The sequence below is a fragment of the Schistocerca nitens genome, chromosome 1, assembly GCF_023898315.1.
Source record: "Schistocerca nitens isolate TAMUIC-IGC-003100 chromosome 1, iqSchNite1.1, whole genome shotgun sequence".
NCBI lineage: Eukaryota > Metazoa > Arthropoda > Insecta > Orthoptera > Acrididae > Schistocerca > Schistocerca nitens.
The window spans coordinates 200,718,771-200,862,949 of NC_064614.1; the positions used below are offsets into that span (position 1 = coordinate 200,718,771).

At 41.3% G+C, this 144,179-nt stretch overlaps 1 protein-coding gene across 1 annotated transcript; it reads left to right on the top strand.

Annotated features, from left to right (window-relative positions):
* The first annotated feature begins 1,648 nt into the window (after nucleotides 1-1,648).
* LOC126235091 (ankyrin repeat and MYND domain-containing protein 2-like) lies at nucleotides 1,649-64,269 on the top strand. Its single transcript, XM_049943828.1, has 4 exons — nucleotides 1,649-1,979; nucleotides 2,166-2,331; nucleotides 28,173-28,312; nucleotides 62,245-64,269. Exons 1-4 carry the CDS (start codon nucleotides 1,779-1,781, stop codon nucleotides 62,950-62,952), a joined length of 1,215 nt encoding a protein of 404 aa, XP_049799785.1. The 5' UTR covers nucleotides 1,649-1,778; the 3' UTR covers nucleotides 62,953-64,269.
* Nucleotides 64,270-144,179: the final 79,910 nt, after the last annotated feature.

The following is a 144,179-nucleotide window of genomic DNA, read 5'->3' on the forward strand; positions in this document are numbered from 1 at the left end:
CGTGGAATGATGTTATCCTGATGAAGCAGCTGGCCGAATCTGGAGAGTAGGATTCTCTCAAACACTTTGCTCAACGTCGGGAGGAGGCTGATGGGTCGATAATTCGCCGGTAAGCTCCTGTTTCTGCCCGGCTTCGGGACCGCCACAACGACAGCTTTCTTCCAAGCTTTAGGAAACCGCATTTGCTCAAAGATGGCGTTGAAGAGAGCTACTACATACAAGATGGCTAGCCTGAGCAGCAAGTGGAGGACTCTCCCATCAACATTGTAATGTTCTGGGGCCTTCTCCTGGGGCAACCGTCTAATGTGTTCAGTGACCTCCCGTTCAGACGTCGATACAATGGTGACATCACCATGGCCTCCATCGAGGAAGGCAGCAAGTCTGGTCACGACAGTTTGGACGTTCGTCAGTTTAACTGGTTCCACAAGTGGCCGGAAGTTTGCCCCAAAAGTCGTTGCCAGGGCCTCTGCTTTAGCCGCAGGCGTGAAGGCAGGTCCATCCATGGTAGTGAGTGGCGGCAGTTGTGGGCGATGCCGAGTGAGGGAACGGACAATCTCCCACGTATCAGCCCCAGGATCAACTGAGGCAAGCTTCTCCTCCCATTGGCGTATACGATGGGCAGCAAGTGCAGCCTTGATGGTGCGGCGTAGATGGTTGATTCGACGCTTCAGCTGAGATTAGATTAAATTAGATTAATACTTGTTCCATAGATCATGAATACGACACTTCATAATGATGTGGAACGTGTCAGTTAATAAAAGATGTCTGTACAAGATATTACATTACGAAAAATATTGCATGACACTAATGTTTAAGTTGTTTTTTTTTTTTTTTCATGCCAAACTCTGTTAAGGCGATTTAGTTCCCGGATGAGATCCTGGATGTCCACAGGGAGAGCTGGGGCTGTCACAGTGGAGGTCCTTGGAGGCAGTGTGGAGTTAACGACAGCTGTGGTAAGAGCCGTGTTCAGAGTGTCGATAGCAGCATTGACGTCTGTGTCTAACGATGGTGGCTCTTCTGGGAGGTGATCCATAACAAGCTGTTGGAAACGTGGCCAGTTGGTCTTACTGGTGTCGAGCTTGGCTGCATGAGGAAGTGGATCGAAGTGTAGTTGTAAGAGCACTGGCAGGTGGTCAGAGTTCATAGTATGGAGTACTTCTGGTGTGACAAACCAGTTTACGCCTTTGACAAGACAAATGTCCAGGACATCTGGAGCGTTGCCATTTGGAGGATAGTGCATTGGCTCGTCAGGTCCATAGAGGAAAGCTCGTGCCCTCTCGGCAGCGTGATAAAGACGCCTCCCACTGATGTTCCGCCGCGTCCGCGAATTCCAGATCTGGCGCCTTGCGTTCATGTCTCCAGCGAGGAAGAGCTTGTCTCCAACGCGGAGAAGAGTGTCAGTGTCTTGAACGATGAGGCGATGAGGTGGCCTCGTGGCGGTCGGTACATGGGGAGTGAAGGGTCTATATATATAAAGGGGCTGGCGGGGGGGGGGGGGGGGGGGTAAGTGCAAACTACCGCATAATCGCATACAATACTTGATCTCTTAAATTTCTGTCTTTGTAGCCTCGAGTGGCGGCTGAGGATGGAAAACCAGCTGAACATGTAAACAAGCTAAACATGTAAACACGACAGCGAAAAACGGTTTCCAAAATTCGGTATTCGTCTGCTGGAAATTGTGTCCTACGTAAACGTAGCAATCGTCAAGAAAATGATGAAAGTAATATTTCCAGCTACAGCAGGTGAGGAAGTTCTGTGATTGAACTACTTTGATAGCAATGGCATCTGAGTGCGGCGGTACGAGTGAGGCGGAGAAAGAAGTATTTGAAAAAATTGCAAATAATGACGCAGACGGCTTAAAAAGCCTTCTATTACAATACAAAATGAAACCTGACGTATTTGATGAAAATGGTATGACGCCACTTCAACATGCTGCATACAAAGGAAATAAGGAAATGGTGCAAATGTTATTAGATCAGGTAAGTGTCAACACAGTGCAGACGCGGTTTTGAATCAGCTGTCAGTCTTAATCGAATATTTAGAGCAGAGCAGGTGGCAGAATTTTTGTTTCTGTTTTCGCAATCAAACTAATCGTTTAGGTGTTATCAATCAAAATTTAAAAATTTTAGATTTTTGTCATGTTTTCTTTATTAACAAATTTTCAGGGGGCCGACGTAAATTCTGGAAAACATGAGCATGGCTACACTGCGTTACACTTTGCGGCGTTGTCAGGGAACGCAGAGTTATGTCGCTTATTGCTTATGGCAGGGGCCAAGAGTCATGCAACCAATACAGTTGGAAGAACAGCTTCGCAAATGGCCGCATTTGTTGGTAACGAACTTTGATTGTTTAGACAACTGATCTCATTAGGTTAACATTGTATTATTTTTAGTAATAGACGCCATGCTATGCTTCGTGTGGTATCTTTATGTCTGTGTTTCCCGAACTTAACAGCAGTTATTTCTAGCGTGGCAGTTTTGTAGGTAATTTGTTCAAAGTTTGTTTAAGTAACCGTGGTGTAGTGCAAATTACATAATATGTGACGAAACTTGAAACTGTTATAACTTTACAACAAATAGCAATGTCCCCCCCCCCCCCCCCCACACACACACACACAAAGAAATCTCACTGCTTCCAATTTGTCATGCGTAAAAGTTTGCATCTCTAGTTAATAAGAGGCATGACCAGTTGAACACGAAAATAGTGAGCTACATATTGTCATTAAAGATTTTGCAGCCAAGTGTATTGTGTTACTGTACAGAAAAAAGATAGTTTCATTTATATATCTCGAGGCTAAAAGTCTGTATAAATAAACTTTAAGAAAGATATTGACCATTGTATGTTTGTTTTCATTTTTAAAATTCAAATTCATGGAATGCAGGAAGGAAGGCAGTTTTGAAGAGAAGCTTTTATTGCACCTGGCTTATTTGTGCAATAGCTACCATCATTTTTACTGACAGTCTTGTGTTGCCCTAATCAAAAATTTTTACAGTATGATTCCTTGAAATGGCTTTAATTACTCATTTAGGGATTGTGTTGAAAAGCTGGGAAGAAGCCACTAATTTTGATTTTTCAGTTTCTGCTTTACTTGCCAGTGCATGCATCTTGTTTCTGTGTGTGTATGCATACAGTTGTAAATTCTTTGTTAATATATTTTACTAGGAATATTATCTCATATATTATTGACAGATACTATAATCTTCTGTTGAAGCGAAGTGCATGTTGCAGTGAAAGGCCATCTTTTATTTCTAAACACCTTTATACCAATATTATCTCTTCTACATAATAAAGTTTGATCATCTTCCTGATAACAGAAGCCGGTTTGAAGAGCTTATTACTCATTCAATCACTAGTAGAGATGAGTCACTTGTACTGTGAGCTGGAATGTCTACAACTCAAAGGCAGTGCAGCTCTGAAGGCACTGACCTCATTTTCGGCAGGATGAAGTTGCATCCTGATTTGGATTCCCCACGGTTTACCTGGATCACTAAGGCAAATGCTGGGATGGTTCCTTCGACAAGACTACAATTGACAACCTGCCCTAACCCCCATAGGATACCTGCCCTATCCTCGTAAAGTATCTTATGTATGATGTGTGTTGTATATTTTGTCCTATTGATTTGCACTTATTACCTTGGCAAATTTAATATCATTGTGCAATGATCCTTGGATGAGAAATAAATGAAGCACTTACAGGGAATAGTTGCAAGTCCCAGTCCCAAGCATGGAGGAGATTTGGTGGGTTACTCATTACATTTTGGCGTAGGGAAGCAAACTGTGTAATTTGACACAACTAGAGTTGCAATTGTTATTGGAATAAATCAGAGAAATTACTCCACTAACTAAGAATGTCCAAGGCCCATCATCCGCAGCTATCAGTATGACAGTTCTTCCAGTGATCAGCTGTGGTGAGGTTTATCACGTTTTTCAGATGTTCATGCTGCGAGATTCTCTTATGTGACTCATTTTGCTTTCGACTGCACTTGATTAGTTTAGCAACTGTTCAATAGAGAAAAGTCCTCTTCCCCATTTAATCGCCAAGTCAATTCATTAGCTAAAAGATGCATGGTTTGTATTGTCATAGCAGATAGTTGTCTGTATAGTGTTATGATAGGCAATGAAACTTAACCCAACATATACTTCAGAATAAAAGAAGAGAGAGAGAGAGAGAGAACAAAGGAAAACAGGGAGATGTTACCATACACACCTGAGGGAAATTTATCAGCTGACCATCAAAGAATAATGGCAATTTTGTTTTACTCCATATGAAAACATTTGCCGTGAGGAAACAGTATCAATGCCAGTGTTTCCTGTCACACTACAAAGCAATGCCCTGAACTGTTGAAAACAATTGACAAGAAAGGCATTTGCAAGAAATTTGTTTACTGTGTGATTATATCAATCCACAATCTGCACTTGGCTCAGAGGGAAAATTTTGGAGCATACAGCATATGATACACATCCTCCTAGAGATACTTTCACTTATTTAAAAAGTTGAAAGAACACTTGGATGGAGATAATTTCATTGATCACATTGAGGTTCAAGAGACATCGAGAAAATTATTTAGCGACCAGGAAAAAACTTGTAAGGTATTAGAGGGAGGGAATGAGAAGTGCAGTGGCCCTGATAGTGATTATGTAAAGTAGCAGCTAATTAATAGTGCAATTTAACTATAGCACATCAGATATATTTCATTTAGTTCATATCTTGTTGCTTGTTTCACCTCAGTAATGACATCAGTTCGGAAGGCTCCTTGGGAGACAATCTTTCTCTCAAAGGAGAGAGCTAGATGCTGTGTGGTTAACTTTCTCAGGTTGAAAACCATGAAATATTCTAGATATAATAAAGAAATAATAAATCACTGTACAAGCATGAACCAAATTAGCCACTGGGAGTTTATGTCAAAGTATTCAGGACACTTAGATGTGTATGTTTGTTGGCAGACCATGGAATATCAGCAAAACCAGCGAAGACCTTTGCAACTTTAGGGTGCTAAGATGTATGTTAATAAGCAAAAGTGCATTATAGGATGTGTTCTAGATTCCGCTTAATCAGTTTGCACATGCTGTCAAATCATACATGTCAGTCAGAATTAATAGTCAGTATTTCTCACAGCTATAGTTGATTGAGGACGCTTGCATATTGGGGCAGGAATTTTTTTTGAAGTAAACAAAAAAAAAAAGTGTTTCTTACTTACTCCTGAATTTTAACATATGCTAAATTCAATAACATCCGAGACTGTGAATTTAACCCCCCCCCCCCCCCTGCCTGAAGTGATACGAATTATGCCCTAACAGTGTCAACATGAGAACAGCTTGATGCAGAGTAAAGTGTGTGTTACCTTGTTGACCATTATTCATAGATGCTTAACTTGGTTAATCACATACACATCCTGATCTGCATCTACATGGATACTCTGAAAATCACATTTAAGTGCCTGACACAGGGCTCATCGAACCACCAGTGCACATATTATACATACAGGTTTAATAATTGATTAAATACCCTTAAATTTGAAGAATAGTGTACTTCATACACTTATGTTCAGAAAATACAGTACACCTTGAATGGCTAGAGATCGGACATTCATATTCACAGGACATTTGCATTAGAATGTTCTGCAGAAATGATAAGCATTTCAGTCATCTTGGTTTAGCAAGTGTCCTGTTGCCTAGTAGGCACAGGCCCGCCATTGGCCCTGATAACTTTTCCACACGTGATGGCATCAATGCGTATAAGCCGTGTATCCATGCTGCATTCACCTGGTTCCAAAGTTCATCTGTGGTGGTTGATATTCTGCACCCATCATTTCACTGTATCCCACACATTTCTGATTGGCGACAAGTCTGATGATCTGGTGGGCCAGGGCAAAATGCTGACATGGGACACCAAGAACGCACACGTTCATGCAGCAACTTGTGGTCATTTATTGTCTTGTGGCAAAATGACATTTGGGGTGTTGTGCAGAAATGGTATGGCTGTTGCAAGATGTCATTTACGTAGGTCACGTTGCTCACAGTACCCTGGACACAAACCAACTATGATTTGTGATTGTACCCAGTCACACCCTACTCCCTAAGGCCTTGAGTTGGTGCTATGTCTTGTGCGAATGCAGTCACTGATATAATGATGCTGCCTTCCATGAACCATCACCCCTTGCACTGCTGAAACACTTCATCCCACAAAAGCAGCAATTTTCTGGATGGATGCATAACATTCTTTCATGCCAATAATGCATCCTCTTTGAACTCACTGATTTAACAGTACAGTTCACACATGCATCTATGAGGCACTCTGCACATATGTTCAAGTCACCCTGCTCCATTACCTACAGTATAACGTGACAATTATAGTCGCTGGCACATTTATCGGTAGGTGGTGTTGCGCCACGATATTGATGTTGACCTTGAATCCACGAGCCGACATGGTTCAAGAGCTAATCATTTCTGCAGAACATATTAATATACATGTCCTGTGAATACAAACATACTATATCTATTCATTCAGAGTGTTCTGTTTTTTTTTCTGAAAATGAGTGTACTGTGTTGTCTGACAGATGCATCTGGAAGGTTTGTTCCTGGTGCAGGCATGCAAAAGGCCAAAGTTGAGGTAGTGGATTCTATGAATACATAGTTTTACAAACAAAGAAATCATGAGGTCTTTATTATTTTTTTTAAAAAAAATAATAATAACAGTGTGACTGGACCCCAGTCATGAAATTTCTTTTTTATTTATTTATTTATTTATTTTTTTGTTAGGGAATAAGTAGAATCAAACAGACCATTCATTCTTGGTGAGAAGCTCTTCATGACTCTCATTAGATGATATATACTTGTGCTGTCTGTTGGCAGCATTTGTCATTTACATAATTATCTATCTGTCAGGCAGGAAGAGTGACAGTCAGGTAAGTATTGTTGGGGAGGGGGGGGGGGGGGTGAAGAAGTAGTGGTTCAAAAATGGTACTATCAGGCAGAGATAAGCAGTTAAGCTTTCTCATATCTCTCTACATCTATATCCCTGATGATGCTAAGGCTGTTCTGGTTGATTGGGGCTGGGGAAGGGTTGCGATGTGTGATGCAGGAAATTGCTACACTGTAAAAAGATGGTGAAAATGGGAGAAGCAGTTGAGAGCTCTGGTTGGAATGTGTAAGAATTTAAGAGCATAGTGCTGAGGATTAGATACTAGTGTAATTGGAAAAGTTAAAGGTCTTTGAGAAAGGGTTTGGCATCCAGATGTAGAGATTTTTGTGGCATTGGCAAGGATGCTAAGGATTGGAAGGGATTTTGGGAAGAGATTCATATGAGACTGAAGCAAAGGAAACTTCCCCAGTCTGGCAGAAGTATAATGAGAAGGAAGGGATAATGGTGAGATTGGCCAAAGAAAAAAAAGTGCTAGAAGAGAGGTATCTAAAATGAAAAGCTGTAATCTCAGATTGATGCTGTGTTTCTTGACTTCAAGAGTATCTTCAGCATAGTTTCACATCATCACCTACTAAACAAAAAACATGCATGCAGAATAGCTTAACAGATACAAGATTGGATTGAAGGCTACTTGACAAACAGCTTAATACATTGTTCTTAATTGAGAGCAACAGCAGCTAACTGACAATCAGATTCACATTTGTGACTGGATTCGGGGCTTCCTTGAAGACAGAAATCAATAGACATACATGTAGACTTCCCCAGCATATACTGTTGATGAAATTTTCTCGGGCTTTGGTCTGCTTGGCTGTGTTGAAATTCTGTGATGTTTTGTTGACTGTCAGATCCTCTTCTTGGCATAGTGTCGAGATGGCGCAGGCATCCCATACAGAGCTGTGGCCATATCTTCCCACTCTTTCCTCCCCTGGTGTGGGGGTTGACAACCTGTGGTGGGGATTGTGGATCATTGGGATCGCTGTTTGACCATCAGTGCATTCAGTCTTGCCCAGACTCATGAGACATCAATTGATGGGTGCATTTTTGGCATACATCTCCTAGTGCAGGTTTCCTTGCCAAACTTAGGTGGTAGCCCTCCTCCCTGATGATAAGATTGTAATGGAACCTTATTTCAGTTGATTCTTTGAGGGTGCTCCCCCAAAAGCCTCTAGCTTAGCACACCATTTTCGTTTTCTCAAATTTTAACTTCTGACCCTCGTTGAGGTTGTATTCTGCCACACAGGTGTGCCCAGTGAAAGTGTTCCAAGCAGCAGTATATTTCCCCGGTACACTAGTGGTCACACTTGCAAGGGATGCTATATATAATGGATATTTGCAGTTTTATTTTGTTCTTTAGCGAGCCAAGCATATTTTTATTATTCGTGGTAGATGGAAGATGGGCTGGATGTTGTTTTTCTGAGAATTCTCACAATTTTGGTTGAGGGAGGCACAATACTGAGGATGGAGGCAAGTGCCTCTGCCTCTTCTTTGCAGATGATTCTATCATTCGTTTTCTTCAATACACATCTAATCTGTGCTTTACTGTACTCATTTTGTTGAAACACATCTAAAAGGTGTTGTCCTCTCAGGGGACTCACCACTCTTTTGCATGTGTGTTCATGGCAAGTTATCGCAGCACCTCCAACCTTTCCTGTGATGTAGTCTGTCATCACTTGACTACCTATCCTTCTCTTGCTCTCTTTCTCATGGTGACAGGTTTTCATGTCGGCCCAGATATTTCCTTTCTTCGAATATTCTGTCATTCATTGGTTGAAGTAATTTTTGATGTCATCCTGGGTTTGACCTACATTTTTCAAATTTGTTAGTTGTGTCCAACCAGGGAAGAACACTTTAAATAGTGTCTACTACATGCAGTGTTAAAATTCGTCTGCGCACAATATCTGCATAGGTTCTTATTTATACTTCAAAATCTACACGGTAGTCATTTGAGAGGATGAGGTTGTAATGTACCCTTTCCATTGAGTGCCCTGACGACACAGAGATCACACTGATGATGCCTGAGCTGCTAGCTCCCCATGCATATCAAGTAATAGAGGCCCTCTACCTGGGGTATCAGGACTCTCAGCAGTGGCCATCAGGCCAGATGGCCTTTGCTGTATCTGGGTGGTACTCGTGGGGAGAACCCTTGATCAGAGTAAGTGGCCTCAGGATGGACATTTTGCACATGAAACATACTAAATTACACCAAGACAATGGTCATTCTTATATGGTTGTCACATCAAACAGCAATTGAAAGTTCATTTTGTTTAGTTACAATCCTACTTCTTTCCCTACCCTGGCTACCTCACGGGAAGAGAGACAAGACAGACGTCTAGGAGCTGAACAATTTATTCAATACTTAGTATTATCCAAACTGATGAGGATACTTTTACAATGGCAAAGCCATTAGTTTTTGCAGAGCATATTGAAGGTAAATTTGGAGAAATTAAATCATCAAGAAAAACACGCAATGGATCACTATTAATTAAAGCTTCTTCAGCTGCACAGTTTGCAGCCCTTCAGGCATGTGAACGTGTGGTGACATATCAGTGATCATTGCTCCACTCAAGAATCTGAGTATGATGTAAGAAATCATCTTCCACAAAGACCTTATGCTCCAAACTGACAAGGAGCTGCCTGCTGATCTTGAGTGGTGAGGCAAATGTTTTGTGCAATATGTCCAGAAAGGTTCCAAGAAAGAAAAGAAAATAGATCCAGGCTCCTTTAACTTAGCATTTGAAGGGAGCGTCCTCTTGGAAATAATTAGTGTTGGTATGCAGGTGTAATGTGAAACCTTATGTCCCACCGCCAATGAGATGCTTTTGATCAACTATCTGTATGTCAGTTGCATGCAGCATTATCCTCTACATTGACCAGTTTATCCAGTCCTCAAGAAAAATAAAATACAAGAATATAAATCTATTGACCACCTATCATATACTGAGTGAGGCACGTAAAAAATATGAACACCTGCATCCTACTGGTATGATGTCCAGTTACGTGAAAGTCACAGCTGTCACTCCCTCTGCCTCAGTTTTTTTTTTAAGCCAGTTCTCCCACAGCCACTTTTGGTTCCTGCAGCACCACTTTCAGCAACAACTTCCCACACCTGGCTGGAGGAGCAGCTTCCTCCTCCAGTGTACTACCAGTGACGGGGCTTTCTCTTGCGACCCCTCTCCCATGAAACTGACAGATCAGAGGTCCAATGCCTGCAAATGGTTGAAGGAACCACAACCACCACAGCCTGTGAGTCAGTGAGCTGCCCGCTCTCCATCTGTCCTGAAGCTCATCACAGATAGTCCCTCGCAAGAATTCTGGCCACCAAAGGCTATGGGCGGGGGAGGAGGAGGAGGATAATGAAGACAAAGCCACTCCGGTGACTCAGGAGGTGCCATATACCCTCCATGCTGTCATATTTAGAACCAGTGCTCATTGATGTTCTACTGCCGTTACTAACAGGTATTGATCCTGTGGCTGACCAGTCCTCCTGGCCCCTTCATGCCTAACATGGACATCCATAATGTGATCATTCAATGGAAATATAGTGAGTACTACTGTCACCTGGAAGAACTACGTCACTGTCACCTGGTGGAACTACATCACCATATTTCCTCCTCTTCGGCAATATATGTTGTTCTGCAAGAAACTCGCTTCAGGACAACCAGTCCCCAACAATCAATGGCTATTTTGCATTCTGTTGGAACCGTGCTGGACCTGAGAGGGCATCTGAATGGGTCTGTATATTTGTTTGCTCATATGTGGTCAGTGAATGGACTCCCCTTCACACCACATTGGAAGCAATAGCAGTGTGAATTCAGATGACCTCAGTGACCACCATTTGCAACATTTACATACCTCCAGACAGGCCACTAACTTGATTTGACTGCTGTAATCCATCAGCTTTCCCTCCCTTTCCCCCTACTGAGGATTTCACTGTGCCCAACCCCTTGTGGGGCAGTATTACTTCATCTTGTAGGAACCCTGTACTTGACTATCTTCTTACCCCCATGATCTTTCTCTCCTCAGTGATGGTACACCTATACATTTTGGTGCCACCCACAGCACATTTTCAGCTATTAATCTTAATGATCTCATCTGCTGGTCTAGTGGTTTCACTGCATTGTCCACTACTTTCTGGTTGAACTTGTCACTTCCTTGATATTGCCAAATGGACCAACTACCACACTGGGTGCTTCAAAGAGCCAACTGACAGTTGTATGCCTCTCTCTGATGTTACCATTGCTCCCTCTTTCTCAGATTGCATCATCAGGGATGTGCAAGACGTGTCAGATGATATCGCCCTTCCAGAGCTGCTATTTTCCTTTCTACAGGTCCCCTCCACTGCAGCCAGTGCTAAGGTGGACCTAAGACCTAGCAAGAGCTACTCAGTATCATTGAAGAGCCCTGCAACATTCAAGCAACATCCTTTACAGACCAAATTTATCACTTTTAAGTGACTTTGTGCTAAGACTTGCTGTGTAACTAAATGCAGTAAGAAAGAATGCCGGGAGTGCGTGTTTCCTCCAGGAACATATACCTCTTCAACCCAGATGTGGGCTAATCTTCCTAGTCGTCAGGGCTGTCAATGATCAATGACTGTTCCAGGTCTTGTCCTTCAGGATGCTCTTTGTACAAATGTGTCAGTTCCTGCTGAACACCTTGAGATCCAGTTTGTGACAACATTGGCATCATCTTCTTATCTGGCTACTTTTCTACTGCAGAAACGACAAATTGGAGACATCCCCATATATGTTTCTGCCTCATCTCATGATACAGCCCCAGGCCCTGATACAATTCATAGTCAGATTATCCAACACATGAATGTTACTCAAGTTAATACCAAGAAAATAGGCTCTGTCCTGAGTGTCACTCTCTTCTTCTTTGTCACCAATGACTTAGTGACCTCTGTTGAGCCGCTGGTCACTCCTGAATTGTGTGTCGATAACTTTTGCACTTGGTACTGCTGTCAGTCACTAGCCTCAGCTGAACACCAGCTCCAAGGTGCCATCCGATGGACCCTTTCCCAAGATTTCTAATTATCTCCTGCAAAAACCATGGGTCAAGTGTTTCTGTCATCGTGCCACAGTCCATCCTGACCCAGAACTCTACTTGGGTAACTAGAGCTTGAAAGTTGTTTAAAACATTCTCGGACTTCATGCCGCATTAGTTCAGGGTAAATCCTCGAACACCATAGTCTTCTACAAAACTGCTGCTGTGGTGGCTTTATATAGCCCAGATAGCTTCTGATTGGTCGGTAATTACATCATGCAGTCGCAGATGGTGTCAGCTTCTGCTTTCATGGTGTTGCCATGCCCACTGTAGTGTAAACATTGTAACGAATATCTCTGGCTCTTCCTACAGAGAGCTCACCTCCATGCACAGCTAAGATCATATCTGCTGTCAAGGTTGAAGATTTTCACACAAATTCTTATTTCTATAGCCTCTTTAGAGAATCCCAATATGTAGGAGCCTGATATCAAAGCTTTTGTTTTGTAAACACTACTTTGTTTGTGAGGCTGTACTCAGCAATTGCAGATTTCTCCAGTTCTCGATTTTTAATATGTCATTGATGTTCTGCGCAGTGGTTGGAAACTGTGCAGACCGAATGACCAATTTAATTGCTACCACAGTCACAAGGATGCTGTAAATCCCAGGGATCCTGAGGCCAAGACTGTCCTTAGCAGTGTGTAGCATCTCCTTCATCTTCTTAGAAGGTCAGAAAATAGATATGATACCTTGTCTTCCCAGGACTCTGGCTGTTTTGCTAGATGGAGCACCGCAGAATAGGTGGTGTGCAACCAGTGGCTCATCATGTGAATGTTCAACAGTTTCACATTTCCTTTTCTTGGAGAATGCTGACTTCATATCATCTGAACTGTAGCTCTTCTTTTGGAGCACATACTTCTACATGTACATCTACATTTATACTCCGCAAGCCACCCAACGGTGTGTGGCGGAGGGCACTTTACGTGCCACTGTCATTACCTCCCTTTCCTGTTCCAGTCACATATGGTTCGCGGGAAGAACGACTGTCTGAAAGCCTCCGTGCGCGCTCTAATCTCTCTAATTTTACATTCGTGATCTCCTCGGGAGGTATAAGTAGGGGGAAGCAATATATTCAATACCTCGTCCAGAAACGCACCCTCTCGAAACCTGGCGAGCAAGCTACACCGCGATGCAGAGCACCTCTCTTGCAGAGTCTGCCACTTGAGTTTACTAAACATCTCTGTAATGCTATCACGGTTACCAAATAACCCTGTGACGAAATGCGCCGCTCTTCTTTGGATCTTCTCTATCTCCTCCGTCAACCCGATCTGGTACGGATCCCACACTGATGAGCAATACTCAAGTATAGGTCGAACGAGTGTTTTGTAAGCCACCTCCTTTGTTGATGGACTACATTTTCTAAGGACTCTCCCAATGAATCTCAACCTGGTACCCGCCTTACCAACAATTAATTTTATATGATCATTCCGCTTCAAATCGTTCTGCACGCATACTCCCAGATATTTTACAGAAGTAACTGCTATCAGTGTTTGTTCCGCTATCATATAATCATACAATAAAGGATCCTTCTTTCTATGCATTCACAATGCATTACATTTGTCTATGTTAAGGGACAGTTGCCACTCCCTGCACCAAGTGCCTATCCGCTGCAGATCTTCCTGCATTTCGCTACAATTTTCTAATGCTGCAACTTCTCTGTATACTACAACATCATCCGCGAAAAGCCGCATGGAACTTCCGACACTATCTACTAGGTCATTTATATATATTGTGAAAAGCAATGGTCCCATAACACTCCCCTGTGGCACGCCAGAGGTTACTTTAACGACTGTAGACGTCTCTCCATTGATAACAACATGCTGTGTTGTGTTTGCTAAAAACTCTTCAATCCAGCCACACAGCTGGTCTGATATTCCGTAGGCTCTTACTTTGTTTATCAGGCGACAGTGCGCAACTGTACCGAACGCCTTCCAGAAGTCAAGGAAAATAGCATCTACTTGGGAGCCTGTATCTAATATTTTCTGGGTCTCATGAACAAATAAAACGAGTTGGGTCTCACACGATCGCTGTTTCCAGAATCCATGTTGATTCCTACATAGTAGATTCTGGGTTTCCAAAAACAACATGATACTCGAGCAAAAAACATGTTCTAAAATTCTACAACAGATCGATGTCAGAGATATAGGTCTATAGTTTTGCGCATCTGCTCGACGACCCTTCTTGAACACTGGGACTACCTGTGCTCTTTTCCAATCATTTGGAACCCTCCGTTCCTCTAGAGACTTGCGGTACAGGGCTGTTAGAAGGGGGGCAAGTTCTTTTGCGTACTCTGTGTAGAATCGAATTGGTATCCTGTCAGGTCCAGTGGACTTTCCTCTGTTGAGTGATTCCAGTTGCTTTTCTATTCCTTGGACACTTATTTTGACGTCAGCCATTTTTTCGTTTGTGCGAGGATTTAGAGAAGGAACTGCAGTGCGGTCTTCCTCTGTGAAACAGCTTTGGAAAAAGGTGTTTAGTATTTCAGCTTTACGCGTGTCATCCTCTGTTTCAATGCCATCATCATCCCGGAGTGTCTGGATATGCTGTTTCGAGCCAGATGATTAATTTCAGAATCCAAGTGGTCCTTGCCAAAAACAGTTTTTGCTCTGGATACCAGTGTTTTTAAAGCTGTTCTCTTCTGGACTTGGTGGTGAAAACTTTGGGTGTTGAGATATAAATCAGTCTGTGTTGGCTTGTAGTTAGTATGCTCTTATAACTTGGATGTTGTTGGAGAGTCTCATTGTTGTCTCTTTTTGATAGAAAGCTGACTTGGTTGCATTAAATGTGTCAGCTGAATACTAGCTTAATGCTCTCTGCTTCCTTGCCCACACTTTGTCGGGTGCAGATTGTGCTGCTCTTCTCCGTATTTACTGGACCCTGGTCTCATCCCAGCTGTACCATGGTTGCCACATTCATGGCTCAGCAGCACCTTTGGCTTTGAAATTGTTAGACCTGATCCACCATGTTGGATTTCAACAGGCCACTCGATCCTTCCAGAATAGTCCCATATGCAGTCTCCTCACTGAAGTGAGGATACCACCCCTCAAGTGAGATTACCATTTGGAAGGCATCACACAGCCTTCTGCCAGAATATCTGCCTCTCATCCCTAGAAGTGTACCCCGTGTTTTCTTGTGCATGCCCAAGCCCCAATTTAGGACCAATTTATTACAGTTTCGTAAAGTCTCTGTCACCCCATGGCCGTTCGGTGTCTGTCACATCCAGTTCTTCAGGAGTTTCAGGGTGCTACCATCTTGTGCACTGACTCCTCTAAAACTGTGGAAAGACGGGATATGCCTTTCAACACCCTCCTGTTCAGGTAAACACTTTGTTGTCAGGAACATGTAGTGTTTTTATGTTGGTGCTGATAGCTGTTAACAGAGCCCTTAACTTTGTTAAATGAGCCTCTCTTGACTGCATAGTGACTCAGTGAACAGTCTTTAGGCCACTGACAAATGTTACCCTTGTCATTCTGTGGTCTCCACAGTTCATGACCTTCTCACTGAACTTAGTTATTCTGACTGCTCAGCTGTCTTTCTCTCTGTCTCAGGTCATTTTGGTATCCCAGGGAATGAACTGGCTGACCATTTGGCTAGAGGAGTGATTACTCAAACACCCCCCCCCCCCAATTCAATTTGCTCATCCAAGTCGCAGATTTATGGTTGCAAATAAGACCTCTGCTCACTCATGATCAAATAATTACTGCCTGGCTACTGCCAACTCTAACAAATTCGGTACTGTTGAGGAGACTACTACTGCATGGTATTCTTCCTTCCATTCCTCCTGGGAGGAATCCATCATCCTATGTCAGCTCTGCATTGGTCACACCATGCTAACCCATAGTTCTGTTTTACGTAATGAGCTACTCACATATAGTTGTGGAGCCTTACAGATAGCAGTCATAGCCTGGTGTTTCGCCCCTTCTTCTGGCCCTCCACAATAGGCATGGCCTTCTCAATTCTTGTGTCTCAAATACTGGCAGATGATTCCTGGATGGTTTAATTAGTTCTCCATGAAAGTGGCTTTTATTTTCAGATATAAGGTTTTAAGCAACCTTTGGAGCAGGGGCAGGATGATTGGGGTTGTGGCATCTCCCACTGCATTCAGAGTCAGGGGGCCTCAGACCCAACGTCCTTGACCAACTCCCTCTTTCATTCCCCACTTATTCTGTTTTATTTGCATTTAGGTGCGGTTTGTCAACTTTTCTGCTGCACCTTGTTTTCTGTTTTAATGGTTGCACTCTCGTGTGAATAGTGGGGACTCTTCAACACCTTGACTTTGCTGGAGCAAGTGTGTGATGTCTGGGGGTAGCCCAACTCTGTTTACATGCTGAAGCACAGGGACAACCACCTACTGCCTTACCTATTTCTGTCCTCTTGTGTTTATTATTGACAGTCCAACTGAAATCCATTAAATTTAAAAATCTTTCTTGATTTTATTGTTCTCAGTGTATTGACTTGAAGAAATTCTCTGCTGTGTAACTGTCTTCGCCCTTCATTGGGCAAGTGAGGGTCAGATGTGGTGAGGGGTGTTTTTCACCATTGGATAATCTCTGCTCTGACCTATATACCTGCCTGATCCATATGCTTCTCCGTAAATACTTTCTCACGTCTGGTATTAGTATTGCCTTCTGTGCCTCAGTCTTACTGCTCCTATGGACTTCCATCATGAGAAAATGTACTTTGCGGAAGTCACTAATTCCAGATGAAGTACCCCTGGATTGGGGAACTGATGACCTTGATGTTTAGTCCTTTAACCTCCAACCAGCTAGGTGGGGAGTCTGTCTTTGTCACAAAGTGCATGTGCTATATGTACTAGAGTTGTCACAACAGTGTACTGCTGTGCTGGATGATGACAGCTCTTTACATGAAAGTTGTATGCGGGTCTTCTTTTTGTAGACTGTACATCCTATTGTACCATCTGCTTTTCTTATCAGAATGGCCACAAATGGAAGACATCCATTCTGTTCTAGTGCCATTGTGAAGTGCTTGTGGTCCAGGAACTTGTTTAGGTCATATAATGTATTCAAGAGTAGCATCACATATTTGTAAAAATGTACTAACAAAATTTCAGTTTGGTTTCCAGAAAGGTTTTTCAACAGAAAGTGCTATAGATGCTTTCACTGATCAAATACTAAATGCTCTGAATGAACGAACTTCACCCATTGGGATATTTTGTGCTCTATTGAAGGCTTTTGACTGTGTGAATCATGAAATTCTTCTAGATAAGCTGAAGTATTGCGGTAATAATGGGACAGCGCATAAATGGTTTAGTTTATACTTAAATGGAAGAATGCAGAAGCCAAAATTACCAGTAAAGTAGTCTGCAAAAATCAGCAAAGTCCTCTGATTGGGGAGGTATCAAGAATGGTGTCCCAAAGGATTCTGTCTTGTCTCCCTTGTGGTACATACAATTCTGTACAGTAAATGGCATAACACCATTAATAAATATAGACTTTGAACAGTAGTCTGTTGCTAAGGCAGAATATTCAAAATTTCTGGGTGTGTGGATTGATGAGAGATTGAATTGGAAGAAACACATTGATGATCTGCTGAAATAGTTAGGTCCAGCAACTTATACTGTTAGGGTTATTGCAAATTGTGGTGATAAACATAACAGTAAATTAGCTTACTGTGACTATTTTCATTCACTGCTTTCATAGGGCATCATGGGTTGGGGTAATTCATCATTAGGAGAAAAAGTATTCATTGCACAAAAGTGTGTAATCAGAATAATAGCTGGAGCCCACTCAAGATTACCTTGCAGACATTTATTTAATGAAGTTGGGACATTCACAGTACCTTCGCAATACATATATTCACTTACAAAATTTGCTATTAATAACCCATCCCAGTTCAAAAATAATAGCAAAGTGCGTAGCTACAACACTAGAAGAAAGGATGATCTTCACTATTCTGGGTTAAATCTGACTTCACAGAAAGGGATGAATTATGCTGCCACTAAAACCTTTGGTGATTTGCCAAATAGTGTTAAAAGTCAGGCAGATAGCCAACTAACATTTAAAATCAAGTTAAAAAGAATTTTTGAATGACAACTCCTACTCAGTTAATGAATCTTTAGATAAGAAGATAAAAAAATTGATTTTATTGTGTAAAGGAAACTTATGTTAAACTGACATATTCCACATCATTACGAAATGGCACATTCATTAATGGAACAAGTATTAATGTAATGTGATGTAATGTAATCTCTGCCCTGTTCCCACTCAAAAAAAAGGTGTCACCCACATAATGGAAGAAATGTTGAGGTTTAAGCTGTGCAGTTTTTAGGGTCGTCTCCACAAAGTGATCCATATACACTGACGGAAAAAAATTGCAAAGCCGAAACATAATTAATTTGGAGTAATGAAGTTTTGGGAATACACATCTGTTGGTAACATATTTAAGTGATTAACATTGCAGTATCATGAGTTAATGTAACTGTAAGGTAAGCTATTGCAAATGTGGAATGCTGGTACATTAATAACCGGTGTAACCACCAGGATGTTGAATGCAAGCATGCAAACATGCATACGTTGTATTTGCACAGATGCTGGATGTCAGTTCGTGGGATGAAATTCCATGCCTATTGCATGTGGTCGGTCTATACAGGAACGATTAATGCTGGTCGTGAATGATGCTGGAGTTGTCTTCCAATGATATCCCTTATGTGCTTGATTGGAGACACATCTGATGATCAAGCAGGCCAAGGCAACATGTTGACACTGTGTAGAGCACGTTGGGCAACAACAGTAGTATGTGGATGAGTGTTATCCTGTTGGAAAACACCACCTCGAATGCTGTGTGTGAATGAATGGCAGCACAACAGATCGAACCACCAGGCTGATGTACAAATTTGCAGTTAGGGTGCTTAAGATAACTGCAGAGTGCTCCTGCTGTCATACAAAATCACACCCCAGACCATCACTCCAGTTGTAGCTCTAGTGTGTCTAGCACACAGACAGGTTTGTTGCAGGCCTTCTGCTGGCCTCCAAACCAACACACGGTCATCACTGGCAGTGAAGCAGAACCAGCTTTGATCAGAAAACACAACAGAACTCCACCTTCCCCCCCACCCACCCAGTGAACTCTCGTTTACACCACTGAAGTCGCAAATGCCAGTGGTTTTGGGGCAGTGGAGTGCACTCTACAGGGAAGCTGGCTTGAATCTATCCTTGAAGTAACCAATTTCTAATGTCTCCCCCCGCCCCTCCCCGCTGTGTTGCCAACTGCTACTAAAATTGCTGCTGTAGATGCAATACGATGCGCCAGAGCTGTATGCCAAACACGATGGTCTTCCCTCTTGCTTGTGCCATGTGACTGTCTGGAGCCCAGTCTTCTTGCAGCTGTACATTCCCGTGACCACCGCTGCCAACAGTTGTGCTCAGTGGCTACATTCCTGCCAAGTATTTCTGTAATATTGTAGAAGGAACTTCCAGCTTCCCATAGCACTATTACGTACCCTTGTTCAAACTCAGTTAAGTGTGATAATGGCATCTTTGTTGTCTGAAAGACATTCTTGAGTAACATCTATACACCATGTCCAATCTCAAAGACAAGTAATGCTCACGACTGTTATAGCATGTGTTTAAAGCAAATATGATTTGTGTCTTCATAGTGCCACTTTTGTGGTACTAGTGCGAAATTTGAATAGACATCATCTTTCCAATGTAGGCAAACACCTACTATGTTTTGTTTATGTCACACAACTTCTTCTTTGTGTTGCAATTTCTTTTTCTGGCAGTGTAGAAACTGGCAATTGCAGGGGAAAGTGGTGAGCGCATGGCTGGCTCTTCAGAGAACTACCCACCACATTTGAAGTAGGTTATGGTGAGTATGTGTTCAAGCAGCTTCCCTGTTCAAAATGATCTCCTAAGGGTACCAAGGTGTCTCGAAATGGTACATGTGTGAAAAGAGAGAGTACTTTGAAGCTCACCAGCAAATCATCCTTCTGCAGCTAAATTTCTTTCAGTACAATCATAAATTTTGACAAAGTTCTTCAAGTGAAAACTGCAGTGTCCCACTATGGGTTTCAGAAGTGAGGCTGGATACTTGGCCACCCCAAATGCAGGTCCATTAATGCTGTTGATTATAGAACACAGTGGAACATCTTCTTTACGAATTTTAAGCACTCCATAAAAGTGTGGAGGTTTTGGAGCCTTTGTGTAGAGCCACTTCGTATCTTCTTTCCTTAGAGCTGAGTTGTGAAGTGAATCTATTGTTTTTCTGTTCATCTTCGGTGTTGGGACATTCTTCCAGCTTCCTATATGCCAGATCCTGTAGTAGAGTGTTTTTTTCTGGTGGTAATTATAGATTCACTGATGATCTTGTATGCTTCCCGCCTAATTTACTCCACCTTTCCACTGGAAGCCCACAGGTTGCTTGTTTAACACCAGCAATAATGTTCTGTTTTGGTATTGTGTTTGGAACAAGATTGAAGTTCAGCCCTATGGAGAGGGTTGAGGTTGTGGCGGTATATAGTTATTTCTTCATCAGGTTGACAATTGTTCTCTTATCATTGACACCCTGGGTCTTCATCTGAACTCCCACCAACCTCTCAGATTTTCCAATTGTATGGTGTCAGCACACTATCTTTGTATTTTGCTGTTGAGAAGTGAGCTGTACTCTGTATTATGATACAATACTCGGTATACAGTAGCATCACTTGGTAACATGGCTGCAACACATCAGGAAAACACCATGCTGCATCTTGCAACGCTGCAAGAAATATACTAGATGCATACATCGGGGGCGTAAAGATAAATCAGCAGTAACAGAACACAACCTCAATGAGGGACATAAGTTAGACTTTGAGAAAACAAGAATTCTGTGCTGAGCTAGTGGCTTTTGGGAGAATATAGTTGAAGAATCAATTGAGATAATGACAATTTTGTCAGCAGGGGCTACCAGCTGTTTGGCATGGAACCCTCCACCCACCCCCACCCCCACCCCCACCCCACCCCCCGCCGTTCATTTCCAGTTTTGTCAATGTCAGTGAAACAAAGAAGATAATGTGAATGTTCTTCATCTTTAGTTATTCATTTTATAGTGCACGGACAAAAAAACATTCAACTCTTTCTTAGCATGAATAGTCATAAACTCAGTAGTGTAGGTTATAGTAAAATGTCATCATGTAACTTGACCTAGTTTCTGGAGTACCTGAAACTTATATCGTTCCTTGGGATTTTCTTAAATAAGCCTTTGGGTGTATTGAGCTGCTTTTCTGCAAAAGTATGGTTACTTTTTCTCTATCCTTGTCACAAAAAAGACTGATTTCTTTATCTGATGATGGATACTCTTTACATTTTTAAACCATTAAAAAAATCTTAAAAGCATGAAAGACTTACCTGTGTTAAGTACCTATACATGTACACTCATTTCCTTGTTGTACATTGAAAAGTATCATGTTGAGTAGTTTTCCATTACTTTCCTTATAATACCCTTTTGCTTGAAACCAATGCATACAGATTGACGGTTGGAAAATATGTTCTCTGCAATTCAGCATTAAACAATTTGGTTAGCATATATTAAAACAAACTTTATATTTTTAATGTAAACCGTTTAACTAGATAGTTAATGTTACACAAAAGTATTATACAAAACAAGGAAAAATCCATCTTTTATAGTTTAAAGGGAGACTGAAGCAAATATACTGTCAAATATGAAGGTGTGTCAACTGAATAATTTAACAACAAAAATAATCAATTTTTGACAATATAATGTAATTAAACAAGTAAAAAATCTACTCAAAAACAAGTGGCGGCAGAGCACGTGTATAAGAGGGGGTTATACTTAAGCAAGCTTTCGGAGCCAGTGGCTCCTTCTTCTGGCAGAAGGGGAAGGAAGAGGGGTGAAGGAAAGGGACTGGAGAGTTTAGGTAAAGGGGTAGATTTTGGAAAATTCACCCAGAATTGCAGGTGACTTAATGGACAGGATGAGAAGGAAAGACTGATTGTTGGTGACTGCACCGGATGACATTCGAAAACCTTGAGAGCTTAAAGGTGGAAGACAAGATAAATGCAAGACAGGATCACTGCTAAAACATCATGCACGACTTAATAGGAGTGAAATACTAAATGCATTGTATGCAACAGAGGTGGGAGGGGGACATTGAAAAATTGACAGGTCAGAAGATGAAAGATGCAGAAAAACTAAAACAGAGTGGAAAAAGTAGTAGCTATGGTGAAAAAACGCTGTGACTCGGAAGTTAACATAAATTAAGGCCAGCTGAGTGACGAGAACCAAGAACATGTAGTGCTAGTTTCCACCTGCAGAGTTCTGAAAAACTGGTGTCTGGCGAAAAATTCAGATGACACATGTGGTGAAATGCACTGAGTTCATGACTGTCACATTGTAGAGTATGCTCTTGCAACAGTACATTGTGTGTTGCCAGTAAACACCCTCTGCCTATGTCCATTCATCCTAACTAGTAATTTGGTGATAGTCATGCTCATGTAAAGGCCGGCCAGTGGTCACGTATCAGCTGGTATATGATGTGTTGTTTCACAGGTGGCTCCCCCTTTGATAGTATATGTTTTGCCAGTTCTACTTCACCTTTTAGGGGGAGACATACTAACAGATCATGGGTATGGCTATGGGAACCAGGATGGCTCCTTCCTATGCCAACCTTCTCGTGGAACGCTTGGAGGAGGATCCATAAGCCTTCAGCCCCTAGTTTGGTTTAGATACATTGATGACATCTTTGCCATATGGATTCATCGTGAGGCCTATCTGTTAAAATTCGTGGAATTTCTAAGTACCTTCTCCCAATTAAATTTCACATAGTCCTGTTCCGAATCCCATGCCACTTTCCTTGATGTTGATCTCTTCGTCACCAAAGGCCTACTACACACTGTCCACATTAAAACTACTAACAGACAACAGTACTTAAATTTTGACAGTTGCCATCCTTCCCATACAAACTTGGCATTTGAGGAAAACATATTTGTTCAGCTGCAGACTCTTTACAGCAATACCCCACCATTCTCACCTCACCCTTCACTGAACATAATTATCCCACCAAGCTAGTTCAAAAGCAGATTCCCCAGGCCATCATATCCAATCCTGAAAAAAACAACTTCAGACCACACCACGTGTCACTCAATTTTAGCCTGGCTTGGAATGTATTAATCAGCTACTTCAACACAGCCATGACTTCCTAAAATCATACCCTGAAATGAGATCCATCCTGTCTTGAGATTTTGCCCACCACACGTATAATAGCTTTTCGTTGCCCTCCCAATCTCTACAATATTCTTGTCAGACCTTATGTTCCTTCTGCACCCATCTCCCTTTCCTGTGACCATCCCCATTGCAAAACTTGCCCTATGCACCCTCCTACCACTGCCTACACCAGCTCTGTAGCTGACAAAACATATACAATCAAAAGGAGAACCAGCTGTGAACTGACATGTCATATACCAGCTGTTATGTAAACACTATTTGGCCTTTTACAAGTGCGTGACTACCACCAGATCATCAGTTAGGACAAATGGGCGTAGGCACAGGGTGTATACTGGCAACACACAATATCTTGTTGCAGGGCATTCTCTACAACATGGCAATCGTGACATTGGTGCCTGTTTTACCATACATGCTGTCTTGATGCTTCCCCCAGACATCAGTTTCTCAGAACTCCGCAGGTGGGAACTAGCACTAACACATGTTCTTGGTTCTTGACGCCCACCTGACCTTAATTTATTTTAATTTCTGAGTCTCAGCATTTCTTCACAGCAACTACTCCTTTCTGTACTCCATTTTAGTTTTCTTCATCTTTCATTTTCTGACCTGTCTATTTTTCCCCGTATGCTTTCCACCTGTTATGTATAATGCACATAGCTTTTCTCTGTTATTAACTCATTCATTATGCTTACCAGCATCTGTTTTACCTTTGAGAGACATACATACAAACAGATCAGGATTATGCTCATGGGAACCAGTGTGGCTCCTTCCTATGCAAACCTTCTTATGGGTTGCTTCGAAGTGTCTTTTCTGGGATCCATTACCATTCAGCCCCTGGTTTGGTTTAGATACATTAAAGACATCTTTACCATAGGGATTTGTGATGAGGCTGACCCGTTGAAATTTTTGGACACTCTAAATACATTCTCTAAATTTAATTCCACATGATTCTGTTCAAATCTCTTGTCACTTTCCTTGATGTTAACTTCATCCTCACTGAGGGTCAGCTACACACTTCTATTCATATTAAAGCTACAAAGAAACAACATTACATACGAGAGTTGAATGAAAAGTAATGCCTCCACCTTCGTTAATTGCGGTTGGATGGAAATATTTTAATAAATCAAACACAGAAATAATCCTTAGAATGTGAGCTTTAATTACCAATATTAACTTTTCCACATAATCACCAGCCAATTAGCTGCATTTCTGCCAATGATGAACAAGTTTTCTGAAGCTGTCATGGAAGAAGTCGACACTCTGTTTCCACAACTACAGTCTCACAGTTCTCTCATCATCTTCATCAGAAACATAATGATGTCCCCGCAGATCATCTTTCATTATCGGGAACAGATGGAAGTCAGATGGTGTTAAATCTGGACTGTATGGAGGATGCCCTACGGTGGTGAGTTTCAGTCTCTGAAGTTCTGCTGTGGTGGCATGTGAAGTGTGAGGTTCGACATTGCCATACTGCAGGAAAACATTTCCCTTTTCCTTTCGGACCCTTGTTAGCCGTCGTTTCAGAGTTCGCTGAGTTGTGATGTAACACACTGAATTTATTGTTGTTCCACGATCAAGGTAATCAACATGGAAAACACCATCTGTGTCCCAGAACACTGTGGTCATGATTTTTCCAGCTGAGGGCTGCATCTTAAATTTCTTTTTCGGGGGCAAGTCTTTGTGTCGATATTCCATAGACTTACATTTCGTCTCTGGGTCGTAATGGTGTACCCATGTTTCGTCTCTTGTCACAGTTGAATGGAGAAAGTAGTCACCTTCATTCTCGTAATGCGAGAGGAGTTCTTGGCAAATTTCAAGTCTGTGCGCTTTCATTTCAGGAGCCAACATCCGGGGTACCCATCGTGCTCAGATCTTCCGATAGTCAAGCAAAGCGGTAATGTGACCCACATGTTCTTGTGAAATGCCGATTGTGCTTGCAGTTTCTCTCCAAGTGACACAACGATTGTCCTGAATCAATCTGTCAACTTTTGCTTGTGAAACTCTGTGGTTGCTGTCATAGGACGTCCAATACTTTGTTTGTCACGCAGGTCGGGTGTTCCCGTCTCAACATCTTTAAACTTACTCGCCCAATGATGCACAGTACTCACATCAACACAATCACCATAAACTGCTTTCATTCTCTGATGAATCTCTTTTGGGCTGACACCTTCTGGTGTCAAGAATTCAATGACTGTTCAATGCTAAGGCTTCCCGCCAACTGGAGTTGTTGAGAAGAGGCTACGGAACAAGCCAGTACCTGCAGCATACCATTGCTGCCAACTGTTGAAGAGGTACGAAGGTGGAGGTATTACTTTTCAGTCAACCCCTGTACATCTTGATAGTTGCCATCCTTCTGATGTCAAACATTCCTTCTCAGACTTGGCATTAGTGGCAAATGTAATTTTCAGAGACAAATTCCTGACAGTAAAACACCACCATTCTCACAAGCCTTCACTGTATGTAATTACCCCAACCAATGTAGGTCGAAAACATATTTCTTGGGCTACCACATCCTATCCTTGTGCAGTTGATCCCTGGAAAAAATGTCTTAGGAGTACCCCCTTTTGTCACTCAGTACTATCTTGACCATGAATGTATTAATTAATCATCTACTTCGACAAGGCTATAACTTTCCAAAGTCATGCCCAGAAAAGAGGTCCACTCTGTGTCACATTTAGCCAACCACACCAAGAATAACTTAAGAACTTTTTGTTCCCCTCCACCCCATTCCAATCCCTGCAATACCCCAGTCAGATGCTATGCTTCTTCTGCACCCATTTCCCTACCCTATTGGCTCCTACTCCTGTGACCGTCCCCACTGTAAGACATGCTTGATGCATTCTCCTGTCACCACCTTTACCAGTACTGTAACTAGCAAAACTGTAACCACCAAAGGAAGAGCCACCTGTGACACGTGTCTTGTATCAGCTGTTACATAGACACCATTCAGCTTCTTCATTGGTATGACTACCACCAAGCTATCTTTTAGGATGAATGGGCATAGACAGAGGTTATATACTAGCAACACCCAATGGGTTGTATGAAGAAGAGAGAGAGAGAGAACATTAACCGAAGAAGATTCTCATAGCAAAAGGATGTTTTCTGAGAACGTTCTTAATTTCATATGAAAAGAAAATTTGAAGCATACACTCTGACATAGTTATTTCTCACTACCTCCCCTACTTCTTGAGAAGGTTCTTGATGCATTTCGTTTGCTGCGTCCAGCACAGAATACACGCTTAATCTTGCATTTCATTCAATTCAGTGATGATTCAGGCAAGCTACTCAGTGTACAAATATGGAACTGGCATCATTGTGTTCTGGAATAGTTGCACTACATTTTGATTTTAGTTTTATGTGCGACAGAAAATTATTGAAATGATTACAGACACTTTACAAAAATGCATTTCTTGACAATGGTACCAAATTTTCGGCACATCGAAAACTTTTTTTTAATTGAATTAAGGCGAATACATTATGCAAATGAAAACTTAAGTATGCACCACATTTTCATCTACTCCAAACCAGAACTCGTGTCAGATTTTTCAAACATGAGATAATTTTGGTTGGTTAAGTGTGATGCTTAATTGTCTGCATCAAGTATTTAAGCAGTCACTGTGTGATTTCATTATGAGAAACAGATCGCTAGGTTTGTAATCAACCAGTTATTAACTTCTCTTACCCACCTACATATTTCTAACAAAATATAATATTTATGCTGTAAGAAAACATGATTATGATTATCAGATAATGCCAGTGACGTGATTGTCTTGTGTATACCCCCTCCACCTGCACCATTCTGAAATTCTGGGTCTGCTAAGTAACACAATTTTTTTTTAGTTCATTTGGAAGGTCACCATCCTCTTGTTTAATGATTTCTGCGTGAAGGGAGTTCACCAACCAAATGATGTTTTTCTCTTTTAAGTATGTCTTCAGGCTATTATTATCCTTTCTTCTCCCCCCCCCCCCCACACACACACACCAAACAGAATAAATTCTGCCATTTTTACTAAAAGAATGCTTGGTAAAATTTAAACTCAGCAGAACTTACTCAATTACAAAGGACACTTCAAAACATGGAGGATGTTCTTCGCTTGTGAGAGACTTCTGTTGTTTTATTCATATGAAACTGGAGAATGTTCTTGGAATTGTGCAACTTCCCCCATCCTGAAGACACTCTCAGGTGAAGTGTGTTCTCAGACTCACATTATTCATGCGAACCTGAGAATATTCTCAGAAATTCGGAGAACAAAGTATATCCTCTGTCACATGATGACACAGTGTCCTGTTGCAGAACATCCTCTACAATAGGACATCAGTGACCTCGAAGCCTGTTTCATCATAGGTGCCATCTGGATTCTCCCTCCTGACATCAGTTTTTCAGAACTCCACAGATGGGAACTGGAGTCACATGTGCATGGTTCTTGCCACGCTATTGGCCCAAATTTGTGTTGATTTCTGTGGTCTCCACATTTCTTTCAGCAACTATTCCTTCTTCTTCTTATTCTTCTTCTTCTATGTCTTTTATTTTACTGACCTGTCTGTTTTTCCCTGCCACCCCACATGTCTACCAGATACAATGCACTTAGCTTTCCATTCTTATTGACCCTTGCACAGTGTTTTCTCTGTAATCTCTGTCTTCCTTATTTTTGTATCTTTGATGTTTAAGTTCTCAGGTTTTCAAATCTTGTCCAGTGTAGGCATCAACAGTCAGTCTTTCCTTCTTATCCCATCCAGTAAGTCTCCTCTGATCCAGGGTTCTGGGTGACTTTCCCACAATTCTTCCCATTTCCTGAACCTCATCAGATCTATTAAGTAATCTCTCTTCCTTTCTCTTTAATCCTTTTGCCAGAAGGAAGGAGCCATTGGCTCTGAAAGCTTGTGCATTGCCATACCTTTTATTTGTTTTTTCTCCTCCACTGCTTGGGGAGTAGGCTTTTTTTCTGCCCATATTATGTTTTCAAACAGTGATTATTTTTGTTGATAATTACCTTTTTGGTGTGATTAATTTCACTTCTTTTGTTTACAGGAAACCATGCATGTGTGGCAGTCATTAATAATTTTGTACCTAAAGCTGATGTTGACTATTATACAGTTCCTCAAGGTTTAGAGACTGAGCCTAAACTGACACCTGTGCTTGCTGCACCATTGCATAAATTTGTAATGCAGGTAATGATGTTAATGTAAACCAGTAAACATAGTTATAAATGTATTGTTCTCTTCCAATATTTTCGTTTTGTGTGTGTGTGTGTGTGTGTGTGTGTGTGTGAGAGAGAGAGAGAGAGAGAGAGAGAGAGAGAGAGAGAGAGAGAGAGAAGGGGAGGGGGGGAGGGGGTATGATTATAAGCAATATCTGTTTACGAAGTGTTTAGTCCTTGTGCCAGGCAAGAAATGAGTTTTTATCCTCGTGTAAAGATAAGCTAATTACTAGTAATATTATTTTAGTGAACTTTACATAGATGACAAGTGTATTAGTTGCAATAAATGTTTCGTGGAGCACTTCTGATGTTATTCTGTAAGCCAACTGGTATCATTTAACACAAAAAATCTAGCATGAAAGACTTTGTGGTCATATTTGAGTTAGTATATATATTAAAACCTTTTGTTAACATTTTCATCTTTGGGCAGTACTTACAAAAGCATGTATATAAATGCAGGCTCTAGTTTTAATTTTTAAGTGCAGTTCTTAAGCAGTAAACTTACAGAATGTGTGTGTTTTGGAGCCCAGCGTAACTGAGAAGGGCTATCTCATTACCGTCTAGTACAGGTTTACAGGAGGTACAATGACTTTTAATCATTGTAGGTTAAACAATTTAATCAGTCCTAGTTTGTTTATATGTTGACCAAATTTCTGTGAACAAGTTTTGCTGCTTACTCGACAATCTATTAACTTATTCTTGCTAAATCATTGCTATTTATTGTGAGCAAGAAGTGCTCATTTTGCTATAGGTTGGTTAACTACACTCCTGGAAATTGAAATAAGAACACCGTGAATTCATTGTCCCAGGAAGGGGAAACTTTATTGACACATTCCTGGGGTCAGATACATCACATGATCACACTGACAGAACCACAGGCACATAGACACAGGCAACAGAACATGCACAATGTCGGCACTAGTACAGTGTATATCCACCTTTCGCAGCAATGCAGGCTGCTATTCTCCCATGGAGACGATCGTAGAGATGCTGGATGTAGTCCTGTGGAACGGCTTGCCATGCCATTTCCCCCTGGCACCTCAGTTGGACCAGCGTTCGTGCTGGACGTGCAGACCGCGTGAGACGACGCTTCATCCAGTCCCAAACATGCTCAATGGGGGACAGATCCGGAGATCTTGCTGGCCAGGGTAGTTGACTTACACCTTCTAGAGCACGTTGGGTGGCACGGGATACATGCGGACGTGCATTGTCCTGTTGGAACAGCAAGTTCCCTTGCCGGTCTAGGAATGGTAGAACGATGGGTTCGATGACGGTTTGGATGTACCGTGCACTATTCAGTGTCCCCTCGACGATCACCAGTGGTGTACGGCCAGTGTAGGAGATCGCTCCCCACACCATGATGGCGGGTGTTGGCCCTGTGTGCCTCGGTCGTATGCAGTCCTGATTGTGGCGCTCACCTGCACGGCACCAAACACGCATACGACCATCATTGGCACCAAGGCAGAAGCGACTCTCATCGCTGAAGACGACACGTCTCCATTCGTCCCTCCATTCACGCCTGTCGCGACACCACTGGAGGCGGGCTGCACGATGTTGGGGCGTGAGCGGAAGACGGCCTAACGGTGTGCGGGACCGTAGCCCAGCTTCATGGAGACGGTTGCGAATGGTCCTCGCCGATACCCCAGGAGCAACAGTGTCCCTAATTTGCTGGGAAGTGGCGGTGCGGTCCCCTACGGCACTGCGTAGGATCCTACGGTCTTGGCGTGCATCCGTGCGTCGCTGCGGTCCGGTCCCAGGTCGATGGGCACGTGCACCTTCCGCCGACCACTGGCGACAACATTGATGTACTGTGGAGACCTCACGCCCCACGTGTTGAGCAATTCGGCGGTACGTCCACCTGGCCTCCAACATGCCCACTATACGCCCTCGCTCAAAGTCCGTCAACTGCACATACGGTTCACGTCCACGCTGTCGCGGCATGCTACCAGTGTTAAAGACTGCGATGGAGCTCCGTATGCCACGGCAAACTGGCTGACACTGACGGCGGCGGTGCACAAATGCTGCGCAGCTAGCGCCATTCGATGACCAACACCGCGGTTCCTGGTGTGTCCGCTGTGCCGTGCGTGTGATCATTGCTTGTACAGCCCTCTCGCATTGTCCGGAGCAAGTATGGTGGGTCTGACACACCGGTGTCAGTGTGTTCTTTTTTCCATTTCCAGGAGTGTATATAGTTTAGGGTTAGGGCAGCTGTATTTTTTTCCTGTACTAGTTTGTGTGGTGTCACTGCCAGACACCACACTTGCTAGGTGGTAGCTTAAATCGGCCGCGGTCCATTAGTACATGTCGGACCCGCATGTCGCCACTGTGTGATCGCAGACCGAGCGCCACCACACGGCAGGTCTCGAGAGACGTACGAGAACTCGTCCCAGTTGTACGACGACGTTGCTAGCGACTATACGGACGAAGCCATTTCTCTCATTTGCCGAGAGACAGTTAGAATAGCCTTCAGCTAAGTTAATGGCTACGACTTAGCAAGGCGCCATTAGCCTTAAATAGCTTGTATATAAAGAGTCACTTGTATCGCCACAATCTCCAGATGTCTCATCAAGAACGGTGTATACAAGGATGTATTAAAAGTTAAGTATATTCCAAAGATACGTATTTTCTTTATCACATTCATAAGTCTCTTGTTTCAGACCTCACTCCATCCTTCGTGAGTTAGCGCGTGCATCTTGGCCGCCTCTTTCAATTAGTGTGCGTAGTGTTGGCAAGTCTGCCGACACTACAATTTGAGTATCGGGAAAGTAAATGAGGCTCTTCAGTGACGGTGTAAGTTATGCAGTAGGGATAGGAAGATAGTGAACTGCAAAGGGAAGACTACTGACTACAGGCTGAATTAGATAACAGAAGAAAAAAGTCTTGCCAAGTTAAGAAATGAGAAGGGTAATGAGAAGTGGGAACAGACATGGACTTCAGCTTTATGCTAAATGTGGAAAAATGTTTTCTCAATTGCTTCTGTCCTAATTTCACTCACCCTGTACCCACATCTTTTTTGCACTCTCCATCAATTTTGCTAAACTCCTGCATGTCGTTGTTGTATGTTGCGCACAACTTCCCCTCCTTGCATCCAGAATGAACTCACTAGTACCCTATTCTTATCACAAACGCCTTCAACATTTCTCTCTCACCTGTCAGCCTCCTTCCTTCCATTCCTGCCATGTGCAATGTGTGTGTGTGTGTGTGTGTGTGTGTGTGTGTGTGTGTGTGAAGTCCCCACTAAATCAAGCGTAGTCTTTGTTATTGTTAAATTAATTTCAGAAATAGTGGTATCAACTTCGTTTTCTCAAGTAAAAGTACGATAATTCCTGCTAGTGTCTTAGAGCTTGGAAGACAAATTCAGCATTTCAGTCTCCAAAATCTGATAAATAGTTTCAAGAAGGTGTTGATGTTTGTTTTATTGCTGTTTCCCATTATGTCTATCTCTTAATCAAATTCATCATAAGTAATATAACTCCTATTCATACTAACAGATTTGCTTGTAAGGTGTTCTGGTCCAGAAAAGTATCCATAATTCAGGATCACGAATTTTTAATGGTTTTCCAGCAACGATATAAAGTTTACTTTCTGATAAAGTACAGTGTGAGAGGAACCTAAAGAATATCTCATAACATTCTATAGTGTGGATTTATAGATACTAAAATTATCAAACCATTGATGTGCTTATTCACTACTATGTTAGAAATAAATGATAACATTTTGGAAATATGATCGATACTGTGTATACATCAGCCACACACTTAAAAGGAATTAAGCAATACATAGGAACAGGAAAAACAATTTTGGTGTTATTTTACGCTAAGTTCAACATTATTTCTAGCGGTTGTGGTGTTAGTTTTTGCTTGTTTTGGTATTAGTTTCTGAAGGCTTATTTTTGAATTACCACATGTTCCTTACATCTTATTTCATCTTCTCTTTCTTTTTATCCCAGTGTTATGTGGAAGATGAAAATATATCCATTAATTATATTACAGTAGAACCTTTTTATAATGATATCGATTATGACGACAACTCTGCTGTAACATTGTGATTTCTGTGGTACATCTGTGTTCCTCGTAAGGAACATACTTCTCATATTTGCTTAGTACAACAAACGTATATGTGTGTGCCTCCTATATAATGTGATTTTCAGCCTGATTTAGTGACAAGATTTTCAAGAATCAATGTGCTGTGGAAGGAAATTGGTTGTAATATGGGAACCTGGCATATTCTTCTCCCTACTTTTCCGTCAACAATAGCCTTAGTACAGACTTCATTGCTTCCCTAGCGCATTCATACTGCAATAGTGGTGACAGTCACAGAACTTGTCAACAGTACATGTGATGCCAGTTTCCATTGTGTTTCAAAAGAGTGTGGCCAGTAAAGGAAAAGTTGTAATGGTGGCAGAAAAAGTCAAAGCGATTCATGAAACTGAGAATGGAGCTCAAAAAGTTGACGTGTGTTGTCAGTTTGGCTTAATAAACTCCACAGTCCACATGATTTTGAAGAACAAGGATAAAATTGTTACTGCATTTGAACAAAATTGATATAAAATTAAGTGATTACAAAAAGCTGAATAGAGGGACGTGGATGAAGCGCTGTTGTAGTGGTTTAAGCAGCAGAGAAGCATCAATATACCCATTAGTGAACCCCTTCTTATGGTGAAAGCTGAAGAATTTGCCAACAAATTAAAAGATGAGGAATTTGTGCGCATCAGTGACTGGATTGACAGGTTCAAGCAATGTCATGACTTTACTTTTGGGAAACCGAGCAGTGAATCCAGCAGTGGCTCACTACCATCTGGCCTGCAGTTCATGAAGGATATGCGGACTGTGACATCTTTAATGTAGGCGAGACTGGCATTTTCTTTGAATTGACACCCAACAAAAAACTGAAATTCAAGGGTGAAAAATGTGTTGGTGGCAAGTTATCTAAAGAACTAATAACAGTTCTGGTGTGTGCTAATTCAGATGGAACTTAGAATAAATAAATTGATTGTGATAGGTAAATCAAAAAACCCTAGGTGTTTTTTAAGCATGTAAAAAATCTGCCAGTGCACTACAATGCTAAAAAAAGTCCTGGATGACCTCTGAACTCTTTGAAGCAGAGATGAGGTTTTGGGATTGGGAACTTAGAAGTCGGAAAAGGAATATACTGGTTCTTGGTGACAACTGTCCAGCACATCCTGCACTCTCTGGTCTGGAGTATATTAAGCTTCCTGCAAATATGACAAGCTTTTTGCCACCCATGGACCAAGGAGTAATTAGGAGTCTGAAATGCCACTATCATAAGCTCATGTTACTGAAAATGATGTAGTGCATTGAGAAAAATCAGGATTATTCTATTACACTGATGGATGCAATCAGATACATTACCAAAGGTTGGAGCTGAGTCACAACCCAAACCATCAAGAACTGTTTTCGTCGTGTGTGAATCACAGCTGAAGGAATAAATGCTGCAAAAACTGAAGACACATTTGATGACACAGATGATCTGCCGCCATCTGCATTGCTGCTAAAAATCAACGGTGGTATTCTCAATCAGTGTGACTTGAAATGTGTGCAACATTAGATGATGACCTTGTTACAACCGAAGTGAAAACTGAAGATGATATTGCAAATGAAGTGAAGAATAAGGCCACCATGACCATGTAGTGAGTTAGGGAGATGAAGAAGAAGAGGAATAAGAAAGAGGTAAAGTGCCTATCCCTGCTGTGAGTGACACTTTTAAAGCCATTAGAATTGTAAAGATATTCTATGAAGCTAGGAGAGGAAGTAGTGAAATTGCAAATGAAATAATGAACATAGAACATAATTTAGAAATTGTGTATTGGGCAAATACACAGCAGAGTAAAATGACTGATTACTCAACTCGTAAGTAAAGAAGTTTAGACTGCTGTATATATAATATTCATGTAAGCTTAAGAGTGAATATTGTGTGTAAAACAGAACAAAGCTAAATAAATTTGTTCTTTTCCATTTGCCACCACAATAGACTGAAAATACAAATCTCAGTTAAAACACTCATTTGTAACAACATAATTTCAAAGTCCTGTGAATGTTGTTACAGCCAGGATTTACAGAACTAAAAGAAAAAAATAATTTATGTTATTCATATTTATTGACATCATTAGGCTCATTTGTTTACATGACTAAAAACAAGTTATTTAAATTGAATTCATTATCTGATAATTTAAAAAAAATAATAATTTTATAACCATATACTGTTAAGATGTGACTCTTCAGTTCCTCCCGGCGTATTTGTTGCTCGAACAGTCCACGGGTATACTGCCGGTTCATAGTGTCCAACGGGCACAATATTTTGGTGATCAGACATTTTGCCATCATCAGATGCGCTGACGAACTGAGCTCCTGAGGACGAGTGGCCGATTTAAATCCCCTCCTCCCCATGGGCCGCTCTCTTCAGCCGCCTGCCCTCAGTAGCTTAGTTCATCAGCGCACCTGATGATGGCGACATGTCTGATCGCTGAAATATTGTGCCCGTTGTGACGCTATGAACCGGCAGTATACACATGGACTGTTCGAGCGGATATACTGTTAAGTTTTTTGAAAGAAATTGTCATGACTTCGAAGTTCTGTTCTGAGATATTGTATTGCCAACCTGTCAACACTTTGCTTTAGTTTGGAGACAGCTGCCTGGAACCTAAATTTAAAAAAGAAAGACAAAATGCCTAAAGCACAGCAGCAGACATTTGACTGTGTCCGCATATCTTGTTGGAAGGGAAAGTTGCTTCTTCACTAAATGATGAAGGGATTTGTTTTCTTCAAGAATATCATACATGGCTGAGACTTACCATTATAGGTACACATAACAGACTCTTTGCCACTTCAGTGTTAATAGAGTTTACCATCATCCCATGATTGAAACAAGAACTTACAGCTGTGAACACAAGAGTGGCTGTATGGCCATGAGAAATGTTAGGCTCGTTTGAAGATGTGACCCAATGCATTTCAGTTTCCTTCACCTCTGCCTGAGGTGTTCAGCCTTTTATATTTCTCAAAATCTTTCTGGTTTAAACATCAAAAATTAATTTTCCGACAATTTTCAATTTTAACTTGGATTCAGGTAATGGTTTTATTAGTGATGTAAGATTTATTCATCTTTTGCACATCAGATAATACCAGAAATGATGCGTTTTGGAGAAACTTTAATGCAGTGTATCAATTGAACACAAAAATCAATATGTCTCCTGCTTGGTCAGTCAGTCAGCACAGGACACAGTGCCATTCTCATTTGTTTCTAGTGGTAAAAAAAGAACACTGAAATTTTTATTTCCATATTTATTCAGTATTGTTTTTGTTACATTTTGAGTGAAGTTTGTGATGACAGTGCAATCTGTTGCACAGACTGGGACCTAGGTGGGGTTGGAAAGTGACCAGACACCATGTTGACTTATGTGTTTGCTCAGCTAAAGTGCCATATTTGGTGTTCTTCATATTCATATTTTTGTGCTATGAAAATGTGTACTTGTATGAACTGCATTGGAAATCTCACAAAAGTGAACCTTTTTTGTGTAGCAATTTTTGCAGAAGTGTCTGGAAATGTTACATTGGTAACCAAAACTGTTACTGGAATAGATATAATTGGAAGTAGAGTAGATTCGTGTAACATTACCTCTAATCATTGTCTTTTATGTGGAAAATAACTGTCATTGTAAAATAATGCAGAATTTTCAGCATTGAGAAAAAGTCTAAATCTAGTTTTAGCAATCAGTAACTATCAGTTACCGGCATTAGAAAACTACCGTCTTCAGATTTATGACAGTTTTACACGGGAGCAAGGAAAAAATGCCAGGTTTTGTGATCCTTCATAAAAATTGCCAATTTTGTGTTATGCCACTAAAAATTGCAGCTTTCAGCTCTTTTTCACTTTCTCACTTGCGCGAAATTTTCCTGGCCCTAGTAATACAAAATAGATACAGCAAAGTAACTCAAACATTTTATTACCAACAGTAATAATATCATTATGTCAATAACTATAGTTGATTCATTACAGCACATTTCTAAATATTAAATTGTCTGGTGTAAACGGCTCTCTGATATGTGAAAACTTTTTTAAAAATGCTTGGAAAGGTTGTCTGCAATTTGTATGAACATAAAGGGCAAGATTTCAATACATCAATGCCCCTAGGAGGATACTCTTCCAAACTTTTATCAAATGTCCCCATGAAAACAGTTGTAATTAAAAAAAAAAAAAAGAAAGAAACCTGAATATAGCTCCACATTCTTTGCTCTGTTCTTGCTATCTTAACAGAAATTGAGATTCTAATATTAGCGAATAGCTGTTTATTTGTAATAAAAATGTGCAGTTTCAGAGCAGCCACCTAAGGAAGATCTGTTCTCTCCAGTCATTTGCTTGCTGATGCCAGATTACTGAAGTATGATTTGATACCACATGCATTAATATCATTGTGGATGCTGTATGATTTCTCTGTTAACATTTTCCAAGTTGGTGTGCAAAATTCAGAAATATCATATATATATTAATATTTTGAAACCATCTATATGGTTATGTATGTAAAGATCCCATGTATCACACACTGCAGTTACCATTCACCTTGGTGGGCTCTCATTTGCAAGTAATTGACAAAAAAGAAATTTCTGAGTTGTGTGTGTCATTCAGTATCGTTAAAAATGTTGCATCAAATAGTTTTGTTGCATGGTGTAATGGATATCCTGCTAATAGGCTGGAGGTTGAGAGTTCGAATCTCGCCAGGTGAATAAATTTATTTTTAAATCTTTATCAAAATGACTTTGATCCTCATTTTTATTCAATTAATTGATTGAAATGTAATTTTTTATTTCCATTGCTCTGTCATATCATTTTAATCATACAGACTTCTTCATTTGCTCTCATTTTTTATCCTATCATTCTTTTTCCACTTGAAATCATTGTCCATTTGTTTTCAATTAGTTTTATGTATTTTGATTTAATTTCTTTTGTTTTATCACCCTGTTTTTTTTCCCACATTATTGTGTTCATTATGTCTTTCTCATTTTTTTAAAATTTTGTTATAGGCCTGCTTGTAAACCATTCTTTCATTTAAATCTTCATCTGCATTATTTTGTCCTTAGTGCAAGAAGTATTTAGGTTATGGTTATGCTTATCCATTACGGATATTTTAGAACCTGTGACTGTTAATTGAGTGTAAATATGTAAAAGTGCAACCATTCACGTTTTTAATAGGTATTTATTATTCTATGAACCAGTTTTCGAACCTTTTCAGTTTCATCTTCAGATGGTTTTCTGGAAGTTACATCACTATTTCTAGCATAATGCTTGTTGCTGGCTCTGTGACAAGAAGATGGAACACTCTTTAATGTATCACCATGCCTATTGTTTATCTGTTGATATGGATGCAAAATTTAGTTTTTTACTTACTGCAACAATATGGATGGCTTATTTTGTTAGTGTCCATCCAACTTGGATGGTGGTAGGCCCATGAACATGCATTGGTTGCACTGATGATGCCTGATCTGAAAACTCCCCATGTATGCCAATGAGTATGTGCCCATCGTGACTGGGGCATGGGGACTCCAAGACTTATTGGCTGAGGCTGGTTGACACCCAAGGGAAGAGCCCCCATTTGAAGGGGGTGACACCATGGCAGATCAGCCGCAAAAGAAGCATATGAAGTTATCTCCCGCTGGTAGCCATATGACCCCAGCAGTCTCTATGAAAGGACAGTCTTCGTTCAGTGCAGAGAGGTACGACCCTAAAATGTTCCCTTCCGTCGCTATGCCATGGCAGGAATGTAGGGCTAAGCGGTAAGTGTACGATGATTGATGGTGATTCCTTCTTGGCCATACAACTGTTGTTCTTTGTGGAGAACTTAGAAGACAAGTTTGGAGAAGTGGCAGCCATCTCTAAAATGAAAGGAGGGTCAATTTTGATCAGACACAAACACAAATGCAAACTGGGTAACACACTGGTGTCTGTTACTCCCCATAACAGCCTAAATTTAGTTCAGGAAATAATTTTCCACAGAGACCTGCTCATACCATCTGATAATGCTGCATAAGTAATTTGGAAAGAGCATACAATATCCCAGTGTGCGTGCAAGAGCGGTGTGAGCGAATGAGCTACATGCCACCTTGGAGCAGTGGGGTGTACAGTTCGTCTGTTGTGTACGTAGGAGGCCAAAGGACAGTAGGGTTGCTAGCGGTGCCTTCATCATGGCCTTTGAGGGCGATTCATTGCCTGAAAAGTTCAGTGTGATGGTATACCGATGTAGTGTGGAACTGTATGTGCCCCATCCACACACACCCCTGCCCCCCACCCCACTCCCCTTCAAGAGATTGTGGACAGTCACTGCATGCAAACATTCCCTGTACACCTCCCCCCCCCCCTCCCACCTGTGTCAGCTGTGGAAAGCAGCATACTCCCTGCTCACCAGATTGCACTGTTTTCCAAAGAGAAAAGAAAGTACAATACTCAGTTACCAAGAGGTTAAGGGGAAGTAGAAGCAGTTGCACCCAGTATGTCAGTCAGCTTCATATGTTGCAGCTACGATGACATCGCTTCCTTTGGTTATGGTACTCCTGTCCATTACACCTCCTCCAGTGGACTCTCAGGGCCACTCAGCCATGCCTGCCCCCATGACGGTTGGGGGCTCTCCTCTTGCTGTTCAGGATAATTGGCTTCCCACCCACCAGGGACGTCGGTCCCCACCTCCCAGCCAGAGACTAATTACCTTCCACCGGTTTCTGTCACCAGGAAGGGGTCTCTTGGGACACATTTTTTCCAAGGTTTTCGCTGATCTACAACCAGACTCCAGCCAGTGGCTGAAGGAGATGCAGGCTGCTGGTCGCAGGGCTTTGCGATCATCGTCTTTACCTGAAACTGATTCAGAGAAACCCTCGCAATCATCGGAATCCTTTAAGGAGAGGAGAGGAGAAGAGAGGAAAGACAAGAAAAAGTCCTCCAAGAAGGAGGACATTCCAATAGCCCCCGCACCACCAGATCCCGCCTGTTCCACTACAGTGGCCGAGGCGGAGATTCCAGCACCTCCCCGAGGTCCTCGTTCACACTACACAACGGAACTTGAAACCTATGTATTTTGATGCCATAACCCCTCAACCAGTGGTAGCAGATGACCCTAAGGCATAAACTGCCCCCATAGTCCCTTCATGACCTTACTGTACATCAACATCATCATTCTCCAGTGGAATTGTAGTGGTTTTTTCCACCACCTTGCTAAGCTATGACGTCCTTTAAGCACTTCACCTGCCTTCTGAATTGCCGTTCAGGAGACTTGGGTTTCAGGAATGCTGACCCCAGCCCTTCATGGGTATTGGGGATATTATAAGAATCATGCTGCCTATTACAGAGTGTCAGGCGGAGTTTGCACATATATTCTAGACACACTATATAGTGAACTCGTGTCTCTTAATATACTTTTGGAGGATGTGGTTGTTCGTGTAAGAGCATTTCAGGTTATTATCATCTGCAGGGTTTACCTCCCTCCCGATGGTGAAGTGTCTTGGAACATAATGTTTGCATTGGTGTCTCAGCTCCCCCCACCTTTCCTAATCTTGGGTGATTGCAGTGCCCATAACCCTTTGTTGTGTGGAACCATGGTCACTGACCGCAGTAAAGCCTTGAAAATTTACTGGCACAACTTTACCTTTGCCTCTGTGGTACTGGTACCGCCACAACTTCAGTGTGATGGACAGGACTTTCTTGACCAAATTGACCTTTCCATTTGCAAACCTTGTCTTCTCCCATCCATGTGCTGGAGAGTCCGCGATGACCTGTGTGGTAGTGATTACTTCCTGATCTTCCTGTTCCTCCCTCAACATCACTCCCCTGGATGCCTGCCCAGATGAGCTCTCAACATTGCTGACTGGGTTATGTGCAGCTTTGCTGTTGCCCTGGAGTCTCTCCACCATAGAGAGCTATCAATGAGGTAGTCCAGAATGTAACTACAGCCATTCTATCGGCAATCCCCTATTCCTCATGCTCACCCCGACGGAAGTCAGTACCTTAGCAGTTCTCGCAAATCACAGAGGCCATTCAGGATCATAGGCAGGCTCTCTAATGTCATAAGAGGCACCAATTGATGGAGAACCTCATTGCCTTTAATCGGTTCCATGCATGGGTCCGCCACCATATAAAAAGACGGAAGTGAGAATGCTGGGAATGTATGTTTCAACCATCAAACCTTTCCTTCGCAGGTTTGGGCTGAGGTTGGAAGTCTTTGTGGATATGAAACACTTGCAGGTGTACCTCCTATTATCTTGAATGGCACTGTCTACACTGACCCACATGCTGTTGCCAAACATTTTACTCTGCACTGTGCTCAAGCTTCAGCATCTGAGCATTATCAACCTCCCTTTTGTGTCTTAAAACAGTGGTTGGAGTGAAAGCAATTATCTTTTACTGCACACCACATGGAGCCATATAATGCTCCATTCAGTGAGTGAGAATTTGTCAGTGTGCTAGCCCACTGCCTTGATACAGCCCCAGGCCCAAACCACATCCACAACCAAATGATCAAGCACCTAACGGGGGATTGTCAGCGCCATATTCTTGCCATCTTTAACTGCATCTTGAGTGAGGGCAAGTTCCCGTCGCAGTGGTGAGAAAGCATCATTGTTCCAGTATGGAAACTGCGTAAGCACTCTCTAGAGATGGTTAGTTATCACCCAATAAGTCTCACCAAAGTTCTTTGTAAGTTGCTGGACGCAAGGCAAGCTAGCTGCTGTGTTGGCTCACTGAGTCTCGGAATCTTCTGGCCCTGTCTCAAAGTGGTTTTCACCAAGGCCGTTTCACTACTGATAATCTGATTTACCTGGAGTCTGCCATCTGAACAGCTTTTGCCCAACATCAACACCTTATAACTGTCTTCTTTGACTTGCAAAAGGCTTATGACAGCACTTCTGTGCTACCTTACACTTGTGGGTTCTCCGGGCTCCACCCCCGATTTTCATCAAGAACATTAGATGTAAACAGCTTGCCAATTATGCTACCCACATTTGCAGCTCCCCTAAGCATCTGAAATACCTTCACCTCTTTCCAAACACGGCAATCCATCTCCCGCAATGGCAGCTCCGATCAGGGTTTATTATTGCAATCTGGGTCATGTCTATCCTCTCTGAACTTCAGTTGTTTTCTCTTCCACCTCTCCTCTGGACCCACTCTCGTACACGTCCATGGTGCATCGACATCTACATCTACATGGATACTCTGCAAATCACATTTAGGTGTCTGGCAGAGGGTTCATCGAATCACCTTTACAATTCTCTTATTCCAATCTCGTATAGCATGCGGTGAAAACGAACACCTATATTTTTCTGTACGAGCTCTGATTTCCCTTATTTTATCATGGTGATTGTTTCTCCGTTTGTAGGTCGGCGTCAACAAAATATTTTCACATTTGGAGAAGAAAGTTGGTGATTGAAATTTCACGAGAAGATCGCTCCGCAAGGAAAAACGCCTTTGTTTTAATGATGTCCATCCCAAATCCTGTATCATTTTAGTGACACACTCTCCCATATTTTGCGATAATGCAAAATGTGCTGCCTTTCTTTGAACGTTTTCAATATACTCCGTCAGTCCTATCTGGTAAGGATCCCATACCGCACAGCAGTAGTCTGAAAGAGGACGGACAAGCGTAGTGCAGGCAGTCTCCTCAGTAGATCTGTTTCATTTTCTAAGTGTCCTGCCAATAAAACGCTGTCTTTGGTTAGCCTTCCCCACAACATTTTCTGTGTATTCCTCCCAATTTAAGTTGTTCGTAAGGGTAATTCCTAGGTATTTAGTTGAATTTACGCCCTTTGGATTTGACTGATTTATTGTGTAACCAAAGTTTAATGGATTCCTTTTAGCACTCATGTGGTTGACCTCACACTTTTTATTATTTAGGGTCAATTGCCAATTTTCACCTTTTCTAAATCGTTTTGCAGTTTGTTTTGATCTGCTGATGACTTTACTAGTTGATAAACAACAGCGTCATCTGCAAACAACATAAGCGTCATCTGTAAACAACGTAAGACGGCTGCTCAGATTGTCTCCCAAATTGTTTATATAGATAAGAAACAGCAAAGGGCCTCTAACACTATCTTTGGGAACACTAAAAATCATTTATGTCTTACTCAAAGACTTTCCATCAATTACTACGAATTGCGAACTATCTGACAGGAAATCACGAATCCAGTCGCATAACTGAGATGATATTTCATAAGCATGCAATTTCACTACAAGCCACAGCTTCATCTTGACCTGTCACAAGGTCCAAAAGACTCGGTGCATCCGAGGCCTCCACTGCCAATTTTTCTCAATCTTGATGCGTCCTAGGGTTTGGAAGCAGTATACACTGATGGCTCGTTAGTCGCTGATCATGTAGGCTTTGCTTATACTCATGCGGGACATAAACTCACTGTGGAGTTAATAACCATCTCTTGTGCTCATGAGAATATTTGTTCGTGCGCTAGTGGTTCTTTTGTCATCAGCAACAACTCTTTGAGCTGGTTGCAAGCTCTTGAACCAGTGCTGCTCTTGCCATCCCTTGGTCATTGCTATCCAGGATTCCCTATATGCCCTTGAACAGCATGGATCCTCAGTGACCTTTGTCTGGACCCTGGGCCACGTCAAGATCCCAGGGAAAGAACTCACTGATAGCCTGGCCAAACTGGCTACCAGTAGACTTACTCTTGAGATTAGTATTATGGAAACAGACCTCCATTGGTATTATGCTGTTAAGTTTTAGGTGCCTGCAGTACGAAATGACTCACGTTTTCACCAAACTATGGGTGGTAAAGGAGACTATGAATCTGTGGAGGTCCGCCATGGAGATGTCTTGCAAGGACTCTGTCATCCTTTGCTGGCTCCTTATCAACCTTTCTTGGTTGGTGCCGGACTCTTTAATTTCCCTGACTTGATACCCCTTGTGTTAGAAAACAATCCCCTAGCAACTGACTTAGTTTTACATTTTATTCGTGAAGCAGGCATTTACAACACTCTTTAAGTGAGGGCCATTTAACCTTATTGGCCCATTGAGGGGTTGGTAGAACACTCTGTCGCCTCTTCTGCCCAGACCGAGCTGCACTGTCTGGCCTTGGTGGTCCAGCCCGGTCCTCGCCCTACCTGCTGTTCTACTCTTCTCTCCCCTCTCGCATGGCCTGTGAGACTTGTTCATCTTTTGTGTGTCTGTGCTTCTCTTGCTCTGTCCTTGTTACTAGTCTTTCTAAGGATATCAGAGTATAGAATACCTCTGATACGTGGTGGGGTTTGGGGGATATATGTCCCCTCATTGTACTCTGCTTTCAGGGGCTTCTGGCTGCTCCCTAGATGGAGCACCTTGCTTGCCTTTCATCCTGTCTCCCTTTCTTCTTTCTGTCCCCTACCTCAGCTTCACTAACATTGGTAGACCTTGTGGTTTTCTTCTCGTGAGTTTTGCACAGTAGGCTCTCTCTTATCTACCTCATATCGACTAGACCCGTGTATCTGAGGAAAAGGGGCTAATAACCTAGTAGTTTTTATTTATTTATTTATTTATTTATTGTTCCGTGGGACCAAATTAAGGAGAAATCTCCATGGTCATGGAACGAGTCAATACATGAAATTATAACACGATATTAGAAACAGATAAAATGAAATATAGAAAAAAAAAAACATATTCAGGTGACAAGTCATAAGTTTAAATGAAGACAATCAACAATGTAACACTGGAATTTGCTTAATTTTTTAGCTCTTCCAGGAGCTCCTCGACAGAATAGAAGGAGTGAGCCATGAGGAAACTCTTCAGTTTAGACTTAAAAGAGTTTGGGCTACTGCTAAGATTTTTGAGTTCTTGTGGTAGCTTATTGAAAATGGATGCAGCAGAATACTGCACTCCTTTCTGCACAAGAGTCAAGGAACTGCATTCTACATGCAGATTTGATTTCTGCCTAGTATTAACTGAGTTAAAGCTGCTAACTCTTGGGAATAGGCTAATATTGCTAACAACAAACGACATTAAAGAAAATATATACTGTGAGGGCAATGTCAGAATTCTCAGATTTTTGAATAGGGGTCGACAAGAGGTTCTCGAACTTACACCACGTATAGCTCGAACAGCCCGTTTTTGAGCCAAAAATACCCTTTTTGAATCAGAAGAATTACCCCAAAAAATAATACCATACGACATAAGCGTATGAAAATATGCGAAGTAGACTACTTTTCGTGTTGAAGTGTCACTTATTTCAGATACTGTTCTAATGGTAAATAAAGCAGCATTTAGTTTCTGAACAAGATCCTGAACATGGGCTTTCCACAACAGCCTACTATCTATCCGTACGCCTAGGAACTTGAACTGTTCCGTCTCGCTTATAACATGCCCATTCTGTCTGATTAAAATGTCAGTTCTTGTTGAATTGTGAGTTAGAAACTGTAAAAACTGAGTCTTACTGTGATTTAGCATCAAATTATTTTCCACAAGCCACGAACTTATTTCATGAACTAAATTATTTGTTACTGTTTCAATATTACACACAAGATCCTTCAATATCAAGCTGGTGTCATCAGCAAACAGAAATATTTTTGAATCACCTGTAATACTAGAAGGCATATCATTTATATAAATAAGAAACAGCAGTGGCCCCAGCACCGACCCTTGGGGAACGCCCCACTTAACAGTGCCCCATTGGGACTGAACATCACTACCACTCTCAATATTGCGGAGAATTACCCTCTGCTTTCTGTTCTTAAAGTAAGAGGCGAACCAATTGTAAGCTACTCCCCTTACTCCATAATGGTCCAACTTCTGCAGTAATATTTTGTGGTCAACACAGTCAAAAGCCTTCGTTAAATCAAAGAAAACACCTAGCGTTCGCAACCTTTTATTTAATCCGTCGAAAACCTCACAGAGAAAAGAGAATATAGCATTTTCAGTTGTTAAACCATTTCTAAAACCAAACTGAACATTTGACAGCAAATTATGTGAATTTAAATGCTCCAGTAACCTTGTATATACAACCTTCTCGATAACTTTAGCAAACACCGATGGCATAGAAATAGTCCCTTTAACCTTCCAGCCAACTAACTGATACTATTAGGCACCAGCTCCATGTGTGCAAATCACTGGCCCATATTTTCTGGTAATTGCATGACCTGTGCATAGACATCTGGTGCCACTTACCTCCAGAAACCTACGAAGGATTTGTCAAATTCATGCCACGCAGAATAACTGCTGTATTTTGTTCTAAAATTGGAACAACACGCTGTTAAGCGGTTGTTGATCTACAAGGTCTGTTCAAACAGTTCCAGAACTTCGTGCACAAAATTTTTCTACGATTACCTTTTACTTATTGTGCGTGGTCTCCTTCAAAATACTCTCCTCCACAATTGATACACCACTCCCAACACTGATATAGTACAGAGGATGAGACATCACAATGATTTCGGTTTTTGTAGAACAGTCATGCACCAGTAGGGATGAATGTGGGGGGTGCGTTATTGTGATATAAGAGACACGAATTGCCTCACCATGTTTCAGGCCATTTCCTTTTCAAATTTTCTCGCAGATGTTTGCAATACGTCCTGATAGTACCATCTATTAACAGTTTGTCCCTGTGGCACGAATTCATGATGAACTAATCTGTCAAAGTCAAAGAAAACTATCAGCATGGCTTTGACATTTGACGTGACCTGACAAACTTTTTTTTTCATCTTGAAGGACCTTTTCTGACCCATTGTGAAGTTTAAACCTTGGTCTCAACATCGTAACCGTAGGGACCCATGTCTCATCACCCGTTATGGTTCTCTTAAGTCAAGTCATGTTTTCATTTATGTGATCTGAAAACTCTTCACAGATTGCGAGGCAAATATCTTTCTAGTCTTAACTCATGAACCACAGGAAGAACTTGTCAGCAACATGACGCATTCCTAGATGCTGTGTCAGGATTTCATGAAATAATCTAACTGAAATGTTATGTTCTTCTGCAATCTCTCAGACTGTCAGTCTTCAATTGGCGTGCACAATTTCATTGATATTCCCAAGGTGAGCATCATCGGTAGACATCGGAGGGCATCCTGTATGAGGTCATCTTTAACTTTTGTCCGGCTATTTTTGAACCATGTGAACCATTCATAATACCAAATACGGCTTCAGCACTCATCACTATAGGCTTCCTGCACCATTGGTGTGTTTCTGAAATGGTTGTCTTGAGTTTCACACAAAATTTAATGCAGATGCATTGCTCCTCTAACTCTGCCATATCAAAATTTGCTAAGTGTGTGACACAATGTTCTATTCAATAGAGCACTGAACAATATGTAATAGATATACAACGAAAATTCAGGCAGTTACACATTAAACACAGGTGTGTGCAGGGATGCCAACTGCATTTTGCTCCAACGCACCATTAGTGCAAAATTACCAATATTCTGGACTTTCTTGAACAGACCTCGTATACGAGGCACTGAGAACTGCAAGGGTCCAAAGCATAGACACAGAGTTTTGAGAAAAATAGATGTTTGTGAAAATCAGATTTGTAGACAAACCACCAGTCTCACAGATTTGGTTGGTTTTTAACCAAGTCTCAACATCCTACATTTCCTATGGAAAAATAAATTACCCACTTTGTTATGAAATTTTAATTAATATTGATGATTATGATTATTAATATTAATTCACAAAATTCTCATACATAAGCTGTAACAATAGTGTATTTTTAACAGTTATAAAGTTTGTAATTAATTTGAAACTTGAATCAAAATGTAAAGAACAGATACTAAATGCACTACACACACAGTTAAACCTATTCTGACACTTTATAGTCCTCATTATCATAATTTTCATTAAACATATTCTGTGCTTGAGATTCAGATGAAACAGTCTGCTCACATAGGGCATGAAATCTAGTAGCTTTAAATCTTGTGTTACAAGGTTGATTTTGCCTACCACCTACTTATTTGGGCACTAGATTTTGCAAGGCATCCACAAACTGTTGGGAAATGATAAATTGTGGCCTTCTTGTATGTGACTTGCAAAGAATAGTGGCCTCTCAAGACTCTAGTGTTACTTTAAGCAGTGCTTCCCAGCAACATATTGAGAACCAAATCACTGTAGAATTTATTAAATGTACATTAACTTTTGGTCTCGCAGTGAGTTCGTGACACTCATAAATATTCTGAAATCCTAAAGAACTTTACAGAGCAGATTTTAGTGCTTGTTTATTCTGCTCGTTTATATCTTGCGTGCATCTCAATATCCATAGCGCCACTGTTGGGGTAATTTTCTCTTATGCGGGGATCTGCTTGTTCCTTCTTAGTTAGTCCAGATTGCCTTGTTTGTGTTTTTTGAGATCTCATGAAGTTTTTTACACAGTATTATGTGGACAGAGACTATGCTTGTTGTGTGCTGCCTCAAGGGGAATTGGCCACTGCCGTAAATAGCAGGTAACTGCGTTAGCCATAGTCAACAGGCATCTATCTACCACTCAAACCTCTGGTGACATTGGGGCACCACAGACAAGTCCTGCAAAACCTGTGGTGCCATTGAAATCTCATGGTGAACTGGTTGTCGCTGCGACTTCTGTAAAGCAGCATCGGATTGGTCTGTCTTCACTCGAGAGTGAGTGCTAATAGTGATGGGATTGCGTGTCTCTGGGCAGAAGGTGAAAGTGTGAGCTGGCTGCTTGGCTGACCACTTATGCCTTAGCAATAGGTATGAGGTGCTACCTGCTGTTGATAACACTTCTGAGCCAGCACGGGACACCTTTCCTGTTGAGCCAGTGGTTGATTTTCCTATCCAGTCTGAACAAGTGCTGAGGGTGGATATGCTAGTCATTAAGAGCTCCAATGGTCGGCAAGCAATGGAACTCCTCAAGGAAATAGCAGGTAGTTTGGGAAAGAATGCCAGTGAGCATTCACTATGTTTGTCAGTCTTGTCAGAGACGTGGAAGAGGTTCTGGTGATGGCTATCAAACCCACTGGGTGCGACAAGCTGCAAATAGTGGCACATGTTTACACAGCTGATGCCTGCTGCTTGGGTTGTAAGGCCACCCTCAGTTCCTACAGGTAGATGACTGATTTGGTGAAGACAGCTCGCATCTTGCGCATGGTGCTGGCTAAGCACACTATCTTTAGCATCGTACCTAGGACCGTTCATGGTCCTCTAGCGTGCTGCAGAGTGGAAGGGCTAAACCAGAATCTGACAACTTGGAAAGGTTATTGTATACAAATTTCTCGACCTCCACTATCAGGTTGTAGGGCTTCTCTTAACAGGTCAAGTGTGCATGACACGGAGGAAGCAATTACTAGGATAGGAGAGTACTTGTGGCATGCACATGGGCTTTCCTTAGGTTAGAGGAACCCCCTCCCTTGATATCAGAGATCAGTTGCCTGCCGAAATCTAAGATACATTAGCCACGTTATTTTCAGAAAATGCTCATCCCTGCGGGTTGGAACTGGAGAAGGTTAATATGTACTAGTAATCTGCAGGGACGTCCATGGTAAGGTTCCAGAATTAGTATTGCTTATTGAAGGTAATAATGGCCAGATAGTATTAGGAACAGAAAGTTGGTTGAAATCAGAGGTGAGTAGCAAAATTCAGATTGGAATATATATCGCATGGATAGGTTAGTTGCCAATGGTGGTAACGTGTTTATTACAGTAAAAAAATTACATAAATCAAGCAAGGTTATGATGAATTACGAATGTGAATTAATCTGGGTGATATTAAGCATCAAAGGCCGATCTAAAATGATAATTGAATGCTTTAATGACTACTTGCATCAGTAGCTGTAGTAGTAGAATGCTTAAGAGAGAAAGTGATTGCTGCTGTAATAGGGGGTGACTCCAACTTGCTATGTATAGATTGGGAGAGGCATGCTTTCAAAACTGGTTCAAGAGCTAGGGATTCGTGTGACATTATTCTGAATGTTTTGGCCAAAAATTACTTCAAGCAGATCATTAGAGAACCAACTCGTGAAGGTAACATCTTAGACCTCCTAGCAACAGACAGACCTGAGCTTCTCCATTCAGTTAACAGGAGGGTATCAGTGATTGTAAGTCTGTGATAGTGTCTATGTCTATGGCTATTGTAAGGAATGTTAAGTTTGGAAAATATTTTTACTTAGCTGAGTGACAGGGTAAAAACTGCAGAGTATCTCAGTAGTCAACATCAAATATACAGCGTTGACGATGAAAATATAGAGCACAAATAGGAAAAATTCAAAAGCATCATTCAGTATGCCTTAGACGATTGTTCCGAGCAAGTTCTTAAGGGATGGGAAAGACCCACCATGGTTTAGTAGCTATATTAGAAAACTGCTTGTAGTGTAACAGGGTTTTTTATCAAATACCTGGTCCACTATTGATATTTGTACCAGCTAAGGATGATTGTGATAGTGGATATTTGTTAAATAGTGTTTAAGAAAGGAGCAGATTCTGTGAGCTCCTGCCTCCACCGATGAAAAATGGGGACCCCAAACAAATGAATCACTGTTACGCTAAAGAGAACTTTGATGTATGGCCTATGGTGATGATACGTTATGTACCAATAGGCGTTAATGTTTGAGGTTTGATTAAACTACTTTGAATTCTCGTTATTGGGCTCTGTCATAGTGAGACTTGAAGATTTTAAATACAGAGAAGTGCAAATGAGAGTTCAAAGTTTATTTAGTGGCTCGAATTAATCGGTATGATCTAACATTTCGGTATCACCCAGAAAAGATTGAAGTTCAGAAGAAAAGCTAGTTTGTACATGGTGGTGGGACCAACAGAACTATTTATAAAGGTTACCATTCCTCAGCAAGATTTGTAACAGGTAATTGTCAGATCCAACATGGTGGAAACATACCACGAGCAGACAGCAGGGAAATAAAATTCATAACCAGGAAAACTGGTTATCATTGATGCATGACAACGTATTGCCAGTATGTAAGGATGTGAATATCTGCAAATTGGTATAAAATAAGCTCTGAAAAAAAAATTTTCAAGAATATGGATTAGTTAAGAGCACAAGGTGACTTTATCTCACAGACACTAATGAATAATGTCATTAATAAAGAGGTAAAAACTCTCTGGCAGATTAAAACTTTGTGCTGAACCGAGACTTGAACTCAGGACCTTTGCCTTTCGCGGGCAAGTGTTCTACCTGCAGGAGAGCTTCTGTGAAGTTTGGAAGGTTGGAGATGAGGTACTGGCGGAATTAAACCTGTGAGAATGAGTTGTGAGTCATGCGTGGGTAGCTCAGGTGGTAGAGCATTTGCCCATGAAAGGCAAAGGTCTCTAGTTTGAGTCTCGCTCCAGCGCACAGTTTTAATCTGCTAGGAAGTTTCATATCAGTGCACACACAAGTGAAGGAACCTCTTTGAATGACCACTGACAAACTGTGGCCAAGGAACAGCTGGACAACCCAGATGCTGAGTATCCTGCCCAGCAGAACTTTCTTCATTTGAATGATTGCTTTACAGCCTGTGCCATGTGGATATTTCCTACCAACACGGCTTTTCTGAATTGTACAGGTGAGACCTCTCCATGCAATATATCCTATGTTCCTGCAACCTTCCTGGCCTCTACTTCCATTAGTAATTGTACTTCCATCGCCTTTCGTGTTCCCATTCCAGCACTATACTGTTCCACCAACACACTCACGAACAAAAAGAGCCATGATATTATCTAATGTTTAAATATGACACGACACTTACAATGAATGAAGCATGTTTCATTAAATGTAACTAAACATGAGAAGGATTAATAGTCACTAGTGACGTGTATAAATGATGTACCTGGTGAGAAGATGAAAATATTGATGCATATGAATAAGCAATTATGGACAACACCTTTAGCTTGAGTGCGTGGATACATAGTGTAACAAGGCGTTTTATCAAGTACCTTGGTCCACTATTGATATTTGTACCAGCTAAAGATGATTGTGATAGCAGATATTTGTTGAGCAGCGTATAAGAAAGGAGTAAGTAGTGTACACCTCGGCCTGTGTTTGTATAGAGGCATGTATGCCGTAAAAAGGACGGCAGTGGTGTGATGCGCAGCGTTCAGTTGCTGCACGAGGCTATGTGTATGCTTTGGCACTCAGAGTTGGCTGTGTCATGGATGTCTCAGAGTAAGAGGGCTGCCAACAATGTCAAAAAATGGGGACCCAAAAATATGAATCACTTTTATGTTAAGGAGAACTTTGATGTATGGCCTAAGGGTCAGACAAGTATCAGTAGGTGTTAATGTTTGATGTTTGGTTAAACTACTTTGTGTTCTAATTATTGGGATCTCTCACTGTGAGACTTGAAGACTTTAAATACAGAGAAGTGCAAATGAGAATTTGAAGCTTATATAGTTGCTTGAAGTAGTCGTTGTGAACTAACGTTTCAGTATCACTCGGCAAGGATCGAAGTCCAGAAGAAAAGCATGTTCGTACACGGGGGTGAAAACGTACCAAGCACATACGGCAGCTAATGTATGCCCCCAAGAAAAACCACAACTTTTTCACCGTATGCTATGTAAACAAAGAGGGCTTCACCACAGGTTCATGAGAAAGCAAAACCTAGCAGACAAACAAAAGCTGAACAAAATTAAACTGAGCATAAAGAGAGCAATGACAGAAGCATTTGGTTACTGAAAGTAAAATTTTAGTCAACCAATCAGACTAAAAACCCTAAGAGATGTTGAAATTACATAAAAATCAGGAAGCAGTTTGTGATTGGATACCACAGGACCCCAGCCTTTGCAGTATAGTTTCCCTTCATGGCTGCATGTCTGTCCTCTTGCTATTCCGTTTTTCCTCCCTTAAGGAATGTGTCTGGGCTGTTTTTGGAAATGTAGTCTGCATTTTCGGTAAGCAATATCAGAAAACTCTACACTGGTTTTTTCCCTTTCTTTTTTTGTTTCTTCATTCATCTTCTCCTATCCTTCCTCCGCTTCGACGTTTGAGGTTCCTCTTTTTCTTCTTCCTCCCTGTGTGCTCCTGAAGTTTGGCCCATGCGTCTGACGCGTAACAGGTGACTGGTAATGCATAATTCCCAGCCCGGGTCGACAGGTAGGGTTCACGTGTACCTCCTGGTACAGGACAGGCCCAGGGAGAGGTGATTGCCTGTGCTGCTACCTTCCCAAATTACCAATTGGTTCCTCTGTCAGGTGTGACCTGAGGTGTGAACAATCACCTAAGGCAGGTGCACCTCCTTCTGAAAGGGCGGGCAGTTGGAAGGAGCATGCCATCAGAGACACTGGCAATCATGGGGGTTTTCTCACAATGAGCCAAACATCTTCACAGTCAACGGCTACGAAACTTATATGGAATGAGGCTCGTGATTCAAAGACCCTCCCAGCTGTACCAAGGTTCCTCAAGGTTTCATGTACTGAGGACTGTCAGTCCTTCGCTACAGTAAATTCGTTTATTATTCAGAAAGGTGTTGAGGCAATTGCTGGCCCTATGAAATCCTTCTCTCGTTTATTCAATAGCACTTTGCTTTTGGAGACTACTGATTCTCAAGCACAAGAACTGTTTGCAGATTCGCTCTTTCATGACTATCCTGTTCATGTTGAGAGCCATCAAATGCTGAATTCTTCCCATGGTCCTATTTACACTATGCTGCTTGATGGTCTGACCGAGGCAGAAATCCAAATATACCTCTCTGATCAGGACGTCATTGCATGGGATGATGAAGGAAGTAGATGCCTCCTTAGTGTACACATGCACTCTCTATCTCGCTTTTGATAGAGTGGTTGCTCCACCAAAGATCAAAGCAATTTATGAAGTTATTACAATCAGACCGTATATTCCGAACCTGATGTATTGTTATCAGTGTCATCGTTACAACCACACTCGAGATCCTGTCGACACCCAGCCAAATATGTAACCTGTGGCAGGGATGCTCACAAAGGCGGTTGTCCACCTCCTTCCCCACTGCATCAACTGTAATGGCGACCATGCAGCCTTCTCCCGCAATTGTCCCATGTATCTCGATGAGTGGGCTGTCCAGGAGATGCGGGTGAAGGAAAAAGTGCCTTACCTGGTAACTCACAAGTTGTTGGCTAGTTGTAAACCCTGCATTCTACCATCTGGCACCTACTGTTCTTGCTACCTCTTGCTCCACGAAGAACATCACCATGCAGACATGCAACCTCAAATTTAGCACCGCGGTTGTGAAATTGTCCAGTGTCATGGTAGCGTCCCTGTCACCTCCTCCAGCTGTGCAACACAACACCAAACTTCTGCTTCACTGGGTGAAGTCACCAGCTACACTCCCAGCAGGCTGGAAAGGACAGAAGGAATACTCCCATGAAGACTTGCTACATCCCTGTAGCCAACCAACATCTAAGTCTTTCTCTGCCAAACGGAAAAGCTCGAAGAAGTCCAACAAAGGCAATCGGTCTTCTCCTTTTCTGATTTGAAGATCCTCTTCGACGGTGTCGTCATGTGGTGCCCTCACCCAGCCAACCTCTGTGTCACCGGTGTGCACCACCAACCATTTTTCTGCCCTGGACTCCGCAGGCCTACAGAAGGAGAATGCTGATGCCTCTGTAGATCTCATGTAGCAGGATCCTCCTGCCTCTGTGCCCTGTAGCAGTGAGTCTTCAAAGCCTGGCACTCGGCAGCCGCTGAGGTGACACCCCTTCATTTTTTCCTCGTTGTGACTCTCCTCCAATGGAACATTTGCGACCTTCGATCCAACAAAGATGATTTACGGCTGCTCTTAGAATCGCAGCGCCCACTTGTTCTCTGCCTTCAGGAAACAAAATTGTCTCTTCATGATCGCTTTGAGCTCTTGCATTTCTTCCCAGTCCATTCTGACCCCCAGGCTGGCATTCCATCTCATGGGGCCATCTTGCTGCTCATACAGGATGACGTTCATAGACAGCCCATCTCCCTGACTACCCGCCTTCAAGCTGTTGAAGTTTGTCTTTTCCTTCCTCACTTGACATTTTCCCTTTGTACTGTTTACCTCCCTCTGTCATTCAGTGTCACCAGGGCAGAATTCCTTCAGCTTATTGGGCAGGTACCTCACCCCTTTCTGCTGCTCGGCGACTTTAATGCACACCATTACCTTTGGGATTCTCCCAGTACCTGTCAGAGAGGTGTCCTCTTGCTGACCTCCTTAATCAACTTAACCTCTTCTGTCTTACACAGGAGCACCCACATTCCTTTCAGATTCAACACACATCTATTCCCATTTGGACCTATCCTTCTGCACTACCCAGCTTGCCCATCGTCTCGAGCGGTCTGTTCTCTCTGACACATACCGAGTGACCATTTCCCATGTGTTATCCATTTGCTGACTCCTACCTCACCTACATGCACACCCATATGGCAGCTTACTATGGCCTACTGGAGGCTTTACTCCTCCCTGACAACTTTCGACGAACAATATTTCCCCAGTTCTGATGACTAGGTGGAGATATTACAAATGTTATCCTTACCGCCACAGAACGCTCCATTCCTCGCACTTCCTCTTTTTCACATCGTGTCTTGGTCTGTTGGTGGACTGAGGCATGCCGTGACGCAATTTGCGTGTGGAAACGTGCTCTCTGCGTTTTTAACCATCATCCTACAATGACAATCTGCATTCATTATAAACAGTTGTGTGCACAGTGTTTTCACATTCTTCAGGATAGCAAAAAAGCTAGCTGGTTTCCATTCACTAGTTCTTTTAATAGTTCCACTCCCTCTTCCGTCGTGTGGGCCAATCTCTGACAGCTCTCTGGGACCAATATCCATTCCCCTATTTATGGCCTGACAGTAGCAGGCATCGTGGACCTTATTGCTATCTCTAACACCCTTGAGCTGCCATTTTGCAGCGACTTTGAGCTTCTCCCACTGTCACCCTACCTTCCCACATCGGAAACACACAGAGGAGGCTTGGGTGATACCCTTCTCTTCTCAGAATCGTGAGTGCTACAATGCCCCTTTACTGTGAGGGACCTAGATCATGCTCTCACTTCATCCTGATCCTCCGCCCAGGGCCAGACGCTGTTCACATTCAGATGTTGCAGCACCTTTCTTTTGCAGGCAAGCGCTTTTTGCTTAATACATACAACCACATCAGGGCAGAGGGCATGTTTCCCAGGTGCTGGCGTGAAACAACTGTCATACCCATACCTAGGCCAGTTAAGGACAAATACTTTCCTTCTAGCTATTGCCCCATTTCTCTCACCAGCTGTAAGTGCAAGGTGATAGAATGTATGATTCATACACAGTTGGTATGGTGGCTAGAGTCTCGCAATTTACTAACTACTGCACAGTGTTGGTTTTGAACGCACCGTTCTGCAGTTGACCATCTTGTCACTTTGTCCACCCATGTTGTGAATGGTTTTCTTCAGAAATTCCAGACTGTGACCATGTTTTTCAATTTGAAGAAAGCCTATGACACCTGCTGGAGGACTGGTATCCTCCGTACTCTCTACACGTGAGACTTCTGTCGCTGCCTGCCCCGTTTCCTTGAGGAATTTTTAAAAGATCGAGTTTTTACGGTACGTGTGGCTTCTGCCTTGTCAGACACCTGTATCCAGGAAAACAGTGTGCCTCAGGGTTCTGTCCTGGGTGTCGCCCTCTTATAATGGTCTGTCTCCTGCCAGGCATCTGTAGCTCCCTTTCTGTTGATGATTTGTCATCTATTACAGTTCTTCATGGACCTGTCACATTGAGCAGTGTCTTCAGCGATGTCTCGATTGTCTTTGCTCATGGAGCATTGACAATGGCTTTCGTTTTCCCACTGACTTAACCGTTTGTACAAATTTCCAGCAGCGCAATTGGTTTCGTCCACCATCTGTACATTTTGGGCTTGTGTTTGTTGAAACTACAAAATTTCTGGGCTCACGCTTGATAGGAAACTTGCGATGTCCTTCCACTCATCTTAGCTGGCAGCCCGCTGTACGCAGTCCCTCAATGTCCTGTTTGTCCTCAATTGTACTTCATGGGGAGCAGATCGAACCACCCTCCTGCTTGCAACTTTCTCAGTTGATATAAACCCTTCACCACCTTGGCTTCATGCAGTGGCCTGTGTTCACCTTGGCCTTCCTTCACTTCCTAGGACACTACTCCATGCTCACTCTATCGCCGTCAGTTTCACAGCCTTCACATGGAACTTCACGAGAGCACCTTTGTGCACACTGATGGTGCTCGGACTGACCATGGTGTTGGGTGTGCCTTCATCAGTGGCACCAACGTTTTTCAATATCGGCCTCCAAAATACTTCTCAGTATTTACAGCAGAGGGCTTCGCCCTTTATCAGGCCACGCAGGACATCCAGCGACACGGGCTTTTCAATTGCGTCATGTGTTCTGACTCTCTCTGTGTCCTTCAAAGCATCTGTGTGCTGTACACTATCCGTCCCTTAGTGCAACGGGTCCAGGAAAGCTGTCACTTCGTCACAATGGAGCTATGGTGTGTTTATGTGGGTTCCTGGTCACACCAGTCTGACAGGAAATGAGGCCTTTGATGCTGCTGCCAAGGCTGCAGTCCTTGTACGTTAGTCCATTAGTTGTTACATTCCCTCTGATGATCGCTGTGCCGCCGTCTGTCAGGAGGTGGTCACTTTGGCATCAGCACTGGTCCTCCCTTGATGGAAACAAGCTCCGGGTTATTAATCCTCTCCCGGCGGCTTGGACGACCTCTTCTCGGCCCTTTTTCCGTGAGATCATTTTAGACAGGATGCTTATCAGGCACTGTCTTTTTGGCCATCGCCATTTGTTAAGTGGTGCTCCCCCATCACTTTGTACTCATTGTGCTTAACCTGTGATGGTCCACCATTTCCTGACAGCATACCCCCCTTCTTTTAATAACTTACGTTTTCATTGTGTTTGCTGTCTGAGTTATCGGCCATCTTAGCAAATGATGCGAGGGCTGTCGACCACATTTTACATTTTTTCCATCATAGCAATATGGCGAAGACCATTTAATTTTTAGCTATTGACCTCTGTTTCTCTTTGGCGTATTTTATGGACCTTTCTCCACGTTCCTGTTTTTAGCTATCTTCTCTTCCATTGATTGGGATTAACATGTAGTCATTTTTAACTCTTCTCTTTGTCTTTTTGTTCTACAGTTCTAATGTGGGCGCGTATGACCCTAGTTGTTTTTGCACCCTGAAACAAAACAAAACGAAATCATGTGTTCAGGCACTTAGTGACCATAATGGCACCAAAACGGAAAATAACAGAGAAGGCTTAAATACAGGAAACAGTTTCACTGCAGAAGATCGTAGTAAGGTTCCTCCTTTCAATCACAGTATGAACTGGCAGATATTGAGATAATTGACTGAAAAAAGTAAAATTGCTTTGTAGTGGAAAGTCATCAGAATCAGTTGAGATACCTGTAAGATTGTACAGAGATTAGAATAAAAATCTCCACTATAAAAATCAATATGGATTTCATGGAGGTCTTGCAAAACTCAGCTCCCTCTGTTCCTCTACAAGATCCACAGTGCTGTAGACATTGGCACTCAGATTGATGCCATGTTCCACAACTTCAGGAAGGCATTTGACACTATCCTGCATTGCTGATTAGTGAAGAAAACAATAGTTTACTGATTATCAGACCAGCTTTGTGACTGAATTCAAGACTACCTTGCAGGTAGCATGCAATACAGCACTCTTAACAGAACAGAATTGGAGGGTGTAAAGGTAATTTCGGGTTTCGGGGGTACTGCAAAAAGTGCAGAACTGCCAGCTGTTACGGATTGTCTGTGATTGTTACAGATTCATCACCTTGATTATAGAGTTATGGGAAAGATATTGTTTACATTTCACTAATCATATGCTCCTAAAATGTTTTATAGATTTTAATGATTTCCTTCCCATTACTTAGTGACTTTATCACCATGACTTGCTAAGGTAGGTTATGCTGAGTGCCAATGAAAATTTTTCGTTTTGCACATCTCCTCTTAAAGGATAAGAATAAAACTGCTTTCAGACCAAATGACAGAGAAGGTTCAAGCTGTAAGCTGTTGTGGTTTTTCTAACCAGATGACATCACAAGATATGCAGTTCACCAATTTATCCATACCTACATGGTGTACGTAAAATCTGGGAACACTTTCAATTATTTATTGCACAAGAACCAAACATTGTACAGATATCATAGATGTGTCATTTTGAAGAGAAACCCTGAAAGTTTTGTTTTTTTTTCCATGTTTACCACCACAGCGTAGTTTGGTAATTTGCCAATAGTCAGCGCTAGTCGCAAACATGGTGAGTTCAGGTGCGGAGTGAGCTTTCTGTGTGTTGGAGTTCGAAATAGCCTCCCCGATCACCAGATCTCACTCCGTGTGACTTTTTTTCAGTGGGGACACATTAAAGATCTGGTGAATGTATCACTTCTACCACGTGATGTAGCAGAGCTCCGGGAGAGAATAGAGGAAGTGACTGGCACAGTCGACGATGCCATGCTGGGATGGGTAAGACAAGATTTAGATTATCATATTGACATCTGCTGGGTCACTCGTGGTTCGCATATCGAATGTTTGTAAAAAAAAAAAAAAAAAAAACCTTTCGGAGTTTCTCTTCAAAATGCAATATGTATGACATATGTACAATGTTTAGTTCTTGTGCTATAAATAATTGAAAGTGTTCCTGTACTAAAAGTGTTCCTTTACTTTATGTACACTCTGTATAATACATAGCATACTGATGCAATTTTGTAATGTCTTTTTTTTTTTTTTTTTTTTTTTTTTTTTTTTTTTTTTTTTTTTTTTTTTATTGTGCCAGTAATAAGTTGTTACAGAAAGTGATATTTTCGATAATTTTGTGACTATCTGTGTTTGTGGTGGTTTTATTCATCTTTTTAGAATTTAAAAACACTGTAAGGTGATGTTAGCTGCTATGGGTTTTTTTAGTTGTTTTGTCAAAAATGCAAGTATTTAGACTGATTGATTGATTCATTGATCAATTTGTTTGCTTCGGCAACCGTTAAGTTTTCATAAAGACAATCCTAGTACAGATGTTGATGTGAAATTGAACAGTGTCAGAAATGTAGCATTTAAAGGGCTAAATCAGGCTTCTAATTTTTAATATTTTGTGGTGGAGAGCCCCAGGACCCACCTCCACATTTGCCACATAACTGTTTCTGTTCATAATGTGTATAAATGATTTAATAGACTGCAACTGAAGCTCTTTAAGGCTGTTCACAGATTATATTATTGTCTATAAGAAGGTATCAGTGTCAGAAAATGGTAACTATTTGCAGAAGGACTTACAGTATTGATGAATGGTGCGGGGTCTGGCAATTGACCTTGAATGTAAATAAATGTAACATATTATACATACATCGTTGTTTGTTTAGATGTGTTAGAGCATTAGAGATGCTCAACAAATTCCAGTGGCAGAAAACTACAAGAGAGGTGTTGTGCTTTACACACAGGTTTACTACTGAAATTTTGAGAGTGCTTTCCAGGAAAAGTCAGACATTGTATTACTTTCTCCCACTTGTTTCGCAAAAAATGATCACAACAAGAAAATTCGAGAACTTGGAGCTAATACAGAGTATTGTTGACAATTGTTCTTCGCACACATCATTCGCAAATGGAATAGGCAAGGGAGGAACAGTTAGCGCTACCAGAGGTACTTCCTGCCACACACTATCAGATGGCTTGTGGAGTATTGATGTAGATGTAAATGAAGAGTTCAAAATCCTTTTTTCTTGTAGTGAAGCATCGTTCATTGTGAAGTGAAACAAAATAACTCATAAGATTTGTTTACACTTGAAATAGTGTAGTTAGTTTTGAGACAGTAAAACTCCTAAAGTTGTAATTACATTTAGTGAAAGAGACTGTGCCTAGTGCAATCTATTTTCCATTAAGTCCACCACACAAAAGTAGAAATGCTTCATGTTGAAGCCAATCCCAAGTGAGGGTACTGCTGCTTGTCAGTGGACTTGGTGTATGCAGAAGTGTGTAGTTGATCAAAAAATAGCATGGTATTTGCAGAAGTCAGTTTTATATTAGAGATGGCCTTCTTGCAATTCACAAGATTAGGTAGTTCAGGCTTACTGCATGTATCTTCTGTAATAAATATGAACCAGATCTAAAGTTGCTTATTTTGGGAAACAGGAAAGTGTCTGTAATTTATCCATAAAGAAGAATCTGTTTTCCAGAATAGCCTCAAGAGGTAAATTTAGAATGTTAATATAGAGACATGCGACATTAGTAGTAGAAAGAGGTTTTTTTTTTGTTCTGCGGGATGGGATGGGAGGAGGGGGGGGGGGGATGATACAGGTAACCTACATTTTCAAGTGGTCAAGGGGTTAGAAAGTATAGTAATTAAAGCATGGGACTAAGAAGGGAACCTCCCCATCGTACCCCCCTCAGATTTAGTTATAAGTTGGCATAGTGGATAGGCCTTGAAAAACCGAACACAGATCAATCGAGAAAACAGGAAGAAGTTGTGTGGAACGATAAAAAAATAAGCAAAATATACAAACTGAGTAGTCCACGCGAAGATAGGCAACATCATGGACATTCCGAGACAAGGAGCGCCGTAGTCCCGTGGTTAGCGTGTGCAGCTGCGGAACGAGAGGTCCTTGGTTCAAATCTCCCTTCAAGCGAAAAATTTTTCTTTATTTTAGCAAAGTTATGATCTATCCATTCGTTCATTGACGTCTCTGTTCACTGTAATAAGTTTACAGTGCCGCACCGCAAAACCGTGCAATTAGTAGACGAAAGGACATGCCTCTCCAATGGGAACCAAAAACTTTTGATCGCAAGGTCATAGGTCAACCGATTCCTCCACAGGAAAACACGTCTGATATATTCTATACGACACTGGTGACGGCATGTGCGTCACATGACAGGAATATGTTGTCGACCCACCTAACTTGTACACTTGGCGAATGGGTAAAAAGATTCTTCTACGTTGCCCGATTTAGGTTTTCTTGTGGATGTGATAATTACTCCCAAAAAAGTGATGAAAACATAAGAGTTTGTCACATAAACTGCAACAAATGAATCCAAAAGTCTCACACTCACACACTTTTCCCTGTGCTCTGTCAAAACATATGTTTTTTACGTTTTCAAATTTTTCCATGTGTAGACCGTCAAATCCTGCATATGTCCAAGCAAATCTGAACATGTCCTGGAATTTTGGAGAGCGAAGTTGATTATGTGAGAGTGCCTGAACTTTGATAATTGTCTGAAAATAAAAAATTAAACTTTTTGCTCGAAGGAAGACTTGAACCAAGGACCGCTAGTTCCGCAGCTGCTCACGCTAACCACGGGACCACGGCGCTCCTGAGCTCACGTTAGCCTTGATGTTGCCTATGTTATGCATGGACTACTCAGTTTGTATATTTTGCTTATTTTTTCATAGTTCCACACAACTTCTTCCTGTTTTCTCGATTGATCTGTGTTCAGTTTTTCAAGGTCTATCCACTGTGGCTACTTATAACTAAATCTGAGGGGGGTGCGATGGGGAGGTTCCCTTGTAAGAAACACTTTGCTCATATGAGGCCTGTAAAATATGCAATGTCCAGGATTAAGACTTTTGTATCTTCCAAATAAGCTTCAGAGACAGGATACAAGTTCATACAACTCAGACCATTATTAGTACATGGATTTGGAATCTTCTTTGTTAGTACATTGTTACTTCACAATTCCTTCCCTTGCTTAAAGCCTTATCTGTGCCAGCTTTTGGAGTGACTTTTTCTCCCCCAAAGAACATATACTTAACTTTTTGTTCTTTTTTTCCTAATTCTTAAAATAAATATTCAGTCTGTATTTAGTATTATGTAAGCTCTGCTCTAGTTGTTCCTGCTTTAGATGCTGGTAAGTACAGTATTCTTTCTCAAACATTGTAATATTCATTTATGACTTTAATTGTAACATAATTCTTTGAAAACTTTCTTTTTTCGGTATTTAATTGTATCACAGAAATCATTTCTTCCTTTGCTGTACACATTACTTCATCCATCCTACAGTCTATGTTATCCAAAAGTGTTTTAAAAATTTCCGTCTTTTGCAGGTAAATGTTCATCCAGTCAGGGTTGCTCTGAATCTGCAGAAGGCACCTTTATTAGCTGAGAATCTGGAGAAAGTTCAGAAAATCTTGGAACTCATGAGTGAAAGAGAAATGAAAAGAGGATTTGAAGCAAATGAGGTTATGTCATTCAAATTCCATTACTTGTCATGTGTAGTTGCTGAGATTGGCCGATGTAGAAAAAGGCAATTAGCAGCACAACAGGAGAGAAAGAAAGATGAAACTAAAGATAGTGAGAATATAGAAGAAAAGCGGTCAGATCCTGTGGAACTCTTTGCTCGGAAAATGCTGAAATGTGGGCGTGGCGACAATGGGTCTCCAGAGTTTCAGGAAAGTTTTCTGAGAGAATGTGTTCGTGAATTCCCATATCGTGAATGTACAGTTTTCCGGCAGATGGTTACAAGTTTAGCTCAACAGGACTCCCCTTCTGCTCTGAGCATTATTTCTGCTGCCATCAATGGGCAGAGGGGCTTTTTAGACAGTGGCACCCATTGCTGCTCAACATGTGGTGAAGAACGAGCGACAAAGAAGTGCTCTAAATGTAAAGCAGTTCAGTATTGTGACAGAGAGTGTCAACGTCTCCATTGGTTTATGCATAAGAAAGCATGTACAAGGTTATCTCAAGTTTCCATAAAGGCTAAACCATCAGCTAGTCCTCCAACTTCAGAATTGAGGGGTCTTCAAGTGAAGTAATGGAAGTTGAATAGCTTACTGTAATGGTTTACAAAATCTCTTTTTTTCTAATTATGGGAACCATTTCATTTTTTCTGTATTTCTATGTATGTAACATGTGATTAACTGTCATTGTACATTGGATAATGTGGCCATTGCAAGTAAAGTATGTTCCTTTCCTTTCCCTCTCTTAAGAGAGAAAGAGAAAAGAAATTTATGTTCACAGTGCAGTTCAGTAACTAATGTGTGATAAATTCCATAGACAACATGGTCAAAACTGTTGCTATGTATCTATAACTATTTGTCCTGATCTTTCTTGTCTGTTGATTAACACACACATAATGAATTATGTGGTATGTGATGTTACCTAATGGTTACCTTGGAATAATTATAAAAAGCTTCTAAAGCTTTTTAATTAGAGACTTGTCTTGATAAGTTGGAGCAATGCAGAAAATTATGTGAAATGTTTCAGCAATAAAGAATTAAAAATAAACTCAATCTCACACATGATAAGCAAGAAGGTAATTGGATGTACCACTCTAAAAATAAAGTAGATTCCTGATCAAAACGAGCATTATTATAAAACACTTAAGTTCTTAATAAAACCTGTTTCAGCATGAGATTTTTATATGCGATGGAGAAAGTAACATTACTGTAACATGGACCTGGTAAATAATAATTCATTACTAAAAAAGATATACATTAGAATTCCAAGTGAAACAGCATTTAATTTCTAACTGGTAGATAATTCTAATTTGCCAGATAATTTTCTGAAAAAGTCTGTGATGCGAGGAAAGAAGTATTCACAAATGCTATTTTAAACAATATGTGATCAAAGTTAATATTTCATTAGTATAGTTGCTATCTACATCCTCTAAAGAAATAAAAGTAATATCATAATGAGTAAATAACAAGACTCACAGCTGAGCTGTATTCAATTTCCAGAGGTTCCTACACTACGGATTACAAAAGCCAAAGAAAAATTTGAAATTGGGCACCAAAGTGTTAGATATGGAGTTAGCCACAGAACAGAAAAAAATCCAGTTGTAGAATAAGAGGAAGAGAAAGGTCAAAATACGTGAATGAATGCACAGATAAAGGAGCTACAAAAGTACTGGCTTTGGGCAGTAGCTGCTGTGAAAAATAGTTGGGTATGAGCACCAGAGGTAATGGTGATGGAAATAATTGACAGAAATGGTCCTTAACAATTAGACAGTAGGTTTAATTGTGAGTGTATACTGTGTGTGATTTTGTTGAACATTTCAAGGTTCTTATTTTTCTGTGACCAGTTTTTCATTCATTAAATTCATGATTGAAATAAATTCTACTGAATATGAAGTTATGTTCATTTGTCACTGAATGAAATTCTTGTATATTCAGAGAATAACTAAAGTCAACACACAACAGGTCATAAAATTCAGTATGCCACAGTCTTGAGCTTAAATTGTTACAATTTGTCTCTAAGTTATTCTTCACTCCAGGAAGGTTTACAGTTATAGGTATCACTTAATCTAGCACATAAACAGAGAGCTTGGCATTTGAATTTTGGTAAATATTTGTAACAGAATGTTGGTTCCCCCCCCCCCCTCCCCCTCCCTCAGGACGTGGCTTTAAATCATTACATCCGAAGACTTACATGGTGCTCAAGCAGTTTCGTTTGCTCCAATGCTCACAATGCAGCAGAATTGGAGAGAGAAGTAGAATTTTGTGTGCTTTCTTTACGGCAAGTGAAAATACTTCAAGATATGGTAGTAACAGCAAATTGATATGTTTCAGACATAATTTAAGTGTTTGAAAGAATTCAAGCGCATTGACCAAAGGTAGACCTGCAAAGGATTATTCATTGTGACATTGCACCTATTCAGAAATTTAATTAGTAGCATCAAATCCTCCTTTTAGTCGCCATATCTCCCCTATTTTGATTTTATTGCCCTTCGCAAAATCTAAGAAATCATCTGTGTTCATTGTGTGTAGTTCCCCTGAGTTACTGTCTATGCCCACAAAACATTGTAGAATCATTTTGCCAAGATAGTATGTTATGGAATCAAGCAAGTGCTTTGAAAGTATTCAGCACTGCACACAATTTGGAGGAAGAGGATAGGTTGAAGAGAGGAGTTTTTTTGCGATTGAAGGATTTTCATTCATTTTGCAAACCGTTCATGGGTAAACACTATATTTTAAGTGAATTAAATGATGTCAGTTGAATATTAAGGATCACAAACCTGAATACACTCCAGACATTTGTGGAAGTGATACATAAACTTTACTTTAGAGTGAATAACTTAAGAGAATTATGCACGGATATCAGTAAAAGTGATGAATATGAGGTCTGCTCAAAAAATTCCAGAACTTTGTGCACAAAATTTTCCTATGCTTACCTCTTACTTATTGTGCCTAGTCTCCTTCGAAATACTCTCCTCCACAATGGATACACCACTCCCAATGCTGTTTCCACTTCCTGAAGCAGTCTTGGTAGGCCTCTTGCTGGATCACGCACCATATGCGAATTTTCTTGTATCTCGCCTTTGTTGCAAATTTTCGTCCTTTCAGTGAGGTTTTCAACTTTTGAAATAAAAAAGGTCTGCAGAGGCCAGGTCTGGAAAGTATGGAGCGGGAGCAGGAGGAGAAAGAGGAGGAGGAGGAGGAGGAGGAGGCAGCACAGTGATTTCACTTTTTGTGCAATACTCATGTACCAACAGGGATGAACGTGTGGGTGCATTATTGTGGTGCAAGAGCCACGAATTGTTTCATCACATTTCAGGCCGTTACCTGCTCAAATTTTCTCGCAGGCATCACAACATGTCCTGATAGTACGGTCAATTATAAGTTTGTCCCAGTGGCGTGAATTCACGATGAACTAATCCTTCAAAGTCAAAGGAAACTATCAGCTTGACATTTGACCTTTTAACATTTCCCGACCCATTGTCAAGACTGAAGCTCAGCATCATAACCATTGGACTTTCTGGTCTTGATTCGTGAGCCATGGGAAGAACTTGAGGGCAACATGATGCATTTCAAAATGCTGTGTCAGGATTTCATGATATCCAACTGAAATATTACATTCTTCTGGGATCTCTTGGAGAGCCTGTCTTTGATTGGCATGCACAATTTCATTGACGCTCTTGAGATGAGCATCATAGTTATACGTCGAAGAGCGTCCTGAACGAGTGTCATCTTTAACTTATATCCGGCCATTTTTAAACCATGTGAACCATTCGTTAGACTGTGTGTGGCTTGAGTAGTTATTGCCGTAGGCTTCCTGCAGCATTTGGTGTGCCTGTAAAGGTTTTCTTGAGTTTCATGCACATCTCAAAATTCACAAACTGTGTGACACAAAGTTCTACTCAATACAGCACTGAACAATAAGTAACAGACATAAAACCATGAAACTTCCAGCAGTTACACATTAAACACAGGTATGTGCAGGGTTGCCAACCCCGTTTCGCTCCAATACACCATTGGCGTGAAATTACGAATGTTCTGGAATTTTTTGAACGGACTTCATATATTATAATGGGAACTCGAGGAAGAAGACAAATTACCACATTCCTTTCTTTTAAAAGCTAATCTAAAAACAAACAGCAAGTCTCGAACTAATTAAACAGGATGTAAGGTTACAGATATAGTTACTACTCGAGTATCAATACCTAGACCTTAAACACAGCAGCACTGCCACTGGGGGAACCCCCAGTGATCAAGAAGCTCAGTTTGGTGCCAGCCATTATGGGTGACACGAAAGGCAAGGAGTTCTGGGGCTTCTTGGCTAGATGTCAGACATGGTAGGACGATACATGGCTATGTGCCATGAGAAGTTCGATAGAATTGTTAAATGTTTGTGGACAGGATTGAGAACTGATCATTATTAGAACTGAGTTGTTAGCAAAGATACATAGAAGCAATGGTTAACCCAGAAAAGTAATAACAAGCAGAAGTCTCCTTTCAAATCCTTTTTGTGTTTATTAGAACTATCTGAGGGAAGATTTATAATGGCAAGTGTGATGATTTTGATAAGGCATGTACTGGCAGGCACACAGTCCCAATTTTAGTCTTCAGGTGCTTGTTACATGGGAGTAAGATGCCCACTCTAAGATGTGCATCATCATCATTAGTACGATCATCGTGGTTATATCAGCACAGCTGGTTTTAGAAAGAAACTTGGCCATGTTTGGTACTAATAACGGAGTAGGTGTTTGACAAGAGTGACGCAATCACGACAATGAGTAAATATATAGAGATGTGATTTCTGCTAAGTCATGGTGTGCAGTGTGGTCAATTTGCTGAAGTATACAAGTAATTTTTAATGTTTATAGCTGCTGCAAAATAAAAATGCTGATCTTCTTTCCTTTTAAACTGAACTATATACTACTTTAATTTTTGTTGCCGTGTCATCATCAGTTGCATGTAATATTATTATGTTGATAACTGTCTTGTTAGCTCCATGAACAAGCAACAGAATAAAACCAATTTTGTCATACTATAAGCATTTTGCTTATTCTTTTTTGTTTTATATTTTACAAGCACCATCTGTGGAAAGGTTTGCGGCTGCTGCTCTAGATGAGTGCTCACTTTGCTGGTTTTATAGCTGATGTTCTTCTTCTGTTTTTTTGAATTATCACTAGCACAGCACTGAGAACATACACACATTTTCTTCATGTTTTGCTTTCAAAAGTAAAAGTCCCACAAATGTTTGTAAAGAATTCGAGTTAGTATTTTGCAGCCGTGACTTATTAAACTGATAGTTCGATAATTTTCAAATGTGTAAACACCTGCTTTCTTCGGGATTGGAATTATTATATTCTTCTTGAAGTATGAAGGTATTTCACCTGTCGTGCATCTTGCTCACCAGATGGAAGTATTTCATCATGGCTGGCTCTCGCACGGCTATCAGTAGTTCTAACGGAATGTTATCTACTCCCAGGGCCTTGTTTCGGCTTAGATCTTGAAGTGCTCCGTCAAATTCTTCACAGAGTATCATACCTCTCATTCCATCTTCATCTATGCCCTCTTTGATTTCCATAATATTACTCTCAAGTACATCACCCTTGTATAGACCCTCTACATACTCCTTCCACCTTTCTGCTTTCCCTTCTTTGCTTAGGATTGGTTTTCCATCTCAGCTCTTGATATTCATGCAGGTGGTTCTCTTTTCTCCAAAGTATCTTTAATTTTCCTGTAGGCAGTATCTACCCTACCCTTATTGATATATGTTTCTACATCCTTACATCTGCCCTCTAGACATCCCTACTTAGCCATTTTGCACTTCCTGTCAGTCACATTTTTGAGATGTTTGTATTCCTTTTCACCTGCTTCATTTATTGTGTTTTTATATTTTCTCCTTTCATCAACTAAATTCAGTATCTCCTCTGTTACCTAAGGATTTCCTTTTACCTACTTGATCCTCTGCGGCCTTCACTATTTCATCTCTCAAAGCTTCCCATTCTTCTTCTACTGTATTTATTTCCCCCATTCTTGTCAACCGTTCCCTGAGGCTCTCTCGGAAACTCTCTGCATCCTCTGGTTCTTTCAGTTTATCCAGGTCCCATCTCCTTAAATTTGTACCTCTTTGCAGTTTCTTCAATTTTAATCTACAGTTCATAACCAATAAATTGTGGTCAGAGTCCACATCTGCTCCTGGAAATGTCTTACAATTTAAAACCTGGTTCCTAAATCTCTGTCTTATCATTAAATAGTCTATCTGAAACCTTCCCGTGTCCCCACGCATTTTCCATATATACAACCTTTCTTTCATGATTCTTAAAACAAGTGTTAGCTAAGATTAAGTTATGCTCTGTAATTCTACCAGGCGGCTTCCTCTTCCATTCCTTACTTCCAGTCTCTATTCATCTACTACTTTTCCTTCTCTTCCTTTTCGTACTATCGAATTCCAGTTCCAAGTTTTCGTCTCCCTTCACTATCTGAATAATTTATTTTATCGCATCATACATATCTTCAATTTCTTCATCTGCAGAGCTAGTTGGTATATAAACTTGTACTACTGTGGTAGCCACGTGCTTGTGTCTATCTTTGCTACAATTATGCACCGCTATGCTGTTTGTAGTAGCTTATTCACATTCCTATTTTTTTATTCATTATTAAACCTAATCCTGTATTCAACTGACCGAACTTCACTAATTCCCACTGCATCTAACTTTAACCTATCCATTTCCCTTTTTAAATTTTCTAACCTACCTGTCCGATTAAGGGATCTGAAATTCCATGCTCCGATCTGTAGAACGCCAGTTTTGTTTATTCTGATAACGATGTCTTCCTGAGTAGTCATGCCTGGAGATCTGAATGGCGGATTATTTTACCTCCAGAATATTTTACTCAACAGGACGCCATCATCAGTTAACCATGCAGTAAAGCTGCATGCCCTTGGGAAAAATTATGACTGTAGTTTCCTCTTGCTTTCAGCCGTTCGTAGTTCAGCACAGCAAGGTCGTTTTGGTTGATGTTACAAAGCCAGATCAGTCAAATCATCCAGACTGGCTCCCCAGAAACTACTGAAAAGGTTGCTGCCACTCTTCAGGAACCACATGTTTGTCTGGCTGTCAACAGAGACCCCTCCGTTGTGGTTGCACCTACAATACGGTTATCTGTATCACTGAGATATTCAAGCCTCCCCAACAACGGCAAGGTCCATGGTTAATGTGAGGGCAGTACTACGTAGTCAGTTTAAAATCCATGGAGGCTGACAAAAGTGGGTAAATGACGGATCAGGGCTCTAAATGTCTGGTCTGGGGTTTCAAGAATAAAGTAATTGGTCCCAGTTTTATTGATGGGACTATGTAGCCACAAATGTTCAGAGTTTTACAAATATGCTTCCACAGTTGTTAGAAGACATCTGTTAGTCATACTGTGATACTAGTAAGACAAATGCCCCACCCATGGCATTCAGATAATCACAGACCATTTAATGGAACATTTGACAATCATTGTATACGTCGTTTTGGAAACATTAAATGGCCTGGATGCTCAACAGACTTAACACCACCGGAAAATTAAAGCCAGAGTTCTACTTACAAACACTGACTCTCAAAAACATGAAATTCGTAGCTTGTGCTGTATAAATGCAGATGAAATTCAGCACCCAGTATTACCTGTCCAGAACTACTTTATAGCATATATTAGTGAACTTGAGCAACACACAAATGATACCAGAGTTATGCATTTGCTTATATTTGGTGCAGCAGGGCTGACACTCCTGATGATTCAACAGGAGTTGCACCTCATATATTGCTACTGTTTGATAAGCTCCATACATGTTATGTTGTCAAAGTCCTCTTGAAAGAATTACCTCCAAATTTCACCACATTCTTCACTATGGCTTGGTAAAAATGCACTGTGATATTTTTACTTGTTCTGAATATATTTCGGAGTATCCTGTCTTTGCCACTTCACGCAGTATATGGATTCCAAGTTGAGCATGGTATCGTGTCATGTGTTGAATATCTGTTTGAAGTGGAACCAAACTATTGAATGTTCGTGTTGTGAGAACAGGTAATCACGAGTCATGGAGGCCATGGAAGAAACTTAAATTTGGTAAGTAATTAAGCAAGAAGTAGTCACTATTCACGACTATATTTCACTTTTGTGGGTCTGTCTCTTTTTCTTTAAGGGCTTAACTGATTTATATTGGAATGTAAATCTGTACCCATATAGATGGAGCTAAATGCCTAGTGTGAGTGCTAACACGATTTTCTCATCATGTGCCAGTGTACTATATATCTTTTCTCTGCAAGTCTAGGGTTGTTTTTCCTTACTTACAAATGATACTACAAGCAAGTTGCAACCAAGATTAAATTGTTCTGTTATTTCGCAAAGTAAATGCTGTACTACATGGCAACTGTTAACTTTACCGCCAGGAAAAACTTTGAAATATTATAAGACATTGTCTGGTGGCAGTCAGTAGGAAGTGATGCAAGGACTGTAGCAGCTCTAAAGCTGCAAAAGCACTTCAAATGGTCTGGTTGAGATTAAAACTCTAAAAGGTCTTTACTCACTACACACACAATGTGTCCTGACATTTTTTCTTCTTTTTCAGCGTTCTGTGTCTCATTTGGTAAAAACGGAACCCTTACGAGATCAATTTGCTATCTGTATGTCTGTTGGACTGACTGTTTGCCTTTTTCTCAGGAACTGATAGACATGTCATACTGAAATTATGTCACAAACTAAGGTTGATAGTTCCTTGGTGACGTGAAATGTTTAAGTTTGTAATTCAATGTGTTGAAAGGTATGGCCCTTTATGTCACATACTTCAATATATGCATAACTTATGAAAACCTACAAGGTACTTTCTAATCATTTAAAATCATGAAATTTGTCAGGGAGCATAATTTCACAGTACAAGCAAAAGGAAAACTGTGAAAATTGTTAATTTATAATCATTTAACTTTTTTTTCCATGTTATCCATCTGTTAAGGCCCTTTCTCCCAGAAACAGGTGGAGGTATCAAGTCGAAATTTGTCAGATACCAATGTCTACAGTTCCTTGGTGGTGTAAAAAATTAAAGCTTCTAAATTAATGCAATCACAGATACAGCAGCCATCTGTGTTACATATATTGATACTTGCCAACTTTCTCATCAGTCATTAGATCAACCATATATAGTGATAAAGCATAAGGAAACTGAGAGGTCGTGAGATTGAAGCTCTGCTGGGCCACAGATTGTAAAGTTTTCATTTTAATGCAGCCCTCACCTCTTATCAGTGTGAGGAGTTGCCAGAAAAAACATGTGGTTTGGATTCCACATTTAAACTGTAGGTCCATTTTTCCTGGGTGGATAACTAGGGTAGGTTAGGGACACACAAGTCATCGAAGTCACGTCTAGTAGGAAGACTTACACCAGGCCATTGGGCCACAGGAAATTGTTGTCAAAAAAGCTACAGTGGACTTTGGTGTTCTTGAAGATACTTCCAATAAAGAGAACTTGTTCCTCGTGTGACTTAATCATTTCCACAAGGGTACACTCAGATTGAAGAACAAGGGTTTAGAGTTCTAGGAACTTTGCGAGGTTGAATGTACCCAACAACCAGATGACACTTGCCGGGCAGAGAGGTGCATTGAGTAGAATGGAAAGACAATAAAATATTTATGAGACATAGTGCAATATTACACTGCTGGAAATTGAAATAAGAACACCGTGAATTCATTGTCCCAGGAAGGGGAAACTTTATTGACACATTCCTGGGGTCAGATACATCACATGATCACACTGACAGAACCACAGGCACATAGACACGGGCAACAGAGCATGCACAATGTCGGCACTAGTACAGTGTATATCCACCTTTCGCAACAATGCAGGCTGCTATTCTCCCATGGAGACGATCGTAGAGATGCTGGATGTAGTCCTGTGGAACGGCTTGCCATGCCATTTCCACTGGCGCCTCAGTTGGACCAGCGTTCGTCCTGGACGTGCAGACCGCGTGAGACGGCGCTTCATCCAGTCCCAAACATGCTCAATGGGGGACAGATCCGGAGATCTTGCTGGCCAGGGTAGTTGACTCACACCTTCTAGAGCACGTTGGGTGGCACGGGATACATGCGGACGTGCATTGTCCTGTTGGAACAGCAAGTTCCCTTGCCGGTCTAGGAATGGTAGAATGATGGGTTCGATGACGGTTTGGATGTACCGTGCACTATTCAGTGTCCCCTCGACGATCACCAGTGGTGTACGGCCAGTGTAGGAGATCGCTCCCCACACCATGATGCCGGGTGTTGGCCCTGTGTGCCTCGGTCGTATGCAGTCCTGATTGTGGCGCTTACCTGCACGGCGCCAAACACGCATACGACCATCAATGGCACCAAGGCAGAAGCGACTCTCATCGCTGAAGACGACACGTCTCCATTCGTCCCTCCATTCACGCCTGTCGCGACACCACTGGAGGCGGGCTGCACGATGTTGGGGCGTGAGCGGAAGACGGCCTAATGGTGTGCGGGACCGTAGCCCAGCTTCATGGAGACGGTTGCGAATGGTCCTCGCTGATACCCCAGGAGCAACAGTGTCCCTAACTTGCTGGGAAGTGGCGGTGCGGTCCCCTACGGCACTGCGTAGGATCCTACGGTCTTGACGTGCATCCGTGCGTCGCTGCGGTCCGGTCCCAGGTCGACGGGCACGTGCACCTTCCGCCGACCACTGGCGACAACATCGATGTACTGTGGAGACCTCACGCCCCACGTGTTGAGCAATTCGGCGGTACGTCCACCCGGCCTCCCGCATGCCCACTATACGCCCTCGCTCAAAGTCCGTCAACTGCACATACGGTTCACGTCCACGCTGTCGCGGCATGCTACCAGTGTTAAAGACTGCGATGGAGCTCCCTATGCCACGGCAAACTGGCTGACACTGACGGCGGCGGTGCACAAATGCTGCGCAGCTAGCGCCATTCGACGGCCAACACCGCGGTTCCTGGTGTGTCCGCTGTGCCGTGCGTGTGATCATTGCTTGTACAGCCCTCTCGCAGTGTCCGGAGCAAGTATGGTGGGTCTGACACACCGGTGTCAATGTGTTCTTTTTTCCATTTCCAGGAGTGTATATTGGAATTAAGTGTTCTACTTGGTGATATGGGTAATGGAATGTCATCAAATTAAACCAGGTGATGCTAAAGGAATTAGTTTAGGAAATGAGATACTAAAAGCAGTAGATGACTTTTGCTATTTGGGCAGCAGACTAACTGATGAATCTGAGGTAGAGAGGATAAAAAATGCAGACTACTGATAACACAGTGTGCCTGAAAAAGAGAAATTTGTTAACATTGAATTTAGTCAGAGTGGGATTTTCACCTCTTGTGGGCAAGTGCTCTATCAACTGAGCTATCCAAGTACAACTCTTGACCTGCCCTCACAGCTTTACTTCCACTAGTACCACTTGTCATATCTTCCCAACTTCACAGAATCTCTTATGCATATCTTGTGGGACTAACAATACTGGAATACCACACTGCACAATAATCTTTCTTCCGGCATTGCTAGTCCCGCAAGATATGCAGGAGAAATTTGTCAAGTTTGGAAGGTAAGAGAAGAGGTATTGGCAAAAGTCAGCTGTGAGGGCAGACTGTAAGGTGGGCTTGGGTAGCTCAGTCAGTAGAGAAGTTGCCAACAAAATGCAAAGGTTCCAGGTTTGAATCCCAGTGTCACACACTGTTTTTAATCTGACACAGAGTTTCAAATCAGTGCACACTTCACTGCAGAGTGCCCATTGTTTCCTCACTCTCTCTAAAGGTGTTATTTGCCAAACATGAGCAACAACATTCATTTCATACAATGATATATTCACTACCTCTTTTGTCTTGCATGAATTGTCTTCAAGTGCTTTGAGATGCCATCTCTTTATAGTTATTAAGGTACTCCATAAATCTGGGGAGGTCCACTGAACGAGAGAACAGATCAAGATTGATTTTTAACCATTTGGTAGCAAACAATGGGTAACAACTTTCATCAGTGAGTACTGCTCTGCAGTCCTTGTGATTGATCATTCATGAATTTGATGATGTAGGTACAGTTACAGACAGAGCTGAAAGATGTGCCTACACACACACACACAAAATCTACTTTTGAATGTCTTACGAAGACCTGACAGATGTATTATGAATTCTACACTTTGCGAGCCTTACGAGCAGATCATCTGGAGAGGGTTTAGTTAGCGTCAACTATTCTATGCAATTGAAAGGACAGACAGTACAGTTGTAAGACTAATGTGTGGGATTACATACTTCAGATATACAATTAAAGCAATTTTCTGTGAACTGTGATTAAAAATATCCTTCCCAAGATCAATCAGACATCTCGTCCCATTAGCAGTAGTGGGTAGCAAGTGGTGGTGTGCCAGTCTCTCAGCAACCCATGACGAGATGTTTCCAGTCTTGAAGATAGGGCAATGTGTCGCAAATGTAACTACTGCTGTGTAAAGCACTGACTATATGAATCAAAGGGGGTGATACCATAGTTCCCCAATGGCATCCCATATCGCCACACTAAGTGCCGGGCCTCTGTAACATTGACCAATAGGACTAGCCTGGAAAGACTCTGTGTGTGTGTGTGTGTGTGTGTGTGTGTGTGTGTGTGTGTGTGTGCGCGCGCGCAACTCCCACATCCAATGTTGTCGTCTGGTACACTGCACAGCCGTGTCGAGGAAAGCCGCAACAATCATCATTGTGGTTACAATCTGTGGGGCTTCAGATGTCACAGTCTGTGTCAATACTTCGTGCTGAAAATAAGCCTGTTTTCTGGCTTAAGGTATATGGTATAGCTGTACGGTCCTGCACGGCCAAGTGAAAGAATGTCTGTACCTGTGAATCTTGAAATTTTTCCAGCTTACTAAATATTTTTCATCATGTTCAGGAGTGCAGCTGGTCATTGGCTACTGTGCACGGTTCGTATGTACACCTGCCAATTCACATGGCCTGAACTACAGTGACAGTCTTAGAGTTGCCGTTAAACCATCAGAAACTAAGAGTGTTGTTAAGACACGTGTCACAAAATGGCTTTTATTCTGTTTGTTGACTCTGTCTTGTTCAAGATAGGCAGGATTATATGAAAATTTAAATTGGTGTACTGATTCCCCATCTAAGGTTTCGGACCACCTTGCATCAGTGAAGAATGGTTTGTTATTGCAGAACACTGGAATATATAGGTCAGATCACACGCGCCGTGTAAGAACATGGTGTAGAACATAAATATTGCTCTCGCCTTTTACAGGGTGTATACGTGGACAAGAAAAAAAATTCCCGGATTTCCCGGTTAAAAATACAGATTCTTCCGGATGAAACTACGTATAAAGCAGGTGAAAATACATCCGTGTTAAGCAACAGTATACTTTCCCTCGGAGCTGTAAAATGTATCAGTCCTTTGAATCTTAAATGTATTATACCGGCGGAGGACGTCCCAGCACTTTAGGAAACGAAGTCCAGGAAAAACAATGCGTCTGGAAAGATGTTTGATGCGAGACAGTATGCACAGTTTATTTTCGTATTGCGGAAGTATATACACAAATTACAGCACGGTAGCTTGAGAAGCTCTAAAATAGAGATTGCGTTGAGCGATGCGCTTTTGTCAGCCAGACGCCAGTCATAGCTCATGTCACTTGAGTCTCGCTAGCGAATGACGGCAGTTACTCAAGAGCACGAGGCCTACGGGAAAGACAGGCTGTGGCGCGTACGTTACGAAGGTAGGCAGAGCTCGCTCAACTCAGCAAAGTGCGTTTCTACACCAGTTAACCCGTAACTACATGTGTAATTACGAACGAGAATTGCATCGTCTATTGGAATGCACTATTACGGAATCTTACCGTTGTTAGTCCTACAATGATAGGAAGTCCGTAGGCCTACTAACAGGCTCTAATTTGGCAACTAAAATCATGCCAAAATGATTATCAGTTGCGTAAGGCACCACATCTTCTATGAAAGGAGAACTGTTATGGAGTAGAGACTAAATGCTACATACGAGCGGTTATACCATTTCTATCGAGAATTGATTTTAAATTTTGTTGTACGGATAGTAATCAGTAAGACTTCATAATAACGGATTCCAGTACAAGATGCAATTCTTGCTAGTATGCACGCACCTAGTTGCGAGTTAACAGATTTAGAAACATTTTGACGGCTGAGTTACGGGAACGAGCGAGCTCAGGCCATTCTTCGTGATGTTCGCGCCGCGGCCTGTCTTTCTCGTGGGCCTCGTTCAAAGCATAAGACATGTTATGTAATCAACCACTAGCAGCATCATTGCTAAGTAGCGCGACCATGAGAAGACGAAAGGTTAATGGGTGAAAGTAATGTAAGTACACTATATCTTCACGAAATGCTGAACTATCACATACAATATTGGGCATTAACAATGTTTGCTGTTTTTCTCGGAGGGCATGGTTAGGGAGGAACCTAAGAATGCTTCGGAAACTGAACTGCTGTATTTGATGTATTTCGTACATCTACTCCCGTACTACGCAAACATGCAGTTCAAATGCCGATGCGCATCAAAGATCTTTCCAAAACGCGTTGTTTTTTGCTGGATTTCGCTTCCTAAAGTGCTCGGAAATATAAAACCCCTAACCCTTCCACAAGCCGTTTTCCAATAACACAATTTATTTAGTTTTTATTTCGTGATCATGGCTGCAGCGATTTAGGAGAACCTTTACAGAGTGAAGTTTATACTTAGTTGTAGTCGGTGTCATGTGTTCTCGAAGAGTGATGCAACAACTTTTAGATTGTTTTTATTCGAAACTCCGAATATACTGTACAACATTTAAACACCCACTGACGTAAGGCTGCGAGCATTCACAGCAACGTCTGGGGATCTTTGCGAGCATTCTGCGTTGTGCCTGGCTGGGACTGGAGTGACAATGAAGGATGGGACAGAATAGCAGCAGTCACCACGGCATCAGCTGGCCAATGCAAAGCGATCCAGTGACTAGATGAAGTGGGAAGACACATCGCTGCGAGCTGAGATGGTGAGGTGAGGCGATGTGAGGCAACGAAGCCAGCAATTGATCACACGAAGGACGAGCCATCGCTTTCAGCAGCTAACATCGTTACATGCCTGCTCAAAATCCCAATACCGTGAAACGCCATAATAATACAGCCGCTGTTACCGAGATTAAATACAAATAAAACAATTGCCGTTTACACATCCAATGCCAAAAAATATAACTTGGTATATGTAAAGAGAAAAAAGAAACGTCGAGAGAGTATTATAGGAAAATACTACCTGTCAAAGAGTCTTGAAATAAGAGTTTATTGAACCGAGTAGCATGTTCTTCAGATGATCAGACTACGGTGTAGTTAGCACGTTTCAGGTTGTTTTTGTGCTCTATCTTTGCAACAAACATTCGCAGATGCAGAAGCAGTTACTAGAGCGCACACCGCAACGTCTACGTTCTCCAGCCATCGGATCACGCAAAACTTCAAGGGCAACCGTTCCGATTCCGTGGTCCAAATATACAGAGCTAATCTGGCATGGAAATCCTTAAATAGGTTTTACAAGGCATGTACAAACTGAATTATCATTCAGTGTGTTTCCTTTACTGCGGACTTGATTAGAAGAAAAATATGGAGAGGGGGCGTGCAAGTACGTCAAAGAACAGCAAGAAAACATAGCGTGAAGACAACAATAACAGCTGAAGAGCGTTTATTACGTTTCTAGGTACGGAGGGATACATAAAAAGCGACATTATCCATATACTGGATGTCAAGTAAAATCATATTTTAAAATTCAGCGGGTAAATCATTCCTCTACAAGTAAATCAACATGTACGCTGGTACAGAATCTAGGCTTTAAATTAAAATCGGTATAGGTACAACAGAAGGTCTACCAAGTCCTAAAGCACTTCGGAAATTTTACATAAAGTAGAGCGCCTCAGCTGTAAAGTAACTAGGAGGCCAAGTCGTTCGTAACCAACAGGCTTCATAACTTAGAAATCGTGGATGGCAGACGAGAGCAAGTAACGAATAGCAGCAGACAGAGAGAGAGAAGAAGAAGAAGAAGCCTCATGGTAAGGAATAAGCTAGAACGAAAAGGTGGCGAAGCCTTCAGAACTTTGGTCGATGAGCGCGGTGGCCTTAATATCCTCCGTCTTTGTAACTGAGGTGCTGTACTTTACATGCACACGTACAGGGCAAAGTTTTATACACTGACAAGGTAGGTAACACTCATGGTGTCATATTTCATTATGCGTAATAACGAGGCGCAGCCTTATTTACATCCATCGTTCCTTTTTCTCCAATAAAGGTTGCCCACCAACAATCACTACGACTGCGCCATGTCGATTGGTTTTCAAGAGAGCTGGCTTTCAGATCCAGCATTCAAGGACTGGTTGGTGAAAGTACCCACAGACCTTTATAGTGCTAAATGTGGATTATGTCCAGGGACCCTCATTAACATCCGTACTATGGGCAGATCGGATCTTACAAGTCACATGACAAAATCCAAGAAGCACGTCGCGAAAGCAGCTGCCATGAGAAGCACTGCAAGTTTGTACGTCTACACCCGGCCGGCGGCGACCACTTCAACAGTTCAACCCAGCAGACAGATTCTGCTTCCACTATCACATCTGCGGATTCAGCTGGGTCAGCAACAGTAGCGTTGGCCGCTGGAATTGTCGCGCCTCTGCAGAAGGATGTCACTGCAATGTCAAACCCCGGGGATAAACTAAGAGGAATTGATTGGATGAGAGTAAAAGACGAAGTAACAAAGACGGAAATATTGTGGTGTTTGGAGTGCATCGTTTCACACAATTCACTGCTTAGTTCTGCGAACGACGTGTTACTTTTCCCCGCAATGTTCCCCGACAGTGAAGTGGCCAAGAGCATGCGTTTACGAAAGGACAAAATCGGTTATATCGTGCAATATAGACTAGCTCCCTTCTTTGATTATCTGTTGTATTGTCTAATAATAATTAAAATGTTTCTTTAATAACATGTTTTTAAAACAAATGAATATGATAGCGTTATTTATTTTAAACTGCTAACACCCATAGATGTTTAAATACACATTGCAAACAATAACTTTCGTGATTCAAAAACGTTTGAAAAATAAACCTAATTTAAGAAATTAACTATTAAAATAAAGACCAGAGGTAAAATTTAGAAACACGAAAATCAGAAAATTAAAGACTGTAAAAATGCACAAAAATATTTTACGGAAAAAATCTCTTATTATTCTAAAACGAAAGAAAGTAATTAAAGGTCTTTAACAATTGAGTCGAAACAAGGCCCCGGGAGTAGACAACATTGCATTAGAACTACTGACAGCCTTGGGAGAGCCAGTCCTGACAAAACTCTACCATCTGGTGAGCAAGATGTATGAGACAGGCGATATACCCTCAGACTTAAAGAAGAATATAATAATTCCAATCCCAAAGAAAGCAGATGCTGACGGATGTGAAAATTACCGAACAATCAGTTTAATAAGTCACGGATGCAAAATACTAACGTGAAATCTTCACAGACGAATGGAAAAAATGGTAGAAGCCAACCTCGGGGAAGATCAGTTTGGATTCCGTAGAAACATTGGAACACGTGAGGGAATACTGACCCTACGACTTATCTTAGAAGATAGATTAAGGAAAGGCAAACCTACGTTTCTAGCATTTGTAGACTTAAAGAAAGCTTTTGACAATGTTGACTGGAATACTCTCTTTCAATTTCTAAAGGTGGCAAGGGTAAAACACAGGGAGCAACAGGCTATTTACAATTTGTACAGAAACCAGATGGCGGTTATAAGAGTCGAGGGGCATGAAAGGGAAGCAGTGGTTGGGAAGGGAGTGAGACAGGGTTGTAGCCTCTCCCCGATGTTATTCAATCTGTATATTGAGTAAGCAGTAAAGGAAACAAAAGAAAAATTCGTAGTAGGTATTAAAATCCATGGAGAAGAAATAAAAACTTTGAGGTTCGCCGATGACATTGTAATTCTGTTAGAGACAGCAAATGACTCGGAAGAGCAGTTGAACGGAATGGATAGTGTCTTGAAAGGGGGATATAAGATGAACATCAACAAAAGCAAAACTAGGATAATGGAATGTAGTCGAATTAAGTCAGGTGATGCTGAGGGAATTAGAGTAAGAAATGAGACACTTAAAGTAGTAAAGGAGTTTTGCTATTTGGGTAGCAAAATAACTGATGATGGTCGAAGTAGAGAGGATATAAAATGTAGACTGGCAATGCAAGGAAAGCGTTTCTGAAGAAGAGAAATTTGTTAACATCGAGTATAGATTTAAGTGTAAGGAAGTCGTTTCTGAAAGTATTTGTGTGGAGCGTAGCCATGAATGGAAGTGAAACATGGACGATAACTGGTTTGGACAAGAAGAGAATAGAAGCTTTCGAAATGTGGTGCTACAGAAGAATGCTGAAGATTAGATGGGTACATCACATAACTAATGAGGAGGTATTGAATAGGATTGGGGAGAAGAGAAGTTTGTGGCACAACTTGACTAGAAGAAGGGATCGGTTGGTAGGACATGTTCTGAGGCATCAAGGGAACACCAATTTAGTTTTGGAGGGAAATGTGGAGGGTAAAAATCGTAGAGGGAGACCAAGAGATGAATACACTAAACAGATTCAGAAGGATGTAGGTTGCAGTAGGTACTGGGAGATGAAGAAGCTTGCACAGGATAGAGTAGCATGGAGAGCTGCATCAAACCAGTCTCTGGACTGAAGACAACAACAACAACAACGATAAGCCGCAAGCTTTTGTATTTAAATAAAAATAATAATAAAATGAGAAAAATTGAGGAATGGAAGAGGTAAAAGGCATACTTGTCCTTACTGAAAGCAAATTTTAGAGCGGTGTGTATAATAGCTGCGCTTGACACAGGTTTTCGCTCTAAAACTGGACTAATTTCGTACGAGACCAAGGTACGGATGTCCCGCTACCTGTCGCTTGACTGGTGCTGTATTCTGTTGTCCATTTACAGGATTAGTTAGAAAGAAGCAGTAGCGAACGTTGGAGCTGTTCGGAGACGAAGAGACAATTCACTGGCAAAAAAAAGTAGAAAAGAAGCGAACTGGTATTGCTTTGCATGCCAGAACACTTCATCTTTTCTATACTATAGAAAAGTCGAAGTGTTCTGGCTTGAAGAGACTTGTGAAGTTGTGACATTCCTCAGTAACACATTATGCACTTTCTTTGAAGGTCGATTATACTTTTTGCCATCGATTGCATAATTTTTTATCTATGAAAGAACAACATTAAATATGAAAACTAACTTGAAGCTCGGTCTTTTTTTCAGCGTGTGTTACACGTTAAGTCATATCAAACACAAATGTGCCGGTAAAATTTTAAATAGTGGCATAAATGACATCTTCTGGGCCAGAAATTTTCCAAATGGCGATACTCAAAGTGTTACGTTTTGAATGAGAGTTATAACGCCCTGTGATTTAAGAAATTAACTGCGCATTCTCACACGTAACATAATTCATCTTCCGTGGTAATTTTCTTTGAAACTAACGTTTCTCAAGCCACTATTCGTAATATTTTCCAGTGATCTGTTAGAAATGTAAACAATTGTGACGTCACGCTCATCGAATACACGTTAGTTGTTACGGGCGTACTGCATAATCTTCGACCTAAGGCCTTTGACACTTTTTGGTGTCGGCAAACTGGTCTGTGCATTCTGTAAATTACCCATTTTCTAGGCAACTAAACTTTTATTTTGGTCTTATTCTCTGATTTATGTTTTATTGCTGCAATATTATTCAGCAGTAGTGGGCTTAAGTTCTTTGTCAGCGTATCAGATCTCACACGTCAAACCTACAAAAATTTCACTGAAAACTAAAACAATGAAAAATCCCGGAATTCCAAAAAATTCCCGGGTTCTTCCCGGATTTGTCTCGGATGAAAAAATTCACGGGTTTTCCCCGGATCTCCCGGATGTCCCGGGCCGTATACACCCTGTTTACAACGCACATAGCTGCCATTGCTGAACATTATATATACACCTGGCGCACAAAGGAAAATGATAAAACAACAATTCTGGCTTCTGCAAATTCGTTTTGGGGTTCCATTATTAAAAAGGCCATGTAGATATACGTGACAGAAAACCTTATTAACCAGGGCAGTGCCTTAACTGTGTAACGCTACAGCGAGTGTCAAATGTCTGAAAAACTAAGTTGTGTATTTCTGCAATCAAGGGCGGATCCTGCTCACAGTGTAGTAAATCTTGCTGTGACGATCTTCACATATGCGCAAAATGCGTACAGCGACATGGGTAGCCAACATTAGTCGTAAACAACTTTGTAGTGTGGCGGTTACACGTACAAATGTATCTTCGGTACCTGCGCCTCCGTCGAATCTGGCTGAAAAGAGGGTGTCAGAAATAGGCTGTTTACTTTAATTGCATTCAAATGTTGAATAAAGCTCTGTCTACGGCCATATCGAGTTTCATTTATTTACATCGTGCACAGATAATCAGTTACATACTACACTCGGTTGATGTCATGTAATGTGGTTGTTCGAGTGTGATGACACAACACTGAAGCGACACAAAAGTTCACAGTCCAGAATGATACTCTTAATACCCAGTCTTTCAGATCTAACAGTCAAATCAGTACGAACACGATGTGCACAGTAATCATCATCTGGAAAAAGTGCCGTTCAGTAGATAAGAATAATTACAAGTTCACGATAATGAAACAACAAACATATTGTGAAGCGAACTCCCAAACACGAAATCTAGTTCAATTGCGGTACATTTTGCGACTTGTACTAACTCGTGTGCTACACATTATCCCGCATTTTCAGGAATACGTCTTACTTCTTTCAAACTCAAACCAAACTGGCTTAGCATGGCTTCCATCGCAACTCTTTTATTAGTTGACAATAATTAAAACTAAAGTTAACTATTGTTGGTCAACAGGTTTCCGCAAATTACAATTAAAGATTCACGTTTCTGAACAAATGAGTAGTGGAGAGGTATTTGTTGCAACTAGTAATTTTATATATGATGATAATTTCTACTGAATTACGCTGGCTAGTTGGTCTAAATATGAGACACTATTTCAGGAACAATGGTTTTACGAAAGAATGCTAATTACTCCGGAATTCAATGAGTGCAAATGTTGCTAGTATGTTTTTGTCATTGGCTGCAAGGATACTTCACTTATTTAAGGCCTTCTTGATCAACTTTATCAGGAAGTTTGTGATTGGGTATATGACTACATACGAAAATAACGAGTGATGAAATATCCTCGGATGATCAGCTGAGCTGTGTATTGTCTTGTCGCAGTCTTTCAATGAGCTACGCACCCGTTATTTTCAAGTGGTGATGAATCAATCACTCAATGAGTCTTCGCCTGAAGATAATAAGTACGAAACTCATCGAAACGTTCCTACAAGACATCACAACTCGGCCGAACACCGGAGAATATTTTATCATCGGAATACACCGAGAAAGCCCTTTTTTTCGAAGTTCATGTTCACGCAAATATTTTCCTGAATTTTAGAATTTTAAACGCTAGGGACCATAACGTGATTGCTTGCATGGATATATGTATAATGAATGTTCATGGTGGTTACAGACAAACACAAGAAACCACTGAGAAGTGATTGTTAAGCACTATTGTCAGTATTAGCAGTTTCTGTTCACCTAGAGACAGATCGAGACGAATTTCCGATTCACTGATTTTGTTGCGAGACCAACTGGTACGTACGTACACATTCTCGTATTTCCACTATCAGTATGAATCAAGGCAATTTACGTAACGGTACCAGTGTACTAAAATGGCTGTTTTAATTAAGAATGAGTGAATGTGGAATTGAAGATTCATAGAAGGTGCCTCCTTCCCCCCAAAGAGAAAACTGAAATCGAAACACACTCAAGTGTTTCTGAAGATTTAGGAAAGTACGTTTTCATGGTTTAAACCGGGACCGAACATATATCAGGCGTTTTGTGTTTTATGCAAAAACGATTTTAGCATTTCACACAGCTGACTAAACGACTTTCGCCAACATGCAGAATGTGAAGGGCATGCATTAAAAGAAAAATGGTGTTGAACTAAAGAAACTCCAGAATTATTTCGTAAATAAAAAGAATACAATGGAACACTATAACGTTGGTGGAGAACTTGCTGGCTCCTAAAAGTGTGAATGACTCTTTAGATATTTTAAGAGGCTCAGAAAAACTTCAATTTTTTTCCATCGGTAAAGGACGCATCAAATAAGGACAACAGAAAAATGTTTCCTGGTTGCATTCGCCGTTTTAACCCACTGAAAGGCGCACAAAACAAACTTTAGAGTTTCATTGAAAATGCTGCTGATAGCTCTTCTGGAGTGTCTGATTTGCTACTATGAAGTTCAGATATCCAGAAGTTCAGTATAAATAAGGTTTCTTCATACAGCACTGAAAATGCAAGCGTTAATTTTGGCATGAATAAACCAGTTTTTCAGTCATTTCTCAATATAAAGTGCCAAATATTCATAAGATAGCGTAAACCAGGTGTACTTTGACTGCAATGGTTACTTTGACCACTCAAAGCACGAAAAGTCTTACATCTCTCTACTGGCTCTCAGTTGCGTCTTTTGGAATAATCTTTGGTAGAAAAGCTCAATATACGCTAGATGTCGCACATGTAGTGCCGATTTTCTTACTTGCGCAGCAGTTGGTGAACATTGAGAGGTGGCATGAGCCCCCTCTCATATTTCTATCTTACTCTGAGTAATTAGATTTTCCTCTCTAACTGCATGCGGTGAAAAGTTGCTATTCCTTCACACGTGGACTTCCCACGCAGTGTCTCTGGTCATCCGGGTGGTCCGGTGACAGGCGGGTTCTGCTGATCATGAAAGGGTTAAGCCGACGGGTGTGAGGGAGTCGAGTGGATGCTTTCCAGTCGCCGACATTGTCATAAGAGCGGGGGCGACATGCCCACAGGGGCCTGACAGAGCGGCTGGGCTAGAGATTCCGTTACTTCGCAGAAATTTAGTGAAAACACTTTCTGGCGGGCTACCAGCGGGGCGTGGGAATGACTGGTGTTCCCAGGCAGTCTTGGCGCGCAAATTCCCTCGTTTTCTGCAAAATCGTAACTGTGATTGGCTTGCTCAGGGGATAGCTCTGTGACGTAGCAAAATCGGCGCAGAAATTGGCGCCAAGTATCTCCATTGGTGGAATAGTAGTGCGTCGGCAATAGACTGGAATTTTCCGCCGGTTTTCGAGTTGCTGATTGGAACGTTTAACCACGGCCACTGTCGTGGGGGTGGGAATGTTCTGTGTGCGGTTTGTATGGGTGCTCTTGAGAGTCAGCTCTCGCCTTTTGGTCGGAGTAGGTCACAAGACTGAGCTCTCGCTGCTCTGGACAACCTGCCTGCCGTTGGCTGTCTAATATACTTTCATTTAATTGTAACTGTTTGAGAAGTTGCTGAAGTTTCGACTTCAACGTAACTTTCCGAGTACAGTTGGCAATTGAGCGTTCTGCGCACAAGCGGCCTATGTTGTCTGTCTCGAGCAGTTTTGGATAAAGTTGACTGTATCGGAGTTACTGTGTGACTTCGCTTGTTAAAATCAATCACTGTACCATCAGTGATTGTGTGGCGAGCCTTCTTCGTCTCCCTCAGAGGCGCATTTGTATTGACAGGAAGTCTTTAGTCTGGAACAACCAGACCAGGATAATTTATTTCGGGCTATACTTGCGACATTATCATCACCACGACTGGACGTTGAAGCAACCAGCCATTGCTTCTGGTATGCCAGATCGTGTCCTTGCAGTTAAGAAGACAGCTTGGTAAAGTATGTCTACAGCACCGGCAGATTAGGGAATTTTGCTCTGTGATAATCAGAGCTCAGCAGAGCGCGCCTGTTCCCGTCTTTTCTTATGTGGTTGTGTCTTGGGTGTTCATTGTCTGAGTTCTCACTACTGTAACAGCAATTAATGTTGGGTTGGCTGGGTGTTTCTCTTAAGATTTGAGTTGCAAGGAATTGGCTCCACATTCCACTTGGCCATAAACGTCACAAGCTAGTTTACGGACAACTTCACCTGCACAGCATTTATTTGAGTATCCAATTTGACGTATTGTAAATGTTTCATGTGTTGTGTTTATTATTTTGAGTTTAGTCATAATAAATCAAATTGTTATTTTGGACAGAACTTTCATTCTGTAGATCGGCAGAGTAACCCTTTCATTTCTCACCACGTTAATGAAACTTATTTAACAAATTAATTTCTATCAAATTAAATTATTGCAGGTGCCAAATTCTTTTCTACTCCACTTGAAGGGTCTATTAGAGTCAGTTCGCGTTTCTCCTTAATCCATGTGCAACAGCAAAAGTCGGAGTTAGAAGGAGTTAGAAAAGGAGGGGGTGGGCGGGGGGGGGGGGGGGGCTTAGAGCATTATTTCCATATGAAGATTCTAGAAGAATTTAGTGTTAAATACACTGCTAGCCCCGGCACCTCGCAACATGTTGAGACTAGATGTTACTTATTTGCGTTTAAAGCTAGTTGTGTAAAATCTACCAACATCTCATAACAACAAAGCCATCGGTGTTTTAAACTACATCAGTAATGGTGCTCGATTAATTCTCATAACAGACCACTGATTTTTTTTCGTATGTATACATCGACCAGTATATTACTTTTTCTGAGGTCATGTGCATGATGTCAATGTTTCGGGGTTACTTTGACCACCGGTCAGTGTTACCCCAGGCTTACAGATACACTCTTGTCATTGTGTTCTTATGCTTCTATTGTTCTCCTAAACGGGTACAATATGCCGAGATGCCATAAAAGGTCCCTGGTGCATGACAGTAGTCTGCTGGCAAGTGATCTGTAGTAGTGTGCTGGGTTATACCTGAAGGTACGGAGTACTTTTAATATTGTGGAAGACGAATGGGACTTGTAAATAGCCATAAAACAGTTCCAGATCTGTCCCTATTAAAAACCTGCATAACACCGACCAATAAATCTTTTTCTCGAAAGAAAAACACCTAATAACACCACAACGTTTCCTTTCCCAGAGAGACAGGGAGGCGAGTTGGAAGTTGCCCCCCTTGCACTCCTCCCAAACGCCCCTGCGCCTGAGAATCGGCGCCCTTGCTCCGTGATAGTCTACGCTGTGCAGGCCTCTTTTAATCCGCTTACTGTATTCCAGCCTGAGCCTCTCTCTACAATTTTCACCTGCCCTCCCACATTTCCCTCCATTACCAAACTGACAATTCATGGGTGCCTCAGGTTGTGTCCTATCAAGCAATACCTTCCTTTTGGGATACCAATTCGATTCTACACGGACTACGCGAAAGAACTTGCCCCCCTTCTAACAGCCGTGTACCGCAAGTCTCTAGAGGAACGGAAGGTTCCAAATGATTGGAAAAGAGCACAGGTAGTCCCAGTCTTCAAGAAGGGTCGCCGAGCAGATGCGCAAAACTATAGACCTATATCTCTGACGTCGATCTGTTGTAGAATATTAGAACATATTTTTTGCTCGCGTATCATGTCGTTTTTGGAAACCCAGAATCTACAATGTAGGAATCAACATGGATTCCGGAAACAGCGATCGTGTGAGACCCAACTCGCTTTATTTGTTATGAGACCCAGAAAATATTAGATACAGGCTCCCAGGTAGATGCTATTTTCCTTGACTTCCGGAAGGCGTTCGATACAGTTCCGCACTCTCGCCTGATAAACAAAGTAAGAGTTTACGGAATATCAGACCAGCTGTGTGGCTGAATTGAAGAGTTTTTAGCAAACAGAACACAGCATGTTGTTATCAATGGAAAAACGTCTACAGACGTTAAAGTAACCTCTGGCGTGCCACAGGGGAGTGTTATGGGACCATTGCTTTTCACAATATATATAAATGACCTAGTAGATAGTGTCGGAAGTTCCATTTGTTATGAGACCCAGAAAATATTAGATACAGGCTCCCAGGTAGATGCTATTTTCCTTGACTTCCGGAAGGTGTTCGATACAGTTCCGCACTGTCGCCTGATAAACAAAGTAAGAGTTTACGGAATATCAGACTAGCTGTGTGGCTGAATTGAAGAGTTTTTAGCAAACAGAACACAGCATGTTGTTATCAATGGAAAAACGTCTACAGACGTTAAAGTAACCTCTGGCGTGCCACAGGGGAGTGTTATGGGACCATTGCTTTTCACAATATATAAAAATGACCTAGTAGATAGTGTCGGAAGTTCCATTTGTTATGAGACCCAGAAAATATTAGATACAGGCTCCCAGGTAGATGCTATTTTCCTTGACTTCCGGAAGGCGTTCGATACAGTTCCGCACTGTCGCCTGATAAACAAAGTAAGAGTTTACGGAATATCAGACTAGCTGTGTGGCTGAATTGAAGAGTTTTTAGCAAACAGAACACAGCATGTTGTTATCAATGGAAAAACGTCTACAGACGTTAAAGTAACCTCTGGCGTGCCACAGGGGAGTGTTATGGGACCATTGCTTTTCACAATATATATAAATGACCTAGTAGATAGTGTCGGAAGTTCCATGCGGCTTTTCGCGGATGATGCTGTAGTATACAGAGAAGTTGCAGCATTAGAAAATTGTAGCGAAATGCAGGAAGATCTGCAGCGGATAGGCACTTGGTGCAGGGAGTGGCAATTGACCCTTAACATAGACAAATGTAATGTATTGCGAATACATAGAAAGAAGGATCCTTTATTGTATGATTATATGATAACGGAACAAACACTGGTAGCAGTTACTTCTGTAAAATATCTGGGAGTATGCGTGCGGAACGATTTGAAGTGGAATGATCATATAAAATTAATTGTTGGTAAGGAGGGTACCAGGCTGAGATTCATTGGGAGAGTCCTTAGAAAATGTAGTCCATCAACAAAGGAGGTGGCTTACAAAACACTCGTTCGACCTATACTTGAGTATTGCTCATCAGTGTGGGATCCGTACCAGATCGGGTTGACGGAGGAGATAGAGAAGATCCAAAGAAGAGCGGCGCGTTTCGTCACAGGGTTACTTGGTAACCGTGATAGCGTTACGGAGATGTTTAATAAACTCAAGTGGCAGACTCTGCAAGAGAGGCGCTCTGCATCGCGGTGTAGCTTGCTCACCAGGTTTCGAGAGGGTGCTTTTCTGGATGAGGTATCGAATAAATTGCTTCCCCCTACTTATACCTTCCGAGGAGATCACGAATGTAAAATTAGAGAGATTCGAGCGCGCACGGAGGCTTTCAGACAGTCGTTCTTCCCGCGAACCATACTCGACTGGAACAGAAAAGGGAGGTAATAGCAGTGGCACGTAAAGTGCCCTCCGCCACACACCGTTGGGTGATTTGCGGAGTATAAATGTAGATGTAGATGTAGTCAGGTTGTGCCATAAATTTCGTTTCTCTGCAATCCAAACATATCAACATTTTTATAAAGATTAACACGTACTCTAAATTTCTTCTGCTTGTTGAAGAATCAATGAACACCAAAAAATGCGGCCAGAATGAAAGAGAGGCAAAAAGTTCGAGCACATGCATTAGCTTTGTTTACAGTGGAGAAGTGTAAAAGCCCAGAAAATCCGCAAATGATCGCTACCATCCACTTGCATCTGTGAACAAGCGGTTATTTTGGAGGGAACAGAAAAAAAGACGAAAGAACCACCGTAGATAGGCATAATTAAAGGGGGTCCGATCTGTCAGGAATGGTGCCGGTCTAGCGCGACAGCCATCTGACAGTAGGAAGGGGTGGAACTAACAAAATTAGGAGACACATTATCCGCGAGTACAGGCAGATACCAGTTCTAAACTCACATGAATCCGCGTATGCGTACTAGACGGCAATAATGCGCGCATACACATGAGGTTGTACTCAGAGTATGCTTTCTGCTAGTTCATGTTTATGGTGTACTGTCATAACTGATATCTGTGGCCAGCAGGTAACTTCAGGTTTTCATATTGGAGATATTTGCACATTTTTTCCATCAGCAAATTTTCGTAATTGCAGTAATTAAACAAAGCCAATAATTTTTCCAGCAGACTTTCTTTTATACAAGCTGTTTTCGAAAAGCATTATTTGTACTGATTACTTCGTATTTCAGAGAAGGAATGTATCGGTACCAAACAAGAATTAAGTTCCTAGTCCGAGCGAATAGCGTGCAAAGGTGTCTGTATGATCCTCATGATTATATGATAAATTATATAATGGTAAGACAGAGATTTAGGAACCAGGTTTTAAATTGTAAGACATTTCCAGAGGCAGATGTGGACTCTGACCAGAATCTATTGGTTATGAACTGTAGATTAAAACTGAAGAAACTGCAAAAAGGTGGGAATTCAAGGACATGGGACCTGGATAAACTGACATACCCAGAGGTTGTAGAGAATTTCAGGGAGAACATTAGGGAACGAGTGACGGGAATGGGGGAAAGAAATACAGTAGAAGAAGAAGTCGTTTCTGAAAGTATTTGTATGGAGTGTAGCCATGTATGGAAGTGAAACATGGACGATAATTAGTTTAGACAAGAAGAGAATAGAAGCTTTCGAAATGTGGTGCTACAGAAGAATGCTGAAGATTAGATGGGTACATCACATAACTAATGAGGAGGTATTGAATAGAATTGGGGAGAAGAGGATTTTGTGGCACAACTTGACTAGAAGAAGGATCAGTTGGTAGGACATGTTCTGAGGCGTCAAGGGATCACCAAATTAGTATTGGAGGGCAGCGTGGAGGGTATAAATCATAGAGGGAGACCTAGATATGAATACACTAAGCAGATTCAGAAAGATGTAGGTTGCAGTAGGTGCTGGGAGATGAAGAAGACTGCACAGGATAGAGTAGCATGGAGAGCTGCATCAAACCAGTCTCTGGACTGAAGACCACAACAACATGGTCCTCACTATCCGTTGTTTAATAAGGTACGTTATCAATCGTTTATTTTTGAGTAAATATGCATATAACTACACATGTGTGATTTGTCGATTTCTGTACGTCAGCCTTAACCCTACGAAATTTCACATCTGAGCTGATTACATCTTTAACTTCATTTCAATATGCTAGGAAAGAGAAACTGACTATAGTCGGCGAAAGAGTTCACTCAAAAAATAAATAAACGAATGGTTTAATTGTTCTATGTGAAATTTACTAGGTGAAATTTCCTCTCACATATCTGTGACAGTTGAGCGATTCCTTCCTGTATCAGCGACAGCAGCTTGTCAAAACAAGCCACGTCCACTCTCACGGAGTTCCGGCCTTCCAGCGGATCTTTCGGCCTCAATTCCTACGTTAACAACCTATATTTTCCCCTGCCATCTTACCTTCTTTCCATTCATGACTGAACCCACCAACATCTGGTATTTCGTCGTCGTCGTCGTTCCTAGGGCTGACAGACACTGCCAGGGCAATAGGTACAAAAACAACTACGTCCTCAACGTACGAAATGCTGTGTAAAGGTAAATTTAGATATATTATTGTTGCAGAAACAAGTGTCATAATGTAAAACGGACAGCTGAGCCCATAATTTATAACAGTAATAACATAATTCTGTGATTTCTCTGCAGTACAACAACAATTACTTAATAAACAGGTACCTTGAGCTCTCAGAAATTTTTAATTAGAATGAACAACTTTACAGGAAGTCACACGTTCTCCTCCCAGTATCGAGCATTATTGCCACCTAGTGCATACACGTGGGTTCGTGCCTTGAACGCCTGTGTGTATCATGTAATTAGTAGACGTGCGTCAGTCTGCAGTTCCAAATATGTACGCTAGGGGTGGCGCTGCAGAGGTATACACTTCAAGGTCTGCACAGTGTGAAGAAGAAATGCCACATTTGGAAGTCGGTGTGCAATTCTCCATCTATATTCAAAACAAAAGTTTTTCTAGCAATATCGCATCTTGTGCATTTTGAAAGCACACGTATAAAACCGAGGAGTTGATAACACTATCACATCGTGCAGCGCACTGGGGTGTACAGAGGAATATGAATCATGCAGCACTTGTGTACGTCATCGCAGCTCACAGAGTAGACTACCAGGACATCAATCCCACATCCAGCATGCAGCTATGATTCGAAGCCCCGTCAGGTTGCTTTTTTATTTTTTAGACATATGTTCCGTAGTTCCTATCGTTTATAAGCAGGACATAATTTTGTCACATGACGACAGCCTATCACATGACAGTGGGATCCATTAAACTGCATGCATGTGTCTACTAACTGTGCAGTATACAACCATAACTGGTCCTGTCAATTTCGTCTAGGCTGATTTCCCAATGGGGTGCACAAACGATGAATATGTCGCTATGCTTTTGGTCTGCATGCATCCGTCAACCAAGCTGGTGCTACTGTTTGTGCGTACGTTGCACGGTACCCTCAAAGGCGTCATCCCAGTAAGAATGCTTTCGTCACCTGCAGTAACGCCTCCAGGAAACTGGTTATCTTCGTCCTCAAGTAGTTGACAGAGGTCGCCCAAGGACTAAACGTACTCTACAAGCAAAGGGCGCGATTCTTGAAACCGTTCACCAGTCAGTTTGGCAAAGTGCCCATGGTACTACGAGGCATTTCTAGGTATCTCAAAGACTGATTTTTGATGTGTTGCATCTATGTCATTACACACTAACTCAACACCAGTGGTCAGAAGACCCCATTTGACTAGTACAGTTTTGTGAATGGCTTTTGCACCAGGTGGAAGATAACGAACAGCCGGCCGGAGTGGCCGTGCGGTTCTAGGCCCTCCAGTCTGGAACCGAGCGACCGCTACGGTCGCAGGTTCGAATCCTGCCTCGGGCATGGATGTGTGTGATGATGATAGGTTAGTTAGGTTTAATTAGTTCTAAGTTCTAGACGACTAATGACCTCAGAAGTTAAGTCGCATAGTGCTCAGAGCCATTTAAACCATTTTTGATAACGAACATTTTATAAATAACGTGATATGGAATTATGAGTCTAGCTTCATTCATGAAGGTATTTTCAACCTCAACAACAGCCATTATTGGTTGGAACACAACCCACATGTTATCTATGAACTTGACTTTCAGGCACGCTGGAAATGTGAAAGGATTGCTTTTGCGTCCCTACCTATTGCCAGACAAGTTGAATGCACCCCTATACCATATGTTGCTTTGCAGTACTTTGCATGACGCTTTAGAAAACGTTCCACTTGGTGTCCAATGACAGCTATGATTTCAGCATGATGGTGCACCACCACACTTAGGAATGAATGTGCGTAACTATTTAAATGAAACATTTCCAGGGAAATAGATTGGTCATGGCCGTCCAGTGCTCTGACCTCCACATTCCCCGGACCTTAACCCACTAGATTTTTATTTGTGGGAGCACTTAAAGGAACAAGTTTATAAAACTTCACCCATGGATGTACACATCCTAATAGCTCATGTGCAAGCTACTTGGCAATGGTAGATGTAAGTGTGTTGTGTATGGTCCACCAAAGTATGATCCGGTGAACGGTGAAGTGTTTGCAAATGCATGGAGGTCATTTTGAACACTGTCTCTAAATCGAATGTTGCTCATAAGTGTAAGCACCAGCTCCATGAAAGTAAGCCTAGTTACCAATCATACAGAATGGAATTATTGTGTGTAGAACAATGTAAATCTAGTGTAACCTGCCTATTGTATTTTTTGTACCTCATTGGATAAAGACGATGTTACCACTTTCCCTATTATTTTCTGTTGGCTTTATTTGTGGCATAGACGAAACAAAGTGGTCGCTTATGTCTGTAAGGAGGTCACATTATGTCTTAATGTTTAAACGAAGGTAACAGTAACAGAAGATACCACATTGTGGAGGTATAAATAGGATACAGCTGAATGCTTCAAATGGCAAAAAGATATTTGGCATGGACCCAACTCGAACATCAGCAGGTCTACATATCCGTTCCCCATAACAAGCATAACATCACTGAGCTAATTGGACAGCTCCGGCTTGGAGAAGAGTTCATGCTATGTGTTCCTGGCCATGCTGCACCAAGTTATAGCGTTGGTAGAGCATCGCTTTTTAAATCACATTTGTATTAAAGCTACTGGTAGGTCCAGGTTTTGTTAGATACACTTTTCTCTTGAACTAGGATAAGGAATCACATGCCGATCGCCAAGTGTGGCACTTTTTCTTCACCCTATATGGGATAGATACCGTCACGCTACAGTGATCCTTTAGATGGCGCCCATTTTGGATCTATAAGGCGACCGTGGCAGACTGTATTGTTACAGTGTTTGTCGCTAGAAAGTGTTTGTAATTATAATGGTTCGCTGTGCTGTACCAAATTGTAGCAGTATTTCGTCTAAAGGGATCATGTTTTTTAGATTTCTTACAGGCAAAGATCGGAGAGAGAAATGGTTATTGAACTGTAGAAGAGACAAATGGAAACCAAGAACACATCCCAAGTTGTTTGAGATAAGTAAATTCACCAATTTAAAGAGTTACAGTTAAAATATCGTGTGCTTTACACAGTATGTACACTACTGGCCATTAAAATTGCTACACCAAGAAGAAATGCAGACGATAAACGGGTATTCATTGGACAAATAAATTATACTAGAATTGACATGTGATTACATTTTCACGCAATTTGGGTGCAGAGATCCTGAGAAATCAGTACCCAGAACAACCACCTCTGGTCGTAATAACGGCCTTGATACGCCTGCCCATGCAGCTTCAACGCGATACCACAGTTCATCAAGAGTAGTGACTGGCGTATTGTGACGAGTCAGTTGCTCGGCCACCATTGGCTCAAATGGCTCTGAGCGCTATGGGACTTAACATCTATGGTCATCAGTCCCCTAAAACTTAGAACTGCTTAAACCTAACTAACCTAAGGACGTCACATAACACCCAGTCATCACGAGGTCGGCCACCATTGACCAGACGTTTTCAATTGGTGAGAGATCTGGAGAATGCGCTGGCCAGGGCAGCTGTCGAACATTTTCTGTATCCAGAAAGGCCAGTACAGGACCTGCAACATGCGGTCGTGCATTATCCTGCTGAAATGTAGGGTTTCGCAGGGATCGAATGAAGGGTAGAGCCACGGGTCGTAACACATCTGAAATTTAACGTCCACTGTTCAAAGTGCCGTCAATGCGAACAAAGGTGACTGAGACGTGTAACCTATGGTACCCCATACCATCACACCGGGTGATACGCCAGTATGGCGATGACGAATACACGCTTCCAATGTGCGTTCACCGCGATGTCGCCAAACACGGACGCGACCATCATGATGCTGTAAACAGAACCTGGATTCATCCAAAAAAATGACGTTTTGCCATTCGTGCACCCAGGTTCGTTGCTGAGTACACCATCGAAGGCGCTCCTGTCTGTGATGCAGCGTCAAGGGTAACCGCAGCCATGGTCTCGGAGTTGATAGTCCATGCTGCTGCAAACGTCGTCGAACTGTTCGTGCAGATGGTTCTTGTCTTGCAAACGTCCCCATCTGTCGACTCAGGGATCGAGACGTGGCTGCACGATCCGTTACAGCCATGCAAATAAGATGCCTGTCATCTCGACTGCTAGTGATACGAGGCCGTTGGGATCCAGCACGGCGTTCCGTATTACCCTCCTGAACCCACCGATTCCATATTCTGCTAACAGTCATTGGATCTCGACCAACGCGAGCAGCAATGTCGCGATACGATAAACCGCAATCGCGATAGGCTACAATCCGACCTTTATCAAAATCGGAAACGTGATAATACGCATTTCTCCTCCTTACACGAGGTATCACAACAACGTTTCACCAAGCAACGCCGGTCAACTGCTGTTTGTGTATGAGAAATCGGTTGGAAACTTTCCTCATGTCAGCACGTTGTAGGTGTCGCCCCCGGCCCCAACCTTGGGTGAATGCTCTGAAAAGCTAATCATTTGCATATCACAGGATCTTCTTCCTGTCGGTTAAATTTAGCGTCTGTATCACTTTTAATGGCCAGTAGTGTACGTTTATAATTTCTTTAAGTTCTGCTTTGAGGATTCATAGTTAGAATTGAGAAGAGCTGATGGTGTTTCGGCCTAACAACAAACACCAGAACGAAGAAGCGGCACGCAAGAGCAGAGAAGGCGGTAAAGAAGGTGTGACCAATGGTGCGCAGAATCGGACCGCGCCGCACAAGACGCGCCCCTTGCAGTAAGTGAATATATACGCAGCTCCTCCTAGCCTTGGCCCCTGCGATCAGCCCGGGTCTGCAACGTGTGTGCTTCGCTATCAGACGGTATAGTTTTCATCTCGCCTCTCGTTAGCGACATTTGCTGTAGTCAAGTTAAGTATTGTCAGTTTGCTTTCTGGGAATAAAACTGCTAATGTTATTTGATTGAATTATTGTATAGCATTCCGGGAACGCTGCATCCCGCAGGCACCCTATTAGCGACGTGTGGGCAAGACACTAAACTGGCGACGAATCCTATCACGGAACTCCGTGCCTGCCGGGCACGGTCTTGCGTTTTTTTATGTGTAGGCGCCATAATTCTCTCTTGTCTTTACTTTGCAAGGGTGCTCGCTTTGCTTTAACAGTTTCTTGCCGTTTTTGCTAATTAGTGTTTCCATGAGGGCGTTGCACAAAATTTCCTTGATTTTTGTCGTTCTTTACCTTGCTTGCCATATATATTTTTTGCATTTGTGTCTTCCAATATGACCCCCCAGCTGTCCAGCTCCTTGTTCAGGCGCCGCAACCGCAAGCGTTAGATGGCTCTGAGCACTATGGGACTTAACATCTTAGGTCATCAGTCCCCTAGAACTTAGAACTAGTTAAACCTAACTAACCTAAGGACATCACACACATCCATGCCCGAGGCAGGATTCGAACCTGCGACCGTAGCAGTCACGCGGTTCCGGACTGCGCGCCTAGAACCGCGAGACCACCGCGGCCGGCAAGCGTTAGACGCCACACAGCTAATGCAGTTGTTTCAGTTTCAGACAAACCAGATTTCAATATCTTAAACATTTCGCGGCCCTGTCAGCAACTGTGTAAATATTAAATTTAATTTTAATAATTAACAGCCTCAGCTTAGGCAAACGGTGCAACTGAGGCTGTTAATTATTAAAAATAAAATTTAAATTTGATGCAGCTCTCCATGCTTCATCTCCCAGTACCTACTGCAACCCACATCCTTCTGAATCTGCTTAGTATATTCATCTCTTGGTCTCCCTCTACAATTTTTACCCTCCACACTGCCCTCCAATACTAAATTGGTGATCCCTTGATGCCTCACAACATGTCCTATAAACCGATCCCGTCTTCTAGTCAAGTTGTGCCACCAACTCCTCTTCTCCCCAATTCTATTCAATACCTCCTCATTAGTTATGTGATGTACCCATCTAATCTTCAGCATTCTTCTGTAGCACCACATTTTGAAAGCTTCTATTCTCTTCTTGTCCAAACTATTTATCGTCCATGTTTCACTTCCATACATGGCTACACTCCATACAAATACTTTCAGAAACCACTTCCTGACACTTAAATCAATACTCGATGTTAACAAATTTCTCTTCTTCAGAAACGCTTTCCTTGCCATTGCCATTGAATAACATCTGGGAGAGGCTACAACCCTGTCTCACTCCCTTCCCAACCACTGCTTCCCTTTCATGCCCCTCGACTTCTATAACTGCCATCTGGTTTCTGTACAAATTCTAAATAGCCTTTCGCTCCCTGTATTTTACCCCTGCCACCTTTATAATTTGAAAGAGAGTATTCCAATCAACATTGTCAAAAGCTTCTCTAAGTCTACAAATGCTAGAAACGTAGGTTTGCCTTTGCTTAATCTATTTTCTATGATAAGTCGTAGGGTCAGTATTGCCTCACGTGTTCCAACATTTCTACGGAATCCAAACTGATCTTTCCCGAGGTCGGCTTCGACCAGTTTTTCCATTCGTCTGTCAAGAATTCGTGTTAGTATTTTTCAGCTGTGACTTATTAAACTGATAGTTCGGTAATTTTCACATCTGTCAACACCTGCTTTCTTTGGGATTGGAATTATTATATTCCTCTTGAAGTCTGAGGGTATTTCGCCTGTCTCATACATCTCGCTCACCAGATGGTAGAGTTTTGTCAGGAATGGCTCTCCCAAGGCCGTCAGTAGTTCCAATGGAATGTTGTCTACTCCCGGGGCCTTGTTTCGACTCAGGTGTTTCAGTGCTCTGTCAAACTCTTCACGCAGTATCGTATCTCCCATTTCATCTTCATCTACATCCTCTTCCATTTCCATAATATTGTCCTCAAGAACATCGCCCTTGTGTAGACCCTCTATATACTACTTCCACCTTTCTGCTTTCCCTTCTTTGCTTAGAACTGGGTTTCCATCTGAGCTCTTGGTATTCATACAAGTGGCTCTCTTTTCTCCAAAGGTCTCTTTAATTTTCCTGTAGGCAGTATCTATCTTACCCCTAGTGAGATAAGCCTCTACTTCCTTACATTTGTCCTTACATTTTGCACTTACTGTCGATCTCATTTTTGAGACGTTTGTTGTACACAGCACAAACGCCGAGACTGCCCCTCCCGACAAGCTCAGTGTCGTGCTTGCGGACGGAAAGGACATGTGCAATCCGTTTGTTTACAACGGAACAAACATAAACGTTTAGCCTAGTCACAAAACTCTCGTCACAAGGCCCATGTCATTAATGCAGTGCATTCCAAGTCTGCAACTAGCAAGCGTGCAGTTTCGTCAGTGATACGTCAGTCAAAAAAACTTTTTGTTCATTTACTTATTTGTGGGAAACGTGTGAAATTTCAGTTGGTCACGGGTGCCTTCATCACATTGCTCAATCGTCACACATATGAACTGTTCGGCTGCCCACACCTGTCTAAAACTAGCACGCAACTGACGGATTATAATGGACAAGGCATTCCTGTTCTCGGAAAGTGTACTTTGCCTGCCATGTATTGCTCGCATACGCGAACAGTGACATTTACAGTGCTGCAATCATGCGAGTGTGAGAACATATGTGGTCTTGATTCTTTGGACTTGTTTAGCTTTCTCATTCAGGACCATGTTGTCAGTGTCTGCATTCAATGGAAAAGACAGTGTAGCTAGCTTACTAAAAAAATTCCAACTCTTTCCTGAAGGTTTAGGCAAAGCTAACAATTTTGTTGCACATCTTACGCTGAAAGACAATGCTCAGCCGAAATTTTGACGGTCCAGAACCGTTCCCATTGCATAGCGGGACAAAGTCGCCGCTGAACTTTAAGAATTGCAAAACAGTGGAGTTATTGCGCTCATATCAGCTAGTCAGTGGGCAAGTCCACTGGTTTTGCTTCCCAAACCTTCAGGTAGCATTCGCCTCTGTGTTAAGTCTACAGTCAACCCCCAAACAGTCATTGAGACTTATCCATTGCCACCCCCATAAGATCTTACTGACAAATTAGGCGCTGGACACTACTTTTTTAAAATGGATATGCGCGACACATATCTTCAAATACTGCTCGATGAAGACTCTCAAAAGGTGTGTGTAGTGAATACTCACTTGTGCTTATTTAAATATTTGCGTTCGCCTTTTAGCATTGCGTCCGCACCCGCCATTTCCCAACGGTATTTGGAACAGCTGACTGCACAAGTGCCAAACTGTTCAAACTATTTTGACGGTATTGTAGTAGCAGGTCGTACACCTGAAGAACATTTTACAAATTTACGTGCTTTATTTCGTGTGTTATCTGATGCAGGACTAAAGTGTAGACCGGACAAGTGTGATTTTTTTAAAACCTGAGTTGCAGTATCTTGGTCATTTCATAAACAGCCAAGGTGTACATGCTCTGGAGTCGCATTTGTTAGTCATATGAGACTTGCCAGTTTCTCGTAATATCACAGAATTTCAGTAAGTTTTGGGAAAAATGAACTATTATATTCGGTTCATACCGAATGCTGCACAAATTGCAGCTCCATTGCTCCGCTTGCGTCGCAAAAATGTCCCCTTTGTTTAGACAGATGAGTGTCAAGTAGCTTTTCGAAAACTTAAAGATGCTTAGTTCACTTTTATCCTGAAAAATCAGTTGTATTGCAAGTTGACGCTTCCTCTTATGGAATCGGTGCAGTGCTTTCGCACAGAACTGGTGATAAAGACATACCTATTGTCTTCGCATCAAAACTGTTATCCAAAGCTCAGTGTGACTATTCGGTGTCACGAAATTCCACCACTGTTTGTACGGCAGAAAATTTCACTTAGTAACGGATCACAAGCCTTTGCAGTCTTTGTTTCATCCGACGAAACCGGTTCCTGTACAAACTGAGCTTTGTTGTCTCAATACCAGTATGAGATTGTGTATCGTCCGACGGCTCAGCATGGTAATGCGGACGCACTTTCACGCCTTCCGATTGGCCCTGACACGGGCTTTGAAGTTTCTGCTGCATCTTGTTGTCATATCGATGCTCAAAAAACCTGAATTGCTTCAGTCTTTTCCGTTGAACTATAAGAAAATCACACAGACCACGGAAGCTGATCCCGATTTGAAAATTTTGCCCAATTATATTCGCACATCTTGGCCTCACTCCTTGAACAACATAAAGGACATTGTAGTGGGCCAATACTTGGCACGTCGGCATAGCCTCGCTGTACAAGAAGGTCTGATTCTTGTTCAAAATGGCAATGGATAGTCACGTGTGTTGATCCCGAAAGCATTGCAAAATGAAGTGTTGCAGTTACTTTACCAAGGACACTGGCGGATTGTTCGTACGAAATAGTTAGCGCGCCAACACTACTTTGCAGGGCATGGACGCTCACATAGAACATATGACGTCCGTGTCACGCACGTGCGGAATATCAGTCAGCTCCGCCACAAAAGTTCTCTGCTTGGCCCAATTCGCAATCGCCATGGCAACGTGTGCACATAGAATTTGCGAGACCCTTTCGGAACACGCGCTGGTTGATTGTGGTTGACTCAAATATCAAGTTTCCACTTGCTGTACCCATGAATTCGACAACGTTACGTGGCACAATTCAGATCTTGTCATCAATTTTTTGCCTAGAAAGATTACCTGAAGTTTGGAAGGTAGGAGGCGAGGTACTGACAGAAGTAAAGCTGTGAGGACGGGGCGTGAGTCGTGCTCGGGTAGCTCATTTGGTAGAGCACTTGCCCTCGAAAGGCAAAAGTCCCGAGTTCGAGTCTCGGTCCGGCACACAGTTTTAATCTGCCAGGAAGTTTCATATCAGCGCACACTCCGCTGCAGAGTGAAAATCTCATTCTGGAAACATCCCCCAGGCTGGGGCTAAGCCATGTCTCCGCAATATCCTTTCTTTCAGGAGTGCTAGTTCTGCAAGGTTCGCAGGAGAGCTTCTGTAAAGTTTGGAAGGTAGGAGGCGAGGTACTGGCTGAAGTAAAGCTATGAGGACGGGGCCTGTGTCGTGCTCGGGTAGCTCAGTTGGTAGAGCACTTGCCCGCAAAAGGCAAAGGTCCCGAGTTCGAGTCTCAGTCCGGCACACAGTTTTAATCTGCCAAGAAGTTTCATTATGGGATTCTTTTTCCTATTCATCTGCATTAATTTACATTTATCTATATTTAGAGTTAGCTGCCATTCTTTACACCAATCACAAATCCTCTCCAAGTCATCTTATATCCTCCTACAGTCACTCAACGACGACACCTTCCCGTACACCACAGCATCATCAGCAAACAGCCGCACATTGGGGTCTACCCTATCCAAAAGATCATTTATGTAGATAGAAAACAACAGAGGACCTACCACACCTCCATGGGACACTCCAGATGATACCCTCACCTCCGATGAACACTCACCATCGAGGACAAAGTACTGGGTTCTATTACTTAAGAAGTCTTCGAGCCACTCACATATTTGGGAACCAATCCCATATGCTCGTACCATAGTTAGGAGTCTGCAGTGGGGCAAAGAGTCAAACGCTTTCTGGAAGTCAAGGAATATGGCATCCATCTGATACCCTTCATCCGTGGTTCGCAAGATATCACGTGAAAAACGGGCGAGTTGCGTTTCGCAGGAGCGATGCCTTCTAAAGCCGTGCTGATGCATGGACAGCAACTTCTCTGTCTCAAGGAAATTCATTTTATTCGAACTGAGAATATGTTCGAGAATCCTGCAACAAACCGAAGTTAAGGATATTGGTCTGTAATTTTGAGGATCCGTCCTTCTACCCTTCTTATATACAGGCGTCACTTGCGCCTTTTTCCAGTCGCTCGGGACTTTACGTTGGGCAAGAGATTCGCGATAAATGCAAGCTAAGTAAGGAGCCAATGCAGTAGAGTACTCTCTGTTAAACCGAATTGGAATCCCATCAGGACCTGGCGATTTATTTATTTTCAACCCATTCAGCTGCTTCACAACTCCATGGATGTCTATCAGTATGTCCTCCATACGGGAATCTGTACGAGACTCAAACGGCGGTATGTTTGTACGATCCTCCTGCGCGAAAGATTTCTCAAATGCTAAATTTAAAATTTCAGCTTTCGTTTTGCTGTCTTCCGTTGCCAGGTCAGACTGATCAGTGAGTGACTGGATGGAAGCCTTCGACCCGCTTACCGATTTTACGTAAGACCAGAATTTCCTTGGGTTTTCAGCAAGATCTTTTGCTAAGGTATGACGGTGGTAGTGGTTGAATGCTTCGCGCATCGCTCTTTTTACAGCAGCACGAATCTCTACTAAAATTTGCCTGTCCTCATTCTCCCGATCTTTCTTGTACCGCGAGTGCAACTGTCTTTGCTTCCTGAGCATTCTCCGAATTGCGCTGTTACACCACGGTGGGTCTTTTCCGTCCGTAACCCACTTTTTCGGCACCTACTTGTCCAATGCGTGATTTACAATGTCTTTAAAATTTGCCCATAATTCTTCCACGTCCATCGTACCGGTAGTAAATAAAGCCGATTCATTTACTAAGTGGGATGCTAGCAACTGCTTATCTGCTCTTTGTAGAAAGAATACTCTCCTGGCATTTTTGACCGACTTTTTAACTTTCGTAACCATAGTCGTAATGACAACATCATGATCACTAATCCCTGTCTCAACACTGACACCGTCGATGAGGTCTGGTCTGTTCGTGGCCACCAGATCTAAAATATTTCCATTATGCGTTGGCTGTCGATTCAGCTGCTCAACACAGTTTTCGGATAATGTGTTCAAAAGTAATTCACACGACGGCTTGTCTGTACCACCTGTAATGAATCCATAGACATCCCAGTCTATACTAAGTAGGTTGAAGTCGCTTCCGACTAATGTAGCATGATCCTGGTACTTCTGCGATACAGAGGGTAGACTCCCGTTGAATGATTCTGGAACTGTGACGGTGGAACCTGGTGGCCGGTAATAACACCCAACAATTAACTTTATTTCTCCTAGCCCTGTTAAACGTGTCCAGATAACTTCACAATCACACTCTACTTCGACCTCAGCAGACACAATATTTGTGTCAACTGCAATGAAGACACCACCTCTTACGGTGTCTAATCTGTATTTCCGATACACGTTCCAACCCTCACTAAATATTTCAAACTTCCTGTCTCAGGGTTCAGCCAGGTCTCAGTCCCAAGAATAATTTGCGCGCCACACGCTTCCTAGAGGGCAGTAAATTCAGGATTCCGAACACTCTGAAAATTTACTGCTAATATCTTGATAGCTGAAGTGTCTTTACACTGAGCGCGTCCTGATTTCCCTGCCTGCACGTCGACTGGTGAGTGTTCATCAGGACACCTCGCACTACTGCCTAGCCTAAAAAAACCCCATGTGCACGCCACAAGTACTCTGCTACCCGAGTAGTCGCTTCCTTTGTGTAGTGCATCCCTGACCTATCTAGGGGCGTCCTTCAATTCCCCACCCAATAGAGCAAGTCTAGAAATCTGCAGCCAAGACCGTCACAGAGTCGACGAAGCCTCTGGTTGAGACCCTCCACTCAGCTCCAAACCAAAGGACCCCGATCCACTCTGGGAACGATGCTGCAAATAGAGAGCTCTGTTTGCACCCCGCGTGCGAGGCCAGCGGTCTTCACCAAATCCGCCAGCCGCCTGTACGAACTGAGGATCGCCTCTCATTTGCTGCCTTCGGCGTATACATCTGCTTGAATTGCGTCGTCTCTACAAGATGTTCTGGTAGAATACTAATATCCGAGCCACTGTCGACAAGGTATACTTTACCATTCAGTGTGTCCTTGACGAAAGTATGCCTCTCTTTACTACTACAGACATGTTGGGTAGCATTTCACGTGACAGTCACGTTGTGTTGCTCCGTCGTTTAAGTTTGCAGGGCGATAAGGTCATCGTTGGCGGCCGATAACGCACCTTATCGGCCGCTCTTGGAATTTGGTGTGCCCGTGCGAATGTTAGCACTTAGCCCGTTCACCATACCTGCAGTGATAACCAGCACCACGCTACTGACTGCTCCCTGCTCAAATGTGGCTTGCGATCGTACCGTTGAGAAAACCGTACCTACCTCTGTCGCCGACTAGTAATGGATTCTTCCTGGAACATCGTAATGCAGCACTCCTAAGTCCCTCAACGTTCTATACGCGCGGCTTCCACTTTCAACCCCCCTGTGCTGTCCTCATGTGATCTATCCTCCGATGCCCCATTAACTGCGACGCACTTCCTTTGTGCTTTTGTTGTCAGTGAAAACTGGAAGATCGTGTCAGCTTTTTCCGCTAGTTTTGAAGCGATAGATTATCGTGGGTCGCCAGTACTAGTCCGATATTTGTTGGAAGACGGTAGAGCCGAATGGTACGTAATACTTCATCCGAAAATAAGCTATGTCCTGCTGAGTTGCGCCAATGTTGCAGTAATTCTGACGGAGTACTATCTGCGATTGTTTCGTCAAAGAAAATACGCTGCATGCGTTTGGAATTTCGAAGCGTTTGATGACTGTATCTCTGAAAGTTTGATAAGATTGCTCAAGAACTGGCTGCATATGAGACCTTGCGCTACCTGCACTTGCTCTTGATCCACATTCGGAGAAATATAGCTTAACTTCTCGCTGTCACTGGTCACATTATGTTATTATGTTCTTATAAACTATTCTTTTGCTGCTGTAGTCCAAAATTTCGGAAACCGTAATGTTGTATTTTATTTGTGGTCAGGTCTTATGGGAACAAACTACTTAGGTCATGGATTCCTAGGCCTACACACTGCTTAATCTAACTTAAACTAACTTACGCTATGGACAACACACACACCCATGCCCGAGGGAGGACTCCCATCTCCGACAGGGGGAACCGCACGGATCGTGACAAGGCGCCCCAGACCGCGCCGCGTATTGTAGTCGTGCTTCTTGTTGGTGTAGTAAAATCGTTCATTTGTGAAGTAGACGACCGTATGCTCGTATCTCCACGTTTTTCCGACATCATCGAGAGAAAACGATTTTTTTTTTTTTTTTTTTTTGTGCCTCGTAGCGTGTTTTTCTTCTTAGCTTGGGGTCACCAGTGTACCATTGTTCTCTACATTCTATACTACCTAGATTATTAGTTCGTATCAAACAAAAACTGAACATTTATTTTCTGTTGAAAAACAACATAAAAACTGTGACAACCAGTCAATAAACTAAACTCCATTCGAGTGGGACTCGGAAAGCCCAACAGTACTGACTGGCCGTCATGTCATCCTTAGCGGATAGGCATCACTGGATACAGCACACTGCTTCCCGGCCGTTGTCGGTCTTCGTAGCTGGAACTGCTGCTTCTCAATCAAGTTATCAAGTAGATCCTCACTTGGCCTCACAAGGGCTGAGTGCACCCTGCTTGCCAACAGTGCTCGGCAGGCTCATACGGTGACCCATCCAAGTGCAAATGCGAATCCAGCTCCTCAAAACTCTGGACTGAATTTGCCTAATAAGAAAAGAAAGAACAGAAACCCTCTGCGTCAAGGATACAACAGAAATCATAACAAAAAACGAAAGAAAGAAACCATTTCCATCAAGGATACAATAACAATCATAAGAAGTGGAACAACTGGAATGGGAATGATAATGGAAACGATAACTACGGTAACTGCTATAATAATTGCAGTAACCATAGTTACAGAAACGGACAGTGGTTTTGGAAAGAACGACATTTGTCAGTGGAGTGAGTGATCGATTATTTTGTAAATATTTTTTGTTTACTTATAGACGCAATCACATTCTTATGACACAGTCATAACCGGTTTCGGCCATACAATGACCATCTTTAGATTCTAAAGGCGGCATACACTGAACACAGGTTCATGCGTTGTCAAACTGTGTTCAGTGTATGCCGCCTTTAGAATCTGAAGATGGTCATTGTATGGCAGAAACCGGTTATGACTGTGTCATAAGAATGTGATTGCATCTATAAATAAACAAAAACGTTTTATAGACAGTGGCAGTTGCATTCACTATACATCACATTTATTGTCCTGGTAACTCATCTGCCTACAGTAACTACAAAGGAACAACACGGTAAGCTATGATTTATTAATATACTATTCACAGGGAAACTAGTTGCTATTAAAATCCAAATTTACATTATAGAAGCTCGACAGGTGGCACGCAACTCTCTCACTTTAACTACACTGTTGGTCAGATTAATATTCATATTTTAGTGCATGATCTCCACATTCTCCAGTACTAGATTTGGTTTGTGTGGTTTGTGACTTTTTACATCAGGAAATTGTGGGCAGAATATTCATATAACTGCACGTGTACCCTGTAGAGAACTTGTACCCAAGGGGCTGTAGTGAAAGCGACGGAGAACAGGGAGAAAGATGGATTACAGGCCATAAATGTTACGTCCAGCGACCTGGGAGTGCGAGTGATTCGAGGAAGTAGCGCCCTGTGAATTATACCTGTAGAGGGACTTTGGGCTGTGGCTTTCCACTCTTCCCACTAAGGGTCAAAGCAGGCGGGCGCCAGTTCGCAAAACATTTTACCTGGGCCAGACCATCGCAAAGGCGGTCAGTTGGCGGAAAATGGGTGGAGGAAGCTGTTTAAAAGAGACTGCTGTAATTTGAGCTTTTGTGCAAACGGTGGGACGGTCATAAAACTACAATCATTCTTATGTTAGAAGCTGGGACGATTCGAACAGAGTGGCAGGTGCGCGTGTTTAGTGGAGGCAAGACGGTAACCCCCCTCGTGCCAGGAATTCGCCAGGTTCCTTTAGCGAGCAGCGAAAACATACACTCCTGGAAATTGAAATAAGAACACCGTGAATTCATTGTCCCAGGAAGAGGAAACTTTATTGACACATTCCTGGGGTCAGATACATCACATGATCACACTGACAGAACCACAGGCACATAGACACAGGCAACAGAGCATGCACAATGTCGGCACTAGTACAGTGTATATCCACCTTTCGCAGCAATGCAGGCTGCTGTTCTCCCATGGAGACGATCGTAGAGATGCTGGATGTAGTCCTGTGGAACGGCTTGCCATGCCATTTCCACCTGGCGCCTCAGTTGGACCAGCGTTCGTGCTGGACGTGCAGACTGCGTGAGACGACGCTTCATCCAGTCCCAAACATGCTCCATGGGGGACAGATCCGGAGATCTTGCTGGCCAGGGTAGTTGACTTACACCTTCTAGAGCACGTTGGGTGGCACGGGATACATGCGGACGTGCATTGTCCTGTTGGAACAGCAAGTTCCCTTGCCGGTCTAGGAATGGTAGAACGATGGGTTCGATGACGGTTTGGATGTACCGTGCACTATTCAGTGTCCCCTCGACGATCACCAGTGGTGTACGGCCAGTGTAGGAGATCGCTCCCCACACCATGATGCCGGGTGTTGGCCCTGTGTGCCTCGGTCGTATGCAGTCCTGATTGTGGCGCTCACCTGCACGGCGCCAAACACGCATACGACCATCATTGGCACCAAGGCAGAAGCGACTCTCATCGCTGAAGACGACACGTCTCCATTCGTCCCTCCATTCACGCCTGTCGCGACACCACTGGAGGCGGGCTGCACGATGTTGGGGCGTGAGCGGAAGACGGCCTAACGGTGTGCGGGACCGTAGCCCAGCTTCATGGAGACGGTTGCGAATGGTCCTCGCCGATACCCCAGGAGCAACAGTGTCCCTAATTTGCTGGGAAGTGGCGGTGCGGTCCCCTACGGCACTGCGTAGGATCCTACGGTCTTGGCGTGCATCCGTGCGTCGCTGCGGTCCGGTCCCAGGTCGACGGGCACGTGCACCTTCCGCCGACCACTGGCGACAACATCGATGTACTGTGGAGACCTCACGCCCCACGTGTTGAGCAATTCGGCGGTACGTCCACCCGGCCTCCCGCATGCCCACTATACGCCCTCGCTCAAAGTCCGTCAACTGCACATACGGTTCACGTCCACGCTGTCGCGGCATGCTACCAGTGTTAAAGACTGCGATGGAGCTCCGTATGCCACGGCAAACTGGCTGACACTGACGGCGGCGGTGCACAAATGCTGCGCAGCTAGCGCCATTCGACGGCCAACACCGCGGTTCCTGGTGTGTCCGCTGTGCCGTGCGTGTGATCATTGCTTGTACAGCCCTCTCGCAGTGTCCGGAGCAAGTATGGTGGGTCTGACACAGCGGTGTCAATGTGTTCTTTTTTCCATTTCGAGGAGTGTATTTCACGAGCACGACTGTCTGGGAAGCTTAAAAGCATTCTTTCAGAAGCTGGAAATCGTTGGCCTAGAAAGATAAGATCTCTCCATAAATGAGGGGCCGTTGTCCCATGTAGGTCTTTTTTGCCGAAACATGGCCATGCTTACCGTGAAAACGACGCACCCGAAGTCTAAAATCTTCTTTTTTCAGAAACGAGATATTTTGAGTCGCTGATAGTCTCCTCTCAGGATATGAAAAGTAGACGCTTCATACCAAGCATGGCGACCGTAGAGCTGTGTCTGGATTGGCTACCAGGCCAGCAGAACAGTGAAGATGGGAGATTCAATGGGTAGAGGGGACAGTTTGATTGGTCTGTACAACGTGGAGGGGATTTTTTTCTGATAATTTGGCTCTCGTACCAAGGCATGGTGGAAAGTGATTGTGATTCTTTGCTTTCTTTATCTTCTGGTCCTCTCCTGGTGGAGAACTTGAGGTCTTTTCCTAGTGGGTGAGACTTGTTGTCTGCGACTTGTGGTGGACTAAGAGCCAGTAGCAGTTTCCAACTGTACCGACAGTGGAACTGCATATCACCTCAGACATGTCGTGTTTCACGAGGGTGATCTTCGTCCTGAGTCGGCCGTATGTGAGTTTGACGGTTCCAGCACATGCCGTCTCGACTGTGAGTCAAATTGGTTGGCCAGTTCAGCGAACAGCTGCTCTTCACACTGAAATCTGCCAGGATTTCAGGGCTCTGATAGGGAAATTTCCCGTATTCTAATAATCAGAACACCAGTCCGCACAGTTTTCAAGTTTTAGTGGACACGCCAGAACATCACAGCTGCCGCAGCGAGCCGCTCCTCACCCCCCAGAGTGCCGTTTACTGCTGCTGCCTGAATCAAAGTGAAAGGGTTAAGTATTGCTGCACTGGCATAGGGTTCTTAAATGATATTCACAGCTTCCTGTTCTCCATGAACCATAGTTTGTGGTCCACTTGGTCATAGTTCATTCCATTTGAATAGAACTAGGCCTAAAAGTGGATACATGTAAACAAAGTCAGATTGCGTTGTAAGAGGGATTAATTCAAGGGAGAATTTGTATGGTTTCCACCCCCAATAAATGGTTTGCCAGTCAAACACTGTCCTTTTTCTGATTTATCCTTATCTTTTTTTGTAAGATAGCTAGATTATAGTTATAAAAGGATGAATAAAAACTTTCTATTATTTTTGTAAACTTAAATATGCCACAGTCCTCATTCATACTCTCCCAGCTATTCACTGTTTTTGTTTTATTTTAGTGATATGTGGGTACACCATCAATTCAAAGTTCAGTTGTATTAAATTAGTTAATTTGATTATTAATTTGAGTTCTGAAAGTGACTGCAGGAACAGGCAACGAAAGTGCCTTGAGTAAATTCACTATTTTCATATACAAAAATTAAGGGTATAGCTCAAAATTTGAAGATTGTTGATAATATAGTACTTTTCTTTATGTGAAGATATAATAACATTTAGCATAACTTGGACACATATTTGTGATTAAAGCAAGTGACAGTTTGCAAGCTCACCCCCAAGATGTATTTTGCTACGACATATGTCTGATCCCCTTGTCAAAGCGAGCAACAGTGAGAGATGAGATCAAGTAAATGCTAGAATGGAACATAATTGTACCGTCTATATCACTATACTGTAATCCACTGCTTGCGGTAACTGACCTTCATGGAAGAATTCATCTTGTTTTAGATACACAAGCCATAAATAAAATAATTTTACCTGTATGCACTAGACCTGAAACCTCAATGAGCAAGTACAAAAATTTCAAGACGTTAAATACCTTAAAAGCATTGGTTTAAAAAGTTCATATTGGCAAATAAATCAATACCAAAATCTAGAAAATATAAAGACTTCATTTTTTGCCGTAGTAGGTTTCAGTTTTACACCCTGCCTTTTGGATTTAATGTTAGGCCTGGAGTGTACATCACAGCTTTAGACATAGTATTAGGTTCACTGCCAGAAAGTGAAACACTGTTCACTGGGTGAGGCGGTGCAATGGACTCGCACACTGGACTCACATTTGGGAGTACAATGGTTCAAACCCAGATCTGGCCCTCCTGATTTAGGTTTTCTGTGAATTCCCTAAGTCACACCAGGAAAATGCAGGGATGGTTTCTTTGAAAGGGAATGGCCAATTTCCTTCTCCATCCTTCCCTAATCTGATGGGAGAGATGACCTTGCTGTTTGTCCACTCCCCTGAATCAATCGACCAACCAACCAACCAACTGTATGGTCATGACATTCTGATAGCAACGAATACTTGGGAAGAGCACCTACACATTCTAGAAGGAACAGTACAAAAGTAATTCTTCAGGCTTTCCCGACGATCTAATGATGTCTTGGGTTGCCAGCTGTTCTGCCAGATATCAGCCTAGTACTTGCACGACAGTTTGGTAATGTAGCTACTTAGCTGACACCCCATGTCGTGGTTCATTAGATTGTCAGTCATTTTTAACTTAGTCGACTGCCTAATAACACTGTCTCAAAATCTGGGTGTGTGTGTTAGAATTTTGCCTTCATCATAATTCATGGCATTATCTAGTTCTAGACAGTGTTCTGAAATGGGTAACTTCGTCACCTTTTTTCATTTGGTGTGCCTCTGCTGTTCTTTGTGCCTGATATCCACTGCTCTTGTCGTCTGGCCAATGTAGGACATGCCACATTGACAAGTTATATTATAAATCTCTGGTTTTCGTAACCCCAGGTCGTCTTTAACACTCCTCAGCAGTCCGCCAATCTTGCCGTATGGACAGACAACCCAGAGTGTCAACAGCAGAGAAATTTTTGCAAGCAGGAGTAATAGAAAATTGAAAAGAATCTAAGTTTGCAAGAGAGGATATCAAATTTTTAGGCCATATAATACTCTCACAAGGAATACGTTCCAATCCTGATATAACTGGTACAGTCAGCAATTTCCCATATCCAAATACCAAGAAGCAGTTAAAAACAATTTTCGGTCTCTGCTCTTTCTTTTGGCATTTCGTTTCAGACTAATTACTAAATGGCACAGCATTACTAACTTTACTTCAGAAGAACGCTTTATGGCTTTGGACACAGAAATTCACGAATGATTTTAACGCAATCCAAGAAACATTAGTTAATTTAGATATCTTATATCATCCTAATATGAGTAAAGATCTTTTGTTGGCACAGACGTCTCATACACAGTTTTTGGCTTGTGTTTCTTTCAAATTGATCATGAACAAGATAAGTATGAAGTAAAAAGTGACCAGCTTTACAAGTAGAACGCTCATCGAATGCGAGCATTTTTATTCAGAAACACAATTAGAAACATTAGCAATTGTACGGACATTCAGAAAATCGAATTACTACATTTATGGTGGAAACATAAAGGTATTTACTGATCACCAAACTTTGACTTTTTGATGTTGTGCAGATTATTACACCTGCACTTAGCGCAATGGTCATTGTTCTCACAAGAACATTCATTTGAAATAATTCACATGGCAGGAAAACAAAACATTGTAGCTGACGAATTGTCTAGACTGCCACAGGGTCTAACTGAAAACGTTGAAATACTAGAACAGGTAACAGACTATCCCGTTTTACTCATGAAACACAAACACTACCAGCAACACTATATTGATATATACATAAATATGAAAGAGTTACAATAAGTAGTCACGACGGCATAGTGTGAGAATACAGCTGAAACAGGATAATGCAATTTGGAACAATATTACACCCTACACAATAATGTATTGTTCTATAGAAGGCATCCCAACACAAACTTGGTATGTATGCATAAAGTCTAAAGGCATGGATAAACTTATTCATTGTACACATCATGGCGGGGGACAATGTTGTTGTTGTTGTGGTGGTCTTCAGTCCTGAGACTGGTTTGATGGAGCTCTCCATGCTACTCTATCCTGTGCAAGCTTCTTCATCTCCCAGTACCTACTGCAACCTACATCCCTCTGAATCTGCTTAGTGTTTTCATCTCTTGGTCTCCCTCTACGATTTTTACCCTCCATGCTGCCATCCAATACTAAATTGGTGATCCCTTGATGCCTCAGAAAATGTCCTACCAACCGATCCCTTCTTCTAGTCCAGTTGTGCCACAAACTCCTCTTCTCCCCAATTCTATTCAATGCCTACTCATTAATTATGTGATGTACCCATCTAATCTTCAGCATTCTTCTGTAACACCACATTTCCAAAGCTTCTATTCTCTTCTTGTCCAAACTATTTATCGTCCATGTTTCACTTCCATAAATGGCAACACTCCATACAAATACTTTCAGAAACGACTTCCTGACACTTAAATCTATACTCGATGTTAACAAATTTCTCTTCTTCAGAAACGCTTTCCTTGCCATTGCCAGTCTACATTTTATATCCTCTCTACTTCGACCATCATCAGTTATTTTGCTCCCCAAATAGCAAAACTCCTTTACTACTTTAAGTGTCTCATTTACTAATCTAATTCCTTCAGCATCACCCGACTTGTGATTTCCCTAAATCGCTCCAGGCAAATGCCGGGATGGTTCCTTTCAAAGGGCACGGCTGACTTCCTTCCCCATCCTTCCCTAATCCGATGAGACCGATGACCTCGCTGTCTGGTCTCCTTCCCCAAACCAACCAACCAACCATCACCCGACTTAATTCGACTACATTCCATTATCCGAGTTTTGCTTTTGTTGATGTTTATCTTATATCCTCCTTTCAAGACACTATCCATTCCGTTCAACTGCTCTTCCAAGTCCTTTGACCGATGACCTCGCAGCTTGGTCTCTACCCCCAAACAACCAAACCCAAGTCCTTTGCTGTCTCTGACAGAATTACAATGTCATCAGCGAACCTCAAAGTTTTTATTTCTTCTCCAGGTACTATAAATGTGCAAGGGAACTTAACCTGTTTGCTACTTTCCCAGAATGCGATGAAAGTACATCGATTACTAAGCACTTGTGTCATCTGTCAGAAAGAAAAATCCATCAACAGCAATAGTAAGTTTTATAAAGCTATATGCACCCAGGCTGCTACAGCCGCAGTAATAAAAGAATCGTAAATGATGGTATTCAAAAAGTAGGCAATCGCAAGTCACGTCTCACCGACAGTTTATCTTACTTCACTGACAAGAAATGGAGACAATTTTTGCAAGATAATGGCATACCCGCAATCAAATCCCTGTGAACGAGTGTTTTGCGAATTGAACAGGTTCTTACGAACTTACATCTATAACCAACTCAAACGTTGGGTGGAATATGTTGATTCGTTTGAGGAGGAGTAAACCGTCTTCCTGTTTATGACATACAATACACTCCTGCAGACTTGGTACTGAATGTCAAAGAAAGTAACGAGTAGGTAAATCCTCTTCCTAAATTTCCAAGACTAGTATAATTCTGCGAAAAAAGGTAAGATCTGTGTTAATTGCACTTACTCGTCAAGTGCAGATTAGAAAATTGGAGTATGACAAGAATCTCAAAAACAGGCAAAATTATGAAATAGGAACTTATGCTTCACTCAAAAGTTACAAATCTTCACAACTCAAACGAAAAAACAGCAAGCGGCATTACTTTATGAAGGACCGCGTATTGTCGCACGCATTCCACACCCAGATTGTTATGTATTAACAAATCCTGGATCCAATAAGATACAAGGCTTATACCCACACGAAAAGCTGAAGTTTCAATGTACACAAAACCAGTAAATAAAGATTATGAAAGGTAAGTACCAACTACGAGAATATTCATCGTACTGATCTCTGAATGAAATAAAACACATGAAACATCACATATCCAGAGTTCATTTTGGAATGAGCACTATATCTGCAACAAGCGTATTTATCAGTGATACAGGCGCTACACTAACTAAATTTGTATTTATCCATTTTCATACATACACACTTACTAATGAAGAAGATGTGTTATAATACTGACTCACTTTTGTCTACGTTTTTTCTATATTTATCATAATGCTAAGTATTGACTCTTAAGTGCAGAGGTGGAGCTCAATTTACACATTGCTGAATACACCCTAACCTTAACTCATTTCAGTTATATGTTATTCATTTCGTGAAGACAGTGAAAGACGGTCATAAACCTATGAAACTGAGTGACTAGTAAAATGCCAGAGCATGATATCCTGTCAATAAATGAAAACACTTACACAGGTACACTGTACTGTGTTCTATGTACCATCTGAATACAGCACAATCACACACAAATACAAAGGGGTTATATGCTAGCCTGTTCACAGGGTAAACGTCAGTAGTACACTCACACAAAATATTACTAAGCAACATGAATGGTAGTGTAATGCTGATGCAAAGCTTGGAATTAGAGGTTTTTTCTTCTGCTCTTTCTGGGTGAGCAACTGCTTGTTTTGTACTTGAATCATTTCTAATATTAGGTACTTCGCTGTTTCACGTTCATGTACATTAGGTAGTGATGTGTTGCAGTGACTTCTCTGCCCTTAATTTTATATGCGACTACTGCCAGAAATAAAAATTGGTGCACCGACGATGGCATGTGGCACCTGGAGGACAGTTGATGTACTGACAATGGTTTCAACGTCGTCCACCAACATAATGCGTAGTGACTTAACTACCAGAGCGCCGTCTGTGTCTATCCTTTAATAGGGAATGCTCACAGCCAGAAGGCTCAGTCTGGTGCAAATATGTGAAGCAAGCAGGCAACCATGCCACAGAGACGCACTTGTGCTTTCTACAGCCAACTGAACGTGTTTGAAGGAAGTCAAATTGTGGCTTTCCAAATGGTGGGATGGGTCTTTCAGAGAACTGCCCCATACGTTGGACATGCTGCGTCAGTTGTGCTGGTATCAATGGTCATGTGTACATTCTCACACCCACAGACGTGGTTCTGGGCATCCACGCAGCACAGACATCTGCTAGGATCGTCGTATTGTAAGGGCAGTATTGGCAGATAGTACAACTACCACAACACAGATAATGGAGCTTGTGAGCCAAGATGTGTCGACATGAACTGTTGCGAACCTGTTATTAGCAGTAGGACTGCAGGCACACACTTCTAGCCCATCTTCCACTCATGCCACAGCATCGATGTGCACAGCCCGACTGGTGCCATCAATGGATTACTTGGAAGATGTAACGGCGCGCTGTAGCCTTCAACGATTAAAGCAGATTCTGCCTGCATGCAAGTAATGGGCGTTTGTATGTACGACATAGACCTGGTGAGCGCTGTATTCTAGAGTTCATTCGTCCAAGACACTCCAGCCCCAATCCAGGCCTTATGGTCTGGGGTGTGATAAGTTACAACTCTCACCCATCTTTGATGTTTCTGGAGGGGACGCTAGCCAGCGTTCGGTACGTGCAGAATGTTGTTAGACCCTTTTTTGCCATTCTTGCAACAGGAAGGAAATGTGTTGTTCCGACATGATAAAGCTCGCCACCAGACTGCCCATGAAACTCGACGAACTCTGCAAGATGTGCTGCAGCTTCCTTCGCCACCACGATCTCTGGACTTATTTCCAATCGAGCACGTGTGGTATGAGACGAGAAGTGACTCATGCGACTCGTCAGGCAACAGCTCCTACAGAACTACATGAACAGGTCGAGCGGGCGTGGCGTAACGTACCCCAGGCCAATATTCGGCATCTGCACTATCTACTGGATGCTAGAGTCAGCACCTGCATTGCCACCCAAGCTGGCTACACCCCTTTCTAATATGAGTATTTCAGTATGGGTCGATACCTGGTACCTCAGAGTCGGTTGTGCTGTTGAACTGTAAATCTAATCATTTCATTTACTCCAGATGTTCTGTTGCAACAATAAAACTGTAGTGAACTGGAAACCTCTAAAAGTATGTATTAATTTTTTCTGGTAGTGTGTAAGTAAACTGAATATTAACTTCATAACAGATGAATGCTTCGTCCAGATTCTAAAGAATATTTCAAAAGCTTATCATAGGCTAAGTAAAAATTGTAAAAATACATGAGTAGTTACCGAAAAAGTATTAGTATATAAAACAACTTGGACTGAGAATCTGTAAATTTAAAAGCCTATAGCAAATATGAAACCTCGGCTGAAGATGGGCTACCTAAGTTTCCACTATAGTGAACATGAACTACAGGGCTAGTCAAAAGTCCTTCGACACCTTCATAAGTTGGAAGATTAAAGGGAAGATTGAAATGTGATGATGGGAACATAGGTTTGATGAGGGGCCACAACTTTTGGAGTGAATGTCATTCATGGCCGCCATCTTGAAATCCACCATTTTTTATTCAAGTCATTTTTTTTAATGGGAAGGCGGGTGTAGGATACTTCAAACGGGGGTGTAGGATACATCAAATAACACTCGCTTGAGCTCTGGAATTTAGTTATCAACTTCTGAATTTTGTAGATAAGCGGCGTACTATTAAGATAAAAAAACTAACTTCCACCTTTGTTTGGATTCAAACTGTACTTATGCACAGGGTAATGCCAAAGTGTCTCCAATTAACTAAAACCAAATAAAAATAAGTGATTTCCATTGAACATTCTAAATTCATGTTATGTCTATCCTTAAGAAAGAAACCCAAACTTTATCTATTGTATATGTATTTATCTATGTATTTTAACTCTGTATGCACCATAGTAGTGCATCTTTTTCAAAAGACTGATGGCATGGTACAAATGTTTGATAAATCCTAGGACTTCAGCATTGCTGCATTTATGCGAGTGGACACTGGAGTGAGAAGCCACAATACAGCACTCTGTACATATACAGCACTCTGTACATATACAGAGTGTCTGAACTGTACTCTCATACTGCTCACGTTTCATACTAACACGTACGTGTAGGCAAGCCTTTGCCAAGAACTTTATGACTAATGAATCATTCGCTTATGGGACTGTTCTCACTGAACATGTAAAAATGTGCTTATGACTTTCTCTTTTCTATGTTTGTGGGGAATCTGTCACTTCTATGGGTTGAATGACTATTCACAATAATGCAACAACTTGTTTCATAGTCTTTCAGGGGACAAAGTAAGAACCCTCCACAATAAATTATTTTTTTGTGTGTAAAATTCTGTGTTTGCTTGTGCAAAGCAAAATATAACTGATATATCGAATGAGGACCAAAGAGTCCATATGGCAATATTTATGATATATGTAAAAATAAACGAGGGTGTGGCCTTCAGTTTTCTCTTTGTGAGCAGCTAGTAGATGCCTGACTGTTCACTTTTTTCTTCTAACTTCCTCATCTTGTCATGTAAGCACCATTCTCTGTAGCTCTGAATAATTTCTGATTCGTGAACTAACTTACATTCAAAATGTTTTCGAATACCAGTCCACATATTTATGTTAATAATCATTGTACTGCTATATACGTTTCTGTTGGAGAGATGCAACACTTCGACATGGCACTGATCCGCCATTAGCATGACTTGTTCCTAATTATCAATATCTTTCTCTCTTATCGTACAACCTGAACCTACTGTTATTTGAAGAAAAAGTCCAAAAATTTTAGCTAATCACATAGCATAGAAAGGTTATCGAGTCACTATATGCAATTTGCATTTTCAAAAATCCCATCCACCCACATCTTTAGTTGTTTTGCTCGCCACACCAGTCTGGGTCAACTACAACGTGCATTCTTAAACTGCTTCACAATTAATTTAATGAGCAGAACTGGAAGCCAACTCACAGCTTCTACACTCTATTTGTGTTAGGTTATCGAATCAGTAGTATGCATGTGGTGTCTCTTTGCCCGGAGCTGTCCCTGTCAGACGATGGGGTGACTGCGAGCTAATGGACCCTTCATGCATGCGTAGTCTTACCCAGACGCACGGATAACATCACAGCCCAGCATCCTGTGATCAACTTACTAGATAACTAACATGTTTACGGAGGTGACAGTAGAACGTTTGGTTTGGTCACCACGTTGTTGCGGGCATGGAGGGGCCCCATCTCTGTTAAAAACGTGACACAACGACTAGGGATGTTGACAAAATATCGATATATAGATAATATTTCTAGACTGTATCAACATATATCGACGACATCTTTTCAACTGATTTGTCGATACCAAAATAGCAATATGGCGGACCGATATTTTTATTTTATATAATATTTTTTTCATAATTTTCGGTAAATATCAGAAATTGTTCTTTTGAAATTGTTGAACTTAATTTTTTTTCACTGTGTGAAGAAGTCTTACTACTTTTTCTTCCTTTTTCACTGTGTGAAGCAAGTCTTACTACTTTTTCTTCCTTTTTCACTGTGTGAAGGAAGTATAGATGGCACAAAGAAGAAGTCCGACTGCATTGGGGGGGGTGGGGGGGGCTGTGTGAACGAAATAACAAGACATCCGTTGCGAATAAATAGCACACCATTTGTGTTTAAAAACGATTTTTAACGTAACTAGTGTGTTATTCCTTCATTTCGGTATTCTTCAAAGACAGTTGCTGAAACTGATGAACAGAAATCTGAATGACAACATTAGTCTCTGCGGTGGGCAGAGACGTCTGATGGACATATCGTCGTAATCGGAGCTTGGCCCTACCAAAAGAAATAACAATGTTTAACCTCAAACGTAATTTTGACTCTACAACTGCTACTTTGCTGGCTTTAGAAGAAAAGAGGGAAGTCGATATGAAGTTTTCCAGATAAATCCGATATGTAACGAAACCGAACGATGGACTCATCTGACACCGTTTAGTGTACTATTTACATGCAGTTCCCATTGTTAGCAAAGAGGTTATCGCCAAGCATGAACATGCATCGTTTTCTTTTAGTCCTTGCTCTAAGGGGGATAAGCGGATAAGCAGGCTGCAGCTTGTTGCTGTGCAGAATATCTAATACTAAATTCCTACTTAAATATACAGCTCTAAAATTGGCAGTATATTACAATGTGCTGCCGATATATTTTTAGCTAGTACATCGATACTTTCAGCAGCGATATGTGGATATATCGATTATATATATATATATATATATATATATATATATATATATATATATATATATATATATATATATATATATATATATATATAACGTATCGATATATCCACATATCCCTGCTGAAAGTATCGATGTACTAGCTATATATATATATATATATATATATATATCGAGAATGGATAGTGATAATTTCTTAAATGTGGATATATCGTATTCTCAATATTTTTCTTAACAGCGACCACAGCAGCTTACAGCTTTGCCAAACCCTCTGGGAGAGGCAGTAGTGGGCAGTGGCTGATTTCTCGACCATGGAAAGGGAGCTGTCCCTGAAAATAACAAATACCTTAATAAAATAAAGATGGAAGCAGGTGTGTGTCCAGAAGGCCTGTCCCTCCTGGTGTTTCTTTAAGTAAGGATGCAAGTGGCGATATTCAAACTTAGAGCTAGGAGAAGCTATTAGTATACAACTCTGAGTGAATAGTAGTTTTGGGAGAACACATGTCAAACAGGTCAACAGACAGGTCTCAATCTAGTCAAATATCCTTTGTCTCTGACGACAGCGTGCCTGTATTCCAGAACTTGGATGCTGAGTGCTAGTGCCAGTATGCCCAGATCTGTATCTGTATGACAGATCTGAGCTGGATTGTGATGTTATAATTAGACTGTTGTCATATTCCAGCTCTGGAGGAGAATACCAGAATTCTACACTTTTATAAATAGCCCTACAGGTCTAAGCTGGACTGTTACATCATAGATCAAGTGCCAGTATTTCAAGTTTCAATTCTGACTTCGCAGAGCTGTGCTATTAGGCACTCATCATCATGTTCGATCGCCATATTATATTCCATTTCAGCCATCTTGGATTCTGACGTCGCACTAACACTGGACCAGTATTCTCAGATTGTGATATCATAGAACAAGGGCCAGCATTCCACGTCAGCCAGCATGACAATATACCATCTTGGATTCCCCACCAATTTATGCTTAGGACAACAGCCCTGTTTCAATGGCAAACTCACTAGTGCAACTGGGTTATTTCTGAATTTCCCACGATTTTGAATTTACCATCATTTTTCAATTTCCCACCAAAATTTAAATTTTCCATCATTTTATACATGAGCCAATTGATCTTTGTCAGAGGGATAAGGGAAAATATTATCTGCAATTTATTTTCACCAGATTAATTTTTCTGTTTTCAGTACACATATCCTATTATGCAAAATAAATGAAATAATTCGATATGAGGAACATAATTTATGTAAGAACAAAAACATTAACTGCCATCTATTTTCGTGAAGAAATAAATCTATTTGTTAAATTCTAGTGATTCGCTTCCTTTCACTCAATCCTGTCATACATATTTAATTGCTTACAATGTGCTGTTATATCTGCTTTGCATGTGTCCTTTCCTTAAGAATGGATACATTTGAACTTCAGTTTATGCAGATGCATGAAGAGTTCAATTTTTTCGCAGTAGGCAGAGACATCTGCATTGTTTGTATCCTTTCTATAAGGAGAGATGCATTAAAACTGTTGAAATATGAACTGCAGCTAAATTTCGTAGAGACAGAGTAATAGACATGGCGATAGGTCTATGGGGCGAGTCGCAGGCCAGATGCCGGCTGTCAGTTGTTGCCTCCTGCACCGCCCGTGGCCCAACAGTTGACACTACAGTTTGCATGCATCAGTTTCCACGGGTTGTGGTGGTGGTGGTGGAGCAGCGGTGGAGCAGGGGGAGTGTGCCCTTCCACTTCCCTCTCTATTGTGGCGAAGTTCAAACTTAGAATAAGCAGAAGCAGGGACCATACAGCTCTGACGGGATGGCAGTTTGGGAAAACACGTCAAGTAGGTCAGCAGAAGGGCCTGCATCTGCACAAATATACTTTGTCTCTGTCATCATAATGCCAGTATTCCAGAAGTTGGATACTGAGGCCATAGAGCTAGTGCCATTTTTCCCAGACCTGTGCCCATATACCGAATTCTACACTGTTACAAATAGCCTGATAGGTCTAAAGTGCATAGTGATATCATAACTCAACTGTCACCATATTTCAGCTCTGGAGCTGTTATAAATAGCCCAGCTCGTCTGAGGTGGACTGTGATGTCATTGAGCCAGTGGCAGTATTCCAGTAATTGGATTCCGTCCATAGAGCTTGCCCAGTATGCACTGTTCGCCACCTTGCATTTTTTAATTTCCCTCCAATTTCTATTTAGGACAACAACAGTACTTCCATTGAAAACACACTAGTGCAATTGGACTATTTTTGTAATTACCCATCATATTTTGTACTGCCAAACTCTGAATTTTCTGTCAGTTTATAGTAGGACAATTGGCCTTTTTCAGACACGGGAGGGGTGAATGTAGGGAAATCTCATGACTCATTGATGATGTCATCATTGACACATATTGGTGACCAAACGCTGATAGAATACCTACTTGTAATATGTAGCGGGTCGAGGTTTAGTGACAGTACATATTGAGTGTCAGTGACAGAGGGGAGCAAAGGTCATTATTTTGTCAGGGATGGTGAGAGGGAAAGTGACACGTTGTGTGCGGTGGAGTGGGCTCTTTCCTCGGCTCAGTGGATGAAGTGTGAGTGAAGCATTGGTGGTTCAGCTATCGTTCATTTATTGACACATAAGACCCCTTAAACAAACAGAGTAATACAATGTGTTTTAATTCGCTCAATTCCTCAGGGCTATGAATTGGCGGAGTCGTAGCGTGCAGATTCCAGTGACCGCTGATGCGGCGAGGGCTAGTGTTGCAGCGGTGTGGCGTATTCTTCCATTCAGTACCGTCACTGTGACTCACTGCGGCGGCGGCGTGGCTTTCTCCTTGTGAATTCGCTCGTTGCGTTACCAACAAGAGGCTATGGCGTGGCGCAGAGAGCTCCATCCTGGAATCGAACCAGGAACCCTCAGACCCTCAGGTTTGGCGTCTTCTGGTGGAGTTCGTTAACCTCTAGGTTCACAGGTGACCCATTTGGAGAGGCTGCAGTCCCTTCGTCCTCACCAGCCACCTGGGTATGTATCACACGAACTTCTTCCAGGTAACATCTGAGATGGCATCTTCTGCGTTGACCTATTGGGACGGAATCGACATCTTCTTCTGTCGAGCAGCGCAACGGTTAAGTCGTTGTAGCGAAATATGACGTCTGCTGACTAACCATCGGTCCGTTCGTCCAGGCGACATTTCTTTGTGTCTTCTTTCTTCCCTCGAATGACCTCCTCAATGGAACACCTCACGCCCGTTTGTCGGAGGAATTTTTCGGTGTTTTTTGTCAATGTCGCGAAGTTTCTAGGGCGGAGACTGATTCTTCGGTTGTTGTTCTGTGCTTCTCACGCTGGGCAGAAACGTAACCAATGTCGACACATGTGCCGGCTTTCCCTTGCTTTACCCCTATGCTGATGTGGTCGGGCATAGCCCGGTCATCGTCCTCCGCATCGCCAGATACGTCACGCAACTGAGTGCAGTATGATGACAGTTCCTGGATCATTGACCGCTGATGTACGAACTACACTGGCCGTTGTTCTCCTTATAAGCATTGCCCTTCTGTCAAAGTGCTGACTGCTCCTGCGCTAACTCCGCTCACATTCAGCAGAAATGTGTCCGATGTCGACAGACGTGCCGGCTTCCCTTTTCGACTGCTGCCGCTAGCAAATATTGTAGCATAACGTGTCAAAGTCTCTAAACTGTTCACTTAATCTATAATAAGTCTTTACGCATTTTTCTGCTTTCAACATCAATAAATAACACATAATTACTATACATAATTATTATACACCCTACAAATATTCCCCTGTACCTCTAGCTTCTTATAGAGTATCTCGGTCTATGTTTTAGTGATATCCCCCTGATTTTCATATTCACTGGACATGTACGTTAGTATGTTCCACAGAAACGATTAGCATTTGAAACCTGTCGCCCCCTAGGTTCGAGGTCAACATCGATATCGCCATGCAACACTACCTACTGGCAAAATGTGCCTATGGCTCTCTTTGTCGCTAAAAACCGAATGTAATGGATCAGTGTGACGTGAGCAGACGTGCAGGATACCTCACAGATGTGTGAGCGAACCATACTGTCAATAAGTGAGTTTGAAAGAAGCCGCATTATTGGCATGAGAGGATGTGATGCATCCTTCTGGGAAACTGCTGCTCATGTGGGATGAAGTGTTTCGGCTGTGCAACGGATGTGTGCAGAATGGTTCATGAAAAGCTGTAGAACACGATGACATGTGTTAGGTCGCACCACCCAGACCACCCTGTGAGTAGATCGACACATCAACCAAATGGCACTGCAGAACAGATCTGTGTCCTCCTCTGTTCTGGTGCGAGAGTGGAACAGTTTAACACATCATACACTATCAGGGGTGACAGCCCTTCGTTGTTTAAATGGCATGGGCTATATATACATTGTCCACTTCTCCACCTGCCTTTGACGACTGTGCAGAAACATGCTGGATGGCAATGGTGTATGGATAGACGGCACTGGGGACAGAAAAGGCATCAGATGGTGTTTTTGGACTAATCCAGATCCTGTTTGTTTGAAAATGATGGCCACATTTTGGTTCGACAAAGGCAGGGGAATGACATCACAATGGCTACATTCACACAAGACTTACAGCGCCAACTCAAGGCGTTATGGAGTGGGGTGCTATTGGATACAGCCACAAATCACAGTTAATGCACTTCCAGGGCACTGTGACCATTGTGACCTATGTGAATGACAACCTGGAACATGTAGCAATACCATTTCTGCACAACAACCCAGGCGCCATTTTTCAGCAAGACAATGCAGGACCAGATGTTGCTGCACAAACATGTGCCTTCTTGGTGTGACAGTATGTCAGGCTTTTGTCCTGTCCTGCCTGATCATCAGACTTGTCGCCGACCGAAAATGTGTTGGATATGATAAAAAGATGCGATCCAGTGCCGACCACCATAGATTAACTTTGGAAGCAGGTGAATGCAGTATGGATGGCTATATCACAGGATGCCACTCACGCCTTTTTTTTAATGTGCCGATGACATAACGCATGGAACAAGTTATCAGGGGCCATGCTGGACCTTTTGCCTACTAGGCAATAGGACTCATGCTGAACTGAGGTGACTGAGATGCTAATCATTTCTGCAGAACATACTAATGTACATGTCCTGCGACAATGTATGCCATATCTCTAGTCGTCCAAGGTGTTCTATTTTTTCTCAATATGAGTGTAAAATACAAGTTTTTTTAAAAACATCTCTATCAAAAGCTCTCACATGCAATTTCAGATTCAGGCTGACATTTATGCAACACCAAAAACAATTTGTGAGTGAACATCATAATGTAAAGGGGGCCTACGAGACATACAATATACAATACATGGGCAAAGAAAAATGCAAGCAATAATTACAATTCTCGTCAAAAGAACTCATGGCAATGGTCGTTCAATAGGCCACACAAATTAATACAGATCTTTGACTATGAACTGGCAATGGATAGAGAGTGCTTGTACTAAGACAGTTACCTTTTTAAGCTGTGAAACCAAAGTCAAATCAACATCCACAGATCAGTGGACCTTGGTATGTAGCAAGTTTCTACTCAGCCGAAAGTCCAATACATGAGAAGCCCACAAGATCATACCACACTTCAAAATCACATGCACGCTGGAAAATGTGTTGGTGGGTCCCACTTGTCGCTGGGACAAGACATACAGCAAACAGCGCCTGTACAGTGCAGGCTGTCCACCAGATGCTTCGTTTTGGCTGTAGCACAATCAAAGCAGGCAATGGAGTGCACTCTCAGTAGCTTCAGTCAATGTCAACAGTACTCCGGCAATACACGCAGGCTACACTGCGGCCATTGGATGGGTGTTCAAAGTGGCTTTAGGTGTGACTGAATTTAACAGTCACAGTATTAATATCTCCTTGTTTAAGCATTGATTATAGGTTTTAAGTTCTCCAACATTTTATGAATGAACTGAAATCCAATTTTATAACAGCTTGCACATGTAAAATGCTGGTTTGTTGACATAGTTGCCTGCATTTTCATAACTGTTGTATAAGCTAGTTTTCTCTTTTTCAGTAAACCATTCTCATTTACTACTATTTGTCAGAACTTGACCTTGTCTGATGTATATATTATTTTGATAGTCATTATTTTCAAACATTTCAAATTACTTCATACAAAATGTATTCAATGAATTCTGCCTTTTCTTTATTTTATATCACTAGTTTTACTAATAATTATGAGGTTTTTTAGCTTCAAAGTTTCCCATTTATAGTATTTTCAGTAAAATAATAATATCTAATATGTTACATACTGTCCAAGGGAAGCTTCAGTTCAAAGAGTTTTATGAAGACTGCATGCATGTTATAAGCCTAACTGTGAGCTATATTAGCTTCGTACCAACTATCACCAAACTTCATATCACACTGGACAGTACCAGTCCAACTGAGAACACTTTTGGCCATTGCATGTAAGGCCACTTCAAGTCATGTCCTGACATATTGCCTCTGCCAAGTGATGTCGTAGGATCGATGTACCCCGTAAAATGCTTGCTATCCTCATACTCACTTCTAAATGCTTTAGTGAGGTTCCATTTCTTACTAAGTGCAGCAATACATATTATCAGTCACTTCCAGCTGTTATACATGCCTCATAGGTCTTGTAAGTTAGTCATATCTAACTTCTATAACCTACTTCTATGAAAGGTAGAAATTATCATCACCTCCAATATATTTGTTACCATTTCCTGGAAATCTTTGCTTTTTGAAGAGATAAGCTTATTGGATAAAAAACACTTCATCCTAGATGTAGACTAGGCTCCACTTCACTAGCTAAAATGCCTATCAAATCTCATTTTTTTATACGTTACTTGTATTGTAGTTGACTATTACGATTGTCATGGAAGTTACATATGTGGGATAAAATGGCATACAGAGAGAGGATTTTCCATTATCAGTTACCATGAGCTGTGAGCTATGAACTATGATCTGTGAGTTGACAGTTGCAAAATGTTTTAAATCCCCATTTATTTAATAAGAAAGTAAACAAAGAAAAAGTAAATTATTTATAGAAGTATAAAAAATAAAATCCCTGCTCCTTAGTACTACAGCCCGTATACTGCTTACAAAAAGATAAAAAATTGACATTTACTAGTAGTATCAATGGTCTTACAACTACAATTATTAAGTCCTATTCTTTCTATCTTACATGTAAACTCTACACCATCTTGCATTTTCTTTCTTTTTTTTTTACACAGAAAACTCGTTGGCTTTCACACATACTGTCTCTTTTTTCTTACATGAAATGCTTCAGACCTTCTTACATTCGTTTCCTTTTTTCTTTATACTTTATGCCTTCCTACATTCTTAAAACAGAACACTTTCTTACATCAACTTTAGTTCTATACCCTTGGAAGCATAACATTCTTAGTTCGACTAAATTTAGGTTCAGGGGCTGCTCATCATGTCCTTTCTTGTGGTGTCTCTTTGCACCATTTCTCAGGCAAATGTGCTAGCATTCCGATTCCTTCCACCACTTATCTTTCGCCCAATATTTCCTTGCGGCCATTGTTCTTCATGTTTAAAGGGCAACCAATACTGCTATCCACTGATAATTATAGGATAGCCTTTTACTTCTCTGTGTCCCCTTTTGATAATATTTTGAGATATCATTTATACCTTTCCAATCTTAGTGGTTGTACCATTGACTGCTTAATTTGAGTATACAGTCGTTCCATATTATCCTCTATCTTTTCTGTAACAGTCTCTTAGAATTCATTTCTTTCAGCAGTTAACTCTAATTTCATTTCCTTTGTTACACCTGACACTTCTGTCACATTATTGTCTCACCTATCAGCAATTTCTTTCACTTCTTTACTGCTGGTACATAGCTTGTGTGCCATGAAACATATAAATCTATCCAACTTATTCATTTATTCCATTGTCAGCAACTATTACTACTTAGTACTCTTTTTTTTTAAAAAAAAAATATTACTCCACAATAATTAAAACTTACATTTACTAAAGTTAATTTTATAGCCCTGATTGTTCAGTTTATATTATAGTCCTCTGTTCACAGATACATTTATTCAGTGGTATTGCAACAGACAATTCACTATGACTAAATAGAAAATAATTTGTCTCCCTCAAATTATCTCGTTCACTGAGTATTTATCTTTGACAAACATCTGTTGCTCTAAGCTCTGCCAACAGTTACTGGAAAGTACAGGTGGAATGCTCCAGTTTCTATTGTAGCAACATGCATCAGTGCATTGTTATAATATTATGGACTCCAACTGCTCCAATGCTTGTCAAAGTCCAATCAATAATTATTGACACTTGGACAAAAGAAAAGCTCAGCCCCATACAAGTGAGATTGTCTCTTTTTTGAGTTTTGGGATTCTTACTTGATTCTTCATCTTGAATCGTCAACTTCTTACTTGTACCTTCCGTTCTTCCAGATGATATTCTTTACTTATCTTTTTTAATTTTTCTTTCTCTAAAATTTTGGCTTTCCTTATGCACCTTCTATACCAGTGTTTTTCTAAAGGGTGCCACCTGTAATGATTTTACACAAAGCAAAACTGACATAAATATGAATGATTATGTATCTGAACTTAACTTTTTCAATATATAGCTATGCATACACTACCACCTCTTTAAATACTTAATAGTTTGCCAATTGAGATGGAATAGGCCGAGGAAGATTAATAGTTTTGGATACAATTTCTGTCTGAGGCTACTGTAATTTAATGTTGACTGTCTGTGTTGTTCAGGCACAGACATCTAGAGCCAGCAGATATGGGTATGCTGGACTACTGAAGGCACCGATAGATGTTTCTGTTGTCAAGGCATCACGATTCTAAACTGCAGTAGCCATTGTAGCAGGCGAATTAAAGCAACAGCCTTCATATTTTCAGTCGATACATTCACTGCAATTTCTGAAGCTATTGCTGCCTTTTCTTTCTTTGAAAGCAAGAATTTGTGAAATTCTTAATTGTTATTTACATGTATGTTACTAAAAATAACAACAAACTTCCAGAAGTGTAAACTAGTGTCTGTTTATGTCACAGAAACAGTCTGCACTGTAGCATTGCGGTTCAGTCAGTAAGAGCTAATAATTAAAATAACTTACGGATATGCAGTTAAGTGATGTTGTCAACAACTGCCAATAATTTGAGAGGAGCACACCATGCCATTTTCAAAGCATTGATTTTCAAGGAATACCCTTATAAATATAGATAATGCTTTTTGTTTAAATTCTGCATGAAATCCTGCTCTGTCCCTTGTCAAAAAACAGGGACAGAGATAATGCTACCTCATCTGTTGATTATTAATTTCACTGTTGATAACTTGTAACATTAGTCGTCTTTGATTTGTCATAGCGTTAGTGAGTGTGTGTGTGTTTTTTCTTCTTTAGGAGTTTCTCTGCAAACCAAGGTTTGCCCAGCGCTTACTTGTTGCAGTTATGCCTTGAAAATGGCAGCATTTTCTTCTGTCGAGATGTAGGCTGCATTCCTGTAAGTTGTGTAAAAATAGTCTAACATTGTCTTCTGGGTCTCTACAAAGTGATATGTAGGGCAGTGAAGAATATCTCTGATCCTTTACTTAATATTTGTTTCTGAGACTTTTGCAGGATTGTTGGCGTCTCTCTTCAGAATGTCTGCCACGTCATGTCTTTCACCATTCTGGTGTCGGCTTTGCACAAATCAAACAAATTTGTAACGATTATACATTCAATATCCGTCATTAGCAATACCTACTGAGTGTTCCACAAGTTTGAGCAATGTTCTAAAATGGGATCCATGAGCAATAGTAAGCAGCCTCTTTTGTAGATGTCCTCTTAAATAGGACTTCTATGAAAGAGACTGCTTACAAAGGAGACAGTGAGACTAAAAGGTGCTTAAAGGGCGATGGCATTAACAGTAGCCTCTCACCATGTGGTGCTTTACATGCTACTGAATATGAAGTGTTGGAATGCAGACCTCCTGCTAACCTACATTCAGGTACACCTACTAGTAGCAATTGTGAAGTAATAACAAATTCAGGCTCAGGCATTTGGCCTAATGCGTTGTCATCCTGCATGATAAATGAAATTTTACAGAATGACCCTACTAAAATTGTAAGTTTTCAGTATCCTTTAAATGAGAAAAGAAGAAAATTTTCAACTCATTTTTACATAACAACTTTGCAAAATAGAGAGATTCTGGAGTATGTTGCTTTATAAATATAGAATCAGTTTTCTTTTCCGTTTGAGGTTCTGTCCTTCAAACGTTTTGCTGTCTAATATTATACTCCCTATTTCATAATAATCAGGTGTTATTAAAATGTTAATGGATATTTTTGCTATCGAATTTCTATCTACAAACTGGGCACAATTTAATTCATTCACAACAGGGTCAGCTCAGGTATGTGGAAATGGTGCAACAGCACAGTGTCCCACGTTTTTAAGGATCCTGCGCAAAACATTAGAAGGTAATTTGAAAATTGTCATCCATAATTTTGTTATTACAAATAAATTGAAGAAATAAAGTAAGGTGTTTATGAAACTATTATTAATGTAATGTAGTTCAATTATACATCCATTGTAACATGAGTATAGCTGCCAGAGTACATCTCAGAAAATTTTGCTTGCATCTGAGTCACGGGAACCAGCGGCTATGATACTGATGTGGTATGGTAATATCTGTTGTCAACACAAGATTATTGCTCATGGGTAAATTAAGAGGTATGCAATTCATTGTTTCTCAACTCCTCTGCGCGTCCTTTCTACGTATTGTTGTGGCTAACAATCAAGCATTACATTCCTCTGTCAGCAGGTGTTTTCCACTGAATGATTTGTTCATTGTCGTCAGTTTAAAAGTATGGTATTTTCCCACTTCACGCAGTTTCACGTGTTGTGTGTGCGCTCTGTGTGAAGATACAGTGTTTTTTTACTATCCTGTGAAGTTCAAAATGCCAGCAGGGACAGATTTAAAAAGCTACAACATGAATAGCTTTTGACCTCAAAAAATGGGGTCTTCGAAAAATTTCTTCGCCCAACTACTTCAGACAGTGAGACTAAAAGGGGCTCAAAGGGCGATGGCATTAAAAGTAGCCTCTCATCATGTGGTGCTTTACATGCTACTGAGTATGAAGCATTGGAATGCAGACCTCCTGCTAACCTACATTCAAGTAGACCCACTAGTAGCAATTGTCAAGTAATCACAAATTCGGACTCAGCCATTTGGCCTAATACGTTGTCACCCTGCATGATAAATGAACTTTTACAGAATGACCCTACTGAAATTCTAAATTTTCTGTATTCCTTAAATGAGAAAAGAAGAAAATTTTCAACTCATTTTTACATAACAACTTTACCAAATAGAGAACTAAGGGATCGTAAATGGCTTGCATAATTGAAATGTATCGATAAAGTTTTTTTTTTTTAGACTTTTTAGATTTCCTTCAGAAAAGCTGTCATGTAATGGACTCTGTGATTGGTTTCATTTAGCAAATCGGCTTCAAGAGGATGGACAATCATTTAACCACATAAACTGTACAAAAATGGATAGCATGTGAGATATATTTGAAACAAAAAAACAGCGTTGATCAAACTGACCTTGAACTACTGGAAAAAGAGAAGGAACATTGGTGTCAGGTTCTAAAAAGAATTATACTCACCATCAGGTACCTAGCTGAAAATAGTATGGCCTTATGGTGAACCAGTGACAAGCTCTATCAAGAAAATAATAGTAATTTTCTTGGTTTGATGGAAATGAAAGCAGGATTTGACCTTGTTTTGAAGGAACATTTAAGGTGGGTAAATACTCCAGAAATTCATGACCATTACCTTGGGAATAACATTCAAAATGAACTCATAAATTTGCTTGCCAACGAAGTAAAATAAAGTAAATATTTTTCTGTCATTCTTGATTGCACGCCTGATACAAGACACAAAGAACAAGTGGCATTGATTGCTAGGTTATCAAAATGGTGTTCAAGCCAGAATCCTACTGTGCAATCCAAGAGCATTTTATATGTGATGTGCCAGTTGCAGTCTTAATCTTGTGTTATCAGATGCATCAAAATCTACAGCAAACACATTCACTTTTTCTGGCATAATGCAAAGAATGTACATTGGTTTCCGTGCATCCACTCAAATATGGGGAATATTACTGAACAGGGTACCAAATTTAACATCGAAGAAGTTTTCAGATACTCGATAGGCAAGTAGGGTGGAGAGTGTCAAAGCTATAAGGTACCAGACAAGAGAAGTCAGAGACATCTATTTTGAGGTAACAGTACTGTTGAATCGAAAACAAAGAGCAAAGCGCTCTCGGTTGTTCTGAACGAATTAGAAAGCTTTGATTTTATTGTAGTTGTTGTAATGTTGTATTACCTTCTCTTTGCCATTAACAATGAAGTAAGACACTTCAAGCAGCAAACAGGGAAATGAAAGTAGCAACTAAATCCCTCGAAAGCCTAGTGAGGTTTATTGAGAATTCCTGTGAAGAAGGTTTTGTTAATGCGCATACAACAGCGAAATAGATAGCTGAAAGTTTACAGACTCAACAAAAATTAGCAGAAAAGAGATCTGGCAGGGTCAGGCGATTTAATTATGGAGGTGATGACATGGTTTACCGTGTTTAATGTTCAGAGCAGAAATACAAAATCGATTTTTTGTACCCTATTGTTGACACAATGTTGAAATGTTTGAAAGAACGGTTTGGCCAACTGGCTTACTATTCCGTAATTTTTGGCTTTTTGTTTTCTCAAGAAAATTTGAAATACATACAGGATGAAGAACTTGAAATGCTATGCAAATACTGAAAGAGCTGTGTGTAAACATAAATGATGAATGTTTGAAAGACATTGTTATATCAGACCTTTTGACAGAAATTAAAGTGTTCACAGAAATGGAGGCCAAAAATGTGAAAACTCACATGTTAATACTGAAATACTTGATTGACATTGGAAACCAATTTCCCAACATTTACATTGGCTTCAGAATTTTGCTAACTGTGCTAGTAATTGTCACCTCCACAGAAAGAAGCTTTTCAAGATTAAAGTTTATGAACAATTGCTTCAGAAGCTGCACCTCACAAGAACACCTGTCTTCTCTTGTCATACTGTCTATGGAACATGATATGGTTTCAAAATTAAATTTAGAATTGATGAATTTGCTCGTCAGAAAGTAAGGAAAACATGTTTTGTGTAAAGTGGAAAACTCTTAGTATTTATAACCTACATCTCATTTAATTCCTTGTAAATACAGAGCACAGTTGTGTGATGAACACATTTCAGTGTATGTCCTGAACAACACTTTTGTACATAATTTGATTTTGAATTTCATTAAATTGGAAAGATTCCAAAAGCTTAGTTTGTTTTTATTATTAACATTTTAGCAATTACCATACCTATTAAGATTTCTTCTCTGATTAATTATTTTCTTATCACAACAGTACATCTGCCGTATTTGATATATTGGTAGTTCGCCAAAGACAAAACATAGATTTCTTTTCAATATGACAAAGATGTGTAACCTGAGTTGGTAGAGGGGGTTGGGGGGAGTGTGGGAGAGCCCCATGCAGATGTTTTTCACATGGCCCCATGCCAAGCTAAGGCGGCCCATATTTCGCAGGTATTTGTCTTCTCTTGATACTTCAATACGTGTGTGCTTTAAAACTTGCAAAATTCTTTCTAAACTTCTCACACTTACCTAAAATATCCATTGTTAAATTTTAGCGCTATGAAGGCTAACACTACAGTTGGATTTCCACAAGCACGAATTTCTTACATGTGCAACCCTCCATCACTGCCCTTAGATGTACGTTAGTGTTTCCCCACACCTGAATTTGAAACGCTATTTATGCAGCTTTGAAGTTTATGGCTAATTAAATTATTCGTGCAAGAGTTGCTCAGCTTTTAGCCAGAGGCCTTTTAGTGAAATGAGGAAGAAGTACCGAACCCATGGGTACTGGATATGGAATGAGCATCCCGTAGGAAGCGTTTTGCAACATCAAATATGCTTGTAAGAGAGTTATCTGTTGAGGATGATATTTCGCTCGAAAATGATTAAAAGCCATTTCGACATCTTTTAGAGATGTATTTCTGGCTCTGTATTTCTAAAGCAGGCAAAAGGGAATACAAACGTCTCAAAAATGAGATCGACAGGAAGTGCAAAATGGCTAAGCAGGGATGGCTAGAGGACAAATGTAAGGATGTAGAGGCTTATCTCACTAGGGGTAAGATAGATACTGCCTACAGGAAAATTAAAGAGACCTTTGGAAAAAAGAGAGCCACTTGTATGAATATCAAGGGCTCAGATGAAAACCCAGTTCTAAGCAAAGAAGGGAAAGCAGAAAGGCGGAAGGAGTATATAGAGGGTCTATACAAGGGCGATGTACTTGAGGACAATATCATGGAAATAGAAGAGGATGTAAATGAAGATGAAATGGGAGATACCATACTGTGTGAAGAGTTTGACAGAGCACTGAAAGACCTGAGTCGAAACAAGGCCCCGGGAGTGGACAACATTCCGTTGGAACTACTGATGTCCTTGGGAGAGCCAGTCCTGACGAAACTCTACCATCTGGTGAGCAAGATGTATGAGACAGGTGAAATACCCTCAGACTTCAAGAAGAATATAATAATTCCAATCCCAAAGAAAGCAGGTGTTGACAGATGTGAAAATTACCGAACTATCAGTTTAATAAGTCACAACTGCAAAATACTAACGCGAATTATTTACAGACGAGTGGAAAATCTGGTAGAAGCTGACCTCGGCGGAGATCAGTTTGGATTCCGCAGAAATGTTGGAACTCGTGAGGCAATACTGACCCTACGACTTATCTTAGAAAATAGATTAAGGAATGGCAAACCTACATTTCTAGTATTTGTAGACTTAGAGAAGGCTTTAGAAAATGTTGACTGGAATACTCTCTTTCAAATTCTAATGGTGGCAGGGGTAAAATACAGGGAGCGAAAGGCTATTTACAATTTGTACAGAAACCAGATGGCAGTTATAAGAGTCGAGGAACATGAAAGGGAAGCAGTGGTTGGGAAGGGAGTGAGACAGGGTTGTAGCCTCTCCCCGATGTTATTCAATCTGTATGTTGAGCAAGCAGTAAAGGAAACAATAGAAAAATTCGGAGTAGGTACTAAAGTCCATGGAGAAGAAATAAAAATGTTGAGGTTCGCCAATGACATTGTAATTCTCCCAGAGACAGCGAGGACTTGGAAGAGCAGTTGAACGGAATGGACAGCGTCTTGAAAGGAGGATATAAGATGAACATGAACAAAAGCAAAACGAGGATAATGGAATGTAGTCGAATTAAGTCGGGTGATGCTGAGGGAATTAGATTAGGAAATGAGACACTTAAAGTAGTAAAGGAGTTTTGCTATTTGGGGAGCAAAATAACTGATGATGGTCGAAGTAGAGAGGATATAACATGTAGACTGGCAATGGCAAGGAAAGCGTTTCTGAGGAAGAGAAATTTGTTAACATCGAGTATAGATTTAAGTGTTAGGAAGTCGTTTCTGAAAGTATTTGTATGGAGTGTAGCCATGTATGGAAGTGAAACATGGGCGATAAATAGTTTGCGAAAGAATAGAATAGAACCTTTCGAAATGTGGTGTTACAGAAGAATGCTGAAGATTAGATGGGTAGATCACATAACTAATGAGTAGGCATTGAATAGAATTGGGGAGAAGAGGAGTTTGTGGCACAACTTGACAAGAAGAAGGGACTGGTTGGTAGGACATATTTTGAGGCATCAAGGGATCACACATTTAGCATTGGAGGGCACTGTGGAGGGTAAAAATCGTAGAGGGAGAGCAAGAGATGAATATACTAACAAGGGAACCTCCCCCTCGCACCCCCCTCAGATTTAGTTATAAGTTGGCACAGGGATAGGCCATGAAAAACTGAACACAGATCAATCGAGAAAACAGGAAAAAGTTGTATGGAACTATGAAAAAAATAAGCAAAATATAGAAACTGAGTAGTCACATTAAGGTACCTGTTCATTGAGAAGCACCGTGGTCCTGTGGTTACTGTGAGCAGCTACAGAACGGAAGGTCCCTGGTTCAACCCTCCCTTAAGTGAGAAGTTTTAATTTTTTTATTTTCAGACAATTATCAAAGTTCATGCACTCACACATGATCAACTTTGCTCTCCAAAATTCCAGGACATGTTCAGATTTGCTTGGACACATGCAGGATTTGACGTTCTACACACGGAAAAACTTGAAAACGTTAAAAACGTTTGTTTTGACAGAGCACAGGGAAAACTGTGCGACTGTGAAACTGTTGCATTCATTTGTTGCCGTTTATGCGACAAACTCAATGTTTTCATCACTTTTTTGGGAGTGATTATCACATCCACAAGAAAACCTAAATCGGGCAAGGTAGAAGAATCTTTTTACCCATTCGCCAAGTGCGCAAGTTAGGTGGGTCGACAACATATTCCTGTAATGTGACGCACATGCCGTCACCAGTGTCGTATAGAATATTTCAGACGTGTTTTTCTGTGGAGGAATCGGTTGACCTATGAATTTGCGATCAAATGCTTTCGGTTGCTATTGGAGAGGCACGTCCTTTCGTCTACTAATCGCACGGTTTTGTGGTGCGGTCGCAAAACACAGACACTAAACTTATTACAGTGAACAGAGACGTCAATGAATGAACGGTCAGATCGTAACTTTGCGAAAATAAAGTAAGTAAAACTTTTGCTCGAGGGAGGACTCGAACCAAGGACCTCTTGTTTCGCAGTTGCTCACTCTAACCGCGGGACCACGGCGCTCTTCGTGTTATAAAGTCCTTGATGTTGGATATGTTACACTTGGACTACTCATAGTTGATAGGCCTTTAAAAACCGAACACAGATCAATCGAGAAAACAGGAAGAAGTTGTGTGGAACGATAAAAAAATAAGCAAAATATACAAACTGAGTAGTCCACGCGAAGATATGCAACATCATGGGCATTCTGAGATAAGGAGCGCTGTAGTCCCGTGGTTAGCGTGTGCAGCTGCGGAACGAGAGATCCTTGGTTCAAATCTCCCTTCAAGCGAAAAATTTTTCTTTATTTTAGCAAAGTTATGATCTATCCATTCGTTCATTGACGTCTCTGTTCACTGTAATAAGTTTACAGTGCCGCACCGCAAAACCGTGCGATTAGTAGACGAAAGGACGTGCCTCTCCAAAGGGAACCAAAAACTTTTGATCGCAAGGTCATAGGTCAACCGATTCCTCCACAGGAAAACACGTCTGATATATTCTATACGACACTGGTGACGGCATGTGCGTCACATGACAGGAATATGTTGTCGACCCACCTAACTTGTACACTTGGCGAATGGGTAAAAAGATTCTTCTACCTTGCCCGATTTAGGTTTTATGTGGATGTGATAATTACTCCCAGAAAAGTGATGAAAACAAAAGAGTTTGTCACATAAACTGCAACAAATGAATCCAAAAGTCTCACACTCACACACTTTTCCCTGTGCTCTGTCAAAACATATGTTTTTTACGTTTTCAAATTTTTCCATGTGTAGACCGTCAAATCCTGCATATGTCCAAGCAATTCTGAACATGTCCTGGAATTTTGGAGAGCGAAGTTGATTATGTGAGAGTGCCTGAACTTTGATAATTGTCTGGAAATAAAAAATTAAACTTTTTCCTCGAAGGAAGACTTGAACCAAGGACCGCTAGTTCCGCAGCTGCTCACGCTAACCACGGGACCACGGCGCTCCTGAGCTCACATTAGCCTTGATGTTGCCTATGTTATGCATGGACTACTCAGTTTGTATGTTTTGCTTATTTTTTCATAGTTCCACACAACTTCTTCCTGTTTTCTCGATTGATCTGTGTTCAGTTTTTCAAGGCCTATCCACTGTGTCAATTTATAACTAAATCTGAGGGGGGTGCGATGGAGAGGTTCCCTTGTTAGCAGATTCAGAAGGATGTGGGTTGCAGTAGGTACTGGAAGATGAAGAAGCTTGCACAGGGTAGAGAGGGTAGCATGGAGAGCTGCATCAAACCAGTCTCAGGACTGAAGACAACAACAACACATTCTGGCACTGTACAAAAGTCTAATACAAGTATGCAAGATGCCTTGCCACCTGGTATTAAGTTTCAAGTAACATTGCAACATCTGGCAACTGGAGTCACTGAAATATGTGTATTGCTTTCGGAAGAGCACTACTGAAGGTACATCGGAAAGTAAGTTTTTTTGTCTAAATATTTCAGCTTTGTTTCAATTTTCAGAGTTATTCAATGTTTTGATGGGTTACAGGTGCCTTAAATACACGTTTATTTTACCAATACAGTACCCAATTTTGTAACCAAACTTTTTACTACCGTGCAGAAGAATTATCCCCCAACGATAGCTCTGACAGAAACAGTGTTATATTTACACATACTTTTAATGAGGGTCAAGAGTGGTTCTAAGTCTCTATAGCCACAATTAAATTTTCATTTTACAGTAACATTTACACTCGAAGACTAAATCAAAATATTTTTACCATTATACTGAAATTTCCAAGTGACAGAACTCATGGAGCATTTATATTTATGGGTAAGTCATTTATGTAGAATAGGAACGTGATTGGCCCTAATATGGAGCCCTGAGGCAAACCTTGTGATACTGTAGTCCATTTAGAATAATAATTAATTCTATTTGGAGTGATATGTGTCCTTTGTTTTGTGTTCTGCCTGTAAGATGTAACCTGTTTAGAGCATTGCCCTTAATCCTTTATTTATCTAATTTCTAGATAAATAAGGTATGATTTAAAGAGTCACAGGCTTTTGTAAGATTGCAGGATGTACCTGCAACTTCACTACTCTGGTCCAGTGCTTTGCATGCCTTTTCATTAAAGTTAATCACTGCATCCACGGTGTTTTTTTATTATTGAAATCTAAATTGGTTACTTACAATAATATTATTTTTATAATAAAATTTTGGATCTGAGATGCAGCTACTCTCTCTAACACGTTGACAGGATTGGAAGAATAGAAATAGGATGATAGTTTTCCATGTCTTCCCTGGAAACTTACTTGAACAGAGGACTCACTTTAGCATAACTGAACACATTAGGAAAGCATCCCTGTTCAGAAGATTTGAAATAGTGGAGGTGCTTTTAGTTGACACATTGCTTTAACCATTTTAGTGGGTATCCCATCACACCCAGAAGAGTTTTATTTTTTAAGGGTAATATAACTTTTTCATGTCTTTTACTGAGATGTCTTTTTTTTTAAATCTGTGAAGTACTCAGCTTCTTTGTGTAGTCAAAAGGTGTTTACATTACTCTGATATTCTGGTATGTCAGCACCTGACTTTGCCAATAAAGAATTCATTTAAACACTCTGACATCTGGGCTGGTTTTATAATAAGGCTATCATCTATTAGGGTATTTTGGTGAGTCTAATAAAAAAGCAAGAAAAAATGTTGGTTTCACAGACAACTCGCCTTGCTTCTCAACGTAGTCTCCATTGAGGGGTATACACTTGTTCCAGCCGTGCTTCAGCTTTTTCATTCCATCAGAAAAATAAGTTCGGTCAGATTCTGCAAAATACTCTTTAACTCCAACTATCACTTCTTTATTTGATAAAAGTTTCTTCCCAGCAAGCCAAAGTCTTGAGTTAGGAAACATGAATGTCATTCAGGGTTGAATCTGCTGAAGAAGATTAGATAAGGACCCATTTCAAAGAACATTTCATGCATTTTCACCATTGGTACCGCTGATATGTGGGGTGGTGCATTTTGCTAGTGAAAGAGCACCTTTTTGAGTGCCAGCCTTGCTTTTTTTCAGCCAACGCAAGTTTCAAACGATCGAACAGTGAAGCATATTAAGGTTCAGTTATGGGTCTGCCTTTTTCCTAGTATGTATGAGGATTATTCTTTGGGGACCCCAGAAACAGCGGACACCAACTTATCAATGGTCTTTACCTTCTGCAGTGCACTTTCACCAGCATTTGTCTATTGTTGCAGAATGTTCAAATTAACAGTACAGATAGTCTGCAAAAATCAACACACTTCTCTAACTGAGAAGGTATCAAGAACGATGTACCACAGGGTCACAGTCGTGGGTCCCTTATTGTTCTTAATATACATTAATGAAGATGCAAAACTAGTGGTTTTTGGAGATGATGATCACACCCAACAAACAAGAATTGGATGAGAAAATTGTAAATACTATCTTTCAGTGCTTAAGTGGTTGTCTACAAGTGGATTCTCACAAATTTTTGAGAAAACGCACTATACACTATTTATAAATATATAAATAATAAACGTAGTATACACAGTTTTGTATAGTAAATGGAATAACAGCATTGATAAATGTAGACTTTGAACAGAAGTCTGTTGCCAATGCAAAATACTCAAAATCTGTGGGTGTATTAATTGATGAGAAATTGAATTGGAAGACATGCTTTTATAATCTGTTGAATTGTTTAGGTCCAACTATTTATGCTATTAAGGTTATTGCAAATTTTGGTGATAAACATATCAGAAAATTAGCCTACTATGCCCATTTTCCTTCATTCCTTTTATATGCCATCATATTTTGGGGTGATTCATCATGAAGAGAAACATTATTCATTGCACAAAAACGTCTAATCGGAATAATAGCTGGAGCCCACCCAAGATAACCTTGCAACCATTTACTTCAGAAACTTGGGATGTTTACAGTTCCTTCACAATACAGATGTTCATTTATGAAAATTGTAATTAATAACACATCCCATTTCAATAATGATAGCAAAGTGCGTAGCTACAACCCTAGGGAAAATGATGACCTTGACTATACTGCATTAAAACTGACTTTGGCACAGAAAGCGGTGAATTATGCTGCCACAAAAATCTTTGGTCATATACTGAATAACATTAGAAGTCTGGCAGTTGCCAACAAATATTTAAAAACAAAAGTATTTCTGTATGACAACTTCTACTTAATAAATGAATTTTTAGATTTGAAGTGAACTTCTGACTGACAACTCCTACTAACCATATGAATTTTTGGATAAAAAGTAATAATTCCAAATACACAAAAATTAATTATATCTTGTCAAGAAACCTTCTATTAATCTGACACATCCCACATCATTAAAAAAATGTCGTATTCATGATCTATGGAACAAGTGGTAATGCAATATAATGCAACATAATGTAATGTTTGCATAGCTGTTTTGACTTTGGTGTGAAATAATGATTTCATCCTGCATCAACAATCGCAATTCAGTGCAAGAAGTCCTGCAGATTGCGATTAAACTTCACTAGACAGTCTGCTGAAATGTTGTATGAGACGCATATTTGGTCATTGGGAGGAATCGTAGCAACCACCTCACACACACCTTCTTTATAGCCAATTCCCCAAGCTGGATATTCGCTCCGTAGATTTACCTACAGTCTCAGCAATCTCGCGAATTTTTATTGAGCAGTCTTGCATTACCATGTCACCGATTTTGTCAATAGTTTCGTTTGTAGTGACCTAAACTGGACACCAGAGTGCACTTCATCTTCGGTGCTTGTCTGACCACATTTAAATTCATTATAAACATAAATGTTTTGTTCTTCAATGACTCTGCAGTATCCCCATGAACTTCACCCAATTTTGTTTTAGTTTTTGTGGTAGTCCAACCTATCAAATGAAAATACTTAGTAACAGCACAAAATTTGGTTTTCTCCATTTTCAATGACGGTCAATTCGCTGACCAATTCAGATGGCTGTCAACAATGAACTGAACACTGTACGGTGTTGAAATTCTTTGTATTGTTCTTGGAATAATCAAACTTACCAACTACAAAGGCGCAATAAAAAAGTTCCATTATTTCATATAAATTTACCAGACTTATCAAACCACCCACAAATTTTAGTCCTAGATATTTCATAACTATTAATTATGACACGTAGCTCAGATATGACAATCGACCACATTGTCTTGTCTCACTTTTATGTTGTAAAATGAACTCATTGTTTGCCAATTGTTCGAAAGCTTTCACAACTTTTTAAATATAGCTTTATAATGTCCAACATAACAGAATGCCTATTTCAATTATACTTCAGTTTGTTGTGGAGTTGAATCTTCAATGCACTATAATCCGTTCATCATAAGAATAACGACAGTAACTGTATGTTTTGTGCTGTGCATTACACGCACGTCGACTTAGTGATAATACGGGACAAGAGCTTTACCAGCGCAATTAACTTGGACTGCACTGGCTGGTCAGCTGATACAGCTAGCCTGCAGTGATGTGGCCAACTGCAGTTCATTGGTAAAAAGGGATGAGCTGAAGAGCAATACAGCTTAACCAGAATGAAATAACACACTGCCAATCTCCCACAATACGCTCCTTAGAAGACTAGACGAAAACCGCAACACATTATTGTTTTTAGCTAACATACTATTGTAATTAAAAACAAGAATGATGAAAATTTCTGACTTAACCACAGGGTAATTTTTCTGCATAAGCTGTGTGTAACGTAAGAGAGTACTGAAGGATTTCACCATTGAAGCCACTGGAGGGATTACTTATCGTCAGTGGTCTGGTAATTTCTTAGCTCCTTACTTACCCAAATCCGAGAAATACCTTTCAGAGCTGGAAGTGTCACCTGGTACGTTAATAACGAGCCTATCAACAACAGAATCAACGAAGAGAACCAGCAGCAGCATTTTCTCTTCTTCTTTTACGACGAGCCGTTCTACATCCCGCCAGCGTTCGGCTGTGACGTGTATAAAGCTGCGTGCATTAGTTCCAGTATATCTTGCGGCTTAACAGTCTTGTTACTTCTCAGGCCAAATCCCGCAGCTTGGCTCCAGATCAGTTCCATTGGGTGCACATTGTAGTGGTACATTAGCAAATGTAAATGTGCAGCATTTGTATGATGTGCTCGATGCTGTGAAAACGATTGTTTTTCACGTTTTACGGTACTTATCTACCTCTGTGGAATAAAAACATGGATATAGTCCAAATAAAAGAGGATTTGGTTTTTCGTTTTTGCCTTAACAGTTAAATTTGTTATGTTCTCTTAATTTAAACAATTTTTATGAACAGTCTTTCATAGACATCGATAATTCAGAATTTGTATTTGAAATGGAAACAGGAATATCGCGTCAAATATGTAATTAGAAACAAGAAGACATAATTATTCATAAAAAAAATGATGATGACTTTTATAATTACGAGATGCAGGTATTTCAAATTGAACGAAAAAAAAATTGATACTGGTAAGTTTGGAACCTATGGACGAATAACCTCATGTAGTTCACGTTCTATTACATTACCGACTGCACTTCAGATTCAGTTCGGGTCTCATTATCAACTGGTGGTACATAGAACGCTGGGAAAACTTCAAAGCCGGTTATCTCTGTAAATTTATGAAAAACATTAAGAGCAGCCTAGTTCTCGTCACTTTTCAACCGTATTCAACGTGTCTGTTTCACTACGGAACATAAAGCAGCCTAAGCCATTTTATACTGCGCCATTAACAGCTCGACAATCAGAGCACAACGCTGCAGTAGCTGTGACTGTACTCAATTTTTGAAATAATAACTACGTAGCCAAAGCATGATTAAGAAAAAAGTTGATGGTGGTTAATACATTTGAATATCTTAAAGTTTCATTTAAAGTAACTTAGTAACAACATATCTAATACATAAGTAGGATCTACTTCCAAGAGCGTAACAACACGAGTGCATGAGTGTTACTCCTGGTGACCAATCATCGCGTTTGGGTTTGTTTACATCAGGTTTATTCTTATCATGAACGGGTTATAGATATTTTCATACCTTGAGTTGTCTGTTTAAGGGGACCACACCCTGCCAATCTAACCCATGTTAATTTAGGCAAGTATTTCACACATTTATGAAAAAACTATTTGATGCAGGACCTTAATATTTTTACTGAATGTTACATGATGCTGAAAAATTCAGCTTTTTAAGAAATATTTTTTAAATTTATTAACAAAAAATTTTAAGTGTTTCTGCAGAAAATATTTTTTATGACCTTCCTAATGGGGGAATATTAATGAATGTAGTACAAGAGGTGGCTTCTTGTGTTATGCAGAGTATCTTAAAATTTCATTCATTTATCTATGAAAGTTTCTGATATAATAGGGCATATGTACTGAAAATTTTAGTTTGCGGGAAATTGACTTTAAAGAAAAAACTTTTGAAATTTGTTACTTACAGTTAATTAAAACTGTCCTGCTGCATATGATGGCCCTTCTTTGGCCTCTAGCAGATCTTCCATCTTCCGTTTCACCTTCCTGGATGTTTGTCTTGCTTTCGTCTGCATCAGCTATCCTCGTTTTAATGCAGTGTTGTAGCCCAGTGATCATATTTTCACTAGGATTAATTCCCAGGTTTTCCAGTGCCCAACACTTTCCAATATTACCACAATTGAATGTAATAACAGCATCATGAACTCCTAGTTTCATTGTATGCATATCTACAAATACAGTTTTCAGAAGGCGGTTCCAAATTATGCT

Bases quoted from the DNA above. Each gene is read 5' to 3' on its own strand.
- LOC126235091 (XM_049943828.1), top strand. From the start codon at position 1,779: ATGGCATCTGAGTGCGGCGGTACGAGTGAGGCGGAGAAAGAAGTATTT. The intron at 1,980-2,165 runs GTAAGTGTCAAC...ACAAATTTTCAG, and splicing joins TGCAAATGTTATTAGATCAG to GGGGCCGACGTAAATTCTGG. The intron at 2,332-28,172 runs GTAACGAACTTT...TTTTGTTTACAG, and splicing joins GCAAATGGCCGCATTTGTTG to GAAACCATGCATGTGTGGCA.